Source organism: Piliocolobus tephrosceles, chromosome 3, assembly GCF_002776525.5.
Source record: "Piliocolobus tephrosceles isolate RC106 chromosome 3, ASM277652v3, whole genome shotgun sequence".
NCBI classification, from domain to species: Eukaryota; Metazoa; Chordata; class Mammalia; order Primates; family Cercopithecidae; genus Piliocolobus; species Piliocolobus tephrosceles.
Window position 1 is genome coordinate 78,564,043 of NC_045436.1, and position 107,216 is coordinate 78,671,258.

Consider the following 107,216-nt stretch of genomic DNA (forward strand, 5'->3'; position numbering starts at 1 on the left):
TTTTTAGAATATATATCTTAATGGAGAGGCACAGTGGCTCAGGCCTGTAATCCCAGCATTTGGGGAGGCCAAGGCAGGAGGATCGCCTGAGGTCCAGAGTTCGAGACTAGCCTGACCAACACGGTGAAACTCCATCTCTACTAAAAACACAAAATTAGTCAGCTGTGGTAGCACATGCCTGTAGTCCCAGCTACTCAGGAGGCTGAGGCAGGAGAATTGATTGAACCTGGAAGGCAGAGGTTGCAGTGAGCTGAGATCGGTCCACTGCACTCCAGCCTGGGTGACAGAGCAAGACTGTCTCAAAAAAAAAAAAAAAAAAAAAAAAAGGAAGAAAAGAAATTATTATCTTACTGATCCATGAAATATAATATCTTATGCTTATGGCTGGGCATGGTGGCTCATGCCTGTAATCCCAGTGCTTCGGGAGGCTGAGGTGGGAGGATTGCTTGAGCTCAGAAGTTTGATATCAGCCTTGGCAACATAGTGAGACTCTGTCTACAAAAAACTTAAAAATTAGCTGGGCATGGTGGCATGTACCTGTAGTCCCAGCTACTTGGGAGGCTGAGGTGGGAGGCTCTCTTGAGCCCAGGAGGTTGAGGCTGCTGTAAGCCATGATCAATATTACTGCACTCCAGCCTGAGCAACAGAGTGAGACCCTGTTAAAACAAACAAACAAACCCAAAAAACAGATATCATTATGGTGAATTTGGTGAATTTACTTCAAATGAATACCAAAAATCACAATGTGGCAGGTTAGCAAGTACACATATAATTTTTTGAATTGCAAATAATGGGTAAACATATCACTCTTCAAAAATTAGAAGGAAGAATTAATTTAAAACTCTACTTGTTTTTAAAGACATTTCTTTCTTTATAAATTGCTTTCTCACTGTAATAGCTTTAACAATTATCCTTTAAGAAAATAGAAATATACTCTTATTTTAATATCTTTAGTAAAGTCAGAGAAAATATTAATGTAAAATCTATAGCTTTTCATTCCTGTGATCCAAAAAATTGTATCTTACTAACAAATGATAATCATGTAATGGCATATCTATATTTCCCTTCTGAAATATTTTAGGATACAAGTTTGCATTACTGAACATATTTTAGACCCATTTACTTGTATCTCTGGCTTCCTGGACAAATTTTCAGGACAGTAGACCTAAAGTCTCATACCAAGATGTGAGTGTAGTCCCTAAAGGATTAGAACAATGGCCTGGAACGGCGATCTCTGGGTTCAGCAATTCTTCACAGTGCTTCTAAAAACTGCTTTTCAATAAAAGAGTTCTTTTGTCAGGCAAATTTAGGAGATCCTGCATAATGCATTTCTACTTTGAAAATCCACAATACACATTGGCATGTTAAAACTTCTGAGAAATCCTACATTAAAGAAAATCTTTAACTTGGCTTAATTCAATATTTCCAAACTTTCTTTAGCATTTAATACTCATGAATGAGCACACTTTGGGAAACAATGATTGAATACAGCCTGTCTTACTGGTTGAAAAAGGGGGATCAGTAAAAGTTTAAGAGACTTGTCCAGTAGGTAGTAGCAGAGTAGAGTCAGGACCAGAATCCAGGCCCCCTAGATCCTAACCCAGGGCACTATGACATGCCAACTTTCTTTTACCTCATAAACAATTTAGAAGTAATGATGAAAAGCCTGCTATCAAAATAAAATAAAGTAAATCCAAATGGATACAAAGTGCATTCTTACCCATTTCCATGCTTTTCCAGTTGATGTTGTTAAAATAACATTTTAATCGAGACCATCCTGGCTAACACTGTGAAACCCCGTCTCTACTAAAAAATACAAAAAACTAGCCGGGCGACGTGGCGGGCGCCTGTAGTCCCAGCTACTCGGGAGGCTGAGGCAGGAGAATGGTGTGAACTTGGGAGGCGGAGCTTGCAGTGAGCTGAGATCCGGCCACTGCACTCCAGCCCTGGCGACAGAGCAAGACTCCGTCTCAAAAAAAATAACATTTTAAAAAACTTAAAGGATGGCCGGGTATGATGGCTCATGCCTGTAATCCCAGCACTTTGGGAGCTGAGGTAGGCGGATCACCTAGGGTCAAGAGTTCGAGACCAGCCTGACCAACATGGTGAAACCCCATCTCTACTAAAATACAAAAACTAGCCGGGGGTGGTGGTGGGCGCCTATAATCCCAGCTAATCAGGAGGCCAGGCATGAGAATCGCTTGAACCCGGGAGGTGGAGGTTGCAGTGAGCTGAGATTGTGCCACTGCACTCTAGCCTGGGCAGCAAAGCAAGACTCTATCTCAAAATAAATAAATAAATAAATAAATAAATAAATAAATAAATAAATAAAACTTGAAGGTTAAGTGTGTGCATATATAAGGAAGAAGGGAGGCTTGTGATTGGTGAATGATGTGAGGAAGTTGCTTTTTCCACAGGCTGTTATTCAAATTACATGTTTGCATGTATGAAAAGTTGAGACAAAGATGTAAGCTTCTAAATAACACACCGAAGCCCTCTCTGAGAATCAAGTTATACAAATTAGGCAGTATGAACTTGGATACCTTGTGTCAGAGATTATTTTGGGCATGCTTCTGACAACTGATGTTTGGAGTACAAACTAATACACTGTACAACATAAGTTCTCCACAAAATATGTTCGTACTTATTTAGTAATCTCTAACACCTTTAAATGGATTTTTTTTATCTAGAAGTTGCTTAAAGGTAATTTAACAAACATTAACTTTAAAAAATGCTCCTTTTAAAAATTTTGAAATAATTTTTATGTAGCATTGGTGTCCCATATCAGAATAGAATTAGTCACGCATTTCCTATTAGTTTGGAATATTGTGCGGTGGTTAATTTTAGTGTTCCTGGATAACTTCCATTAATCCTTTAAAACAGGCCTTAGTGATCCATGCCATACAATGAGTTAAACACACACACACACACACACTTCCAATTTAATAGTTCTTTATCTTGAAAAAAAATTAAAGAAATCCATCTCCAAATTATCCCACATAAAAATCTTGTGATGATTAGAGAACAGAATGTTCAAGTAGTCTTCATTTAAATAATGACAGAAGTGGTTGGGGACAGTAGCTGTGTGCTCAGCACTGTGCTGAAATTAAAATAATACTAGGTGACCGCAAAAGTAATTGTGGTTTTTGCATTGTTAAAATTTGCTATTTGATATTGGAATACATCCTTAAATAAATGTGTTTATGTTATACATCGTTTTAATGGGTATTTCTCACTTTTTTGGCTAATAACTTATTACTTTCTGTTTATGTTTATTTTAGACTACGGAAATGATGTTAGACAAAAAGCAATTTTCTTATTAGAGTTCAAAATGAGTCGTAAAGGAGAGGAGACAACTTGCAACATCAAGAGTGCATTTGGCCCAGAACTGCTAATGAACGTACAGTGCAGTGGTGGTTTGAGAAGTTTTACAAAGGTGACTGGGCACGGTGGCTCATGCCTGTAATCCCAGCACTCTACAAAAAATACAAAAACTAGCCAGTCATGGTGGCATGCACCTATAATCCTAGCTACTTAGGAGGCTGAGTCAGGAGAATCACTTAAACCTGGGAGGCGGAGGTTGTAGTGACCCGAGATCATACCACTGCACTCCAGCCTGGGCAACAGAGCAAGACTCTGTCTCAAAAAAAAAAAAAAAAAAAAAAAGACAGGGCCTTGAAGATGAGGAGTGTAGTGGCCAGCCATTGGAAGTTGACAACGGCCAACTGAGAGCAATCACTGAGGCTGATCCTTACAAATACACGAAAAGTTGCCAAAGAACTCAGCGTCGATCATGCTGCGGTCATTCGGCATTTAAAGCAAATTGGGAAGGTGAAAAATCTCGGTAAGTGGATGCTTCATGAGCTGAGTGAAAGTAAAAAATCATCATTGTGAAGTGTCATCTTCTCTTATTCTATGCAACAACAATGAACCATTTCTCGATTGGATTGTGACATGTGACAAAAAGTGGATTTTATATAACAACCGGCAATGACCAGCTCGGTGGTTGGACAAAGGAAAAGCTCCAAAGCACTTCCCAAAGCCAAACTTGCACAAAAAAAAGATCATAGTCACTGTTTGGTGGTCTGCTGCCAGTCTGATCCACTACAGCTTTCTGAATCCCAGTGAAACCATTACATCTGAGAAGTATGCTCAGCAAATCGATGAGATGCACCGAAAACTGCAACGCCTGCAGCGGGCATTGGTCAACAGAAAGGGTCCAATTCTTCTCCACAACAGTGACTGACTGTGCATTGCACAACAATGCTTCAAAAGTTGGACGAATTAGGCTACGAAATTTGGCCTCATCTGCCATATTCACCTGACATCTTGCCAACCAAGCATTCGTCAAATCTTAAAGCAAGGATCTTTATGCTACAGGTATAAACGAACTTATTTCTCATCGACAAAAACGTGTTGATTGTAATGGTTCCCATTTTCATTAATAAAGATGTTTGAGCCTAGTTATAATGATTTAAAATTCAGTCTGAAACCACAATTACTTTTGCACCAACCTAGTTTATTCAAAAACTTTGCAATTTAATATATGTCCCTTTGTCTTTTACCTTTTTATGAAATCATTTTTTCTCAATTTAAGATTATTTTTAAATTACAGAGAAGAAAATCACATGTTAAATTTTCTTTACAGCCTAAGGCTATTTCTCTCTATTCATGGTGTACACCACACCTTCATAATCCTGTCCTTGTTTCTCTAAGCTTCTGTTGTAGGCACAATTCTAAGATGATCACCATGGTCTCTGCCCCCTGGTGTTTCTCCCATGATTATATTAGTTATATGGCAAAAGTATTTTGCAGATGTAATTAAGGTTACTAATCATTTGATCTTTAAATAGAGAGATCGAGTACCTTGGTTAGTGTAATTTAATCATATGAGCCCTATAAAAACAGATTTTTCTCCACCTGGTAGTAGAGCTAGAAGTCAGAGAGATTCCAAGTGTCAGAAACATTTGACATTTCATTGCTGACTTTGGAAGTGCAGGAAACCATGTGGTGAGAAATATTAACAGCTTCCAGGAGCTGAGAGCAGTCCCTGCTGGACAGCAAGCAAGGAAACAGGAACTGCGGTCCTACATCCACAAAGAGCTAAGCACTGCCAGCAACCTAAAGGAGTTGGAAAAGGATTGCCCCCTACTCCCCCTAGATAAAAGCCCAGTCCAGCCAATATGTGACTTTAAAAATATGTTAAGAAAATTTCTACTAATTCTTATGATTTTTAAAAAATCAAAAATAGATATTGAAATTTTTTAAATGCTTGTATGCATCAACAGAGATAATCCTGCCATTCTCATTTCTTATCTCTTAACCTGGTTAGCTATTATTGTTTTCTTTGTGACTGTTCTTGTATTTCTGATACGAATCCAACTAGAGTATAGACTATTACTGCATTAATGTACTACTAAATTCTTTTTTTTTTTAGACAGAGTTTTGCTCTCGTTGCCCAGACGGGAGGGCAGTGACGCAATCTCGGCTCACCACAACCTCTGCCTCCCAGGTTCAAGTGATTCTCCTGCCTCGGCCTCCCAAATCGCTGGGATTACAGGCATGCACCACCACACCCGGCTAATTTTGTATTTTTAGTAGTGATGGGGTTTCTCCATGTTGGTCAGGCTGGTCTTGAACTCCTGACGCCTGCCTCGGCCTCCCAAAATGCTGGGGTTACAGGCATGAACCACCATGCCCAACTGTATTACTAGATTCCAATTGTTAGTATTTTAAAGTTTGTGCACTGATATGTGTACAATTCCCCTGTAGCCTTGCTTTGTGATACTAGTTTTGTCAGGTAAATTAACTGACATTTATATGTCCATCCCAACATGCTGATGCTTATCATTTGCATGGTATATCTCTTTCAGTCCATTTGTTTTTAATATATCTTTCATATTTAAAGTTCATTTCTTGTGGATAGTATACATTTGAGTCAGTCTTGCTTTTTTAATCCATTCTGATAATCTCTGCCTTTTAATAGTTTAGTCCATTTATATTTATGCAGTTATTAATATGGTAGGATTTTGATCTACCAATGTAACTTTTAAAATATTTGACTCTTCCACTTTTTGTTGGGCTTTTCAAATTTTGCAGGACTTTTTTGCCTATCTGATGGGTGTGGGGTACTATCTCATGGTTTTACTTTATATTTTCCTAAATACTAATAAGATTTAGCACCTTTCCATAGGTTTGTGAACTATATGGGTATCCTCCTTGTAATGTTGATTAGGTTTTTTGGCAATTTTTCTATTGAGTTTTCTTATCTTTTTCCTTCTTGATGCTGTAGAAGTGCTTATTCTGGTTGGCTATATATGTTGCAGTTTCCTTCTCCCACTCTATTGCTTGCCTTTTTACTATCTTAATGGTCTTTTTTTTTTGAGAAATACAGACTTGTAATTTTAATGTAATCAAATTAATTCTTTTCTTAACATTAGTGCATTTTGTGCCATGGCCAGAGGCCATGAAGATATTATCTTCTAAATATTTCATTGTTTGGCCTTTTATTTAGGTCTTTGATATGGTTTGGCTGTGTCCCCACCCAAATCTCAATTTGAATTGTATCTCCCAGAATTCCCACAAGTTGTAGGAGGAACCCAGGGGGAGGTAATTAAATCATAGGGGCTGGTCTTTCCTGTGCTATTCTCATGATAGTTAATAAGTCTCACAAGATCTGATGGATTTATGAGGGGTTTTCACTTTTGCTTCTTTCTCATTTTCTCTTGCCACCACCATGTAAGAAGTACCTTTTGCTTCCCACCATGATTCTGAGGCCTCCCCAGCCATGTGGAACTCTGTAAGTCCAATTAAACCTCTTTTTCTTCCCAATCTCAGGTATGTCTTTATCAGCAGTGTAAAAATGGACTAATTCAGTAAACTGGTACCAGTAAGTGGGGTGTTGCTGAAAAGATACCTGAAAACGTGGAAATGACTTTGGAACTGGGTAACAGGCAGAGGTTGGAACAGTTCGGAGGACTCAGAAGAAGACAGGAAAATGTGGGAAAGTTTAGAACCTCTTAGAGACTTGTTGAATGGTTTTGACAAAAATGCTGCTAGTGATATGGACAATAGGACCAGGCTGAGGTGGTTTCTGATGGAGATGAGGAACTTGTTGGGAAATGGAGTAAAGGTGACTCTTGATATGTTTTAGCAAAGAGACTGGCAGCATTTTGCCCCTACCCTAGAGATCTGTGGAACTTTGAACTTGAGAGAGATGATTTAGAGTATCCAGCAGAAGAAATTTCTAAGCACCACAGCATTCAAGAGATGACTTGGATGCTATTAAAAGCATTCCATTTTAAAAGGAAAGCAGAGTATAAAAGTTTGGAAAAATTGCAGCCTGATGATGCAGTAGAAAAGAAAAATCCATTTTTGGGGGAGAAATTCAAGCCAGCTACAGAAATTTGCATAAATAGCAAGGAGCCTAATGTTAATCCCCAAGATCATAGAAAAAATGTCTCTAGGTCGTGTCAGAGACCTTCACGGCAGCCCCTCCCATCACAGGCCTGGAGGCTCAGGAGGAAAAAGTGGTTTTGTGGGACAGACCCAGGGTCCCCATGCTGTGTGCAGCCTAGGGACTTGGCGTCCTGTGTCCCAGCCACTCCAGCTGTGACTGATAGGGGCCAACATACAGCTCAGGCTGTGGCTTCAGAGGGTGGAAGTTCCAGGCCTTGGCAGCTTCCATGTGGTGTTGAGCCTGCAGGTGCACAGAAGCCAATAATTGAGGTTTGGTAACCTCTGCCTAGATTTCAGAAGATGTGTGGAAACGCCTGGATGCCCAAGCAACGCTTGCTGCAGGGCATGGCCCTCATAAAGAACCTCTGCTAATGCAGTGTGGAAGGGAAATGTGGGGTCAGAGCCCCCACACAGAGTCCCTTCTGGGGCACTACCTAGTGGAGCTGTGAGAAGAGGGCCATCATCCTCCAGACCCCAGTATGGTAGATCCAACAACAGCTTGCACTGTGCACCTGGAAAAGCCACAGACACTCAATGCCAGCCCATGAAAGTAGCTGGGAGGGAGGCTGTACCCTGCCAAGCCACAGGGGCGGAACTGACCAAGACCAAGGAAACCCACATCTTGTATCAGTGTGACCTGGATGTGAGACCTGGAGTCAAAGAGATCATTTTTAAGCTTTAAGATTTGACTACCCCACTGGATTTCAGGCTTGCATGGGTCTTGTAACCCCTTTGTTTTGACCAATTTCTCCCATTTGGAAAGGCTGTATTTACCCAATACCTGTATCCTCATTGTACCTAGAAAGTAACTAGCTTGCTTTTGATTTTACAGGCTCATAGGCAGAAGGGATTTGCCTTGTCTCAGATGAGACTTTGGACTGGGGACTTTTGAGTTAATGCTGAAATGAGTTAAGACTTTGGGGGACTGTTTAGGAAGGCATGATTGGTTTTGAAATGTGCGGACATGAGATTTGGAGGGGCGGAGTGATATGGTTGGGCTGTGTCCCCACCAAAATCTCAACTTGAATTGTATCTCCCAGAATTCCCATGTGTTGTGGGAGGGACCTAGGGGGAAGTAATTGAAACACGTGAGATGGTCTTTCCCATACTATTCTTGTGACAGTGCATAAGTCTCACAAGATCTGATGAGTTTATCAGGGGTTTTCGCTGTTGCTTCTTCCTCATTTTCTCTTGCTACTACCATGTAAGAAGTGCCTTTTAGCCCCCGCTATAATTCTGAGGCCTCCCCAGCCATGTGGAACTGTAATTCCAATTAAACCTCTTTTTCTTCCCAGTCTAGGGTATATCTTTATCAGCAGTGTGAAAACAGATTAATAGTCTTTATCTAATCGAGAGTTACTTTGTGTGTGTGTGTGATATGAGTTTGGGCTGAAGCTTCTTTTTTTCCACAGCAATATCTAATTTTTCCTGCATCATTTGTTGGAAAGGCCATCTTTCCCCCCCACTGATATGCAGTGTCATCTTTGTCATGAATCAGGTGTTCATATATGCATGAGTCTATTTCTGGGTTTTCTATTTTATTCCATTGTCTTATTTTCTGATCTTTGCACCAAAAGACTGTATTTTTAAAATTCCCAATACTTAAAAATAAGTCTTGACACTTGGTAGGGCAAATTCCCTGAAAACAATTCTTTTTTATTGAGTGTCTTATCTATTCTTAGCCTTTTATTTCCATGTAAGTTTAAATTACTGTTAATTTATACACAAAATTTCCGTTGCCATTCTGATTAATATTGCATTAAAACTATAGCTCTATGGGCAATTTGAGTGAATTGACAGCTTTACAGTATTGGATTTTTCATTCCATGAACATGACATATATCTCCCCTTATTTAAATCTGTTAAAATTTATTTCAGTAATCTATTTAGCTTCCTGCATAAAGGTCTTTAAAATTTTTTTCATTAGACATTTTTGATGCTAATGCTAATATTGCCTATGTTAAATCTTATTTTGTAACTGCTTGTTAATGATATATAAAAATATGATTTACATACTGCTTATGAACCCAGAAACCCTGCTAAATTCTAAGTTCACAATCCTATTATCTGCAAATAATGACAATTTTATTTTTTATCTCATACTCCTGTGCATTGCTATTTTCAGATTTCATGATGGCTCTAGGACCTCCCATAGAATGTTGAATAGAAGTGGGCAAATTTATCTTTCTTCCATTCTTAAAGGGAAACCTTTTTACTTTCTCTGGTTAAATATGACATCTGCTGTAAATTTTGGTAGATGCTGGTAAATTTGGTAAGATTAAGGAAGTTCCCTGCTATTCTTAATTTACTAACAGTATTTTTTAAATTGTGGATATTGGATTTAGTATAATTCTTCTTCTGCATATACTGAGAAATCTTATAATTTTTCTCCATTAATCTATTAATTGGTGAGTTATGTTGGTAAATGTTAAGCCAACTTGAAATCCTTACATAAATTCAATTTGGTCATGATATAACTTTTTTTTTTTTTTTAAGTGAAAGCAAGTTTATTAAGAAAGTAAAGGAATAAAAAAATATCTATTCCATAGGCAGAGCAGTGGCTTAGGCTGCTTAGCTGCTTGTACTTATTGTTACTTCTTGATTATATGCTAAACAAGTGGTGGATTATTCATGAATTTTCCAAGAAAGAGGTAGGCAGTTCTGGGAACTGGGGGTTCCTCCCCTTTTTGGACAATATAGGGTAACTTCCTGATGTTGCCATGGCATTTGTAAACAATCATGGTGCTGCTGGGAGTGTCTTTTAGCATGCTAATGCATTACAATTAGTGCATAATAAGCTAGTGAGAGGGGTCAGAGGTCACTCTCATCACCATCTTGGATATGATGGGTTTTGGCTGCCTTCTTTACCACAGCCTGTTTTATCAGCAAGCTCTTTATGACCTGTATCTTGGGCCAACTTCCTGTCCCATCCTGTGACTAAGAATGCCTTACTTCCTGGGAATGCAGCCCAGCAGGTCTCAGCCTTATTTTACCCAGCCCCTATTCAAGATGGAGTTGCTCTGGTTCAAACACCTGTGACATATTTCCCCCTCCCTTTTATAAGAGAACCTGTAATCCTAAGGGTTGTAGAGGAATGAATACCCATTTTTCTGTAACCTTCTTCAGGCTGAATAGGGGCAATGATATTCCTGTCTATTAGGGACTCTCGTATTCAGGATAGAGAGGAGCTCGGTCACAAGATATCTGTATGCTGAGAGTCATTTATAACTCTGAGTTCTGACAAAAGGTGGTATATGGAAGATTAATAAGTGTTCAATTTAGGCTGGGTGCGGTGGCTCAAGCCTGTAATCCCAGCACTTTGGGAGGCCAAGACGGGCGGATCACGAGGTCAGGAGATCGAGACCATCCTGGCTAACATGGTGAAACCCCGTCTCTACTAAAAAATACAACAAACTAGCCGGGCGAGGTGGCGGGCGCCTGTAGTCCCAGCTACTCGGAGGCTGAGGCAGGAGAATGGCATAAACCCGGGAGGCGGAGCTTGCAGTGAGCTGAGAACCGGCCACTGCACTCCAGCCCGGGCAACAGAGTGAGACTCCGTCTCAAAAAAAAAAAAAAATAAGTGTTCAATTTAATAAAACATTCAGTAAACTTATCCTGCATTCCTAAACAAAGAATACAACAGCAATATTTTCCATAACAGTAAAACAAAATCAGTAAAATTACCCTAAGTAAACTAAATAAGAAGGCTTTCCATGAACTGGGCAATTATTGAAACCAAGCTGATATGGGTTTGCTAGCTGATTCCAATATGTGGCCAGAATTAGAATATTGATCCAGATTTTTACATTACCCATCCTTGTTTTTTCTGAGCTGCAGCCAGAGACCACTTGTTGGTTCACAGGAATATGCAGTCAGTCAATTGCTGGAAAAAAACCTCAAAAACAACTGATGACACTAGAATCTAATAACAGATGTATCATTGTTCTTGAAATATTTTTTTCCTTTTTCCAGTTTCCCATTTTTACTAAAGACAAATTATGGCAAGACTGATTTGCTTTATTATACTTGGCCTGGTTATTTGTATAAAGTGCAGCAAGAATAATTATTTTTTACATAGGCTTTTAAAATTGGCTTTGATGGAACTTTGTTCCATAAAAGGAAGCTCAGATAAGACTTTTTCTAAAGTCGAGCCCAGCCAAGGGTTTGTACCCTCAAATACCTGTGAATTGGGTAAATTCCTCTCCCCTTGATGTCCTAAGATAACTTGGGGCTCCTGGGCCTGTCAGAAAGTAACATTATTTACTTACCACAGTTAGGAACCCTGTACAGGGACTGTGTAGACAAGATATGAGGCCAATTTTCAGCTTTTATTGGCTCTACAAGTCAAATTTGATTCCTTAAAGGCAAGCACACTATTCCAGGCAAAGCCTTGGTAAAATAACTGACTTCTCCAATTGTGAACTGTTGTGAAAGAAAACATTCTTATTGCATTTATGCAAATAATTATATTGCCATAAGTTAAGAATACTCACAAATAGTTTCCAAATTCTGGAGAAATCAGTTAGAGAGAAACAAATATGCTCCAAAGTTTGTCCACAGGAGTATACTTTGCTCAATTGTTCTTTTTTTTTTTTTTTGAGACGGAGTCTCGCTCTCGCTCTGTCACCCAGGCTGGAGTGCAGTGGCCGGATCTCAGCTCACTGCAAGCTCCGCCTCCCGGGTTTACGCCATTCTCCTGCCTCAGCCTCCCCAGTAGCTGGCACTACAGGTGCCCGCCACCTCGCCTGGCTAGTTTTTTGTATTTTTTAGTAGAGACGGGGTTTCACCATGTTAGCCAGCATGGTCTCGATCTCCTGACCTCGTGATCCGCCCGTCTCGGCCTCCCAAAGTGCTGGGATTACAGGCTTGAGCCACCACACCCGGCCTGCTCAATTGTTAAAAGCTGTAAATAGTTCAAGAGAAAAGTTTTCTTGGCTCAGATAAACAAAACAAAGGATCAGCAACATTTTAAGCAAAATGTCAAAAAGATTACTTCAGTCTTCTATCAGTTCAGTCCATGCAGGTAACTCCTGTTCTGCTTGATATTCATGAACATTCCAGCTCTCCAGGAGAGCCCTGAAAGTTTTTTCCTCTATTCTAATGTCACAATCTCCAAAATTATTAGAAACATACATTCAAGAGCACTTGTTTATTAGAATTCTATAGTTGATTATGAAACCACCTTTTGAAGAGGATAAAAACAAGACAACAATTATCTGTGGATGACAAAAAGTCTTAGGGCAGCCACTATTAAAGCCACAATTAAACAGGAATACAATAATTGTACATAACAATAATAACTATTATACACTAAGTTATAGCAGAATTATAAGAGTTTCCCATAATTTTAGAACACACACCAATAACATATTTATACAAATACAGCCCAAAGAAAGCCAAACACCATTTCATATTTGATAACACTTCCTGTATGATTTTAATATTCCACATAAGCCAAATACATCATTTTTTGACTTCAGGGTACTTAATATATAAAAGATTAACTAGGTAAGAAAAAGACATAATCTATAATTTGATTTTGGAAAGTTTGTCAAATATTAGAGGTTTAAGTACTTGATATTTTAAAATAGAATATGAGGTTACTATAGGCCATTCATTTAGCCAAAATGATAACTCAAAATTTTCTAAAGGGAAAGCCTTTACTTATTAATAGAGAGAAGACTTAGCTTTCCAAACAGTCTGTCTCTTTTCTTTCCCTTCTTTTTCCTGTAGTTTATTCAAAAGGTAAACAAAAAAGTTTTCATTTTTTTAATATACCATGAAAATCTTGTTCAAGAGAAAGCCTAAATTTTACCTTTGCATTAATGCATTATTGATGTCAAACCCAATTTTTAATAAAACCTTATGGACAAATCTATCAAATTTTAATCAGTTTGATCGTAAGATAAGATTCTCATAAACCTTTTATAACCCCTTACAATTTTTTTTGTTAAAGAGCAGATCATTGCTCTCAGAAAACCCTGTTATGCTTTCATTCCAATGCTCAATTTATGGAAAAAATGAATAATGCCCCTTTAACTTTAGCTAATATGTTCACACACAATTTTTTTACAAGATTAATTGTTCATAAACCTTTCACAACTTGTTCAAACCTTCAGCTTTTTCCTATCTAACTTGAAACAATCCTTTAACACTTTAGGCAAGAAAGATCCACATTCCCATGATTTCTTATAATCTTTTACCAAAAACACATTTCACTTTCCTTATACACCTAGCATGTAAAACTATTTCTTCAATAGCCTCAATTATATGTTATAAAGTTAACTCTTAGAAACGTTTATTTTTGGGAAAAAAAAGAAACAAAACCCTGAGAACTAAGCGATTTTAATTATTTACCAGGTGTGGAGCCTAGGACATCAGACAGAAGTGCAGATAAGGTCTGCCTCTTTCCAGCATAGCTAGGGACATGGCTGACTCCACATGTCCCCATGCCTTATCTAGAATCTAATGCTCCAAAGTAATTAAATGCAATAATTTTCAACAGTCAAAGAAGCTGGGCTTGGTGACTCACACCTGTAATCCCAGTACTTTGGGAGGCAGAGGCAGGTGGAACAGAACAAAGCCTTAGATTTTGAGAAGGATCTATCTACTTTCAATTCCTGGGGTTCCGTGAGGAAAACAGGTTTTTTCCCAAAACATGATCTTGTGCCTCCTCTGTTCTTCCCAAGAAGTCTCAGGCTGTAAGAACTTGAATAACTGCTTTTAATCAAGCTGACTTAACCATAGCGCTCAAAAACAAAAAAAAAAAAAAAAAACAAAAAAACAAAAAACAAAAAACAAAAAAAAACCCTTTTGAATCTCTTATTACCTGACTTTAGCCATGCCAAACCACCAATATTTCTGGCTTTTGAACTTTACCAAAGGTACCTCCCAGGTGCTCAGATAAAAGAAAATTCAAGATGGTTCATGGAGGGGAAGAGAATTAAAAAAAATCAAAGTTCACTCAAATATCAACCAGAAAGTACCATACCCTAAATCAGGATTGAACCTGCCACTGTAAAATGGCAAAGCCTTAGCTTCTAAGCTACAACATTGGGCGATTTCCATCGCCTGACCCAGAAACAGTCCAGAGCAGCCAATTTCGAGCTTGCAAAAGCTTTTAACTGCTCAAGATAAGTTTTAGGGCTAACTATGCCAGGAGCCCCAAAATCCCTGTTCTATGGAAGCTGGAGACCAAGAGGAAGTACTGCCACGTGGTTACAAGCTTAAGCTCCCAAGAACACTTTTCAACATGTGGTCTCTGGGCAGGATGAAAGAGTGGACAGTTGTCCTGAATAACAGAAAAGATAGAAAAGAGAAAGCAAAGGAAGGGAGAAAAGCATTGCCTGCAGCAGAGTGGGGAAAGCGAGGAGTTTAGGGAAGCCAGAGAAAGACCCACTCATTGCAATGACACTAATTCAAAAGTTCAGGCAGCTGCCTGCTGGTAGTGAAGGAATCTTTTCCAGCAGTCCCACCAGCTCTCGATTCCCCCTTTGGGGAGAAAAAAAGTTCCCTATATTCCATGATTCTGTACATGTCTATTCCTGTCACCCACAGCCATCAGCAAAGAGTGCAAGGCAGATTAAACCAAAAAGAATAGCAATTAACATCCTGTAGTGCCAAACCTGCTCTTAGCTGTGGGACTTTACTGAGAGGGATCTCTAACTCCCTAAATCTTAGGAAGGACTCTAACCTTCCTAAGACAGGCCTTGAAGGCAAGTGCAGTTGAGCATGTCCCTGCCTTTTAAGAGGCACCTTTAACCTATTCTGTCTTAGGAGAGACTTTAACTCTCTTAAGTTGGGCCTCTAACCCAATCCCATCCTTTACCCAGGTACCCTACCACTTACCCAAAGTCGGCCAATCAGTGTTGTAGTCTATTTCCTTTGGGTCGGGGGTCTCCTCAGTATAGTCCCTTTGGGGTTTGCCAGGAAGATGTTATTGGAAAGGGGTCCCAATCCAGACCCCAAGAGAGGGTTCTTGGATCTCGTGCAAGAAAGAATTTGAGGCAAATCAGTAGAGTAAATTGAAAGCAAGTTTATTAAGAACGTAAATTTAAAAATGGCTACTCCACAGGCAGAGCAGTCAGTCATGATATATTATTTTTTAATATATTGCTGAATTTGTTTTGAAATTATTTTATTTAGCATGTTTGCATCCATGTTCATAAATAAAATTGGCCTTACTTTTCTTTTCTCATTTTGTCTTTATTGGATTTTTGTATCAGGATTTTGCTAGACGTATAAAATGATGTAGGAAGTTTTCCTCATATCTATTCTCTGGAAGAGTTTACAAGATTGAGGTAATTTCTGCCTAAATGTTTGGAAAAACTTATAGTTGATGCCATCTGGGCCTGGATACTTTTGTACGTGTGTGATAGGTTTTTAATTATTAATTCGGTTGCTTTAATAGTAATATGATTTTATTCCTCTTTCTTTCATAGGTTTAGTGAGTTGCATTTTTGTTGAAATTTGTCCCTTTAAATCAAACTTTCAAATGTATTGGCATAAAGCGTTAAAAAAAAGTTTGTTATCTTTTGAGTGTTTGTAGAATCTGAAGTGACCTTTTTCTTTAAATTCCTGATCTTGGGTATTTCGTTTTGCTTTCTTTCATGATCAGATTGAACAACTTAATCAAATGTATTAATGTTTATAAGGAACCCACTTTTAGTTTGGTTGGTCCTTACTTTTGTAGATTTGTTTTCTGTTTCATTCATTCTCCTATCTTTTTTCCATGCTTTTCCTGAGCTGCAAATTTGTTTTCATTCTCTTATCTTTAACACTTCTTTCTTTTTACTTCTTTTCTAACTTTTAGCATTAAAACGAATGCTTAGCATATTAGCTTTCAGCCGTTCTTTTCTAATGTAAAGTTTCCTCTAAATAGTGTTTTAATTGCATCTCACAAGTTGCGGAGACACTGACAATTTATTCTTCTACTTAAAAAAATATGATTTCCTAATTATGTTGATTTGTCTCCCTCCTCTGGAATATAAACTCAATGAAGGCAGATATTTTTGTCTATTTTGTTCACTGACTTATTCCCAGAAACTAGTACTGTGCCTGGCACACAGTAGGTAATCAAAAAATATTGAAGGAATGAAAAACTTAGAAGTTGAGGGCACTTGTAGTTCTAGCTACTTGGAAGACTAAGGTCAGAGGATTGCTTGAGCCCAGGGGTTCCAGACTGCAGTGAGCTATGATCATGCTATTGCACTCCAACCTGGGTGACAGAGTGGGACCCTGTCTCAAAAAAAATAGAGGGAGGGAGGGAAGGGAGGCGAGGGGATGGGAGGAAAGAAAGAAAGAAGAAAGAGAAAGAAAGAAAGAAAGAAAGAAAGAAAGAAAGAAAGAAAGAAAGAAAGAAAGAAAGAAAGAAAGAAAGAAAGAGAAAGAGAAAGGAGACAGAAGAGAGAGAGGAGAGAGAATAGAAGAAAAGAGAAGAGAAGAAGTGGGTAATTGTTGTGAAGAAAATAGAACTGGGTGAGGAAGACTGAGAAACAACATGGAGTTTTTACAATTTGAGGAGTCAGAGTCAAGGTAGAGTTCAATGAGCAATGACTTGAGGAGGAGTGGGAATATGCCATATGGATATCTGGAGGGAAGAGCCTCTAAGCAGAGGGAAAAATGGAAAAGTCTTGAGACTGGAATATTCTAGAAACATCAAGGAAAACAGAGTGGCTGGTGTGGAATGAACAAGTAGGAGATTACTAGGTGACAGGAAAAAAAAGAGGTAAAGAGGGCCAGAGCACATAGTCTATGGGATATGAAAGACTTTGGCTTTTATTACACGAAATAAGGAGCTATTACAGCATTTTGAGCATGCACATTGCATTTTTAAAGGATTGTTTTAAGGAATCAATCTGGCTGTGCTGAGAATATAACAGACAAGGAAGGATAGAAGTAGGAAGACTAGTTAGAAGGTAAGTTAAGACTTATTAAAGTGACTTCAGGCAAAAATTGGAAGAATTAAATTGGATATAACAAGGAAACACAACCTTTTTGAGTTTTGCAGAAAAAGGAAACAGAAATGATTTAAGCAAAGGTTTTATTTTTTAAGATGGTAGAGATAAACAGATATTTGTATACTAATAGAAATGACACAATAGAGAGTAAAGTATCAGTGGTTCCCAAAACCTAGGATTCTAAACTCTGGGAGAGGAAAAGAATCAGTACAAGAGGGTGAAGGGAGAAGAGCAAGAAAGATACTAGGGCCTGATAGAGAGTGGTCACTGAGAAGACTTTTATGTAAACACTAGTTTCAAATTATAGCTACCAGAAATACCATTCCCCCTGGAAAGTTTCAGAGTAGGGTGGCATATCTCCTCCCCTTCCACATAACCAATGCTACAATTACAATCAGGAAAGATTGGTTTCACATAGAAGTGAGAGTGGGTTTGTCAGCCTTTTCTCCAGCCTCCATGGGGGAGCTGCTATTGACCCCAGAGTTCACATTACCACCATTTCTTTTTTGCATTCTTGATTTTATTTTCTGGTAAACTGCATGTGGTTTATCTTAATATTTAAATTCTACCTCCCCACTCCTGCACCATATTCCCTCATCAAGACATGTGCTGTCTGTTCTCTTTATTTTGCAAATCCCATAGCAGAATTAAGTGGGTGGGTTATTTGCCAGCAGATTATTCTTTTAAAGAAAGATGTAATCATCTAGATCGGGGTTTCTTAACCTCAGCACTATGACATTTGAGGCTGGATAATTCTCGGTGGTGAGGGGTGCTGTCTAGTGCATTGTGGGATGGTTAGCAGCATTCTTGGCCTCTCCCTACAAGATGCTAGTCACACCTTCCTCCCCGCTTTCCCCTCATCCCAATTGTGACCAAACAAAACAAAACAAAAACAAACAACAACAACAACAACAAAACAGAAGTACTCCAGACATTGCCAAATGTCCCCTAGGATTCAAAAATTGCTCCCAGTTGAGAACCACTGATTTAAATGTAAAATTTCTCAATTCATTGGCCAGGAGCAGTGGCTCATGCCTATAATTCCAACACTTTGGGAGGCTGAGGTGGGTGGATCACCTGAGGTTGGGAGTTCAAGACCAGCCTGGCCAAAATGGTGAAACCCCACCTCTACTAAAAATACAAAAATTAGCTGGGCACGGTAATGGGCACCTGTAGTCCCAACTACTCGGGAGCCTGAGGCAGGAGAATCACTCAAAGGAGGTGGAAGTTGCAGTGAGCCAACATCACGCCACTGCACTCCAGCCTGGGCAACAGAGCGAGACTTGGTCTCAATAAGTAAATAAATAAAATTTCTCAATTTATTATCAATAGATCCTGGTGGTGTCAATAATATATGGAAAGAAGCTGAGGATTTATTAACTATATCTTTATTGTCTGATTTATTTATGTCATGGATATCAGTGTTAACCTTCCACTTCTTACCACTATTCCAAAATGAATATTATGGACCCTCATTTTAGCAACTGGTACCTTTCTGCACACGATTGGCCTGGGAGAAAAAAGGAATGAGTGAAGTTGGACTATGGAAACTTAAAACACCAGTGGTGAGATTTTACCATCAGAGGCTCTTCAAAATATTTGCCTCAAGCATCATAGAAGAGACTTTTTTTCTACCAACTGATTGCTGATAACCTAAAATTGATGTTATCTGCATTGGACCCATAAATATGTATTACTTCGTGAGGTATCAAAAAAAAAAAAAAAAAAACAGCATCAGAAAAGCTCAATCAAGCTTGAAAAAGATAAATTTGAAGAATTTATGCTACCAGAATTCAAGACTTAGCACAGAGTAGTTAAGATAGTGTGGGATTGCCACAAGAATGTACAAATAGACCAGTGGAAGAGAACAGTCAGAAAAAGACCTGATTTGTGACAGATATCAGTGCAACTCTGTAAGGGAATGAATAGCTTTTCAATAATTGGTGTTGGAACAATTGAATTTATAGGACAAAATGAAACTTGACCCCTCCCAATCATACTTTGCCAAAATTAATTTGAGATGTATCACAGTTTCAAGTGTATAAAACAATAAAGCATTTAAAACAAGAGAACATCTTCAAGACAGTCCTAAATAGAATACTAACCATAAAAGACTAGCTTCACCAAAATTAAAATTAAAATTCATCAAAAGACAGAACTAAATATGTCAACAGGCTGGACATGGTGGCTCACACCCGTAATCCCAGCACTTTGGGAGGTCAAGTGGGAGGATCACTTGAGGTCAGAAGTTTGAGACCAGATTGGGCAACAAAGTGAGACTCCATCTCTACATATAAACTATATTTAAAATTAGAATTAAAAAAGCAAACCACAAACTGAGAGATTTCCATGGCATGTATATGCAACAAAGGCTCATATCCAAAACAGCAAGCAAATGACAAATAATCCAAATTATTTTAATGGTAAAAAGACCTGAACAGGTCCGTCACAAAAGAGGCTATTCAGGTAGCCAACAAGAATATGCGAAGGTGTTGAATATAATTAATTTTCATAGAAATAATAATTAAAACTACAACGAGGCTGGGTGCAGTGGCTCATGCCTGTAATCCCAGCACTTGGGGAGGCTGAGGTAGGTGGATCACTTAAGGCCAGGAGTTTGAGACCAGTCTGGGTGACATGGCAAAACCCTATCTCTACTAAAAGTACAAAAAATTAGCTGGGTGTGGTGGTGGGCACCTGTAGTCCCAGCTACTCAGGAGGCTGAGGCAGGAGAATCGCTTGAACCCAGGAGGCAGAGGTTGCAATGAGCTGAGATGGTGCCGCTGTACTCCAGCTTGGGTGACAGAGCAATACTCTGCTAGAAAAAAAAAAAAAAGCTACAATGAGATAACTCACCTACCATAATGGTTAACATTTAAAAGACTGTCAATATAAGATATAAATGTGGCTATGAAGCAACAATTGGAAGCTTCATATATTGCTGATAAAATACAAAATTAGCCAGGCATGGTGGCGCATGCCTGTAATCCCAGCTACTCAGGAGGCTGAGGCAGGAGAATCGCTTGAACCTGGGAGGCAGAGGCTGCGGTGAGCCGAGATTGTGTCATTGTACTCCAGCCTGGGCAACAAGAACAAAACTGTCTCAAAAAAGAGAAAGATAACTTTGTTCAACCGCTTTGGAAAATGGTTTGGCAATAGAAAAATTGATGGCACTATGTACTAAAACAAAATAGTTCTATTTCTAGAAACATACCCAAGAGATAAATGCACATGTCCACCAAAATATATCTTTAAGAATGTTCACAGCAGCATAATTCATAATACTAAAAAACTGGAAGCCACTCAGCCAGGCGTGGTGGCTCACGCTTGTAATCCCAGCACTTTGGGAGGCCGAGGCGGGGGGATCACGAGGTCAGGAAATCAAGACCATCCTGGCTAAGACGGTGAAACCCCGTCTCTACTAAAAATACAAAAAACTAACCATGTGTGGTGGCGGGCGCCTGTAGTCCCAGCTGCTCAGGAGGCTGAGGCAGGAGAATGGCGGGAACCCAGGAGGCAAAGCTTGCAGTGAATGGAGATCGTGCCACTGCACTCCAGCCTGGGCGACAGAGCGAGACTCTGTCTCAAAAAAAAAAAAAAAAATAGAAGCCACTCAAATGTGCCTCCATAGACTTAATCAGTTATGGTATGGTCTTACAATGGAATAGTACAGAGTAATTTAAAAAAATCAAAAACCTTGACACTTGCAACAAAATAGATTAATACTATAGATACTGTATTAAGTGAAAGAGGTCACAACAGTACATACTGGATGATGCATTTATATGAAGTTTGAGATCAGGCAAAACTAATGAATAATGACAGAAATCAGAATAGTGATTGTTAAGAGTGATATGGACCAGGATGAACATGAGGAAACCTGAGGAGACAGAAATGTTCTATAGATATATATGGATGATAGTTTTCATGGATCCTCTAGAAAGTGCAGATCACTATTCTCAGGCATTTTGCTGTAAAGCAGAGAATGAAGGCAGTGGCTGGCAGAGGAAGTGAGGTTAGGAGAAGTTTCCTAGAGGATGAAGAAATCATGTATTTATATGCTGATAAAAATAATTAAATAGCAAAGGACAACTGATGATGATAGAGAAAGAAAATGACAGAGTCAGAGCGGGGTGGGAGGTGATGAGACAGTGAGCTTACTTGGAGTTGAAAGAGGTTTTAAGGCCAGGCACAGGGGCTCTCACCTGTCATCCCGGCACTTTGGGAGGCTAAGGTGGGAGGATCGCTTGAGCCCAGGAGTTACATACCAGCCTGAGCAACCTGGCAAAACCCTGCTTCTACAAAATATACAAAAATTAACTGGGCATGGTGGTGCATGCCTGTAGTCCCAGCTACTCGGGAGGCTGAGGTGGGAGAATCACCTGAGCCAGGAAGTTGAGGCTGCAGTGAGTCAAGATCATGCCATTGCACTCCAGCCTGAGTGACAGAGACTCTATCTCAGAAAAACAAAACAAAAAACAAAACAAACAAACAAAAAACAAGCAAACAACAACAATGGGTTCCATAGGAGCAGAGGTGAGACCAGAATACCTGTGAGTCATTGTCTATGTAAGCAGATGACATGGGAGCCTAGGAAGTTTTCTTCTGATTGCCTCCATTTTCTCAGAGAATTAGGAAGCAAAAATCCTCATCAGAGTGAGGACAGAGGAAGTGACTTGGAAGTATGGAGAAAGAGCAGTGGGAGATAATTAGAACAGGAGCACAGTGAATGGACTAGGGATATAGACTACACTCGCGAGGCAGGTTCAGGGCAGGCAAGTTCATGTGGGTGGGCTTCTCTCCAGCTACATTCTGCTGCACAGAGCACAGGCACTTCTTTCAGAGGAGACTTGGATTTAACCAGCCTTGCAGTTTTACTGTAGGGTAAACATGAATTTTGTGCTTAAGATCATATATACCTAGGAACCTTATTTTTACCAACTGGGGCATCATCAGATCTAGGTTCTTTCAGTGCACAAAACTAGGAAATTATTTAAATATATTTGAAGAAGTTCATGTTGATATTTATAATTCATGTTTAAGACTACAGTGATCTTTCTGAACTTTTGATGTGATATTTGCATCTCTTTTCTCTGGCAGTGAAAATCTTGGTTGTTAATTACAATACTGATATTATTATCAGCAATAAAACTACCTAGCACAGTTTGAGTTCCTTTTTTTCTTAGAATGTATCCTATTAAGGATGTACAAGTAGAGTACTATATTCAACAGTCACTTGGAATCATTACTTTCTCTGTATAGATCCTAACAATATGAAATAAAAACAGGTCCTTTAATTGTTTGAATTAAATTTGGATGTTTGCTTTTTACACTTCTAAATTAATTTTTAAAACATTTAAAACACGTTGGCAAGAAGAAAATCAAAACTATAGAAAAGGTTATACTCAGAGAAGTCTTGCTTCTCTCCTTGTCCTCTCCTCATCCCTTCTTCATTCCTTATAGGTGACTGTTTCTTACTCTGAAAGCTGGTAGTTTAAAGGAAAGAACTAAACTCTGAGGACAAACTAAAATTTATCTGCAGCTGATGAGTGAAAATCATTCTTTCTGACTGAGAAAAAAAATGTCAGTTAATAAATGAAGAGGAATTTACTTGGAAAATCTTTCTGCAAATCTCAGTAAAATAATTCAGACAAGGATGTAAGACCATTAGATATAACGTTGTTGAAGAAAATATTGGCACGGAACCAAAGTATCACCCCATTCTGAAGCTGAGTTCAAAACAAACAAAAACAAAGTATCACCGGCAGATAACTTGCTTGTTGCAAAGGAAAAACATATCACTACAATGTAGAGACCTCATATTATCATCCTAGCTAGGTGTTCAAGCTTGACATTATGTGCTTACTGATGGGAAGCAATATGCCATACACAGCAGCAGCCATGAAGCTCTCTTCAAAAATATTTAACGTGATTTTAGTCAAGCCATTAGGCTGAACTTCCAGTTTAGAACTGGGTGAAGGTAGAGGAATAAGGTAAAAAATCTGGGGTGCGGATCATCCCACAAAACTGATCTTGTTTCTTCAAATAGGAAATGTCATGGGGAAAAAATTACAAAGCTCTTCTACTTATAAGAGACTAAATAAGACTAGATTTTTAAAAGACAGAATGATACAAATAACAAAATATTCATACTGGGTACCCAAAGTGCAACACTGTGCAATATTAACCAACTCATTGTTACTCTTAAATGTATGTATAAATAGTTGTAGAAGTAATACGTGAAATGTGCTACTGATTTTTTACACTGGCAACAAGGAGGACATTAAACATTAGAATTACAGAGTTTTATTTATATAAACCATTTAACAACATTTTATTAAAGTTTCAAAAATTAAAAGTTTTATTTAAATGTTTATTTAAAATTGAGAATTATATTTATATTTTGTCTTTTAAAAAATAATTTTGAATATTTTAAAAGACACTTTTTTGAAAACATGAAAATAATTTTTAATATTTACTTAACTTTTCATTTTCAATGAAATGTATGTAAATATTATACATTTGAAATACATCTTTTATATTACTGCCAACAGAACACAAATAATAAGAAAATTCATTTAGAGGCAGAGGCAGGAAGATTGCTTGAGCCCAGGAATTAGAGGCTATAGTGAGCTATGATTGCACCACTACACTCCAGCCTGGTGACAGAGCAAGACCCTGTCTCTAAAAATACACACACACACACACACACACACACACACACACACACAGAATTAAATTAATGATTTTGCTAGGATAAAAGCAAGACAAAACTGAGAAAGTTTCTTGGAATGAAGATTTGAAAAGATAAGAAGAGATAAAAACAATGGAAGAAAAGCCAAATATATAGATAATAGAATCAAAATAAGCAGAGTTTCTGAAAAAGATATCTGAATAAAATGAATATTAACCAAACATATGTTTTCATCACTCACTCAAACATTGCTGCTAAACATCTGGATAAGTGCAATAATTGTCATCTTTGATATTTTGCACTGTATCATGTACAAACCACAATGTTATGTATCTTTCTTAATATCATTATAATGAAAAGTTATTTGCCAAGGTAAGAAGATGGAATATATTTGAAGTTTGCTAGCTTGATTCAAATATTTTATTTTATTTTTTATTTTCTCTTTGTTTTTCTTCGAGACAGTGTCTCTCTGTGTCACCCAGGCTGGAGTGCAGTGGCACAATCACAGCTCACTGCAGACTCAACCTACCAGGGCTCATGTGATCCTCCCACATCAGCTTCCTTTGTAGCTGGGACTAGAGGACTGTGCCACCACACCCAACTGATTTTTTGTAGAGACAGGGCCTCACTTTGTTGCCCAAGCTGGTCTCAAACCCTTGGGCGCAAGCGATCCTCCCGCCTCAGTCTCCTAAAGTGCTAGGATTATAGGGATGAGCCACTGTGCTCAGCCAATTCAAATATTTTAAATAGTTAGACATATTATATGTGGATCTTCATGTGAACTCTTGCCTTGGGCTCTATAGCTGCAAACATTAGGGGGTGGGCCTGACTGCAATTTTTAAATGCCAAGAATAATTAAGCAATATCTATAAAGTTTTCAGAGAAAAACATTGCAATCGAAGGATTTTAAATTATTTGTACCCATTCAAGTTTCCTTGAACATGTAAGAGAAATGAAAGAACATTTCAGATATTCAAAGGCTGAAAAATATACCATCCATGAATCTTTCTTGGAAAAATTATATAAAGACCAAACATCCCAAAATACAGAGCTCAAGAGTAGGATATTTCAGACTCATAGGAAGATGGCCATATGAATGTGTTCCTGCCATTCGACTCTCTCTACTCCAGCCCAGTAACAACTGCTTCCCCAAGTAGGCAGATATGGAGTACACGAGCTAACCCTTAGGTCTGCTGAGATCCTTTCAGAGAGAGGGAACTTAGGACTTTCCCCTGCAGGCCAGATGAAGATGTGGGGACATGTAAAAAGAACAAGAGCCTTAGGATAAGGATTGAAAAGTCACCCATATATGATTGGCTGGCTCATGCCTGTAATCCCACTACTTTGGGAGGCTGAGGAGGGTGGATCACCTGAGGTCAGGAGTTTGAGACCAGCCTGGCCAACATGGTGAAACCCCTGTCTCTACCAAAAATTAGCCAGGTGTGGTAGTGGGTGCCTGTAATCCCAGCTACTCAGGATGTTGAGGCATGAGAATCACCTGAACCTGGGAGGCAGAGGTTGCAGTGAGTCAAAATTGCACCACTGCACTCCTGCCTGGGCAACAGAGGGAGACTCCATCTCAAAAAAGGAAAAAAAAAAAAAGAAAAAAGAAAGAAAGAACAGAAAAGAAAAAGAAAAAGAAAAAGAAAAAAATGTTACTGATATAAGATCATACCAGATCTCACGAACATTTCTTTTTGAATATCTGGCCCTTGGGGACCTGTGGAAAACTGACAGGTAGATTGAATCCGTGCTGCCCAGAATCTGAGAAGTCAACGGAATAGAGCATTGTCAGCAGTGAATAAACATCTTCAGGCTTGGGTACCAGTGGGCTGCAAGACAGAAAACGACAGTGCCTCTCAGAACTAGTGGAGTTGCACTAGAGGGACACCAGCATCAGGACTTTAGCTCTGAGCAAGGGTGTAGCTATGCAGAGTAAAAGGAAAATAACAAGACCCCTAACCTAGCAGCCAGAGTGAGGAGGAACAGGCAGAACCGCTATTACCTCCTGAAACAGAACTACTAGAAGACAAAGAAGTCATCTTGAACAAACCAAAAAAAGTGCTTAAGAAAACCTGATTACAAATCACAAACCATGGGTTTTAAACTTGGAAAATAAGTAGATGAATTGAAGCAGAGAAAGGTCACTATTTAGATTTCAAATGGTGAAATGTAAAGGTCAGGTTGAAGGCCTAGCTCAGAGCATTCAGCAAACAGGCAAAAAATTGAAACTCATGAGAGAAAAAACAAAAACTTCCAGGACAGATCCAGAGCATCTCTCATAAAAATGACAGGAGTGCCAAGAGAAGTTAAGGAAATATAGATGTAGGAAAGGCAATAATTAAACAAACTAATAAAAGAAAACTGAAGTCTGCAAATTAAAGGGGTCCACTAAGTCCCAGTTAGGATTGTCAGAAAAAACATACACACCTACACATGGCTTCATAAAATTTTGTACTCCAAGGATAAAATAATACAAGCTTCCAAACTGAAAGAAAAAGAGAGTATAAGAGAGAGAAAAAGTCATCTTCTTACTCCTCCAAAAAAAAAAAAAGATTTCTTTCTTAATCAAGTTTGAGTCCTTTCTTGAACATTTGGCTAAAATGCTGTAGGTGGTTGGTATGGTCTCTGAATATTTCTGTATCTGGAAATTATTTTTCATTCAGCAAGTAAAGGATATCTTGGCTGTGTAACAGACATTTATATAATACTTACAATGTGCCAGGCACTCTTCTTAGCACTTTAGGAATGTTAACCCTCTTAATTCTCATAACAATCCCTTGAGATTGTTATAATCCCCATTTTAACAGAATGGAAGTACAGAGGTTAAGAAACTTACCCAAGGTCACAAGCTAGTAAGTGGCAAAACCATTTCTCTTTGTTACTATCAGTCCATGTGCATCTAATATTAAAAGCCATAAACTGAATAAAGAGAGGCATCATATAAAGTAGCAATTCATGCAGATATAATGGTCATTAACTTGTATGAACTAACAACATACATAGACAGATTTGTACGACAGTTTTTGGATGAGAAAAGTACCATAACTAAAGTCAATAAACAATATGCTTGCAAAAGTATTTATAATGCAAAACAAATAGTTAAATAGCTCTTAGAAAACAACAGTAAAAAAGCAACCTGACAGAAAAAAGTCCTAAGGAAGTAAATATGCAGAAGAGTAAATACAAATACATACATGAAAAGATGTTCAAAATACTACTATGCAGAGAAATATAAAGTAACAATGACAAATCACTTTACATCCATTAGATTATCAAGAACGAAGAGCTTTAGTTAACGTGTTACCAAAGTTGTTACTATAGCTTATAGAGCCTAATGTAATCCAAACCCAGACCATCCCTTCTGACCTAATTTCTTTCTACTCCTCCCTCATCACTCCACCCCAGTCACACTATCCAGCTAGTGACCTTCACACAAAGCACGGCTCACTCTTCCTGAAACACTCATTCCTTAGATATGACTCTGGCTTGCTCCTTACTTCAGGTCTTTGGCCAAAAGTCAACTGCTCAGAAGTTTGCCATGATCACTCAACAATCTCATATATAATGCTCCTTCCATACTGCTCCGTGTGCTGACCCTACTTTATTTGCCTCACAACGCTTATCAGTTACCTAGCATAACTGACTTGCTTATTGTATTTGTACAATACTTATTTTACTCTATTGCATTTGTTATTGTAGGTCTCCCTTAGTAGGAGACAGGAACTTTTTCACTCTAGCACCTAGAAGAGTGCCAGGAACATGGCAGACACTCAGTAGACACTGACAGAATGAACAAACATGCAATGAACAAACACTGACCACTAGAACGGATACTAATAAAATGGAACTCTTCTATATTCATGGAGAATATGTAGGTTTATAATAGCATTTCTGAGTTTCTGTAAAATGATACATATGTATGATAATATTCCCCTTAACTGAGCAGTAGGTCACCATCTGCATAATCTAAATAACGTTCCAAATATAAGGACAAATGTAAAAGAAGAATGCCTATAACGACACTACTTACAGTGGAAAAAACTAGAAACAAGAATGAATCCTCAGCAATAAGGATATAATTAAGAAAACGTGGTACATACACAGGGCAGATTATGCAGGCTTTAAAAGAATTGAAATTAGATCTATGCCTGTTTTCTTAGAAGGATCTATACTACATATTAAGCAAGAAAAGCAAGATTCAGGTGTTTATACTGTGAGCCCATTTTATGAAACAATGACTAAACCTCCACTCTATACATATACATATATTAGCCTAGTGAAAGCGAGGTACCCGCGTTGATAATGGTCACATGGAGCTTGGGCAAGGTAAGGAAAAAAATAATGCTCTTTTGAAAAATGTCCACACTTGGCCGGGTGCGGTGCCTCACGCCTGTAATCCCAGCACTTTGGGAGGCCGAGGCGGGTGGATCACAAGGTCAGGAGATCGAGACCATGGTGAAACCCTGTCTCTACTAAAAGTACAAAAAATTAGCCAGGCGTGGTGGCGGGTGCCTGTAGTCCCAGCTACTCAGGAGGCCGAGGCAGGAGAATGGCGTGAACCCGGGAGGTGGAGCTTGCAGTGAGCCGAGATCGCGCCACTGCACTCCAGCCTGGGGGACAGAGCGAGACTCCGTCTCAAAAAAAAAAAAAAAAAAGACAAATGTCCACACCAAAATCAACAGAAATGATACAGTCCCCATTATGTACAATTATACATGTGCGGCAGATAGGATAGGTTGTCTATCCAACAGCCACTCCTGATCATTCTTCCTTGTTATCAAACCTTACCTCTCAATATAGTAGCAGAAAATGTCAGAAACACTTGTTCCCAGTCTCCCTTGTAGTTGAAGGATGACCATGTAACCTGACTAAAGGGAACTAAAAATCTTCTAGAGTCTCCTAGGAAGCATATTGTTTCTCTTTGAAAAGAGAGGCGTGAAGAGAAGCAGCTCATTTCCTTGCTTCTAGCTTTTGAACGTAGTTATCTGAGGAAGTTATGACTGGAGCTGGTAGAGCCATCCTGTGACTATGCCAGGAAGGCAAAATCAACAGAAGTCACTCCAAAGCCCTGACTCTGCTAAACTGCTATCAATCCTAGAACTGTCATCTCCAGCCTTCTTATTACATGCTATATATTTAATAAATACATTTCTATTGTTGACACTACTTTCAGTCAAGTATTTGGGTCAATTGTAACCCAACATCTTAACTAACCCTGTATCTATGTGAATGTTACGAATCCACAAAAATTTGACCACCAGGCCAGGCGCAGTGGTTCATGCCTATAATCCCAGTACTTTGGAAGGCCAAGACCAGTGGATAACTTGAGCCTATGAGTTCAAGACCAGCCTGGGCAACATGGTAAAACCCTATCTCCAGAAAAATATATATACATACAAAGATTAGCTGGGACTGGTGACGCGGGCCTATAGCCCCAGCTACCTGGGAGGCTGAAGTGGGAGGATCACATGATCCCTGAAGGTTGAGGCTGCAGTAAGCCAAGATTGTACCACTGCACTCCAGCCTGGGTGACTGACAGGCAAGACCCTGTCTCAATAAAAACATTTAAAAAAAAATTACCACCAAAATATTAACAGTACTTATCTTGGATCAGGGAGATGGAAGGAAATTGCAGGTAACTTTCATTTAATCCTCATACTTTTATAAATTGTTTGGATCTTTAATGAGCAAATATCCTTTATAGAGTCAGCTCAAAACAATAATTTTATTTTATTATTACACATAATTTCATTATTTTAAAATAATGAAATCAAAATAATACAGCTGATTTCATTATTTTAAAAAATGACATTAGAGTCAGGCAATAAATAAGATAAATTAGAGATTAACTTAAATGCTGTAAATGTGATTATAAAACATGGTACAAGGCCAGGTGCAGTGGTTCATGCCTGTAATCCCAGCACTTTGGGAGGCGAAGGTGGGTGGATCACCTGAGGTCAGGAGTTCGAGACCAGCCTGACCAACATGGAGAAACCCCGTCTCTACTAAAAAAATACAAAAATTAGCCAGGCATAGTGGCACATGCCTGTAATCCCAGCTACTTCGGAGGCTGAGTCAGGAGAATTGCTTGAACCCAGGAGGTGGAGGTTGCAGTGAGCCAAGATTGCACCATTGCACTCCAGACTGGGCAACAAGAGTGAAACTCTGCCTCAAAGACAAAAAACAAAAAACAAAAACATGGTACAAACTGTCCAAAAGTTACTATTCAATGAGAAAAGAGATGATGTTTTTAAAAGTATTTAAAATAATTGGGCATTTAAAAAAGACTGAGAAGTATAAAAGTTGAATTTTTTTTTTAATAAGAGGAGTTAATAAAAATATTACATGTCATGCCATGGTTGACACTGGCAATTAAAGAACACAGATTAAAGAATGATTTTGGAGACTTAAAATATCCACTATATGAATCAAATACAAAATTTGCATATTTTAGAAATACAAAAGTAAAGAAAGTAGTTTAAAGCAAAGCACTGAAAAGGAAGTAGCAATCAAGCATTTAAAAGACTAAAAATGCAGGTTGGGGTTGCTCATACGTGTAATCCCATCACTATGAGAGGCTGAGGTGAGAGGATCGCTTGAGACCAGCAGGTCAAGACCAGCCTGGGCAACATAACGAAACTGTCTCTATTTTATTTAAAAAAGAAATTAAAAGTGAAAAAATTAAAAATAAATACAAATTAAAAACCAAAAGGATGACTATAATCAAAGATATATTTTATAACAATAAAGACAAATTAATCTTGTACAGTAAATAAGGATGATCTGAAAAGTTAAAAATGACCAAACTCTGGCCTCCAATTGAAAATAATAGGCAGAAGATAAATTTGTCTCCCTTCCTTGCCAAAAATCATAAGGAAATAACAGTGAATAGGAATAAAGACTTCTGATGTGAAATAGCTGTGCAAATCAGCATCTTTTACTTTCTCCTCTTAGAACTGTTAGATATAAGTTCTAAATTTCTTTTCAAAGAATCGGTATGTCAGTATGTTCAATTCTTTACCTTCTACTTTTAAACTTAACTTCCTCATAAAGCAACCTTTTCCATTACCTGCTCCACCCTGACTCATTCCGATTACCTGCTCTGTCATAACCATTTTTCCCGCCAACCACTCACCCCCTCACTCTCTTTAAATTAGCCAATTGGAATTAGTTCAGCATGTGCGGTCTAACCCTAGCCAACAGCGGAAAGACACAGCAGCAGGGGCCATGTGCCTCAGGGATAAGATCCACTTCCCCTCCCTTGTCCAAGTGTGCGCTCACCATTGCTCCATCTGTAAGGGCGCACCCTTCTATAGAAGGACCTTGCCTTGCTGAGAATTAAAAAGAAAATTTTATATTCGAGTGCTATTTATTTTGCTGCACTGAAACTTTATATATAACAGAATCTGGATGAAAGCAACAAGAATATGGGGTAGGGGAGAACATACGACCTTTCTCAAGGAAACACAGGAAAAGTATAATATGGACGCCAAAACATAGGTAAGTAGTGTGAAAGCACCTGAGATTGTACAGACAGAATAGGGACAGCCCACTGATGGCAAATCTCAGAGAGCACTAGAAAAATACACATGCACCCTAAAATGTATATCCTTCTTTGCTATAAGCAGTGCAAAAACGGAAGTGAGCAGGACTGATAGAGGCAGCAAGGCATACAAAACTAGATGGTACCAAGGAGGCCTGGCAACAGAAAATGTGAGAAATACCAGAGAAGTATTTCTGGTATTTCTGCAAACTGCAATTCACTAATTTTTTTTTTTTTTTTTTGAGACAGAGTTTCACTCTTGTTGCCCAGGCTGGAGTACAATGGCTTACCGCAACCTCCACCTCCCGGGTTCAAGTGATTCTCCTGCCTCAGCCTCCCAAGTAGCTAGGATTACAGGTATGTGCCACCACATCCAGTTAATTTTGTATTTTTAGTAGAGACAGGGTTTCTCCGTGTTGGTCAGCCTGGTCTTGAACTCCTAACCTCAGGTAATTTGCAGGTCTTGGCCTCCCAAAGTGCTGGGATTACAGACAGGCATGAGCTACTGTGCCCGGCCTCACTAACTTAACTTTTTTAAAATGGCACATCAAAGATAATATCAGAAATAAAATGAGCCACGCACAGTGGCTCACACTTGTAATTCCAGCACTTCAGGAGGCTGTGGCAGAAGGGTCACTTGAGCCCAAGAGTTCAAGACCAGCCTGGGTAACATAGACCCTGTCGCTACGAAAAATAATAATAATATAAATAAAATGAAAAAGCAGCAAAACTGACCAGCAGATAGAAAATACAGCAGAGAATATGAAAAATTCATAGTTAAAAAAGAATAAAATGGTTATTTTCATCAGGCTAGGCGACTGAAATTCAACTGACAAGCAAAAAACAAAACAAAACAAGAAAAAGTAGGAGGTGTACTGGACAGATGGTAAAATCTGAATAATGCCTATAAAATGCTTGAGTGTATTAATGCTAATTTCCTGATTTTTATCATTATACTATGGTTATGTGAAAAAATGTTCTTGAAAGTCAGGTGCGGTGGCTCACGCCTGTAATCCCAGCACTTTGGGAGGCCGAGGCGGGTGGATCACGAGGTCAGGCGATCAAGACCATCCTGGAAAACACGGTGAAAACCTGTCTCTACTAAAAATACAAAAATTAGCCGGGTGTGGTGGCGGGTGCCTGTAGTCCCAGCTACTCAGGAGGCCAAGGCAGGAGAATCGCTTGAACCTGGGAGGCGGAGATTGCAGTGAGCCGAGATGGTGCCACTGCACTCCAGCCTGGCGACAGAGAGAGACTTGGTCTCAAGATAAAAAATAAAAAATGTTCTTGGTTTTAGGAAACAAAGATTTTAGGAAATACACACTGAAATATTTGGGGCTAAAGGAGTATCATGTCAGCTTATTCTCAAATAGTTCGGAAAAAAATTTACGTAGAAAGAATAGGCAGAGTGTAGTGGTTTGTGCCTGTAATCCCAGCACGTTGGGAGACCAAGGTTGGAGTTGCTTGAGGACAGGAGATTGAGAACAGCCTGAGCAACATAATGAGATCCCATCTCTATAAAGTTTTTAAAAAGAATAAAGTAAATGTAGTAAAATGCTAACATTTAATGAATCTGGGTGAAGGGTAGTCTTGGAAATAATTGTACTCTTGGCTAGGCAAAGTGGCTCACGCCTGTAATCCCAGCACTTTGGGAGGCTGAGGCAGGTGGATCACCTGAGGTCAGGAGTTCGAGACCAGCATGATCAACACGGAGAAACCCCATCTCTACTAAAAATACAAAAATTAGCCAGGCGTGATGGTGGGCATCTGTAATCCCAGCTACTCAAGAGGCTGAGGCAGGAGAATCGCTTTAACCCAGGAGGGGAAGGTTGCAGTGAGCCAAGATGGCGGCGCCATTGCACTCCAGCCTGGGTGACAAGAGCGAAATTCAGTCTCAAAAAAAAAAAAAAGGATTCTTGTATTATTGTTATAATTTGTATGTAACTTTGAAATTATGTCAAGATATAAAGTTAAAAAAATATTTACCTGGAATTGGCCAGGTGCAGTGGCTCGGGCAGGGTGAGGTGGCTCATGTCTGTAATTCCAGCACTTTGGGAGGCCGAGGTGGGTGGATCACGAGGTCAGGAGATAGAGACCATCCTGGTTAACAGGGTGAAACCCCGTCTATACTAAAAATACAAAATTAGTCGGGCGTGGTGGCAGGCTCCTGTAGTCCCAGCTACTCAGGAGGCTGAGGCAGAATGGCGTGAACCCGGGAGGCGGAGCTTGCAGTGAGCCGAGATCACGCCACTGCACTCCAGCCTGGGCGACAGAGACTCCGTCTCAATTTAAAAAAAAAAAAAAAAGGCCGGGTGCGGTGGCTCAAGCCTGTAATCCCAGCACTTTGGGAGGCCGAGGCAGGCGGATCACGAGGTCAGGAGATCCAGACCATCCTGGCTAACACGTGAAACCCCGTCTCTACTAAAAATACAAGAAAATTAGCCGGGCATGGTGGCGGGCGCCTGTAGTCCCAGCTACTCAGGAGGCTGAGGCAGGAGAATGGCGTAAACCTGGGAGGCGGAGTTTGCAGTGAGCCGAGATCGCGCTACTGCACTCCAGCCTGGGGCACAGAGCAAGACTCCGTCTCAAAAAAAAAAAAAAAAAAAAAAAAAGTACCTGGTTAATGCTTAGTCGAAAGTGAAACCTGTCCATTTACAATTCTAACCTACACTAAAGGTTAGATTTCAGGTGTTAGAGAGAAGCTATAGTTCCTAGAGGTGAGGAGTTCACACAGATAATACCAGGGATACACATCGACATTTCTCTGTGTAATAAAGCCCACAGTCAGCAATAAAAATTGCCATATTTTAGCATCAAATAACTTTACATTGAATTGTATAGGGCAAAAACTCTTAGAAATACAAGGAGGAAATGAGCATATCTACAAATCCATTAGGACAAAAGCTTTAACCCAGGCATGGTGGCTTAGGCTTGTAATCCTACCTACTTGTGAGGCTGAGGCAGGAGTATCACTGGATCCCAGGAGTTCGAGACCTGACTGGACAACACACTGAGACCCCATTTCTACAAACAAATTTAAAAATTAGCTGGCTGTGATGTTGCTGTATTCCCAGCTACTTGGGAAGCTGAGGCAGAAGGACCACTGAGCCAGGCTGGGCAACAGAGAAATACTGCATTTTTTTAAAAAACAAGCAAACCAAAAAATCCCCCAAAAAACAAAAGCTTCATTTGGGGAGATGTTTTTGTCCTGCTCTTTTACTAGCGTAAACCAGCACTTAAGAGGTGCCTGGCATATAATAATCATTTAACAAAATGTAGTAGAGATTTGAACACATTTCACAAATTTACAGATAATCATCATGAGGGTGAAACCATGTCCTATTTTGTTCTCTACTATCTATTCAACACATAACAGATGCTCAATAAATATTTGTTGATTGGCTGAGTCTGCTCTTTGATACTTGTGGGAGATTGAATAAAAACATCTTTTAATGGGTCAGAATTCTAGTGGTATTAAAAAAGGAATGTGCATATTCCCTCCACCTTCTTTTTAATTTGTAACGTGACACCACATTTGGGTTAGGTGAATACAGGTTTTTCTGCTATACACAACAAAGAGAAGTATTCATGTTATTGCAGATGATGACATAGGCTTAGGGTCATGAATTGTGAGACCTTAAATAGGCAACCAGTCTGGCAATGTTATTAAATGTTCCATCGTTGACTCTCTACCCCCTGCAAAACATATTCCACAGAGAACCTATCTAAAACCAGCATTACACTTTTCACAGATTATTTAGCTGATTAATAGTTAACAGTGCCATGTAGCAAAATGATTCATTCAGTTATTTAGAGATATATTTTGTATTTATGCTAAGAGTATAACTTGAAGTAAAATTAACCAGTTGTAAACAAACAATGAAGGCTTCAGAGAGCATTTTTTATGACCAAGGTGGCCAATTGTTACAAATTGCTTTGTAATTTTCATAGGCCCACATTACCACAGATACTTTTTGTGGCACTTTTTCAAACTACAAATTATGACTGACTAGATAAAGAGGATTGAGACCAGCATTAAAAAAGAAGAAGAAGAAGAAGAAGTTGGGTGGTGCACACCTATAATCCTAGCTACTAGAGAGGCTGAGGTGGGAAGATGGCTTGAGCCCAGAATTTGAGGCTGTAGCGCATCATGATGGCACTTGTGAATAGTCACTGCACTCCAGCCTAGGAAACACAGTGAGATTCTGTCTCTAAAATTTTCAAAAATTTTTAAATGAAATGGACTAGCATAAAAAATCTCAAAATGCATTCCATATGGTAACACTGAGAACCACTTAATGAAACTTTTGTTTTGGTGTATACATATATCTACATAAACTGAGCCACAAAATAGAATGTATTTCTTATTGTAGGTTGCAGTGAGAAACTTTTTGAAAAACACTTTATGCTTTAGAAGTCTTTGCAGCAGAACTTTGACCCATTGCTAGGATGATTTGGTGGCATTCCAATCAGGTACATTTCATTATCAGACTGAACAAAAAGAACGACAATCTTATTTAAGCTCAGCTCTCAAAGCGTGTGATTGCTCTTCAGATACTTGTCCAAAAGTAAAATGCACTGCCATTTGAAACATTAAAAGCTCACCTGAGAAAAAAATGCATACAGTACAGTTGTCCAATAGAACTTTTGGAGATAGAAATACCTGCACTGTCCAACATAATAACCATTAGCCACATGTATTGAATACCTGAAATGTAGCTAGCATGAGGAACTGATGAATTTTATTTAATTAACATTAAATAGGCACATGGGGTTAGTGGCTACTGTTTTGGATAGCACAGATACAGGGCATTATGCCTTAATACTTTCAAAATGTAGGTACATGAACAAAGAAATAAATGCTACATGTTTGAGATGATGAATATCCTAAATACATTGATTTGATCATTATACATTGTATGCATGTATCAAAATATCACACATATCCCATAAATATGTACAATTATCAACAAAAAATAGGTTTTAAAAATGTGGTAATGAACTATAAGGATCATCTGAATCACTTGGGAGTTTCTTAGAAATGCTGAATCACAGACCTGACTGCAAGCATAATTGGAGTGACCAGCTGGTTCATGGGCACAATGAATTTGAAAAGCACTGATCTATAGGACTGGTTTTCAATGGACACAGAACCAGTGAGCACTGCTGTACCAGTGGAAATTTATGGGACACTTTGGTTGGAACAATTACTGGTGAAGTGCTTCTGGCACTACTACACATCTAAGAGCTGGCATCTCAAATGGCATTCAAATATCTTGCCAAATATGTATGTAATTTTAAAATAATCTATTCATAATAGTGAACATTTGAATTGAACTCAATTTTCTAACATTATCTAGCACCAAATATTTTTTGTGCAACTTTAATATATTCTGAATGTTTCAGGAATACCACATGTAAATTGAGGAAAAGATGTATTTTTGTCCAGAACTTTTATTAAATCTTGTGCCTCATTTCAGAAAAACTTATTTAATAGCCTACACTTAAAAGTTGTCATGTGCACATGTAGGTAGAGGTTCAGTTACCAGACTACTTCATTATGTAGTTATGTTAGAACTAAAACAAATATTTTATTTAAAACAACTTCCCTCTTATTTCTTTTGTTTTCTCTATTATTCTCCAGTTAAGACTTTTTTCTTTAAAAAAAAAAAAAAGTAGGTAAGCAAGTTATATACACATGAATTTCACTTCAGGATAATAGTGTGCACTGATTTTATATATGAGGTGCTGGGTCTAACAGACTTAACCACTGATTTAAAGATTTATGCAGCTATTACCATCCCTCTAGATCAGGGGTCCTTAATCTGGGAATACCGTACAAGGATCCTGAGCTAAGAATTCTATTGAGTGCAGCTTCAGGAGATCTATAAAGTCCTCAGTAGTACACAATCTGATGCATATGTATCAAATGATAATCAATCATCAAGGTGTTGCCACCATGGGGTGAAGAACACATAATTTTATCAGGAAGTATTAGATTAAGAACCATACATTACACCCTAAGACTGTATAAATTAGGCTGGACTATAAACTTGGGCCTCAAAATGTGGATCGCCACCCAGTTACATTTACAGAATTGCAATTTGTATCACTTAATCAACCTACAATGATGACCTCTACAAAAAGAAAAAAAAACATAAAAGAGTTACAGAGTCACTGCATTACTCACACTATAGGTATTCCTTCATGGAGACATAGGGAAGGCTAACAACCATTAAACATTCACTACACACCAAGCAATACATTACATTCTGTACACCCAGGAATTCATTTATAAAATCTTACAACCACTTTCTGATACAGGTATTACTCCTTGTTTCACAAATGAGGAAACTAGCTTAGAAAGCTCAATTAACTTTGACTAAGTTTATACAGCTAATAGCAGAACTAGAATGTGAACTCAGGTTGTCTGCCTCCCAAACATGCACTCACTTTTCTGGAGAGGGTGGCTACTTTTTCTTTAATGTTACCATAAAATATATATCTATTGGATCTTGTCTTCCATTGGCATAGCCTGCTAGATTTCTTAGGGCAAAAATTGTATCCCACAAATGACAGTTGCCCAAGCATGACATCAGCATCTTTGAGTAAATTGCTTCACTTAGAGTAGTCACTTAGAATGGGCTTTATGGAATGCATTTGGCATGCTAAACTTACTTTTGGTTTAATCTTTTTTCACATTCTGTCTTTTCTTCATTTTTAAATTTACTTCCTGCAATAAGGCAATGAACAAATAAATCCACACTACATGCTGCTTTAGGTAATGCAGGAAATACTAAGACAGTCCTACAGAGTGAATACAGCTTTACTGGATGATTCAGAAACCACCTGGAATCATTCTCATAATTCAAAACACCAACTATCATTATAATAACAGTACATAAGTTCTAGTATTTTCCACTTTGAGAGAACCCTGGTTTCCTTGACTGCTTTCTAAAGAGTAGAAAAAGAACACCTAACAGGGAGATCAACAATGAGCACATTTGAGGGCACAGGCAAAAAGTAGGGAGATCAGCTGTTATGTCATTTAGGATAAGAACTGAGACAGGGACAGTCAGGAGACAAAATAGAAACTGCAATGGACTTGGAGACACTGCCTAAGTGGAAGGTGAAAGGAAGTACAGCCATGCAAACCAAGCTTAGTTGACCATATTGATGACAAAGTCGTAAATGGTGTTAGGAGTTTGTAGAAAGTAAAAGGGAAATTTAAAGAGAGTAAGCTATTTGTTTTTTTCCCAACACCACCATCACTACCAAACGTTTAGAGTAGGTGGTCAACAAACTTTTTCCATAAAGAACCAGTTAGTTTAAATATCTCAGGCTTTACAGCCAGATAGTCTCTGTCTACTTTAAGACAACTCTGACATTGTGGCACAAAAACAGCCATAGATATATGTAAACAAATGGGTAAGGCCATGTTTCAATAAAACTTTATTTACAAAAAGTTTTGATGTGAGCAGTCAAAAAGTCAAAAAATACCAGATGCTGGCAAGGTTGTGGAGAAAAGTGAACACTTATTCACTGTTGGTGGGAGTGTAAATTAGTTCAACCATTGTGGAAGACAGTGTGTCTATTCATCAAAGGCCTAAAGATAGAAATAGCATTCAACTCAGCAATCCTATTACTGGGTATATACACAACAGAATATAAATCATTTTATTATAAAAAGACATGCACACGTATGTTCATTGCAGCACTATTCACAATAGCGAAAACATGGAATCAACCTAAATGCCTAATGATAGACTGGATAAAGAAAATGTAGTACAAATACACCACAGAATACTATGCAGCCATAAGAAAGTACAAGATCATGTCCTTTACAGGGACATGGATGGAGCTCGAGGCCATTATCCTTAGCAAACTAATGCAGGAACAGAAAACCAAACACCACATTCTCACTTATAAGTGGGAGCTAAATGATGAGAACACATGGACACATGGAGGGGAACAACACACACTGGAGCCTTTCACAGAGTGGAGGGTGGGAGGAGGGAGAGGATCAGGGAAAACAATTAGTGCATACTAGGCTTAACACCTGGGTGATGAAATAATCTGTACAACAAACCCCATGACACAAGTTTACCTATGTAACAAACCTACACTTGCATCCCTCAACTTAAAAGTTAAAAAAAAAAAAAAAAAAAAAAAGTGGCACAAAATGACAGGATGGATAACCCACAGGCAGTAGAAATGGAAGATGCAAACATTTGAAGACAACCTTCATAAAAGTGCTACTTACAAAACAGCATATAGAAGAGGAAAATAGTGGTTTCCTGAAAGGAGAAAAAATGTGCTTAATAATCACTTATCATTCTGACTCAGTTACAAAACCCGTGTGTGGAGACATGCAGGACACTGCAATATTTAACCATAGTTACTATCTAAAAGGCAGAGCTAGAACACAGAGCCCCAACAGCATATCTAATATACGCAGCACCTTGACATAAACAATACGAAACAAGGTCAAGTTGGGACAGATCGTATGTCTCACATATCCTATGGCATATCCTACACATCAAAACACGATGTCAGGCATCACATACAAACCATTCACCCAAAATTGAGTCAAATGTCAAAGTCACAAAATAAACCAGAAAAATAATGGCCTTAAAAACAAATCAGTCCAGATGCGGTGGCTCACGCCTGTAATCCCAACACTTTGGGAGGCCAAGGCGGGCAGATCACCTGAGGTTGGGAGTTCGAGACCAGGCTTACCAACATGGAGAAGCCCCCATCTGTACTAAAAATACAAAATTAGTCGGGCATGGTGGTGCATGCCTCTAATCCCAGCTACTTGGAGGCTGAGGCAGAATCGCTTGAACTTGGGAGGTGGAGGTTGCAGTGAGCCGAGATCATGCCATTGAACTCCAGCCTGGGCAACAAAAGCGAAACTCCGTCTCAAAAAATAAAAATAAATGAAATGCCAAGGGAAACTGGTTATGACCATAAAGATGTGTTTGGGAAATGCTCTCATTTAGAAAACTGTGAAGTTAAATTCATTATAAGGCATGACAATACAACTAGGTCCAATATCACTGCATTTGATTCAGTTTTTTCAATGTTTACAGGTAAATAGGTAAAATGAAAGTAGACACTAGTTCATATTATCTTTGGGATACTATAGTTCCCATAGTTCATACATCTTTGGGAAAGAGTACAATCTAGCAAATAAACAAAGTACGTGTATAACAATGTTGGCTCGTTAGAGGAAAATACATTAAAAACCAATCAGAAAAATATCATGAGGACCAAAACTGTGTAACTCACAAAGCTGCCTTGTAGAATACAATAACAAAACAGACGATGGTCTGTATACATAGATTAGAATGGTTTGGGTATTGAAGGGGTAGATGGTAAGTGCCAGTTGATACTGCTGACAAAAATCAATCCATCTTTTTTTTTTCTTGAGACGGAGTCTTGCTCTGTTGCCCAGGCTGGAGTGCAGTGGCGCAACCTGCTCACTGCAACCTCCGCCTACTGGGTTCAAGCAATTCTCCTGCCTCAGCCTCCCGTGTAGCTGGGGCTACAGGTGTGCACCACCATGCCCGGCTAATTTTTTTTCATATTTTTAGAGATGGGGTTTCACTATGTTGGCCAGGCTGGTCTCGAACTCCTGACTTTGTGATCCACCTGCCTCAGCCTCCCAAAGTGCCTGGATTACAGGCATGAGCCACCATGCCCAGCCCGAATCCGTCTTCTTTTTGCTTAGTGTAAAATGATACGAATACAACTTGAGGGTCTGTGAAGGCAAAGATTCAACCAGTAAGAGATACATCTGTATAACGGAACAGCAGACACTAAAAATAATGCATTCTACATACATCATGACAAGTAAAAATGAGAAAACAAAACTAACAGAATTTTTGTGTTCAATGAAAAAAGTTACATATATTGTACCTTTTTTTTTTTTTTTTTTTTTGGAGATGGAGTCTGGCTCTGTTGCCCAGGCTGGAATGCAGTGGCACGATCTTGGCTCCCTGCAGCCTCTGCCATCCAAGTTCAAGCAATTCTCATGCCTCAGCCTCCCAAGTAGCTGGGATTACAGGCACGCACCACCACACCTGGCTAATTTTTCTAATTTTAGTAAAGACAGGGTTTCATCATGTTGATCAGGCTGGTCTCAAACTTCTGACCTCAGGTGATCCACCCACCTCGGCTTCACAAAGTGCTGGGATTATAGGCATGAGCCACCATGACCAGCCACACTGTACATCTATTGTATGCACAAGTTTCTAGACACGTACAAGAAATTTGAGTGGCACTTTTAAAAACAACAGTAGGATAGGAGACAGAATTCTCACCTTCTACCTTTCTGTAGGGATGAAAAATAAAATCAACATGTATTATGTTTGGCCAAATATTAAAGAAAAAAATCACAGATCAGTATTTTGGGAAGGTGGCTGGAGAAACCTCTAAAGCCACACCAATGCAAACACAATTGCATCAAAAATACTACAGTATGCTAAAAAATGTTAAATGAATGGTGAAAAAATTTAAAAGTACAATCACATACTCAAAAAAGAGTCACAAAACTTTGCTTGGAAAATCATATAGAGTTCAGTAATATAAAAGTAGAAACGGTCTTGCAAAAGCTATAATTTGCATATGCTGGTTTGCTAGAGTCCTCCTGGAATGTGATCTGTTTAGAATCAACGTTTCAGAGCTGGAAGAGTATTTTAGAGCTTAGAAGGGTATTTAGAACAACCAACCACGGCCGGGTGCAGTGGCGCAGGCCTGTAATCCCAGCACTTTGGGAGGCCGAGGTGGGCGCATCAGGAGGTCAAAAAATTGAGACCATCCTGGCCATCATGGTGAAACCCCATCTCTACTAAAAATACAAAAATCAGCTGGGCATGGTAGCACGCGCCTGTTGTCCCAGCTACTCGGAAGGCTGAGGCAAGAGAATCACTTGAACCCAGGAGCCTTCTTCCAGGAGGCGGAGGTTGCAGTGAGCTGAGAGCGCGCCACTGCACTCCAGCCTGGCAAACCAGACTCCGTCTCAAAATTAAAAAAAAAAAAAGAACAAAAAACCTCACTTTATATTTACCTCTAGACTACATAATCCCCAGTAATAAAACCCTAGTCCTATTTTCAGTAACAAAAGCTATTTGTAGAACAGACACCAGACACAGGCTGTTTTTTTTTTTTTGTTTTTTTTTTGAGATGGAGTCTTGCTCTGTCACCCAGGCTGGAGTACAGTGACGCGATCTCAGCTTACTGCAACCTCCACCTCCTAGGCTCAAATGATTCTCCTGTCTCAGTCTCCCAAGTAACTGGGATTACAGGTACACACCACCACACCTGGGTAATTTTTATATTTTTAGTAGAGACGGGGTTTCACCATGTTGGCCAGGCTGGTCTGGAACTCCTGGCCTCAGGTGATCCACCTGCTTTAGCCTCCAAAGTGCTCGGGACTACAGGCATGAGCCACCGCTCCGGGTCAGACTAATGCACTTTTAATATATGTCTCTGCTTCTAAAACTTTAGAGCAGGGTCCCAGACCATTCTATTCTTGCTATATGCCCAGCACGTGGAACATAGTAAATAGAAGTGCTCAATACATATATATGGGTGTATACATAACTTTTTTTCAGAAAAGGTGGGGAAGTGAGTTCTGTGCACAACTATGAGAAATCATAATGTATGACGTTAAAAAAAAGCTGCAAGATTAAAATATGAAAATTAGTTCCCCTGAATTGGAAAAGGCAGCACCATAGGCACATGTGACCACATGCCTAAAATTTCATTTTTTGCTTCTACCAGTGGAATGGTCATAATATTGAACTCTAAACCATGGTAGTAGGAAGGCTACCTAATGCCTACTTTGGAATTCATAATAAAGCAGGACACAACAGTTTAAGATGGTAAAAAGAGAACAGGACCAAAGTTTTTGACATCAAATATATTAAATGTATAAAGATGAAAACTGTAGACCTAAGAGACCTGGTTGTTTTAGGGAATGATGGGCAAATGAGTTGCCCTGGGCTTATGGGCAAAGCAACCTGAGAACAGAGTTTCTCACACCATATGTGAGGGACCAGTCTTAACCCCTAAATTGTACTCTGCCAGACATACTATATGTACACATACATATATGGTTTTATATATATATATAAAATATACATATATTACACACACACACGTACTTAAATATTTTTTAATTTTTTTGTAATGATAGGGTGTCACTTTATTGCCCAGACTGGTGTTGAACTCCTGGACTCATGCAATCCTGCCACCTTGGCATCCCAAAGTGCTGGGATTATAGGTATAAACTACTATGCCTGGCCTGTAAGATATTTTTTAAAACATTACTAGAAAAGTGATCACATATTGTTACAGTAATACAAAATTACTATAGAAGTTTCCAGACACATATAATTTGACCTCGAGAGATATGCTGAAGTTTTGTTTATCAACATCAATCTGGCCTAAACTCTTGAATTTGTGTAAAAAGGATCTGACATTGTTTTACTACTCGATAATAAAAACATTCTGTAAGAAACAATTAGAGATAAAAGGTGCACAGCCTTGTCATTAACTTTAAAATACAACACAGCTTCGTCACAAAGCCTAAAATTATCCTTTTGAATGCAACTTTAGCATTTAAGAATCTCAATGCCTATTAGTTTGAACATTTTGCCTTATTTTCCCATTTATATTAGATTAGAATACAGAAGCTTAAAATGTATATGAAAACATGACCATGCATTGATTAATGATGGGAATACGTTTTGAGAAATGGGTCATTAGGTGATATCGTTGGGTACATACACAAACCTAAATGGTATAACCTACCACAAATATAGGCTTCGTGGAACAAATATTGCTCCTAGGCTAGAAACCTGTATAGCATGTTACCATACTGAATACTCCATAATGCTATTTGTGTATCTAAACATAACATAGAAAAGGTACAGTAAAAATACAGTTACAATGTTACTGGCCCACAATCCTGTATGTGGTCTGCTGCTGACCAAAACTTCCTGACATAGCATGTGACTATGTTTACTAACACTATCTACCGTAAACTCCTGTACCTTTGCCTCCAAACTTCCTCAACTAACACAGTGAATCTAGGGAAAATTTCCATCTATTACTAGATTCATTACCAAAGGAAGTAAAATGGAGAAATGTTTGCCCGACCTATAACAAGCTGAGGTGATTTACTATATAGCCTGTTAGGCTGTACCCTATGGAGAAAATGTTATGTAATTGTCTCTGGAACCAAATTTCCAGAATTCAAATTCACCCTTTGTAATTTACAAGCAAAAGTTACTTAAATTCTCAGTAACAGCACCTTACATCTCAAAAGATAATTCTACAGGTTAATGTGCATGTAAACTGACTAAACTGTCTGGCACATAAATTATTACTATGTGTTATAATTATTTAACTGCCTGGTATGTATTAAATCCTTCTGTAGAATTGGGATAATAAACATTGAATTCATTAAATAAAATGTCACATTCCTACAATAAACTGCTTTTCGCCCATTAAAGCTTATTTCAATTCTCTTATCATGAAAATACATCTATTTGGGCTGGGTGCGGTGGCTCACGCCTGTAATCCCAGCACTTCGGGAGGCCAAAGCGGGCGAATCACCAGGTCAGGAGATCGAGACCTGACTAACACAATGAAACCCCATCTCCACTAAAAATACGAAAAAATTTGGCCAGGCGTGGTGCGGGCGCCGGTAGTCCCAGCTACTCGGGAGGCTGAGGCAGGAGAATGGTGTGAACCCGGGAGGAGGAGATTACAGTAAGATGAGATTGTGCCACTGCACTCCTGCCTGGGCGACAGAGCAAGACTTGGTCCAAAAAAAAAACAAAAGAAAATTTATCTATTTAATCTATTTATAATATCCTGTTAAACAGAGAGAAAAGAGTAAGTTGGAAAATAATATATAGCCTAATTTTATATTTAGAGAAGGTGCTAATAAAGTAATAAAAGTTGCAAATCACTGTACTATTTAAGTGGCAACTGCCAAAAGTTATTCAGAGTAATTTATTATCCCTTCTTGTCCAAGGAAAAAGGTTTAAAATGAAATCATGATTCTAAAATGCTAATAACAATAATCAAATGCTACAAATTAGTTATTTCAAAAATTTAGAACTGTATACATTTAATGTGTTATTCCTCCTTCGCAACTAAAAGCTGATGTTTCTTAAAATTGGACTTCATTTTAGAATTAAGAAAATAGACCATTAATTTATAATAGATACACCACTTTGGTCCCACCCATTGCCAACATACCACTAACACCATCACTTTTAAGCAAACTCTTGAAGTACTCAAAACTATACATATTAATGTAGACAGTAAGTCAGCTTAACCAATTCCCCAAGTTTAACTAGCAGATATTACATACAGTATGCTGAGATTATAATTATAATAAACACAGAAGATTCAGTATTTCTAGAATACTGAACAAGAGGTGTTTGTGGCATTGAGAGTACTGTGACAACCTGTGGTACCCTTTAAACTGCTTTAAAATTTTACAATGAAATCAGTGCTATTAATTTCATGTTTATTTCATACAGGGTTTTTGTCAAGTTTATCAGTTTTAAAATGATTAAGTCATAATCACCATTAAAAGACAAATTTTCCTCTCAAACTAATAATTTCCATTCTGCTACCTACAGTTTGGCTTATCCTTTGGTCTGATAGCCATACTTCATTTCACAGGACTATACAAGTATGTACTATGTACAAAACATTTTCAAGTTTGCTTTCAAATGATACCTACAAAGAGTAGATCAAGTTTTCAAGTTTACAGAATACCATACTACAACAATTTACCACTATAAATGTCTTAATACCTGTTTATTCCATTCTATTTAGATTGCAACACTAACAAAACTCTTAATGCATTATGTTCCCACCACCTGTACTTTCCCTACACTACCATTTTGACACTTACATAAAAACAACTCAATTCAGCAACCAAGTTTTACAACCACTGTTGCTACCAATCAAATGGTGATGCATCAGATCCCAATTCTCATGAGTATTAACATATTAAGAGAGTACATTATTTACCTAAGACTGAAGAACTGTGCCTTACTTTATAAAAAACAAAGATAGCCACATCAATTTAATTCCATATATATACTACCTATTCAATTTATTAAAAATTGTAATAAACATAATAAACTAGTGCTCCAAACTTATGCTGTTCACATGGAAGACACCACAAAAGAAGACATAATATAGAGACTGCCTTGCAATAAGAAGTACAAATTCCTTCTATAAAGATGGAGAAATAAAAGGACAAATCTAGTTGTCTAAAAGACAATTCACTGTACACATTTTATTTACAGTTTTGTACACTGTCTTAATATGAATGGGACTGCTTTTCTACTTGAGCCATTTTTAACCAAAGCAAAATAACCTAAGTAATACAAAGTGTTAAAATACAGCATAAAGATACAAAAACAGACATACTAATTCTAGTTAGGAATGTAATTATGATGTTACATTTTTTATAATCCACAATTATGTTTAGGAAATCACATAAACATAGATCACTGATTTGAATGAAATGCATAAATTTGTAGCAAAGCTTTGTAGTTACAAAAAACAAAAAAAATTACCAAAGAATGCACAAAATTAATGTTTATTCCACCTTTGTGTCATATTCCTGAATCCTTCACCAATGTTACATGAGGAAAAAAACGAAAGCAAAACAAATGAAAAACTGAAATCAGAATCACTAATATTATCAAGTAGGGAAACAAATAAATTAAAATCTAGCAGCCATCAGCAAGAGTACAGCAAAGACAATGCTGTAAAAAGAAACAAAGAAAATTACTAGAAAACTGTATGCATCATAATCTTTCAAACCAGCAAAATATGCTCCTGCATACAATGGAACAACAGAATTTTCTTTTCCTGTAAAGCATAGTAATGTTGTTTTTTTGACTATTGTGGATAGGTAAAATCTGTATGTAATTAATGGTAATTCTACTGAAGTATTACAGAGTGGGCCAGGAACACATTTATGGATTCTGGGGATGTGTACTGTAATTCTTTGATTGGGATAGTGGAAACTTTAGCCAAAAAAAAAAAAAAAAAAAAAATGAACACAGAAGTACAAGACAAAGGCGAATGAGACTTCTCTTATATCTTAGTAACATTTAGATGGAAATCAAATTTAAATGCAGTCCACTCTGCTTTTTGAAGAGGCTTTGGTTCAGCTCCCAAATCTCGATTGCTTGACGCAGTCTCCTATGAGAATACTCAGAAGGTGTCTTCTTAAACAACAAACCTATTTTTAGTGGTGGAGCCGCTCTTAGTAGCTGTGTCTGCGTGGGACTGATAACCAATCACTATCTTTGGAGGAAGTCCTAACCTTTCCTTGTATACCCTCCTAGAAGAAAAAAAAGAAAAAAAAAGTAGCCATTAATTTTTACTCATAAGAAGTAAATAAATTCAAAATTTTAGGGTTATTAGTCTTTGTACTAAAAAATATAGATGAGAGTACAATAGGAAATTAATTATACACCCTTTTCCTTTTAGCACAATTTACTCTTCATTTTTGCAATATTCTTGGTTAATTACTTTTAAAATATTTGAGAGCCAGTCGGGTTTATTATTATGATACTATAATTATTACTAAATCAATAGTGAACAAAGCAAGGACAAGTCCCTGAGCTCACTGTATTTATAGTCTAGTAAACACAATCAAAAAATCACAAATACATATGATGGACCTGTATTACATGCATACTTAAACAGAAATCTGTATAACAAACATGTTTATTTTCATTCTTTGATCTAAAATGTTACATTTCACGTCTGAACCCTAGTAAAGATTGTATATTACTACACAAATTATATTTACCATACCTGTTACAAGATTGCACAAACAAAAACTAAACACTTTGAGGGAGATTAAAATGAAACACTTCAAGGGAGAAAGTAATTTCTGCTTTACATACTAACTTTACAACCTAATTTTCAAGTAAGACATGACTCTATAGCAAGAATAAAATGGCACTTGTCATGAGTGCCAAAGAGTAAATACAAGGGCTGTAATAACAAGGAGATTCTAATCTCATCTACAAAATTAGAGAAGTCTTCCCCTTTAAATATCACGAGGTCAAAAAGGATAATGTTAAGATAATGAGCACATCTGAAAGCTGAGAAATAAAAATCAGGCTGTGTGACTATGGCTCATAAGTAAAGTGAATATGAGATAAAGCTGACAAGATTTCAGAGAAAGATCACAGAGAACTTCATTATAAAATCTGAACTTCACCTTAAAAATCTGAACTTCACCTTAAAAATCTGAATCTTTAAGAAAAAAATAGTAAAAATTGAAAAATAAGCAAAATCAAATAAAAATAAAGGAATAAACATATTAATGGAGTTAAATCCTCCAACACGATACTAGGATAGTTTTTTTTTTTATACCTTCCAGGAGATTTACTACCTTCCCCCTAAAATAAGGCATTAAAAAGTAATTTTATGGTAACTAAAGTGATAATTATCAAATTTGCATTATAATGCAATGCATTCCTTTCAATTATACTTAATTATTAAAAATACCAAAAGGCACGACCATTGAGTCATGCAAATTGGAAGGGTTAAGAAAAGAAAATCTTTGTTTGAAAATCTGAAGTCTTAATATAGACTCAAAAACATTTAATAGTGACAAAAATAAAAAACTTCCATAGGAAAAAAATTCTTAATTAATCTAACTCCTGTTTAAAAAAAGAAGTAAATCCTCCAAAATTAGGTTTTGATGCTGGCAGAAACATTAAAATATGATGACAAATCAACTCCTTTCTCTTATGGAACCCCATATAGCATGAAATGTAGAAAATCCCTATACCTTTTGATCCAGAAATAAATTATGTTCACAGAGAAATTTACATGGCTGAGAGCAGCGGATCACACCTGAAATCCCAACACTTTGGGAGGCTGAGGCAGGTGGATCACTTGAGCACAGGAGTTTGACACCAGTCTGGTCAACATGGCGAAATCTGTCTCTACAAAAAATACTGTAGTGGCTCAGGCCTCTGGTCCCAGCTATTCAGGAGGCTGAGGCAAGAGAGTCACTTGAACCCAAGAGGTGGAGGTTGCAGTGAGCCGAGATCACGATACTGCACCCCGGCCTGGGCAACAGAGTGTGACTCTGTCTCAAAAATTAATTTTAAAAAGAAAAATTAATAATATTTGAAAAACCACAAAGGGACAAACCAAACATTTTGTGACCACTGACTGACCAGCACTTAATTTTAACATAAAATTGTTAAGTCAATTTTTTTTTTTTTTTTTTTTTTGGTGAGACAGAGTCTCACTCTGTCTCCCAGGCTGGAATGCAGTGGCCCAATCTTGGCTCACTGCAAGCTCCGCCTCCTGGGTTCACGCCATTCTCCTGCCTCAGCCTCCTGAGTAGCTGGGACTACAGGCACCCGCCACCATGCCCAGCTAATGTTTTTTTTTTGTATTTTCAGTTGAGACGGGGTTTCACCGTGTTAGCCAGGATGGTCTCGATCTCCCCATCTCGTGATCTGCCTGCCTCGGCCTCCCAAAGTGCTGGGATTACAGGTATGAGCCACCACGCCCGGTGTTAAATATTACTAATATAATTGAGGTAAAAAGAAATCCTAGTTAGAAAAAAAATGCCGGCTGGTTTAGCATGGTGGCTCATGCCTGTAATCTCAGCATTTGAAAGGCTGAGGTGGCTTGATCAAGTCCAGGAGTTCACAACCAGTCTTGGCAATATGGCAAAACCTCTTCTCTACAAAAAAATACAAGAGAATAGCCAGGTGTGGTCGTACACACCTGAGTTCCAGCTAAATTGGGTGGCTGAGGTGGGAGGATCACCTGAGCCCAGGAGGTTGAGGCTGCACTCAGCAGTGACTGCACCACTGCACTCTTGCCTGAATAACACAGTGAGACCCTGCCTCAAAAAAAAAAAAGCCATTTTTGCAAAGAATAAAATTACAAAAAAAGGTTTAATAAAACCCTACATGTGGGTTTTAAACATCAAACAAAAGCCAAGGTATGTTAAATTTTAATGAAAATGATATGTAGTAAACACACATGCTTTAAATGCACATACACTATTTGCCAATAATCACTGAATTATTTATTATGAGCGTACATTAGCTCTTTTCAAAGTAGTACTTTTTTCAAACAGCACTTTCAAAGTAGGAAAAATACATTCTCATTTGTGAATGAATAAAAAATGCTATATGCCAAAGCAGAGTGTTCTAGTGGTTATATACTTCACTGCTAAGAAAAAGTAATTTTACAGAAATAAAAAACATGAACAAGACCAGGCGCAATGGCCCATGCCTGTAATGCCAGCACTCTGGGAGGCCAAGGTGGATGGATCACTTGAGGCCAAGAGTTAAAGACCAGCCTGGCCAACATGGCGAAACCTGGTCTCTACTAAAAATAAAAAAATTACCTGAGCATGGTGGCATGCGCCTGTATTCCCAGCTACTTGGGAGGCTGAGACATAAGAATCACTTGAACCCAGGAGGCAGCGGCTGCAGTGAGCCTAGATCATGCCACTGTACTACAGCCTGGACAACAGAGTGAGACTCTGTCTCTAAATATATAAATAGCTGTGAAAAAACCCTCCAAAACATCTGTATCTATATATCTATATAGACATAGATAGATATAGATATAGATTAGATATATATGAACAAGACGTTGCGCACCAATTGAGCTGTTCAAAATTATAAAAGTGTTCACAAAAATAATACAAGGAAAACAGGATCTACAAACAAATTATTTATTTCTAAAGCTACAAATAAAGTAACTTCTGGTTTTAGCCATCCTCATATTGTAAAATAAGTAGGCAAAGAGCAAAACTTACCCTATATGTGTAACAGCTTCTCTGTTTTCACATTCAGTAGTCCATATTGCTATCTTATCACCTTTAGCTCTAACATTAACAACAGCGCCACATACATCATCACTGTAGTCATCAAAAGATTCTCCAATAAGGCACAGCAGCTTAAAAGAAAATCCCAAATTACGTTTAACAGATTATAAACAAGCTTATTACACTGCAAATTTCTCTTCTATATTTGCGTAGATAACTAGACAGTTTTTAAATCGAGTTAATTTTTTAAATGTGTAAATTTTATTTGCATACATAGATCTGTCCTGGCTCTTAAATACTCATTCATTTATTTACTATCAAATCATTAACAGCTGTCTTCACCTTTTTGAGCAAATTTGGCAGTTAATATTGTGGCAGATATAAAAGCTGATTTTATTAATATTCATTTGCTCTGCTGCTGCTTATATTTATGAGCAAACAAATATTAATAGAATAACAAAAAATAGCTATTCATGGTTAGATTAATTTCTTCTTGTTCTTATTTTTTATGAGTATTTGTTAATGGTTTGGATTTTTGTTGTTGTTGTTTTTTGAGACAGGGTCTTGCTCTGTTACCCTGGCTGGAGTGCAGTGGGACCATCACAGCTCACTGCAGCCTCAACCTCCTGGACTCAAATGATCCTCCCACCTCAGCCTCCTGAATAGCTGGGCATACACACAGGGACATGTCACCATACCCAGTAAATTTTTGTATTTTTTGTAGAGACAGGGTTTTGCCATGTTGCCCAAGTTGGTCTTGAACTCCTGAGTTTAAGTGAAATGCCTGCCTTGGCCTCCTGAGGTGTTGAGATTTCAGGTGTGAGCCCAGCCCTAACGGGTTTCTTAATTGTGGTCAAACACAAATAACATAAAATTTACCATTTTAACCACTTTTAACTGTACAGTTCAGTGGCATTAAATACATTCAACATTGTTGTACAACCATCACTACTACCATCCATCTCCAGAACATTTTTTTTAACTGCAAAATGGAAATATCCTGACTTTTTAATGTGGAATTCCAAAATCATATTTGCTGATGATCTTCGCCCTCAAAAACAGAATTTTCTTCTTAAAAAGTCATTCATTCATTAGCTGGGTGTGCTGGCATGCACCTGTAGTCCCAGCTACTTGAGATGCTAAGGCAGGATGATTGCTTGAACCCAGGAGGCTACAGTGAGCTATGATGGCCCCACTGCACTCTAGCCTGGGGAACAGAGCAAGACCCTGTCTCTAAAAAAACAAAATAGTCACTTATTCAAATAATTAAAGAGATTAACTCAACAAGTGCTAACTATAAACCAGGCACGGTTTCAAGTGCTAGGGATACAAAAGAGACTACAAACCCTGCTCCTATAAGCTTGGGGTTTGGAACCTCTGTCGACAGAAAATGCCTATTATCTCATTATTTAATTTGTATTGTAAAGCCAAAAGTTCAAGTTAATAGCACAACATGTAGATTGAATGGTAGTACGCAGCAATTTTATTGTTTGCTTCACTGATCTAAAAAGTTTAGTGGGACAGGCACAGTGACTCACACCTGTAATTCCAGCACTTTGGGAGGCTGAATGGGAGGATCACTTGAGGTCAGGAGTTTGAGACCAACCTAGGCAACACAGCAAGATCCCATCTCTAGGAAAAAATTTAGAAAATTAGCTGGGCATTGTGGCATGCAACTGTAGTTCCAGCTACTTAAGAGGCTGAAGTGGGAGGATCACTTGAACCCAGAGGGTGAGGCTGAAGTGAGCCATATAAATAAATATCCGCACTCCGGCCTGGGCAACAGAGCAAGACCCTTACTCTAAAAATATAAATATTTAAAAGTTTAGTATACATATAGCAATGCTGTAAGAGGGTTGCAAAAACCTCAATCGTATAAAATGTAAGATTCTATAATTTTGAGGTTAATGAAATGACCACAGTGAGCTTACTGTGGTGAGAGTCACACTGCCAATCACTTAAAATATCTGACTTATAATGTGGTAGGATGTTTCACTGTACTATAAACAGGAGTCACATGACAGAACAAAAACAATTACTGACCCTGATTTTCTAGTGTTGGGCATCCTTCTCTTAAATTAAGTAACAAATGTAAAACATAATATATCTTAAGTTTCAGTATTCCCAAACTACCTCTAAAACTGCTTTATACTTTTAAAACCTTACTGTCTCTAGCCAAAAGCGATCAAGGTCACTTCGTCTCTGCTGTTTGTTCAATGTAATTAGCCATCGTCCTCCCCGTTTGTTTTTCTCATCTTCCCACATAGGCTCAATACCATCCTACAGGGTTAGAAGACAACAGTATTACACAATATTGTTACCTTGACTTTGAGAGATAATCATTAAAAACAGTAAGTAACAACACTGTCAACTTCTTACTTTATTGCCCATAAAACTGCCATTGATGCAGTTTTTAAAAAGCGCATAAGACTTAAAGCCAGAGGCATGACATTGCAGAATTAGAGTCCTGACTTTGACACTTATTAGCTATCAAATCTTGAGTTTCACTTAATTTGAAGGTTCTTAAACTTTCTGAGTAGCAAACATATTTTAGAAGCTCTGTACATTTCTATACCTAGAAAATACATGCAAAAACTATGCAGTTTCAGTTAATGAATGTCCCGTCCCCCTACCACCTGACAAAGCCCAATAATAAGTATTCCAAGGACCCATGCTCCTAAGGATAAGAATGCTTGATAAACTTATTCTGCTGAAATATATAAAGGAATAGACTGGAAAATCAAAGCTCTCATCAAAATCAATCTCAGTATGTGCCCACAGGGTAACTCTCTCTCAATTTTTATAAACAAATAGAGTAAGATATATTGATACTAAAGCATACTACAGCCAATTAAATTATCAGCCTGTTCTTCACACTATCAAGTATTCCTAAGTTTATGGCAAGATTTCTTAATGAATACCAAATGGCCCAGTCCTATAATAAATATATAAAATCACCAATTAAGCATACCTTAAAAAGTGAGTAGTCACAGCCAGGCATTAAATTACTAGACAACTGGATATGGTTGTACAGACTAGGTAAAAGAAAGTAACAATTAAAAACACAGAATATGTAATATAGAGTTCAGGTGCTTCCATATATATACATTTAGAACATATGATGAAAATAAACAGATAAAAGTTCATGTTTACTTGTTTCTAAGGAGTCAATTTCTAAAATGGACAAAACAGATCTTAAAAGCAGTTAAATAATCAACTTTAGATGACAGGTATAATTTTCAAAAAATTTCTAGTGACTGCTCTGACAAAATTATATTTTATATGTTAGTTAACTCAGTGCATACATATGTATATATATAAGAAACTGAGAAGAGAGGTATAAGGTGGCTTTAAGTAGATGAAGTAATTTCTGAAGTTAATCAACAGTTTTTCCACAAACATAAAAAAATAATAATAACAGAAAAGATGAACTTCCTGACCATCAGGATTGCATGACTGAAACAGTTAAGATTATTATCCTCGAGGGTATCCAAGAGTAAAATAGATCAATGGTTCCCAAACACCACAAATTGTCACTGGTTAGTCAACATAATAATCATTTAAAAAATGATTTTAGAAAAATAAATAAATAAATATAGTTCCAAGCCCTACCTCTTGGGATTATAATCACCTAAATATGAGACAGAACCCTGCAGTCTGTATTTCTAAACTATTTCCCAAATATCAAAATAACAGAATAACATTTGCAATGACTTAGTTGCTTGCCTGAAGGCAGGAGGCTTAGATCATTTGATCTCCTGTAGTCTTTCACAGCAAAATTGATTAAAAAATTGGCAACTCTTAAGAATCTTTTGCCTGTCTCCAATATTAGATGGCAGAAATAATGAACTTAGCTCTGTCTACAGACCATGGATGATTCTATTATTCTTAGTCTGGTTCTCCTGGTGCCGTATTAACCCCATCTAGGAATATTTCAGGTAAAGATTTAAGGGCCGGGCGCAGTGGCTCACACCTGTAATCCCAGCACTTTAGGAGGCTGAGGCAGGCGGATCATGGGGTCAGGAGTTCGAGACCAGCCTGACTAACATGAGGAAACCCCATCTCTACTAAAAATACAAAAATTAACCGGGTGTGATGGCATGCGCCTGTAATCCCAGCTACTCGGGAGGCTGAGGCGGAAAAATCGCTTGAACCCGGGAGATGGAGGTTGCAGTGAGCCGAGATCATCCCATTGCACTCCAGCCTGGTGACAGAGCTAGACTCCATCTCCAAAAAAAAAAAAAAAAAAGATTTAAGACAGAAGTTGGCATTCTTTAAATGAAACTCCATAGTATAACACACAAATAATAGTTTAGGTGAGACAACCTAAGATCACATTAGGTTTGTGAATCACTACCTCATGGTAACTCCCAACTACATCATCTATGACAGCCTCCCCTAGGAACAAAAAAAGCCTGGATACTAAGTGACTGTAAAATTAGCACTACTAATTTCATAAAGTAAATGGATATTGTGGGAACGACCTTCAATAAAACATTTTTCTTTTTGCTGCCTCCTTTCTCTTCCGTGGTGCTCAAAGGTCTCTCAAGTAAGTCCATAATGAGAATTTATAATGGCACACCTAAACAGAATCCTAAGACTATGCAGTCTGGATAAATACAAAGGGACTCAATGGTTATTTGCAATAAATTTGCTAGAAAAACCAGAAATTAGGAAGTGGCCCACACATTCACAGAAGATTGAAAAATCCTTCATATCTCTAAATTATGGTATAAAAATCTACTATGCAATGACACTGACTACACATAACTGAAGTGTGGAGGCACTGTTCTAATTGGTACAATTATGTAAACTAGTAAAAGCCAAACAAACTAGATATACGCAAATCTGATTGGGGAACATGGCTCAAGGCTTCCTTTTCTTCTGTAGGAAAATGAAGAGCTTTTTTGGTGCAGAAGAATTAAGAGTCCTGAATAAACACAATTAGAGAAGAAAAACTACTTGATGCTTTGATGACGGGCAAAGAATAACCCTAGTTTAACTAGACAACTAGACACATATAAATTATTAGGCCTTAAATGTAGTTACTATTAAGTGTAATGCTTTTAATAAAAAATAAATACTCTCAAAGTTTACTCTCAAATGAATATTCTCAAATACTCTCAAAGTTTATAGTTTTAACTGTATGCTTTGCTTTTTTCAGCAACACAAATGAATACAAAATACCTATTAGAAGTCAAGCACTGGAAATATACAGAAAAATGTTTCTGCTGTTGAAGATGTATATATATATATGTATAAATTTTATACCACAATCTATTCCTTTGTATGAGCAGAATATCTTGAGGGGGTTACATTAAAACATAAGAGTAGCATCACTAATTCAGCATGTATATGATCCTAAAAAAAGATGTACAAGTTAGAATATTTAAATAACTGCTAGGTAATTTAAAGCACTTATTAGAGTTTTGCCTTTCAGGGTCTCATATAGTACCTCCCTACTCATTCTCCAAGTAAATTTGATACACTGGATTAACTTTGCTTTTAAGAGAATCAATAATCAAAACTTCTTGAAATAGACTTTACAATTTTTAATTTTATTTATTTTATAGAGAAACAGGGACTCATGTTGACCAGGCTGGTCTTGAACTCCTGGCCGCAAGTGATCTTCCTGCCTCAGCATCACAAAGTATTAGTATTACAGGCATGAGTCACTGAGCCCAGCCTTAAATTTTGTTTTGAGGTCATGCAAAAGTTGATGATCCCAATTCTTAACTCTGCTTAAACAGAAACAAAATTTCAAAAATATTTCAACTATTCTTCCTGAGGTTGATCAAAGTATAATGAAATGAATAAAGTATCATGATAGATACTGGCATTCCCTTGACAAACTCTGAATTCTGAACACTTCAACCTTTGATATCTTAAAAATCTGGTACAGGAAATTCCAGATGTTGCACTGAAAACAGTTTGCAGAAATGAGAACCCAACAATGCACTGGAATACCCAGTTATGAGGCAAATTTATCTTGACAACCAAGAGAGGAACAAGTTCCAACTAGTTGTCAAAAGTTCTAAAAGCAATAAAGGATTCTTGAGCTAAGGATATCTGAGGACAAGAAACAGAATAATCAGGGCTAAGGAATGACAAGATTGAAGCTTTGTAAAACTAATAAAGCATAATCACCAATTCAAACTTTTGTGAGGAGATAAAAAATAGATGAACATTCATTAACTGTTTACCTCACACTTCATTTTGTGAATTCGGCTTAAAAATAAACTACACAACTAATAAAAAAAAAACATCCTAAAACAAATGGTTACTTACGCCCAAAAGTCTTCAACAGTATCAAACTTAGAGATCAGCCGCAGGTTTGCTTGCCAAGTTTTGCTTTTATCATTTTTAAAAAACCAGAGTGCCCATCTAAAAATAAAAAGTCAATGTCAAAAAATGGTAGCTGCATCCCCATGTTAAAAGCAACATTATTCACAACAGTCAGAAGGTAGAAGCAACCCAACTGTTCATCAACAGATGAATGAAAAATGTATATATATACACCACGGAATACTAAAAAGCCCTGATGAAGGAAATTCTAACACTTGATAAAACATGAGGGGAAGCTAAGGACATTAAGTGAATAAGCCAGCCCCCTCCAAATAAAGACAAATACTATATGATTCCACTTTTATGAGGGGTAAGAAGTCAAATTCATAGAAACAAAAAGAATGGTGATTGCCACTAGTCAAGGAGAAGGGAGTTTAGGGTTACAGAGTTTACAGAGTTTTGGAAGATGAACAAGAGTTCTGGAGATTAGTTGTACAATAATTGGTTGCAGAAAGTACTTAACATTAATTGAACTGTACACTTACAAATAGTTAACACAGTAAATTTTATGTTTACCACAAAAATTTAGGAAAAAAACGTAAAATGCTAGTTGTTACTACAGTGGTAAATAATGAGAGTTCTCCATTTCTTTCATTTAAAAAATATGTATTTTATGTCTACTACATAACAGATTCTCTGCTATACCTAGGGACCCAAGACACACTGAAACTCATCACTCAACGGAATTCATAGAGATGAGGCAGAGAGACAACTACAGTGTGCTAAGTGCTATGACAGAGATAAGCAAGCACAATTATTTAAGAAAAACACGGCAGAGCTGGGCGTGCGGGTGGCTCACACCTGTAATCCCAGCACTTTGGGAGGCTGAGGTGGGCAAATTACCTAAGGTTGGGAGTTCAAGACCAGCCTGACCAACATGGAGAAACCCCGTTTTGACGAAAAATACAAAACTGGCCAGGCATGGTGGTACACGCCTGTAATCCCAGCTACTTGGGAGGCTCAGGCAGCAGGCTGCGGTGAGCTGAGATCCCGCCACTGTACTCCAGCCTGGGCAACGAGACTGAAACTCCATCTCAAAAAAAAAAAAAAAACACAGCAGAAACACTTAAACTATAAAAGAAGGCAAGGGGCCAGGCACAGTGGCTCAAACCTGTAATCCCAACACTTTGGGAGGCTGAGGTGGGCGGATCACATGAGGTCAGAAGTTTGAGACCAGCCTAGCCAACATGGTGAAACCTGGTCTCCACTAAAAATACAAAAAAATTCAGCCAGGCATGGTGGTATACGCCTGTAATTCCAGCTACTCGCGAAGCTGAGGCACAAGAATCACTTGAATCCAAGAAGCAGAGGTTGCCGTGAGTCGAGGTTGTGCCACAGCATTCCAGCCAGGGCAACAGAGGGAAACTGTCTCCAAAAAAAAAAAAGGCAAGAAACAGGATGGCGGATATTTCTCAGAAGAACAAATTAGCCAAGAAGAAACGAGAGTGCCAGGAGTGGGGAAACTATTAAATGTGACTCTATATTTAATCAAACACGTAACTGGGAAAATAATAAAGATTGAGTAATGCTGCATAGATATGTACTGAAATAATGTATACTAGTTTTAATATATCTGTAGATACTTCTCTTAAAACAGTTTTATTCCTACATAATATATAATAGCTTATATATACCTAACATATTATATATAGAGGCATACCTTGGATATATTGTGAGTTCAGTTCTAGATCATCATAATAAAGTGAGTATGTGAGTTCAGTTCTAGATCATCATAATAAAGTGAGTATCACAATAAAGGAACTATCTTGATGGAGAGTCACACAAATTTTTTGGTTTCCCAGTGCATATAAAAGTTATGTTTACATTATACTATAGTCTACATTACGTCTGAAATAGCATTATGTCTAAAAACCAAAAAGCACATACCTTAATTAAAAAGTCTATTGCTAAAAATGCTAATGATCATCAGAGCCTACAGAGAGTGGTAATCTTCTTGCTGATGGAGGCTCTTCCCTTTTTGATTGCTGCTGACTGATCCGGGTAGTGATCGCTGAAGATTGGGGTGGCTGTGGCAATTTCTTAAGACAACAATGAAGTTTGTCACACCGATTGACTTCATTTCACAAAAGATTTCTCTGTAGCATGCAATGTTGTTTGTAAGCATTTTACACAGTAGAATTTCTTTCAAAATTGGAGTCAATCCTCCCAAACCCTGCAGTTGCTTTATCAATTCGGTTTATGTAATATTCTAAATCCTTTGTTGTCATTTCAACAATGTTCACAGCATCTTCACCAGGAATAGATTCCATCTCAAGAAACCTTTTTTTCTGCTCACCCATAAGAAGCAACTCCTTATCCATTCAAGTTTTCTCATGAGACTGCAGCAATTCAGTAACATCTTCAGGCTCCATTTCTTACTGTACATCTCTCGCTCTCTGCACCACATCCGCAGTGACTTCTTCCACTAAAGTCTTGAACCTTTCAAAGTCATCAATACAGGTTGGAATAAAATTCTTCCTAACTCTTGTTCATGTTGATATTCTGACCTTCCATGAATCATGAATGTTCTTCATGACATCCAGAATGCTGAATCCTTTTGGAAGGTTTTCAATTTACTTTGTCCAGATCCATCAAAGTAATCACTATCTACAGCATTTATAGCCTTATGAAATATAGTTCTTATTAATAAATAAGAAGGCTTGAAAGTCAAAATTCCTCTTTGCTGCTCCATAGGCTGCAGAAAGTACGCTGTGTTAAGAGGCATGAAAACAATTCACCTCCGTCAGAGCTCTTGGGTGACTAGGTGCATCATCAATGAGTAGCGATATTTTGAAAGGAAACTTTTTTCTGGGCAGTAGGTTTCAACAGCAGGCTTAAAGTATTCAGTAAACCATGCTATAAATCGATGCACTGTCATCCAGGCTTTGCTGCTCCATTTCCAGAGCATGGGCAGAGTGGATTTAGCATCATTCTTAAGGATTCTTAAGATTTTGGGAATGGCAAATGAGCATTGGCTTCAACTTAAAAGTCATCAGCTGCAAGATCCCCTAACAAGAATCAGTCTGTCCTTTGTAGTTTGAAGCTAGGCACTGACTTCTCTCTATCTAGCAAAGACCTAGATGGCATCTTCTTCCAGTAGAAGGCTGTTTTGTTTACATTGAAAATCTGTTTTTAGTGTAAACTTCCTTCATCAATCACCTTAGCTAGATCTGGATAATTTGCTGCAATCTCTACATCAGCCCTCGCTGCTTCACCTTGTACCTTTATGGGGGTGACTTCTTTCCTTAAATCTTATAACTGACCTCTGTTAGCTTTCAACTTTTATTCTGCAGCATCCCCACCTCCCTCAGCCTTCATAACATTGAACAGAGTTAGGGCCTTGCTATGGATTAGGCTTTGCCTTAAGGGAATGTTGTAGCTGGTTTTATTTACTACCCAGACCACTTGAACTTTCTCTACATCAGCAATGAGGCTGTTTTGTTTTCTTATCATTCATGTGTTTGCTGGAGCAGAACTTTTGATTTCCTTCAAGAATTTTTCCTTTGCTTTCACAACCTGGCTAACTTATTTGGTACAAGAGACCTAGCTTTTGGCCTGTGTTGGCTTTTGACATGTCTTCCTCGTAAGCGTAATCATTTCTAGCTTTTGATTTAAAGTGAGAGACATGCAACTCTTCCTTTCACTATAACATGTAGGGGCCATTGTACGGCTATTAATTGGCTTAATTTCAATATTGTTGTGTCTCAGGGAATAGGTAGACCCAAGGACAAGGAGATGGGAATGGCCAGTCAGTGGAGCATTCAGAACACATACAACTTTTATTAATTAAGTTGGCCGTCTTATATGGCCAATGTTCATAGCACCCCAAAACAATTACAATAGCAACATCAAAGATCACTGATCACAGATCATAACAGATACAATAAAGTTTGAAATACCGTGAGAATTACCAAAATGTGACAGAGACACTAAGTGAGCACATGCCATTGGAAACGTGACATGAACAGAACTGCTTGACACAGGATTTCCACAAACCCTCAATTTATAGAAAAGGCATGATTTGTGAAGCACAGTAAAATGAGGTATGCCTGTATAATATTTTCTCTAATGCCTTGAAGATAAACTCGTGGAACATTAAAGTTACACTTTATCCCAAGATGATTGCCAAGATCATTCTCCTTTAGAAGAATTAAACTGAATATTCTCTGAATTACAATACCAAAGGAAAGTCAAAGGGAAATTTCATTTTCTCATCAACACAAATGTTGTCTGAAGAGCCTTCCAAATTGAATATATATTTCATAATCCTATAATTAATACTCGGTAACCTCACCTAGACAGAAAAATGAGATGCACTTCAATATGTACTTGAAAATTTGTCAGCAACTGCCACCCCATTATCAATAAAAAAGAAAAAGAAAATGCAAGAAAACCCCCAACAAGGTCAAGTACTACACTCTGGATTTTTAAAAATAAATTTCAAAACAAAAAAACTCTGCACCCAGCCATTTAAACACATAAAGATCTATGAGGCCAGGCAAGGTGGCTCACACCTGCAATAACAGCACTCTAGGAGGCTCAGGCAGGAAGAACACTTGAGCCCAGGAGCTCAAGACCAGCCTGGGCAACATAGTGAGAGATCTCCTCTACTAGACATTTAAAAAATTAGCCAGGCACGGGCCAGGTGCGGCGGCTCACGCCTGTAATCCCAGCACTTTTGGGAGGCCAACGTGGGCAGATCATGAGGTCAAGAGATGGAGACCATCCTGGCCAACATGGTGAAACCCCATCTCTACTACAAATACAAAAATTAGCCGGGTGTTGTGGCATGCACCTGTAGTCCCAGCTACTCAGGAGGCTGAGGCAGGAGAATCGCTTGAATCTGGGAGACAGAGGTTGCAGTGAGCTGAGATTGCACCACTGCACTCCAGCCTGGTGACAGAGAAAGGCTCCGTCTCAAAAAAACAAAAATTAGCTAGGCATGATGGCATGTGTCTATAGTCCCAGCTACCCAGGAGGCCAAGGCAGGAGGACTGCTTGAGCCCAAGAGTTTGAGGTTGCAGTGAGCTATGATCATGCCACTGGACTCCAACGTGAGTGACAGAGCAAGACCCTATCAAAGAAGGGGAAGGGGAGAGGACTGCTTGAGGTGAGGAGTTTGAGAACAGCCTGAGCAACATAGCAAGACCCCTCATCTCTCCAAAAAAGAAAAAAAAAAAAAATTCTTAGCCAGGCATGGTGGTGCACACTTATGGACCTAGCTACTTAGAAGGCTGATGCAGGAAGGTCATTTGAACCCAGAAATTTGAGGCTATTATCATGCCACTGCTCCCTAGTCTGGGCAACAGAATGGCACCATGTCTCTTCAAAAAAAAAAAAAAAAAAAAGGCCAGGCATGTTGGCTCATGCCTATAATCCCAGCATTCTGTGAGGCTGAGGTGGATGAATTGTTTGAGTCTAGGAGTTCAAGGCCAGCCTGGGAAATAGCAAAACTCCAACTCTACAAAATATATTAAAATGGTGGTGATGCATGCCTGGGGTGGAAAGATGGCTTGAGCACAGAAGGTCAAGGCTGCAGTGAGCCGAGATTACACCACCCCAGCCTGGGTGACAGAGTGAGACCCTGTCTCCAAAAACAAACAAATGACATTTTTAGTTTTGGAAAATGTGAAAACATCCTAAGTGCTTATCAACAACGAATTATTTAAATCAGCAGTTCTCAAAATGTAGTTTGCAGACAGGCAGGAGGCCCTAAGATCCATTTTAATAATAATGCTAAGAAGTCACTTTGCTTTTCAGTATTCACATTTGCACTAATGGTGCAAAAGCAATAGTAGTTAAATATCCTGGTGCCTTAGCAAGAACCAAGACAGTGACACAAAACTATACGAGTAGTCACTGTACATTTATTACTACCAACTCTCACAGTACTAATAATGTGAGTTTCATATAAGAATGCCTTTGGGCCGGGCGCGGTGGCTCACACCTACAATCCTAGCACTTTGGGAGGCTGAGGTGGGCGGATCACCTGAGGTCAGGAGTTCAAGACCAGCCTCGCCATCATAGTGAAACCCTGTTTCTACTAAAAATATAAAAATTAGATGGGCATGGTGGCAGGTGCCAAAGATGCTTAATGAGTTTAGAGGTAATGTTAATGAATTATTATTGTTTGATACTATATAAGAAAATGTGTCAACATTTGGAAGATCTGTATAACTCACTGAATCATTATTTTCCAAATAAGCAATCTATGATGTTAAAAATCTTACACAGGTAAGAGATCCATTCCAGATGTGAGACAGACCAATGGATTTTAATGTAACAAAGTAGAAACAAATTCTTGGATATGGTTTCAGATTCCACATTTCAACTAATCTCTAAGAAACCTAGGATCTCTTTGAGAGCATGTGTCCTAGGAAAAAAAGGGGAGGGGGGAAGACACCTAGTAGTGTATCAAAGGATAATATCAACAATTATTTTTAAAGGCTTTTAAAAACTATTCTCCCTTTTCCAACCAAATACCTGTGTGAGGCTGTACTGTCTTCTTATACTTCCAATGAAACATCTTAACTCCACAGACTGAAGGCAGAAACAGCTATGAAAATCCAGTTGACTTTCAAGATGGCAAAAATGTGGCCGGGCGCGGTGGCTCATGCCTGTAATCCCGGCACTTTGGGAGGCCGAGGCAGGTGGATCACAAGGTCAGGAGTTCAAGATCAGCCTGGCCAACATGGCGAAACCCCGTCTCTACTAAAAACTATACAAATTAGCCAGGCGTGGTGGCACGTGCCTGTGGTTCTGGCTACTCGGGAGGTTGAGGCAGAAGAATCACTTGAACCTGGGAGGTGGAGGTGGCAGTGAGCCGCAAAGTTGTCACTGCACTCCAGCCTGGGCAACAGGGCGAGACTCCATCTCAAAAAACCAAAACCAAAACCAAACAAAAAAAGATGGCAAAAATGCCATTCTTTCCATTATATATTTTTTAGTTCAAATAATTATTTTCATTATAAAATGTCATTTATGTTAACATGTGATAAATTTTCTAAACAAATAATTTTACATTTCTCAAGTTTTTCAGGTGAAATTATACATTCATTTTTAAATGTGAAAAAACACCTTAGCATTATTTACTGTAAAAATGTAGTAAATAACAATAGATAAAAAGTCACATAAAGCTCTGTAGAGTCCTCAATAATTTAAGAGTGTAAAGGGACTGTGAGACCAAATATTTGAGTACTGCTGATTTAAATAAAATATCGTACATCCATCCAAGTGACTACTATGCAACTATTAAAAAGTTAAAAAAAAAAAGCTTAATTGTGTGGTAGTTTTCCTAAAATTGATATGAAACCCAGAAGCCACTGAGGAAAAGCAGTATTTGCCTACATGAAAACTAAAGACCTCTAAAAAAAAAAAACCCTGTAATTCCACAGTCAATGTTAGAAGACAAATGATGTGGAAAAACTGTTTCCGATTTAATACTCCTCCAACTTCCCTGCCTTGGGTGAGTTAGCATGATAATACAAAATGCTTGGAAATAAACTTGGAAAAGATATTCCATAACTTGTTAGCTTGAAAGTAGGGGAAAAGCAGATAATCCAAAAGAAAAAAAAAAAATAGAAGAACTGATTAATCTGTCCTTAGATAAAAACCACAAATCATCAATATGAAAATATTTTGAAACTTCAATTTTAAAATGCAAAATTGAAAATATTGAAATTGTTTTCCCAAATCAGACTGGGACCGACCTAATTGGCAACAACTTAAAAGACTAATCACATGAGTTGGCAAGGACGTAGAAACCAGGAACTCTCAAACTATTAAGTCTAAGTCAATAAAGCAGAATCAGAATAATGCAGCAGTATCTGCGCAAAAGTTGTTGAAGGGTAATCTTTGTTCTAGGAGATCTAAAATTTTACCCTATAAATATATTCACACAAGTGCACAAGTATATAAGGATGTAAATTACAGCACTGTGTGTAAAAAGAAAAATCTATACAGCCATTAATGTAAGCCTAATAAAATACATGGCTGTATATGAATATAAGACGGCAGTTTAAAACTATGAGGTAAAATCTGCACATACAAACAGAAAAGTCAACCGTATAGACATCTGTATGAAAAAGTATACATATGTGCATTTAATACTTCTGGAATACAAACCAAATTTAACATTGACTACTCTGGGGAGTAAAGAAAAGTAAAATGCAAGAAGTAAATAATGAGAAAACTGCCAACATTGGAGCCATAAAACATAGTACTTTTCCAAATGATACTTGCTATTTTACACAAAAAGTAGAATTTATAGAGAAACTGAAGTCCCCAGGGATTTTATTTTAAGATTTAAACTTTTTTTTCCCCCCCAAACTGATGAGGACACTTAAGAATCCCTTCTTAGACTCCATTCAAGCTGTGAGGGATATACGCCTTGTTTACTTCTCCCCACAATAAGAGCGACACCAAGAACTGGGTTCACAGACAGCTAGAAGATATACAGGGTTTGTTTTATATCACTGAAAAAAGTGAAAAAAAAATGTGGCTTTTGGTGCTACTATTACGTTAAACTATATAAAACTGCCACTAATGAATTGTTCAACCTAATACATGTGGTACATTGCTTTCCTGAGGAAGGATTTTATCCTTTATAGACTGTTTGACCTCTGATGTCCCACTAGCTGACAATCTCCATTGTCTAAAAAACTGATTTGTTCCTCATTGGAGGATATACTGAACCAAAGGGTCTCCTATGAGAAAACTGCATACAGCATATTTGAACTATGTATTTCAGTAGGTCTTCCATGACGAATAAAGGAAACATTAAAAAAAAATTAAGATCATAAAAAAAATTTTAATAAATGAAACTAAATGACAAATAGATTTGTGGACTCTCTTAAGTAGAGAGTGAATGGTCTGCCCTGAAAAAAGTAAATAAAAAGAAAAAAAGACAAGGAAGTGAATTGAAAGAACTTTGGAAGTTAATTCCAATTTACTTTCCTCTACATTGTTACAATGTTTCTAAACTGCCATTTTCTTCCCACCATCAGCATTCAGTGAACTCAAGTTACTTCTCACATACCCCAGAAAATAAATAAAAACAAACCTACTGGAAAGGAGTGGGAAGAGTTGGGAAAAGCCATATAATGAACGAATACTCAATTTCCTGCTACACTGTTAACTATGAAAACTTACCTAATTTTAATCTGTACCCTTTTCCTCTAGTCTCTCAGTTACAAACCAACCAACCTTCAAACTCCACATTCCCTGGCTCTCGTTTCTCATTCTCACTCCAGCTTCAAGTCACCTGTTCTTCCTCTATACATCTATATATCTCCTATTCACTCTTCAAACTGCCCTGATCTTTTTTTCCATGTTTTACGGAACTACTCTATGGAACTTTACTAAAACACTTTTTCCTAAGTCAGTAGGGACTTTTTCAAAAGTGTTCAATTCAATGGATATTTTGACATCTTGCTTCATTTGACCTTTTTAGCACGTGCTATGAACTTACACCCTATCTTAGAACAAACCACCTTCTTGGTTTCCATGACCACCACTGTCTTTTTTTGTGTGTGAGATGGAGCATGATCTTGGTTCACTGCAACCTGCACCTCCTGGGTTCAAGCAATTATCTCACCTCAGTCTCCCAAGCAGCTGGGATTACAGGCACCTGCCACCACACCCAGCTAATTTTTGTATTTTTAGTAGAGACGGGGTTTCACCATGTTGGCCAGGTTGGTCTCAAACTCCTGACCTCAGGTGATCCGCCCACCTCCACCTCCTCAAGTGCTGGGTTTATAGGCAAGAGCCACCATGCTGGGCAACCACCACTGTCTTTGTATGTCCATCCTTCATAGGCATTCTTCTTCAACAAAAGCCCCCTATATGATGCTAGTATCCCAGGTCTTTGTCATGAGTCAAGTTCACTTCTCCTTAAGGGAACTTATTTACTAATGTGGCTTCCATTATGACCAATACTTTTCAAACTAATCTCTCACATAGTTCCTTTTGAACTCAAGACTCACACATGAAACTGTCTGCTGGTCATGGGTCATCCAAACGAAAACAGAACCCTCAACCTTAGCATATCTAAAACTAGTCTCATAATCTAACTTTGCCTTCAAACTTGCCCTATTCACCATCTACCTTGTGGCCTAACTCAGAAAACCTAGGTGTCAGAAAGCTTACCTGTTCTGTAGAGGATGTTTAATATAGTGTTCTGGGTTAGCAACCTCCTGATTAGATTCCGTTTTCTCCTCTTCTGTAGTCGGGGGATTAGGAGTAGGGGTGGTTTCCTAGTGGAAAATAATATAAAACATTACTTTAAATTTCTTAACACATCTATGACAGCAATATTCTAACTAAACCTGAACTGACACGCTGATACTTTTTTTTTTTTTTGAGACAAGAGTCTCTCTGTTGGCCAGGCTGGAGTGCAATCGTGTGATCTTGGCTCACTGCAACCTCCTCCTCCCAGGTTCAAGCAGTTCTCCTGCCTCAGCCTCCTGAGTAACTGGGATTACAGCTGTGTGCCACCATGCCTGGCTAATTTTTCTATTTTCAGTAGAGACGGGGTTTCACCATGTTCGTCAGGCTGGTCTTGAACTCCTGACCCCGCGATCCGCCCACCCTGGCCTCCCAAAGTGCTGGGATTATAGGCATGAGCCACCACACCCGGCACTGATATTTTTTAAGAAGAAGGAATTAAAGCAAATTGCTTCATAAAACAGACCACCCAGACCAACCTCTAAAGAACCATTCTCTATTCTCATATCCCTTCATTAAGAGCAAAGAGAAAAGGATTTCTCAAATCTGAATATGTAATGGTATTTATAGTTACCCTTCCACTTGCACTTTTTTTTTAAATAGCAGGAAGACGGTTACAGACTATGCAACAAAGTTGGGAAAATCTGCTATTTTTCTTAACATACCATCATATTAAGATACTGCATATGGTATTGAAGGGGGTATCAGGAAGGATAGAGGATTAAAACTAAAGTTTCAAGAGTATAACAACTATATCACTGGGCACAATGGTGCGTCCCTATAATCCCAGCTACTTGGGAGATTAACAGGAGGACTGCTTGAGACCAGGAGTTTGAGACCAGCCTGGGCAACATGGCAAGACCTTGTCTCAAAAACAAACAAAACAAAACTATATTATGATGACAAAAAAGCTTTGTAAAGTGATCAAGTCAATGATATGCAGGTCTTACCTTCATGGCATACTGTTTACCCTATGGTAACCTAAAAGTTTGGCAGCTTAATATTTTCAGTGGGCCCTAACAAGATGGACATTGGCTTGAACTTCAATCTTCTTTTAGGCTAGGCATAATTAACATTGTCATCTAAAAATATCAGAAAGAAAACAAGCCTGGGGACAGTAATTTAAAATAGGTGTTCACCACATTCTTCCATGTAGTTCTTCATACTATCATAAATTGTTGTCAACAAAAGAAAAAAGCCAAAGAAAGGCACTAGGACAAAGACAGACATCAAAAAAAGGGCAATGCAACAAGTGTTTGGATATCAGACTGAAGCAGCAAACAATAGAGATCTATGTTAAGATAACAAGATATGTAATTCAAATATTTATTATCTAAAAGAACTCAGAGAGCAGAAAGGTGGTAAATATTTATTTGAAAGAATATGGGTTTTCCTGTATTTTATGTTTCTTAGAGATGGGGTCTCACTCTGTTATCCAGACTGGAGTACAGCAGGTAATCACAGCTCACTGCAGCCTCAATTTCCCTGGCTCAAGCAATCTTCTTGCCTCAGCCTCAAGGGTAACTGGGACTACAGATAGGCACCACGATACCTGGCTAATTCTTTTTTATTTTTAGTATAGACAAAGTCTCACCATGTTGGCCAGGCTGGTCTCAAACTCCTGAGCTCAAGCGATCCTCCCACCTCGGCCTCCTAACAGATATGTTTTTTCTTATCAACATATGACATGTATAAGAATTTCTATTAGCCTATAAAGTCACCCAGAACAGAGACCCTGTCTCGATCTCATTCAATAATCACAGTACTTAACCCAATAGGAACTTATTGACTTGATTACTTAACTAAATAAATTTAACTGTTTACATAGAATGGTTAAGGCCTGAAAATTGACATACAGTAATTAATGCCTTAAAACCAAACATTTTTATCAACATTTACTTACCAGTAAATTTAAGTGTTCAAACAGACGATAATTACTGAATGCCATTTCCTATCCCACTAGCTTAAAATTAATGATGGGTTTCCAGGCAGACAGTGGGAGTCTCAATGAAAACAACGAGAGACTGGCAGGCAGGTAGGCTTTAGGGAACAGGGCACCAGAGAAAAACTGCTGTAGATGAGAAGAGGGCTCCTCATTATATGTAAAAATCCCTCACAGGTTTTTGGCCAACTCCTAAACTGGCACTTTCAGAGTGTAACTCTGGTTGGCCTAACAGAGAACAAGAACAGCTGAGCCAAAACTAGAGACTGCACAGTATTTGTGAAACATAAGTACAATGGGTACAGGGACTTATGTCTGTGACTCCAGCACTTTGAGAGGTCAAGGCGAGAGGACTGCTTGAGTCCAGGAGTTCGAAAACAGCTTCAGCAATACAGTGAGACCCAGTGAAGAAAGGGGAAGAAAGAAAAAGAAACAATCTTCTCTCTCTCTCAGATCCAAAGAGGAATACCAAAGAAAAGTCTTCAGCCTGCAGAAAAAAGATCCCAGATGGAGATGCAAAAAGAATGACAAGCACTTGAAAAGGTAAATATCCTACATAAATGACTATAAGTTTAAAGGAGCAATGATTATAATATGTTTTGGGGTTTCACATAATGATGGTCCTACCACAGGGTTGGGCATATAGGGGTTTTCAATGTTGAATATGCCAGTAAAAGATATTCTTCCTCTCAAAGTTAAACAGCACTGTAAATTCTCTTATATTTATTCATAAGCTCAAAATCCTCACTATAAACCATACTTTCACAACACTTATTTAAACCTTTCACCTCAGCAGCACATAAACAGTGAATTACAATATGATTAATTACAAGTTTAATGGTGTCCAAAATAATGTAGTACTTTCCCTTCTTTTATGTTATTCCATTCTTTTCATTATTGGGAAAATGATGAAAGACTAAGATGGCATCAAATCTTTGGACATACAGGAATTAAAAGCAAGTTATCACTCAGGAAAAACATATCCAGTTCCTAGAATTTTAAAAGCATTATTTTGAATTAAAATAAAAGTCGCACTGTAAGTAAATGATACTAGTCTTCATATTAGGAACACATAATTGGCTGGGCACGGTGGCTCAGTGCTATAAACCCAGCACTTTGGGAGGCCGAGGCAGGTGGATCACCTAAGGTCAGGAGCTCAAGACCAGCCTGGCCAACATGGTGAAACCCCATCTCTACTAAAAATGCAAAAATTAGCTGGGCGCAATGGCGTGTGGCTGTAATTCCAGCTACTCAGGAGGTTGAGACAAGAGAATTGCTTGAACCCAGGAGGCAGAAATTGCAGTGAGCAGAGATCGTGCCACTGCACTCTTGCCTGGGCAACAAGAGCAAAACTCCGTCTCAAAACAAAACAAAACAAAAAAGGACACATAATTTGGTACTTTTCCAACAACTTAAAAAAGGAGCTACACATTTTTAAATGTGTGTGTATGTATGAATCAGTAAGTATACTAATTTAAAATCTTTAGTCTTCACTTTTAATTATATAAACATATTAGATTTTCAAACAAATGATGTGAGATACCATAAAAATTTTTATTGGGCATAGACAGTCTTCTTTTTGTACGATCTATATGGGAACTAAAAAACAGTTCAAGAAGCAAGTTCTATTTTAAGATATATAACCTTATTTTTAAGGTTGCTTCCTATAGACACTAAATAGTTTTAAGTTTGCATTCAGTTTAAAAACAAAACTCTACTGCAAAATCCTACCATATTCCTCTCTCTACTCTCTTAGACTGGTGTTTTCTCAATGAGTAAATTTTACTGGGAATTACATTCTAAATGACCAATCTCAGGTTCTACTGAGGAATTAAAAAAAAGGAAAAAAATTAAATGACCAACATTTCTAGGTTTATAAACTACCTGGACAAAAAAGTAACGGCTAATTTAGCAGATTATGGCTAATCTCAAAGTAATCAAACACATTTTTAACCTAAAATAGGCAATCTTCCCTTGAAAAAGCATTGTGTAACACATTTTAGGTGGGCAGAATAGGGAGTAAGAGCGAGGCCATGGGATGGTGCTGTGTTCATCCAGGTAGTAACCAATGTGGCTGAAAGAGAGGGTTCGTGAAACCAGAGCTAGAATGGTAGGTTGGAGTGAGATTGTTAAAGGCCTCAGAGGTCAGGCTAAAAGTGTAGGTTTCATCTTGGGGGCAATGAAAGCCATTAACTAGAAGGTCAAAGACATTAAATACAAATGGCAAGTAAGGGAACAGAAAAAGATAACCAATTTGAGAGCAATGTATTAAACCTGGTTTAAGATTTGCTCAGTTTATCAGCTTCAAATAAAAATGTTCAGTATTGTAATTTAGCAAACCCAGGGCTGAATAGACTGTCATAGCAACAAGAGAAACTTGAAAGTGAAGAAAAAAAGCAAGCAAGGGCAAGAAAAGTCTAACAACTGGCTGCAAAGAATGTCAGGTAGCTTTTTACTACATTCTGCAAAAACTAGCACAGGTATAATATCAATCTTATGGGACAATCCTAATATTATAGAGGTAAATATTTCCCAGATCTAGCATCATTCTGTGATGTTTTCAATAAATCTGACTAAACTTTAGATTCTCCTCATCATGTTCAAGTCTACATTGCTTAAATTTCAAAACCATGATGCGCTTTTCCACGGTTTTGAACATTCAAGATTTCTCAGCAATTCTCAACCCAAATACACATATAAACCATTTCTTCTAGAAATAATGATGAGCCTTCCCCCTCAGAACACTCCATTTGTGTCCTCCATTACCTTCATTCAACAAATATTTACTCACAGGAACTTCCAAATATTTTTTTTCTGGGTTAAGACAAATCACCCAACACCTTATTTGAAGTATGTAATAATCAGTAGTCCCCCTAGGCACTGATTAATGGTTTGAACCAATAACTCAAGGTATAGCCCACAGACTACTACTACTGGTCCACAAACTGGTTATGGTTGACAGTGAGGTTAAGTATAGAAATGTAAAGTAAACACTTCGGAAATCTGTAGCAATTTGACAATTTTGTATCTGCTGAAACTAATCAAACTCAGGCTTACATTTTGTATGTATATCTTCATCTTTATAATTTTACAAAAGTATTATATTAGAAATTTTTTAAAAAAGGCCAGGCATGGTGGCTCATCCCTATAATCCCAACACCTTGGGAGGCCAAAGCAGGAGGATCTCTTGAGCCCAGGAGGCCAAAAGAGGAGCACCACTTGAGCCCAGGAGTTCAAAGACTGTAGTGAGCTGAGACAGCACCACTGCACTCCAGCCTGGCTGACAGAGTAAGACTCTGTCTCTAAAAAATTAAATTAAATGAAAATTTAAAAACAAACACAAACCAGTTTGTCGTCAGAATATGAGATGCACTGCTTCAGATCACACCCACTAGAGCCATGTTCCCCATGTTGGAATCCCAGCTCTGCCATTCACAGCTGTAAATTCAGAGCAAGTAACTTTTGTGGCCTCAATTTCCTCATCTTAAAATGGGCATTGTGACATTTATCTCCTAGGATCACCATGGGGATTAAATGAATTAAAAAACAAAAGCATTTAAACTGTCAGGTACATGGGAAATGCAAAATAAGGATTGCTTTTTATAAAGTAGCTAACAATTTTAAGTGGTTACCTGGCTTGCCATTCTGCAAATTTTTATTCAGGGCAAACTGTACGGCCAGACACTATGCTGAATTGTTTTATATGATTTGTTTTAGAAAGAAAAAAAATTTTTTAAATTATATTTATCACTTTCCTCCGTCCTAAATTTTTTCTGATATATGTAGATACAGGTATTCCTCCCAGAACAATGATTAATGCAATATAAAGTCATTTTAAAGTAACATTCAAGTGAGGAAACCTACTTTTCCTACTTTTAAAGGTACTCCCAGATACCATATTTCCCCTTTTCTGTAATGAAGGCATCCTATCTTTGGCCTCATGAATGGCTAAAATGTAACACTGAGCTGAACTATTTATTACCAAGGAATAGTATAAAGGACATTGAAATCAAGCATCAAAATAAAGCACAAAAAAAGGGGCTAGAGGAAGAAAGAAATTATATATCAGGCACATTTATTCACATACCATCTATATATATACCAGGTATCTGTATACCAGGCTCTGACTTCACTATCACAGTTTTCCTCTGATAACAGAAAAAGCAATCCCAGGTTTACTAATCCCTGGTGCACTAGGAGCCTTATTGCCAAATGGGTATCTCAACAACACAGTCTGGATCCACCTCTAACCCCAATTTGATGAGTCCTTTAAGTCTTAAGACGAGTATGATAGGAGAAAATTTTCAGAGAACAACAGGGATTATTTAAGTGATCTAGGGCAAGTCCTTAAAACCCCCGTAAGGATCAGTTTCTTCCCTTGTAAAAAGTGCTGTGTAGGTTTTAATCAACAATCCAAGAGTCTGGCACTTAAGTGATCAATAACTGTCAGTTACCATTAGCAATCAGTACTTGAGATGACATTAATATAAGAGTTCAGGAAGGTAAGAGCTGAGTAAATGTGGCATACTGAACTAGACTTCAAACTCTGGAAGAAGTTCGGCTAGTCCTTCAAATTTTAAGATGAGGAAATTTTCAAGAACAATAGAAGATAAATCACTAACATTCATATCCCAGTAATATACTGAACAGAGAGTAGTAACCTAAACTACCTAGGGTATGCTCTCTAAATTTTTGTCCTGGTTCAATAATTTCTATCTATCCTCAAATCCTTACACCAGACCTTCCCCACACCCCCAATCATATACACAGTAAGTGGGGATATGGAAAGAGAAAGAACTCGTGATTAACTTAGAAATAACTACCCAGATGACTGTTACCACACCTAAATAATTCTGATACCAACACTCTCCCCCTTCCTGATGACACAAAATAAATGTGTTCAGTCAATGCTACAGCATCAAATAATGGGTAACAACACGACTGGTGACCCATATTCAGTAGCGCTTCCTTATATTCCCCCTTCCTTCACTTTCTGTAGCTGAACTGGAAAGACCAGCTGTGTCCATACTAGAAATGTAAATGCTACATATGGCAAAGACAGCTGCAATTATTTCTACAAGGTACTAACACAACGTTCTAGTAAACTGAAGGCACTATATTAAATAAAGGTATGAAATAATGAGCCGAAGGATAGATAGACACAGTAAGAACAGAAAAGGGTGGTGCTTTATGATTTTGAAAAGCTCACACCTCATCCAAACTATGAGTTTTTACTTGATAGGTAACATTTACTAAGCAGCAACTACCAGGCCATGTGCTACATTATTTGCATACATACTACCTCAACATACTATAAATCATCTCAGTCTAGTCAATCTTCATGATCCTGTGAAACAACCATTATTCTCTCCACTCTTCAGACAAATCTGAAGTCCTGGAAAAGTAAACATGTCATTTAAATCCAGGACTACCAGGGTTTACGGCTAAGAACACCACATGTCCTAGTTCTACCTGTTTGTTGTTTCAGTGTAATTGTTAATAGAACTCTCATTCACTCCCAAAGGTGGCCAGGATTGAATAATAAATTATGTGGTTACAAAGATTCTCTTTCTAGGCAACATAAATCCATAATATACACTGTGCTCTGCTCTACAGCCTCAGGCTCAACACCTTTGCTCATCTTGCCAACGCATGTGACTGCCAGTAAACTAGTAAAAGAGGCATGAATGGTACAACTCACCCTTCCTCCCAGACACACAAAAAAATCCACCACCAGGAAAAAAAAAAGCAACTATACAGTGAGTTTGTATTATTATGCACAATAGGACCTACTGGTCAAATATCTCACATATACAGGTAAGTGTAAGTAAAAACCTCTTTTATGTGTACAAATTAATGAGAACATTATTTAATAGAAATATGTAAACAGACTTCATACTTTTCTGTTCCTTTGTAATATACACTCAGTTCTCAGTTTTGTCCTTCATTTGACATATTAAATTAGGCAAAGAGGCCGGGCGCGGTGGCTCACACCTGTAATCCCAGCACTTTGGGAGGCCGAGGCGGGCGGATCACAAGGTCAGGAGATCGAGACCACAGTGAAACCCCGTCTCTACTAAAAATACAAAAAAAAGCCAGGTGCCGTGGCGGGCGCCTGTAGTCCCAGCTACTCAGGAGGCTGAGGCAGGAGAATGGCGGGAACCCGGGAGGCGGCGCTTGCAGTGAGCCGAGATAGCGCCACTGCACTCCAGCCTGGTGGACAGGGTGAGACTCCATCTCAAAAAAAAAAAAAAAAAATTAGGCAAAGAAATGTATACAATCACATAAAAAGAACCATGTTTTCACACTTGAACACACAGCAGTGGTTAAAAATAATGAAACGTAAACTGGACCCCATGATTTAATGCAAAAAACTTCCTGTACAGAAAAGTTTCAGGCTTCTAACTTCACTGAATCCAGTACTAAATGTTCTTTATATTCCTCAGCTTCTTTCAAGTCTTTTTCACTTTCTAACATCCGCCAAAGAACTATGCAGCTTCCAACCTGTGCTGGCAATCAGAGCTTATCACCTGGGATTCTCGCAGAATTTCTGCCTGCTTTTTAATGGCATCATTTGCACCATCTTCAGCTTTCATTTTTTTTTCTTCTTCTTCTTGTTTTGCTTCTTTATCATGCTTCACTTTTTTTGACCAACTGCTTCACCACAGTAATCTCAATTTGTCTCAGGCCAGGATTAGCCATGGTCCCTCAAGCACCATGAGAAGGGTGGGACACAGAGCCAGGGTAACAATGGAGGAGGTGGCTGTCAGTCCGCAGTTCTTTTCAAGAAACCATGCATTTCCTCACAGCACCCTCCCATATGTAAATTAGTGTAATTAATTAACTAGTACACAAGAACAACTATAGTCTTACCACCTGTCTTGTAAGGAATAAAAAATTTGGTAAAACACTGAAAAGTTGCTTCTATTAAACTGTTTTGGTTTTAGCTTTGAAACATATATTTATAGTAAAGGAATACCAGCTAATATGGCATCACTCATGAAAGTGTGGCTGTGGATTTTGCAGGTCTTCCTTATCTGTAATAAAGTATCAAAACTATGACTTTTGTACTCTTCCCTTAACCTAGAAAGTTGAAGTAAAAAAACAACACATGGAGATTTAGCAAAATACAAATCTTTCAACATTAAAACACTGCTCACATGGAAAAAATTTTTTCATGTAAAAGACCCTGAGACATCATGTATCAATTATGATTCAAAAGACAGTACTTCTTAAAGTGCTTTTCAATTAATATAAAATGGCATCTAAACAATAACAAAAAATCACTGGTAGCTGGATTACTAAAGGAAAGAGTTGTGATGATGTGTACAAATTGTGCAGTGTCCAAAAATACTATAAAAATTCAATAGCTGTTTATTTAAATAATAACCTAATTACTTGATCAAAATTAATAAGTAGCACTAAACTCACGAGTGAATCGAGATGACTAAGTTTGTTGAGCTATAGCTAAAGATTTATATTTCTGGATACTCAGTAAACTATACTTAAATATATTAATTTAAAAAAAATCCCAACAGTTCACACTTGCATTTTCGATCTTCAAATAAACAATTTTTAAACTTGGATAGATTCTTTTTTTTTTTTGAGACAGATTCTCACTCTGTCACACAGGCTGGAGTGCAGTGGCATGATCTCGGCTCACTGCAACCTCCGCCTCCTGTGTTCAAGCAGTTCTCTTGCCTCAGCCTCACGAGTAGCTGGGACTACAGGCATGCACCACCACACCTGGCTCATTTTTTTGTATTTTTAGTAGAGATGTGGTTTCAACCATGTTGGCTAGGCTGGTCTTGAACTCTTCCGGACCTCAAGTGATCCACTCACCTCGGCCTCCTAAAGTGCTGGGATTACAGGCATAAGCCACCGCGCCCAGTCTAAAACTTGGATGCATACTTTTTTTTTTTTTTTTAACCCTTTGAGACAGAGTCTCGCCCTGTTGCCCAGGCTGGAGTGCAGTGGCATGATCTCCGCTCACTGCAACTTCTGTCTCCCGAGTTGTAGTGATTCTCCTGTCTCAGCCTCCCGAGTAGCTGGGATTACAGGTGCCCACCACAACGCCTGGCTAATTTTTATATTTTTAGTAGAGACGGGATTTTACCATCTTGGCCAGACTGGTCTTGAACTCCTGACCCCGTGATCCACCCACCTTAGCCTCTCAAAGGGCTGGGATTACAGGTGTGAGCCACCACGCCCGGCATATTCTTAACAACTAGAAAGAATTGTAGGAGGCCAGGCGTGGTGGCTCACGCCTGTAATCCCAGCACTTTGGGAGGCCAAGGCGGGTGGAGCACCTGAGGTTGGGAGTTCGAGACCAGCCTGACCAACATGGAGAAACGCTGTCTCTACTAAAAATACAAAATTAGCCGGGCGTGGTGGCGCTTATGCCTGTAATCCCAGCTACTCGGGAGGTGGAGGCAAGAGAATCACTACAACCCGGGAGGCAGAGGTTGCAGTGAGCTGAGATCAAGCCACTGCACTCCAGCCTGGGCAACGAGAGTGAAACATTGTCTCAAAAAAAAAAAAAAGGAAAGAAAAGAAAAAAGAAAGACTTGTGGGCACCTTTTAATATTTTAAAATAAATTTTTTAAATGAACATTCTTAAGGGAGCACTAATATGTACCTACTGATCAAATTACTTTGCATATATTATGCAGCTTAAGCCAACATCACAAATTCAGTTTGGGTTTGGGGAGGTGATAACACAGATACAAGAAATAACAGATGTGTGAACTAGGATGATAAGGCTAATGATAAAATTTAAACGTCAGTACTATTTAAACCAAAGGCTACCAGAAGATTCATAATTTAAAATAACTAGAAAAATTTATAGGCCAGGCACGGTGGCTCATGCATATAATCCCAGCACTTTGGGAGGCAGAGGCAGGTGGATCACGAGGTCAGGAGTTCAAGACCCACCTGACCAACTTGATGAACCCACATCTCTACCCAAAATACAAAATTAGCCGGGCGTGGTGACGCATGCCTGTAATACCGGTTACTCAGGAGGCTGAAGCAGGAGAATCACTTGAACCTGGGAGAGGGAAGTTGCAGAGAGCTGAGATCGCGCCACTGCACTCCAGCCTGGGCAACAAGAGCAAAACTCCGTCTCAAAAAAAAAAGAAAGAAAAAAGAAAAAGAAAAATTTATGTACGGCCAGGCATGGTGGCTCATGCCTGTCATCCCAACAGTTTGGGAGGCCAACGCAGGCAGATCATGAGATCAGGAGATGGAGACCATCCTGGTCAACATGGTGAAACCCAGCCTCTACTAAAAAATACAAAAATTAGCTGGGCGTGGTGGTGCATGCCTGTAATCCCAGCTACTCAGGAGGCTGAGGCAGGAGAATCGCTTGAACCAGGGAGTCAGAAGTTTCAGTGAGCCGAGATCGCACTATTGCACTCCAGAATAGTGAAAGAGCGAGACTCCATCTCAAAAAAAAAAAAAAAAGAAAAATTTACATACGTTGAACATCATACAAAAGTAAAAAATGATTCAAAATATATCAACATTAAAATGGCATTAGTACCAGTGCACAAAACTGTTGACTGCAGTAACACGGTAATTTCCATTTCAATTATTCCTTAAAGCTTTATAGGAAGTATTTGAAAGGCAAATCTTTTAAAGAATGTAACTGCTATTTAAATGTTTATACATTTTAAAACTTAGAAAACATAACTAAAATTTCATGATACTAATTAAATTCTAGTTTTTTTTTTAAAAAAATCAATCTTTACATGTCACAGTTTAAACAAATGAGCAGTTACTGTTAAAATTCTATGTGTTTGGCCGGGTGCAGTGGCTCACACCTGTAATCCCAACACTTTGGGAAGCCGAGATGGGTGGATCACCTGAGGTCAGGTGGTCGAGACCAGCCTGGTCCAACATGGTGAAACCCTGTCTCTACTAAAAATACAAAGGTATAGTGGCCAGGTATAGTGGCACGTGCCCGTAATCCCAGCTACTCAGGAGGCTGACTCAGGAGAACTGCTTGAACCTGGGAGGCAGAGGTTGCAGTGAGCCAAGGGTAGCGTCACTGCATTCCAGTCTGGGCAACAGAGCAAAACTCCATATCCAAAAAAAAAAAAAAAAATTACATGTGTTCATTTTTAAAAGTTAAAGGTTATAATTTCAATTTAAACTGTAGCTTTAACAAGGTCATTTTGTTTTCTGTAACAACTTCTTATCCGACAGATTTTTTTTTCCTTTTTCTTTTTCTTTTTTTTTTTTTTTTTGCCTTCAGAGGAGAGTATCACTGTTAACTTAGGCTGGAGTACAGGGATGCAATCATAGCTCACTGCAGTCTCAAACTCCTAGGCTCAAGAGATGCTCTTGAATAGCTGGGACTACAGGCATGAGCCACCATGCCCAGATAATTTTTAGAGACAGGTCTCACTATATTGCTCAGCCTGGTCTCAAACTCTTGGCCTCAAGTGATTCTCCTACCTTAGCCTTCGAAATTGCTAGGATTACAGGCGTGAGCCACCATGCCGGCCTTTTTATGTACTAAGGTTTTAAAATCACCTTTCAAAAGAAAATATTTTGAAGAAACATATGCCTTAAAAAAATTTACAAAACCAGGTATAGTCAGTTTCTTATGTCCCCAGGATTACAGAGTGGAATACAACCTTCTATTTACTTAGTTTAAGTTAATAAACTATCAAGCTTCCAAACGTAAAAGGATCTACTGAGTTCCAAGTCAAAGCTAAATGGCAAAATAGAAAAATAATAAAATTAAAATAAAAAGACCTAACATTATTTAACCTAGTAATCAGACTTCTACTAAGAGACAATACATCTATCAACAGATATATCCAAAAGGTAACAGATAAACCATGGCATTTATAATGTAAGCACTAAACATGTTTGTAAGAATTACTTTAAAACTAATACAAATGTGGAGAAAAGCAGATTACAGAACCATATAAAAATGAGCACTTTAAAAAAAAAAAAGGCCAGGCGCGGTGGCTCATGCCTGTAATCCCAGCACTTCGAGAGGCCAAGGTGGGCGGATCACGAGGTCAGGAGTTTAAGACCAGCCTGACCAACATGGTGAAACCCATCTCTACTAAAAATACAAAAATTAGCCAGGCGTGATGGCGTGTGCCTGTAATCCCAGGTACCTGGGAGGCTGAGGCGGGAGAATCTCTGGAACCCAGGAGGAGGAGGCTGCAGTGAGCCGAGACCACGCCACTACACTCCAGCCTGGCAACAGAGCAAGACTCTGTCTCAAAAAAAAAAAAAAGAAAGAAAGAAAGAAAAAGGAAAAAAAAGCACTATTTTTGTGCTTTTGACCTATATTTAGAAGTCCTAAATAAACTGTAGTACATCCAGAAAATGAAACATTACTGAGTGCTAAAATAAAATGAGTTATCAAGCCATAGAAAGACATACAAGGAACTTAAATGCATATTACTAAGTGAAAGAAGCTAAGCTGAAAAGGCTACGTACTGTATGATTGTAACTCTGTGACATTCTGGAAAAGACAAAAAGATCAGTGGTTGGTGGCGAGGGTATAAACAAGCATAACAGAGAGGATTTTTAGGGCAGTAAAATTATTCTGTACGATATTATAATCGTAGATACATGTCATTATACATTTGGCAAAACCCACAGAATGTACAACATCAAGAGTGAACCCTAATGTAAAGTATGAACTTTGGGTGACAATAATGTCAATTTAGGTTCATCTGTTGCAGGATGTTGACAGTGGGAAAGCTGTTCCTGCACAGGGGCAAGAAGTAAGTTACAGGAACTGTAATTTCTGCTCAATTTTGCTCTGAACCTAAAACTGCTCTAAGAAAATTAAGTAGTTAGTTTTTGAGACAGGGTCTCACTCTGACACCCAGGCTGCAGTGCTGTGGCACAATCACAGCTCACTGCAGTCTCGACCTCCAGGGCTCAATCAATCCTCCCGCCTCAGCCTCCTGAGTAGCTGGGACTACAGGCGCATGCCACCACAACTGGCTAGATTTTTGTATTAATATTTTTAGTAGAGACAGAGTTTCACCATGTTGCCTAAGTTGGTCTTGAACTCCTGGGCTTAAGCAATTCACCCACCTTAGCCTCCCAAAGTACTGAGGTTTCAGGCATGAGCTACTGCACCCAGCTGAAAATTAAGTATTTAAAGGGAAAAACGAAAAGGTACGAAGAGGTATATGGTTTAAAAACGAAAAAAAAAAAGTTCACTTTCAGAGAACACTTAGTTGTTGAGATTACAGATTTTTTTTTCACACTGATCTAACTAAATATTCCAAATGTATTATAACAAAGTTATATTAAAGCCCAAAAAAACATCTGAAACTACTCCTGGACGGCTCAGTGTATTCCAATAATCTGTCCATCCCTTCTTACGTCAATATCGTATTTTTGTAAATTTCTTTTTTTCTTTTTTTAGACAGCATCTTGCTCTGTCACCCAGGCTGAAGTGCAACGGCGCAATCTTGGCTCACTGCAACCTCCACTTTCTGGGTTCAAGTAATTCTCCTGCCTCAGCCTCCCAAGTAGCTGGGATTACAGGCACCTACCACCACGTCCAACTAATTTTTTGTATTTTTAGTAGAGATGGGTTTTCGCCATGTTGGCCAGGCTGATCTAGAACTCCTGACCTCAGGTGATCCACCTGCCTCAGCCTCCCAAAGTGCTAGTATTACAGAGTCACTGCGCCCAGCCATTACCTTTAACAATGTTTTTCTTCATGATATGGTAAGTTCCCCATTCACCTTTGCTCTTCCTTTTTAAAACTTTGCTTCTGCTCATGCCTGTAATCCCAGCACTTTGGGAGGCCAAGGCGGGCGGATCCCGAGGTCAGGAGTTTGAGACCAGCCTGGCCAACACAGTGAAAACTCGTCTCTACTAAAAACATAAAAATTAGCTGGGTATGGTGGTTGGTGCCTGTAATCCCAGCTAGGCTGAGGTGGGATAATCACTTGAACCTAGGAGGCAGAGGTTACAGTGAGCCAAGATGGTGCCACTGCACTCCAGCCTGGGCAACAGAGTGAGGCTCTGTCTCAAAAAAACATGTCTACATACTCAAAGGAATAAGTTAAGATTTTGCATGTATATAACAATTATAGGAAGCTATAAAAATGAACATTCAGAGAACAAAAAAAAAAGGAAGGAGGACAGGAGGGAGAAAATAAATACCTGGAATTTCAAAATGAATGGAAATTTAAAATGAAGGTTGAAAAATAAATGAAATTTCCCAGAGAACTAATCCAAGAGATCTAATATCTGAGCAACTGTTTCAAAGAGAAAAGAGAGGAGAATCACTAATAAACCTATGAGAAGTGATAGACATGAGTTGCCATTTTAAAACGCCCAATAAGGCCAGGCGCGGTGGCTCACGCCTGTAATCCCAGCACTTTGGGAGGCCAAGGCGGGAGGATCACGAGGTCAGGAGATCAAGACCATCCTGGTTAACACAGTGAAACCCCGTCTCTACTAAAAATGCAAAAAATTAGCCAGGCATGGCGGCGGATGCCTGTAGTCCCAGCTACTTGGGAGGCTGAGGCAGGAGAATGGCGTGAACCCAGAGGCGGAGCTTGCAGTGAGCTGAGATCATCACGCCACTGCACTCCAGCCTGGGCGACTGAGCGGGACTCCATCTCCCAAAAAAAAAAAAAAAAAAAAACACCCAATAAGTACACAGTACAATGATGAAAACAAACTTATCTAAGGTATATCATCGTGAAATAGGGACAAGAAAGAGTCTACAAATTCTAGGGAGTGAGGATGAGAGATGAACAGATCACACTAAAAAGTAATTTTTAGCTACCAGAATAATTTCAGACTCATCAGCAGCTACAACAGAAGTCCATGAAACATGACTTCAGAATCCTGAAGAATTCTATGTCCAGCCAAACTACAGGTATGACACTTAATATTCAAGGTCTCAAAAATTTTTTTGCCGGGCGCGGTGGCTCAAGCCTGTAATCCCAGCACTTTGGGAGGCCAAGATGGGCGGATCACGAGGTCAGGAGATCGAGACCATCCTGGCTAATACGGTGAAACCCCGTCTCTAATAGAAAATACAAAAAACTAGCCGGGCGACGAGGCGGGTGCCTGTAGTCCCAGCTACTCGGGAGGCTGAGACAGGAGAATGGCGTGAACCCAGGAGGCGGAGCTTGCAGTGAGCTGAGATCCGGCCACTGCACTCCAGCCTGGGTGGCAGAGCAAGACTCCGTCTCAAAAAAAAAAAAAAAAAAAAAATTTTTTTACTATGTACTTTTTCTCAAAAAACTGAAGAGGTGGCCCACCCAAGTGAGACAAGAAACCAAATAATAGAAGATAAAGGGCACAGCAAATGGAAGGGTGGGAAACAAAAGTCAAATGAAAGAATCAGGAACATGGTAAAAGGAGATCCAGGGAAGACAAATCTTTACCATATACAAAGGGCAACAGTCCAGACTGGAGCAGTGTGATTCAGGTGAATGTGATTGGAGCAATGTGATTTAATGGCTGTTACGATTAAAATGCCTATTATTCTACCTTTTCTAAACACACACACACACACACACACACACACACACACACACACAAAACCCAAATGCTCAAGTGTCCAGCCCAGACTATTATCTCTGCCTGACCACGTGTTCATGAAGTTCCACTTCTCTCCTTTATGTCCTGCTAATCATATTAGATAACTTTACACCAGAAGAGCTCAGCTTTAATTCAATCTTAAAACAAGATACAGAGCAGCATATTCCCAAAGACCACTCTCTTACTGAAGATTCTTTGCCTGGCCCACAAAACAGCCTCACCAGATAACAACTATAAATCCTATGTTTCCCAGGACATGTTCATGATCATGACCACTGCTTTCCCCAAAAAGGGCTCTAGTAGAAATTCTAGGAAGCTTAAGCCAAACTATAAACCAGAAACTGTGTTCAGATTATCATTTTTTATGAGCCTTCATCAACAGTGGCAATACTGTCTTTCCCTTAGACATCTAGCTTTTTAGTTTATTCAAAACTAAACACATAGGTGAAAGATACATATGTGGGAGATTACTGTAGAAAAAACAAAAAGCAAGGGAATGTTTGACTCAAAAATCGGAAAAGAAGATGGAGGAGGGACCAAAGATACAATAATGTGATCACGGAGTATTAAAAAAAAGCTGAAATGCTGCTATGATGTCCTAGGTCATGGTACACAGGTCTTCAATTTACTACTCTAAAACCTGGCCAGGTGTGATGGGTCACACCTGTAATCACAGCACTTTGGAAGGCCAAGGCAGTAGGATTGCTTGAGCCCAGGAGTTTTGAAACCAGCCTGGTCAACATGATGAAACTCCATCATTACTAAAAATGCAAAAATTAGCTGGGTGTGGAGGTGCACACCTCTATTCCTAGCTACTCAGGAGGTTGAGGCAGGAGGATCGCTTCAACCTGGGAGGTGGAGGTTGCAGTGAGCAGAGAACACGCCACTGCACTCCAGTCTGGGCAACAGTGAGACCCTGGCTCAAAAAAAATTTTTTTGCCAGGCGTGGTGGCTCACACCTGTAATCCCAGCACTTTGGGAGGCCAAAGCGGGTGGATTACCTGAGATCAGGAGTTCGAGACCAGCCTGGCCAACGTGATGAAACCCTGTCTCTACTAAAAACACAAAAAATTAGCTGGACGTGGTGGCGGGCGCCTGTAATCCAGCTCCTCGGGAGGCTGAGGCAGGAGAATTGCTTGAACCCAGGAGGCGGAGGTTGGAGTGAGCTGAGATCGCATCATTGTACTCCAGCCCGGGCAAGAGCAAAGATCCATTTCGGGAAAAAAAAAAAAAAATTAAAGATACAAGAAAAATTACATACCTATTTTATACTTCATTTTTACATATAAACATTTCATTATTTTGAAAAAAGGAGGAGCGCTAAAAAAAATTGTAGCTGGGAAACCAACTATAGTTGCAAAAGTGTTTTATCTGACCAACAGAGTTTAAAATCTTTCAATTTGTTGTCGAAACATCTACTTTGTAGATATACTATCTCATGTATGGAATGATACAGGGAAAAGTTCATTCATCCCAGTAATGTTTGAAATAGTAAATGGTTGGAAATGACCTAAATATTAATATAGAAATGACTATGTTAAAACCATATAGTATAATATATACCATCAGAAAAAAGAAGTGAAAACTTTATGTGTTGATATGTAATGCTCTACAAGACATATTAAGTGAAAAAACACAATGTGCCAGAAAAGTGCACAGAGCTGGCTACTATTTACTTTATACAAATATACGTATTTGCTGTATATGCACAAATCTCTATTAAATAAAGTTAAACAATTGACAATGCTGGTTGTCTCTAGGTCATCTGCCTGGACAGAGATCAAACTGAGGAGACTACTTTTGCATAAGACTTGAGTTTTGAACAACGTAAAGTACTGCCTATTTACACACACATTTAAAAAACTAGCAAAAACGTCGGGTGTGGTGGCTCTTGCCTGTAATCCCAGCACTTTGGGAGGCTGAGGCAGGCAGATCATGAGGTCAAGAGATCAAGACCATCCTGGCCAACACGGTGAAATGCTGTCTCTACTAAAAATACAAAAATTAGTTGGCAGTGGTGGCACACGCCTGTAGTCCCAGCTACTCGGGAGGCTGAGGCAGGAGTCATCTGAACCTGTGAGGTGGAGGTTGCAGTGAGCCGAGATCATGCCACTGTACTCCAGCCTGACAACAGAGTGAGACTCCATCTCAAAACAAAAACAAAAACAAAAAAAGACTAGCAAAAAAAAAAAAAAATTAACCCACAGAATAATTCTAATTCTATACAAGAGTAAATAACTGTCTTTGAAAGATTAAAATACAAAGCAACAAGAAGCTTTTCTAGGACAGAATAATGTATCTAACAAAATTGGACATACACAGTTACACCTTATAAAGTTGAACTAAATACAATATGCATACATACGTTTGCACACACCAGAATTTCTGGATTCTTTCTTTTTTTTTTTTTTTTTGAGACGGAGTCTCACTCTGTCGCCCAGGCTGGAGTGCAGTGGCCAGATCTCAGCTCACTGCAAGCTCCGCCTCCCGGGTTTACGACATTCGCCTCCCTCAGCCTCCTGACTAGCTGGGACTACAGGCGCCCGCCTCCTCGCCTGGCTAGTTTTTGTTTTTTTTTTTTAGTAGAGACGGGGTTTCACCTGTTAGCCAGGATGGTCTCGATCTCCTGACCTCATGATCCACCCGTCTCAGCCTCCCAAAGTGCTGGGATTACAGGCTTGAGCCGCCGCGCCCAGCCTCTTTCTTTTTTTTGAGATGGAGTCTTACTCTATCACCCAGGCTGGAATGCAGTGGCGCAATCTTGACTCACTGCAACCTCTGCCTCCCAGGTTCAAGTGATTCTCCTGTCTCAGTCTCCCAAGGAGCTGGGAATACAGGCACATGCCACCACACCCAGCAAATTTTTGTATTTTTAGTAGAGATAGGGTTTCACCATGTTGGCCAGGCTGGTCTCAAACTCCTGACCTCAAGTGATCCACCTACCACGGCCTCCAAAAGTGCTGGGATTACAGGCGTGAGCCACCATGCCTGGCCAGAATTTCTAGATTCTGAGACCATACTGCACAATTTGGTGGTTATTACCTACATGTGGTTAATTATTAATATTAAATAAAGTTTAAAACGTATTTCCTTGGTTGCAGAAGCCACAATATCCAAATGCTCAATTACCATGTAGTGGCTACTGTATTGGACAGTGAAAAAGACCCTTTCCATTACCTCAGAAAATTCTCCTGGACAGCCTTTTTCTAGTAGAATCCTCAAAAAACTGCAACTGGGCAATTTGGAAAGGGGAATGAGGTGGCTGGGGAAGACAGACAGGAGATAGGTTTTTCACATTAAACAGAACTTAGCCTGTGCCAGATAATGTCCTTAATATGATTCATGCTAATTCAATCCTTGTTGTACTTCAGTATAATTGGTTTCCTTTGTAAACCTATATATTTTATGTAATACATGCTAAAACATTCTTTTTTTTTTTTTTTTTTTTGAGACGGAGTTTCACTCTTGTTGCCCAGGCTGGAGTGCAATGGCACCATCTCGGCTCGCTGCAACCTCCACCTCCCAGGTTCAAGCAACTCTCTTGCCTCAGCCTCCCGAATAGCGGGACTACGGGCACCCACAAACACGCTTGGTCAATTTTTGTATTTTTAGTAGAGATGAGATTTCACCATTTTGGCCAGGCTGGTCTCAAACTACTGATGTCAGGTGATCCGCCCGCCTCAGCCTCCCAAAGTGTTGGGATTACAAGCACGAACCACTGTGCCTGGCCTACAGTTTAAAACATTCTAAGATAGGGGCTACAGGCTTTACCAAATTGCTATTTTGGACCATGAGAGTGTAACTAAGTCAAGGAAAAAAAACAAAAAAGAAAAGCTAAATATCATGATCTACAAACCAACATCCAAAAGAGATTTTACAATCCACAACATGGTAACAAAGTGTACCAGTTCAAATGAAAAAAATCTAACATTCCTAATCCCACCATCTATAAACCATCTGGTATATTCTTTCAGAATTAGAATTTTACACTTATCTGCGTACCTATGCATCCGTATCAACCCAAACACAAGTTTTACTGAAGGTAAAGATGGATTTTAGTTTTGGTTGAATTTGTTCCTCTTTTTACACAAGATAGTAATAAAGCTTGAGGCTCAGGTTTGAGTTCTCTCTCACTTATGTTAAATATGAGTTCTATAAAACGAACTTGCTTGCTAAAATTTTTTTTAAAATTTTATATTCAAGTGCTATTGCTTTTGCAGCAACCAAAACTTTATATTGTAACACTTAAGGAACTATGTGACCGTGGCAGAAAGTTAAAAATCACTTGAAATATGAATTCCTCACCTATAAAGTATTCATTTATTCATTAGAAAAATAACTGTAAGAAAAAAATGTGTATTTATCAATTAAAATATCAAACTTTCTTGCCTTAGTTAATACTTCTGACTAGATTTTGTGCCAACATAGGCTACTGCCCCATACGAAGTTTTGTGGCAATACTAATATATATATATGTTGACATATATATCAAAATTAGTTGTAATCTTTTCTTCTGTGCTCTGCTCATTACAATGACAGTAATGGAGTGCAATGGCATCATCTCAGCCCACTGCAACCTCCACCTCCCAGATTCAAGCAATTCTCTTGCCTCAGCCTCCCGAGTCACTGGCACTACAGGCACCCGCGACCACGCTCGGCTAATTTTTGTATTTTCAGTAGAGATTACAATGACAGTAATGAGCAGAGCACAGAAAAAAATATTACAACTAATTTCTGTATAACATTTTGTAGTAACAAGCTTAAAACACACAAAGAAACATGTATGTGCACATTTTAGCTTAAACTTTTTCAAAACAACTGTTTTACCCTTTGCCAGACCTACCACCAAAATTACTAAAAGTACTAAGGTAGATGAGTCTAGAATAAATCCAAAATTCACAAACTTTAAAAAATGTACTAAAACGGCGGGGCACGGTGGCTCACGCCTGTAATCCCAGCACTTTGGGAGGCCGAGACGGGTGGATCACGAGGTCAGGAGATCGAGACCATCCTGGTGAAATCCCTTCTCTACTAAACATGGTGAAACCCCTTCTCTACTAAAAATACAAAAAAAATTAGCCGGGCGTGGTGGTGGGCGCCTATAGTCCCAGCTACTCGGGAGGCTGAGGCAGAAGAATGGCATGAAGCCCGGGGGCGGGGGGTGGTGGGGAGCTTGCAGTGAGCCGAGATCGCGCCACTGCACTCCAGCCTGAGCAACAGAGTGAGACTCCATCTCAAAAAAAAAAAAGTACTAAAACTTTTTTCACTAGCAAAATATTTTAACTGAGAAATCATACAAACTAGCAAATGCCAGAAATCAAATTAGAAAGGGGGAGAAAGTAAGTGTCCATCAGCTTTCTTTAGAAATTTATCCACAAAGTTTTCAATCAGTTACTAAAATACGATTGGTGTAATTGCTTGGTTTAGTCCTCAAGATTATATGTTTTTGTTATCTCACATTGTAATATAACGGGGCCTAAAAATAAATGTCCACACATTTTATTTTATAGCTGTAGCAAAACACATAGTAAGCTTATCAAAACTCATCTCCCCTTCTGAAGTCACCCAAGCAAAGAACATTACATGCCTACTGGAAAGACAGTGCAATGGTTAAGAACATACACTCTGCACTTCCGCTGCTTTAGTTTAAACTCCACCCCACCACTTGGAGCAAGTTAGTCACATAATGACTTCATCTGTACTGTTAAGAATTGAATGAGTTAATATATGGTAAAGCATTTAGTGTGGTACTTAACATAGAATAAGTGCTATGTGTAGCAATTACAAATAACGATCTTTCTGCATTAAAAATAGCTGTTACAAACAAGGTATGTTTATACGAATTTATTTGTAATTAGTTGTTTGCAACTATAAATCCATACCCTTAATTCCATATCCCTATAAATCCAATGCTGGCTAGATTTTTAATGATTCCACAGAAACTCACTGAATATAGTATGACTAAACTTCATTTTCCTATTGTTTCTTTTTTTTCTTTTTAAATGAGACGGAGTTTCGCTCTTCTTGCCCAGGCTGGAGTGCAATAGCAGATCTTGGCTCACGGCAACCTCCACCTCCCAGGTTCAAGCGATTCTTCTGCCTCAGCCTCCCGAGAAGCTGGGATTACAGGCATGTGCCACCATACCCAGCTTATTTTGTAATTTTTTAAAGTAGAGACAGGGTTTCTCCATGCTGGTCAGGCTGGTCTCGAACTCCCGACCTCAGGTGATCTGCCCACCTTGGCCTCCCAAAGTGCTGGGATTACAAGCGTGAGCCACCACACCTGGCCCATTTTCCTATTGTTTCTATGGAATAATATATCAAAAATTCCAACTGGGGAAAGGAAAAACAAAACAAAACAACAACACTTATATTTTTGACCACATTCTCAGGTTCCAGAAGTGCCCAGAAATGACTATTAGTATTTTAGACATACACACACACACTTGTACACACACACAAGAATCCTTTTCTTTTTCTTTTTGGTGAGATAGGGTCTCTTTCTGTCACCCAGGCTGGAGTGCAGTGGTGTGATCATAGCTCACTGCAGCTTTGACCTCCCGGGCTCAAGGGATCCTCCCATTTCAGCCTCCTGAGTGGCTAGGACACAGAGGCGCACCACCACATCCAGCTAATTTTTTAATTTTTTGGAGAGACAGGGTCTTGCCATGTTGGCCAGGCTGGTCTCCGGACTCAAGTGATCCTCCTGTCTTCATCTCTCAAAGCCTCAGATTACATGTATGAGCCACCAAGCCCAGCCCCTTTCTTTTTCTGGAGACACAATTAGGGACTTTTGAAGGAACACTAGTGATTTTTATGGTAGGGATAGGAGTCGGAAGAACATCTGAGGATTGTGAGTCACAGACTTTGTATTTCTTGCTAATGGCTAAGGATTAATAATTTAAAAGCAGCAATGTGAATTTCCTAGAAAAGAGGGAAAATAGTATATAAATCCATGAATATACATGAATGTAAAACATTCGTGGAATGTCAACTTTAGTCCCTCACAGCTGACAAACTGTCACCTTTGAATAATGCATTTAAAAATCGAAATCGGGCCGGTCGTGGTGGCTCAAGCCTGTAATCCCAGCACTTTGGGAGGCCGAGACGGACGGATCACGAGATCAGGAGATCGGGACCATCCTGGCTAACACGGTGAAACCCCATCTCTACTAAAAATACAAAAAAATAAGCCGTGCGTAGTGGCAGGCACCTGTAGTCCCAGCTACTCGGGAGGCTGAGGCAGGAGAATGGCGTGAACCCGGCAGGCAGAGCTTGCAGTGAGCCGAGATTGCGCCACTGCACTCCAGCCTAGGTGACAGAGCAAGACTCCATCTCAAGAAAAAAAAAAAAAAAATTGAAATCGACCGAGCATGGTGGCTCATGCCTGTAATCCCAACACTCTGGGAGGCCGCGGAAGTCTGATCACCTGAGGTAGGGAGTTCAAGACCAGCCTGACCAACATGGAGAAAACCTGTCTCTACTAAAAATACAAAATGGCCGGGCGTGGTGGTGCATGCCTGTAATCCCAGCTTCTAGGGAGGCACCTCCTCACTTGAACCCAAGAGGTGGAGGTTGTAGTGAGCCGAGATTGTGCCACTGCACTCCAGCCTGGGCAAGAAGAGTGAAACTCCGTCTCAAAAACAACAACAACAAAAATATCGAAAAAACTGTAAGATATCTTATTCCAACTTTCAGCTGACTTAGAAATTTCAGTCTTCAAGATCACTCAGGTATTAAAATAAGACTACAACCCATGCTCATTTCCACTCCTCCAAAAAGTCTCTATGACTAAGATGGTGCTACTCAACAGTACTAATAGATTAAGGAAACCTTTTTTTTTTTTTTGAGACAGAGTCTTACTCTGTCACTCAGGTTGGAGTGCAGTGGTACAATCTCAGCTCACTACAACCTCCGCCTCCCGAGTTCAAGCACCTCTGCCTCAGCATCTTGAGTAGCTGGGATTACAGGCAGGCATCACCACGCCCAGCTAAGTTTTGTATTTTTAGTAGAGATGGGGTTTCACCATGTTGATCAGGCTGGTCTCGAACTACTGACCTGGTGATTTTGCCTTGGCCTCCCACAGTGCTGGGATTACAGGTGTGAGCCACCACACCCGGTCCATATTCTTAACTTTATGTAAATTAAACAGTATTTTACTTAAATGTTTTCTCCCTACAGTTTTCTGTCCAAATTAGAGTAAACTTATATAATTCATTTTGCATATTATCCCTTCTGCCACTTCTGTGTGTAAACTGTGTGTCTACATTGAATTTCTCTAAGTCTAATAATCATGCTGATTAACTCAGATTATAAAATGAAGTATGAAATTTGTTCATCTGTTTGTTTGTTTTTCTTTTTGATGGAGTCTTGCTCTGTCGCCCAGGCTGGAGTACAGTGGCACCATCTCAGCTCACTGCAACCTCCACCTCCAGGTTCAAGTGATTCTCCTGCCTCAGCCTCCCCAGTAGCTGGGATTACAGGTGCCTGCCACCATGCCTGGCTAATTTTTGTATTTTTAGTAGAGACAGGGTTTCACCACGTTGGCCAGGCTGGTCTTGAACACCTGACCTCAAGTGATCCCCACCTGCCTTGGCCTCCCAAAATGCTGAGATTACAGGCGTGAGCCACTGTACCCAGCCAGTATATTTTTTTCTTTTAATTGAAGAAATGTGGAATATGAACACCAGCGCCAAATTTACATGGATTATCGAGGAATTTTGATATAGCAGTTTCTTTCATTAAGCAAAAAGCCCACTAATTTGCAGAGTCTGGTTGGCATTCAATAGTTCATTAATATGAATTATATGGCACAACATATATTTGTTAACATGTATTTAAGCCCTATTTACTCTTATTAATAAACTATGTAGCACAGAGCATGTTTCCAAAGTATAAAAAAGGAAGCATTAGATCAGCTGATTGTCCAAATTGATTCACTTAACGAAATTAGTGTGGTTTTAAAAAATTCAAGAGCTACAATGTAAAAACAAGTAAAATTATATACCCTCAATTAAGCTAAAGAAACCAAAATTAATCTCTTACCTCAAAAGGAACAAGTCAAAAAAACTTTTTAAATTCTAATAATGAAGGATGTAGAATGAAGATAAAGCTACAAAGAAACACGACCCACTGGAGGTAACATGGCCTTGCCATTTTCACAGACTAATATTAAATCTAATTTTGACCCAGCCACAATTCAAATGCCAACAGAGTAACAGCAGAGTATTGTTTGTCCTAATGTTCAAATTTTTGCCAAATTATCCGTTAAGAGGTAAAATGTTTCCCTTAATTTTCCCTTTCAAGCTTCTCAACAAATTTAATATTTGTGGGTCACATCTTCATGTAACTGAACTCATACAAAGAGAAAACCACACAATAATATCAAACTGAAAATTATATTTTATGCAATGTCCATAGAAAAAACTCATCCAGATACCTATGAATGATGGGATAAGCAGGAAAATCCCATTGGCTCTTTTTAAGTGTTTATGATTATGCACAGCAGAAAAGCATTATGGAAGCTCACAAGCTAGCTGAAGTAAGAAAAAACATGACTTTCACAGCCTTCAGGAGGGGTATCTCAAGCACAATCCAATCCTAATCAGTTGCTTCAAAAAAAAAATCCAGGCCAGGCTTGGTGGCTCACGCCTGTAACCCAACACATTGAGAGGGCAAGGTGGGAGGATCACTTGAGTCCAGGAGTTTGAGACCAGCCTGGGTAACCATCGCGAGATTCCATCTCTACAAAAAGTTTTAAAATTATCCAGGCGTAGTGGCCCGCGCCTGTAGTGCCTGCTACACGAGAGGCTGAAATGGGAGCATCTCTTGAGCCCAGGAGTGTGAGGCTGCAGTAAGCTATGATCACACCACTGCACTCCAGCCCCAGCAACAGAGCAAGACCCTCCACCCTCCACCCTCTACACACAAAATCCAAACTATTTAAGACTGTTGAAAATAATTCTACATAACTAACCTGTGGACAAGGGTTTATTGAAAGTACTAAAATTTTTCAGGCTGGGCGCAGTAGCTCACACCTGTAATCCCAGCATTTTGGGAGGCCAAGACAGGCGGATCACCCAAGGTCGGGAGTTGAAGACCAGCCTAATCAACATGGAGAAACCCCGTCTCTACTAAAAGTACAAAATTAGCCAGGCGTGGTGGCACATGCCTGTAATCCCAGCTACTCGGGAGGCTGAGGCAGGAGAATTGCTTGAACCCAGGAGGCGGAGGCTGCGGTGAGCCAAGATCGTGCCATTACACTCCAGCCTGGGCAACAAGAGCAAAACTCACTCTCAAAAAAAAAAAAAAAAAAAAATTCATTTCTCAATAAAAATAAACACTTCGATACTATTTTATATATTCTCAAAATACTTTGGTTTCCACCTTCGCACACTTTGTTTTTAGGTTCCCCTACTCCCCAAATTTAAAGGTAACATCCAAATCTCCCAAAGTCTGCATCAGAACAAATACTGTATCACTGACCACATCCCTAGGAATTAAGTTCCTTAAGGGTTTACATTCAACAAGGTATAGAGTCACATCTTGTATAACTTTGTATCCTAAAGAACACTTGGTACAACACCCTGTATATATCAGGAGCTATTAATATTTACTAACTCAAAATATAGTCCTTCATCACTTTGCAGTTCTGTTCTGTGCTCCTGAAATAAAACTGCATAAACTCTGCAAAACTCAAGGGACCTAAATGTGACAGAAACTTCACAGAATTCCTTATTATTTTATAGTTTACAGTCTTGTAGCCTTGCCCCTATTACCAGATGTAATGCTTTTTACTGACACTAGTATAGTAGGGTAGGAACAGATCTAGACAAAAGTGGACATCTGAACCTGTAAAAGGGGTTTAAAATGTATATTTTACATACCTATCCTTCATTAGTGTTATGTAACATTAATGTTCTAAAGTCAGTTATCTGTAGCAACAACTTAAGAGTTTTTCAATCTAATTCCCAGGAACATAAATGAAAACTGGTGCCAATAAAAACACAAGCAAGCAAGCAAGCAGAAACGCTGCCTTGAATTCTGAAAAAAAGGTAAGGATAGTTAGTTTACACCAACGCAATGAAAAATAAGCCTTTGTGTAGTCTGTAAGAGTTTTTGAAATTGTTTCACTAAAGTCTTTAAAAGTGCTGGGCGCGGTGGCTCACGCCTGTAATCCCAGCACTTTGGGAGGCCGAGGTGGGAGGATCACTTGAGGTCAGGGGTTTGAGACCAGCCTGGCCAACATGGTGGAATCCCGTCTCTACTAAAAATACAAAAATTAGCCGGGCAAGGTAGCGCGCGCCTGTAATCCCAGCTACTCAGGAAGCTGAAGCAGGAGAATCGCTTGAACCCGGGAGGCGGAGGTTGCAGTGAGTCGAGGATCACGCCACTGCACTCCAGCCCGGGCGACAGAGCAAGACTCCATCTCAAAAAAAAAAAAAATCTTTAAAAGTCAAAGCAAACTGGTAAACCATTAGCGAAACCACAAGCTACCATGAAAAGATACACAAAAGTATCTGGCAACCAAGGTCTAGAGCTGGTTCCAGAGTGTGAAAGGTTTTCTGATTGCTAATAAACTCCATTATGCACCCAAGATACCTTCACTTAGTTGTGTCATTTCTGAAAAGGCAACAGAGCCCAGAAGTTTCAGTGAGCCAGTCCTGGCAAACTCAAATTATGAAAAATATACCCTCTGCTTAAAGATTAACTACAAACCTACCCTGGGACCAGCTTGCTTAAGTTTAAAATGGTGCCTAAATTGAAAGGAAAGCCTGTAGCATAGAGAAAAAAAAAATCAAATGGAAAAGTAAATGTAAAAGTTTATATTTCCGATAAACTGCGTCTCAGAAATCTTCCAGGAGATAAAGACTCGGAAGAACAGAGGGATCTAGCCCCATTCGCATTCTCTGAGGCGTGCGCACTGCGCGAAAAGGATGAATGAATGGAAGTCCGCGCGTGTGAAATGCAGCAGGTCCGGCCGGCAAGCCGACCGGCTACAGCGATCTGTAGGCCTCGCTCCTCCCCCTTCTCTCCTCCATGACAGCCCAGTCCCAAGCATGGAGGGGCGAGGACAATGTGATACCCCTTCTCACCACCACCATCCCTCATTCTACTTGGAGAGCTTCACCGTGACACTCGAGTGTTCTTTCTCACCCCAACCTTTCTCGCCTCCCCTGGCGCAAACACCGGCAACACTCCGGCGCGCTGGATTAACAGGCGCTCGCCCCTCTCAACTCCTTAAGCGAGGTCGAAGCTCCTCCGCGCGTGCCGCGGTACCACTCCCGCCTAACCCACCCTCCGGCAACACTCGCCCACCGGCTCCACAGTCCACCGGTCTAAGGAAGACGTGCGCGCGCCCCGCACCCGGGGGCTGGGGCTCTGGAGGGAGAGAAAGGCTGCCCCAGGGCTCCCTCCTCCATCTCACTCCAGGCCAACTCGCCGCCCACCCTGCCTGCGGATCCCAGTGCTCGCTGGGAGCCGGCCCCGCGCCTTCCCATCACTAAGACACCATCCCCACACAACTAGCCCAGAACCCCAGCTACCCTCCAGCCTGTAGACACCTCGCGGCTCCGCAGGAGGCGCCATGCCGCCCCTCCCCCACACCGCTCCCCCAGTTCTCGGGCCCCCACCAGAAAGTGTGCGCTACACGCCGCCTCGGCCAGCCTCCGGGACGTCCCCACTTGTCCGCGGGAGGTCAGGTCCAACATGAGGGGGAGGGGGCGGCAAGGGGTAGAGTGCGCGCCGGGAACGCAGTCCCGCGGAGTCCCCCAGTTAGAAGGGGGACGGAGCGCGGGGACCCGTGGGGGTGGGGGCCAAGGCAATACTCACCGGTTCGACAGTCGCCATCTTAGATCGATCTGATCGCACAACCGCTCCAGAAGGGGGGGTAAGAGGAAAAAATTGAGATTCAAACCGGATTGGCCAGCTACTGGCCACGTGACGGACGTGTCCGTTTGGCCCTGGCGGCGCCTGCGCAAGACTGCGGCTGCGTGGGTAACGAGAGGCTTCTGGGAAGTGGAGTCTCTCTCCCACTTTTTTTTTTTTTTAAGGCAAATTTTTTTTAAAAAAGGACTGGTCACGTGGCTGATGGGTAGGGTGCGCGGTTCTCAACGCGGCGGACGCTCGCTTGCTGGAGGGTGGTTTCAGTCCTCTGCTCTTCCTCCTGGATAGCTGCGGTCACACTTACTGCCAGGCATGCCTACTGTGCCCTTTGTCGCCCTGTCCTCCCATCTTCCGCGGAAGGTTGGGAACTGCAGGCTCAGCACACACAATAAGGCTTCATTTGCTTAGTTGAGGTCCCAGGAAAAGTTGCTTGTGTGTTTATTTAGTTTTCTTTTGACCTCCCACCATTTTCTCTTAGTTTCAAAAAGTGGCGGCGATGCAGAGTCGTTTAGGCAATCAACCCTTCCACGTCCCCTGACTCCGCTAATGCTGGTGGTCGTTCGTTGCCATTTCTGCGAAAGAGGACGGACGGAACCGCCCGCAGTACCCGCTTGCCACCGGCTGGATGAGGGGGAGGGGACGACAGCTTTTACTGTCCCAAATCCTGAAATTAAGACCTCAGGGCTAAATCTTAGGTGGCAGTAAAAATTACTTGGAAGTTCTGTGCAACCGTTCCAATAGTCTGCTTTAACGTGCACAGAAATAGCCTAAGTCCAGGTGCCAGCCAGGGAAGCCACTCCGGCCCCGCTGACTAAGCCCTGGACTGATGGTCTGGAGTCGTTAGGCAGGGTCAACTATGCCTCTTGACGTTGACTCATTCTCCTTAGGCGAGTGACTTAGTGGTTCGGCGCCTCACCTTTTTTATTTATGAAACAAAGGTGATGATACACTTACCTCACAAGGGTGTGCTTTGTAATGACTGTAACCGGCTTTGAAAATGCACTGGACTCTAGAAATGATTCATAATAAGCAACCGCATGCCTTCCTAAAGATCAGCTGCTTCTCCTTTTTTTTGTTTTTTTTTTTTTTAGCAAAGTTTAAATTTTTTTCTTATGTTTACTTTGATTATGATGTACACCAGTGTGGTTTTAAATGATCAGGACCTTTTTTTTTTTCCTTTACAACTGCAGCTGCCGTCAATAGAGGATTTAATATTCATGAAATTATTGTTATGCTCACAACAGTCACTGGCAATCAGAAATTTGTCCCCACGCTGGCATCCTACATTTCCTTTCCCTCTAAGATACTGTGCTATCATTTCTCAAGACCTTGTTTTTGCACAGTTCGGCTACTAATACAACAAATAGAGATGAAGAAATCTAGCAGATTCCCAAGGTTCTAGTGAAGAAGACACTGTCTCATTACTATTTCTCATGCTTTTAAATAATGTTGACACCTGGAAAAGGAGTGTATGCAGGCTGCCTGTGCCTGTCTGCTTATAGTGTTACTGAGGTCCAGAGCTGTGTCATACCTATTATTGAGTACATAATGGATACTTGAGTTGACTAACACATAATTGAGGCTGTATAAGAACTCAAAGTCATTGCCTGTTCATATGTTTTGGTTTACCTGAATATCAGAAGTGATTAATAAAAGCTTATGTCTAGTGGGCTTAGCTCTACTACGTTTTAAAGTAGATAGAATTAACAGGCCAGGTGCAGTGGCTCACGCCTGTAATCCCAGCACTTTGGGAAGCCGAGGCAGGAGGATTACCTGAGATGAGGAGTTTGAGACCAGCCTGACTAACATGGTGAAACTCTGTCTCTACTGAAAATACAAAAATCAGTCAGGCATGGTGGCACATGCCTGTAATCTCAGCTACTCAGGAGGCTGAGGCAGGAGAATCACTTGAACCTTGGAGACGGAGGTTGCAGTGAGCTGAGATCCTGCCACTGCACTCCAGCCTGGGTGACACAGCGAGACTCCATCTCCAAAAGAAATATAATAATAAACAAATAAGTGGATTTCTACTTACAGAGACTATCTACTGTTACTTAGACTATTCAGAATAATTCTGTTGATCGCATTGTTATTTTCTGCTGGTTAAAAGTGGTGTCAGGTTACCTTCTTTGAAGAGAAAAAGACAGCATAGGTGTCCTATTTTCTCCTTCCCTTCCTTTTCCCTGCCCTCCCCTCCCCTCCCCTCTCTCCCTCCCTCCCTCTCTCTCTCTCTTTCCTTTCTTTCTTTCTTTCTCTTCCTTCCCTTCCCTTCCCTTCCCTTCCCTTCCCTTCCCTTCCCTTCCCTCCTTCCTTCCTTCCTTCCTTCCTTTCCCTCCCTCCCTCCCTCCCTCCCTCCCTCCCTCCCTTCCTTCCTTCCTTCCTTCCTTCCTTCCTTCCTTCCTTCTTTCTTTCTTGGTGTTGCTCTGTTACCCAGGCTGGACTGCAGCCTTGACCTTCTGGATTCAAGGGATCCTCCCACCTTAGCTTCCCAAGTAGCTAGGCATGGGCCACCATGCCTAGCTAATTTTTCTATTTTTTGCAGAGACGAGGGGTCTAGCTATGTTCCCCAGGCTGGTCACAAACTCCTGGGCTCAAGCGGTCCCCCTACCTGGGCCTCCCAAAGTGCTGGGATTGCAGGCATGAGCCACCATTCCTGGCCAGATGTCCTATTTTCATGAAGCTGTTATATAACAGCAGAAAATCAATGAGATTAGCAAGGAAATACCTATAGGACTGAAAGCTAGTGATGTTCTTAAAACTTTTTTTAAACAACAGTTTCCATTTTTATTAAGTTTTCTGTTGACCAAAAAACTCCCTCTTGTCAATCAAGACTCACACTTTTACAATACTTATGGATGCTCTATTCTTTATGGTTTAGTTTATTTCCATTTGTAAATAGTTTTTAACAATATTTCTTTATCTTTTTCAAGCACAGAGTTTCAGGAAAATCTGCATTTTTGTATATACTTTGTTGCATGTGTTTTATGACCATTAATGTGTCTTTGCCTATTTAAGATTCTACCATGTCAAAGATTTAACGATTAGGTTTTTATATATGCATGTATGCGGTTGTTTTGTTTTTTGCCAATCTTAAATATACAGAGCTGAAATTGTATGTTTTATTTCTCTATTTATTCTCTATTATTCTTTATTTGCTCTTCAAAGGACTTGTAATTCCAAGTTCATTTACAAAACTGACCAGAAACCATCCAATAAGCACTAAGTTAGTAATGGAAACTATGTAACCAGTGGAGGATATTGAAAGGACACAGGAAGTACAGGCACTTCCTTCCCTGACTGTAAAATCTGGTTGGTGTACTAAGTCATAGAAATATAAATAGTTCAGTACCCATATAAAGAAGTGTGACTAAGAACCAAAAGGATGCAGTTAGCAAGCACCACAGCCAGCACACATTCACATAATGAATGGGAGAGTCACATACTTCCTTCCCTCATTTCATCCAGGCCTCTGTACCAATGTGATCTCCTGAAGGAGGGCTTCCTTGATCACCCTATCTAAATTACTGTTTCCATTACTCTTTATCCCCTCACTCTGCTTTGATTTTCTTTAGGCCAGTTCATAACCCTAACTCTAAACTTGCTATTAAACATTATTTAATTAGTTGTTGATTGCCTCTACTACTAAAATATTAGCTCAGTGATGATTTGTAGATAGATTGCTATCAAATATTTGGGGAAAACTCAAATGTAATTTTTTTCTTTTCCCCTGAGATGGAGTCTCACTCTGTTGCCCAGGCTGGAGTGCAGTGGCACGATCTTGGCTCACTGCAACCTCTGCCTCCTGAGTTCAAGCCATCCTCCTGCCTCAGCCTCCCAAATAGCTGGGACTACAGGTGTGTGCCACCACACCTGGCTAACTTTTGTATTTTTAGTAGAGACAGGGTTTCACTATGTTGGCCAGGCTGATCTCGAACTCCTGACCTCAGGTGTTCTGCCCGCCTCGGCCTCCCAAAGTGCTGGGATTATAGGCGTGAGCTACCAGGCACCTGGCCAAATGTAATTTTTTTTAAAGATTAGTCTCAGAACTAATAATGGAACTAGTAGGAAAATTACTATATGCTAGTTGCTGTGTTAAGTCATTTACATGCACTTATAGTACCTCATTGTATGTTCAAAACAATATTTTGAGGTAGATATACTTATTTTTCAGATAAGGAAACTGAAGCTTAAAAAACTTAAATGACTTTCACAAAAACACAATTCTATCTTTGGAGCTCTTAACCACTATATATTATTAACTAGATGGTAATTGGACCCTATAATAAGAAAGATCATTGAAACAGAAAGAAATAATCTGCAAAGTATGTGAAAAATTTATGTAGGTAGTATGTTGAGCCAACAACAAGATAGTTATCAAAAGGAATTTATCTTATAAAACTGAAATTCTGAAAAAATAAAATATATGGGATAAATCGACAGTCTTTAAAAATAACTCAAGGCTGGGTGCGGTGTCTCATACCTGTAATGCCAGCACTTTGGGAGGCCGAGGCTGGAAGATAACTTGAAGCCAGGAGTTCAGGATGAGCCTGGGCAACATGGTGAGACATCATCTCTACAAAAAATAAAAAGCAATTAGCCAGGCATGGTGGCACATGTCTATAGTCCTAGTTACCTGGGAGGCTGAGATGGGAGGGCTCCATCCCAGGAGATCAAAGCTGCAATGAGCTATGATCATGCCACTGCACTCCACCCTGGGTAAGAAAGCAAGACCGTGTCTCAAAGAAAGAAATACGTTAATAGGTGGGAGTTGGCTGCTTGACATCTATAAAAGAACAACCTAGAATGACAATATTTGGTAATCCATCTCCAGCATTATCCCAGGGACAGGGTGCCTTGGCACAAAAATATGAATCTCTGGTCCATTGGCCTTTGTTGGGGTTAGTTGCTTGAGGACACAAACTGTATGACTAATTCACCTTGTTTGACTTCCAGATTCATCAAGCAACCATATGATAAACATATCTTTCCATATTGGTTTACATGTAGGGCTGATGAGAAAACATAACTATCCAGACCATAATAGTTACATTGCTCAGAGTCCATTTTAAAAATGGTATTCGGTTTTCTGCTTTGTTGGCTTGTCATAATTACCCTCTATGAGTTTGGCTAAGGGAAAGATACTTCTCTGGACTGGATTTTCTCTGAGTCCTGAGACTGTGATGATTCTCTGAGGAAATGCTATCCTATAGGTATTGTCTGGGTAACTGACCATCCTTCCCCAGGAATTGCCATGAGCCTCTCTTTGTACTCCAACTATATCAATGGAGACCTGTGAATTAGGAACTCTTTTAAAATGTAGTTTAAATGGGGTCTTGCTCTGTCACCCAGGTTGGAGTGCAGTGGCGTGATCATAACTCACTGCAGCATTGTACTTATGGGCTCAGAAGATCTTCCCACCTCAGCTTTCCAAGTAGCTGGGGCTACAAGGCACGTGCCACCACACCTGTCTAATTTTTAAATTGTTTTTGTAGAGACGAGGCCTCGCTATATTGTCCAGGCTGGTGTCAAACTCCTGGCCTCAAGTGATTCTCCTTCCTTAGCCCCTAAAAGTGCTGGTATTACAGGTGTGAGCCACCATGCTCAGCCTTAATGTATTTTAATAGCAAATTTACAGGAACTGCACGAAAGATAGACACCATTAAAAACATGTACTTGCTGTAGGACAACCCAGAAAAGTATAGTGAATGGATAGAATCTATTGAATGATAAAAACTGTAGATATCATTTAGTTGCCATCAATAATAAATTTACTTATTTTTATAAAATTCAGATAGTAGTATTGTCCAGAAAAATTTAACAGGTTTCTTTTAATTGTTATAAACTACTGAAACTTGCTCACTGAAATATTTGACCTGCATTAATGATTAATGCTTCATTTAAACACTTTTTTCTTTTTCTTTTTTTTTTTTTTTGAGACAGAGTGTCACTCTGTCACCTAAGCTGGAGTGCAGTGGTGCAATCTCGGCTGACTGCAACCTCCGCCTCCTGTGTTCAAGCAATACTCCTGCCTCAGCCTATCGAGTAGCTGGGACTGCAGGCGCACACCACCATGCCCGGCTAATTTTTGTATTTTTAGTAGAAATGGCCAGCCTGGTCTCGAACTCCTGACTTCGTGATCCACCTGCCTCGGACTCGCAAAGTGCTGGGATTACAGGCGTGAGCCACTGCGAACCCTTATTTTAATTTTACAGTCTGAGAGATACCAATTCCCATTACCTACTCAGGACATTGCTTGAAAACATGGGATGTACTCAAATATGACCAAGGAATTTTGAAAATTAAAAGATTGGAGCAGAATTGGAATTTTAAAAATTGTTTTATTATTCTAGTTAGTTTTTTGTTTACTCTTTCCTTGGTGATTTTTATGAGACTGAAGCACTACCTACTGGCTAATAAGGCACCTTGGTGTTTTTTTTGTTTTTTTGTTTTTTTTTTTGAGACAGAGTCTCACTCTGTCACCCAGGCTGGAGTGCAGTGGCGCTATCTAGGCTCACTGCAAGCTCTGCCTCCCAGGTTCATGCCATTCTCCTGCCTTAGCCTCCCGAGTAGCTGGGACTACAGGCACCTGCCACCACGCCCGGCTAATTTTTTGTATTTTTAGTAAAGACAGGGTTTCACTGTGTTAGCCAGGATGGTTTTGATCTCCTTACCTCATGATCCGCCCGCCTCGGCCTCCCAAAGTGCTGGGATTACAGATATGAGCCACTGCACCTGGCCGGCACCTTGATTTTTAAAAGAAAATCAATAAAAAGAAAAAGTAAAGAAAAAAATTTTTAAGGGAAGCCTCTTCTATTCTAATATATCCATGTGCCAACTCTTTATGCTTTTACAATTATGGGGTGCAACGAGTTTTTGTTTGTTTGTTTAGAGACAGGGTCTTCCTCTACTACTAGGCTGGGGTGCAATGGCACAATCCCGGCTTACTGCAGCCTCTAACTCTGGGGCTCAAGCAATCCTCCCACCTCAGCCTCCTGAATGGTAGTTAAGACTACAACGTGCCACCATGCCTGGCTAATTTTTTTTTATTTTTTGTAGAGAAAAGATCTTGTTATGTTGCCTAGGCTAGTCTCAAACTCCTGGGCTCAAGAGATCCTCCGGCTTCGGCCTCCTAAAACTCTTAGATTATATGCATGAGTCACCCCCAGCCTGCACAAACAATTTTGAATTCTACATTTTTTCCACATGACATCTTATTGCAAACATTTTGGACATTCCCTATAGATGGGATAACAGTTTTTAAACTTTTTTTTTTTGGAAAAAATTTAAACTTACAGAATACTTGTAATAGTAACTCTTCTTCTAAGCCCTTATAAATTCACCAATTATTAATTTGTTGCATTGCCTCTCTTAATCTCATAACTTCTGAACCATTTGCGAGGAAGTTGCAGGCAAGATGATCCTTTACCTCTAAATACTTCAACATGTTACTCCTATGAATAAAGACGTTTTCTTACAGCACCGTAATACAAATAATGAAATCATGAAATATAATAGTAGTTTTATCTAAAATAAAAATCATAAAATCAACATTCATATTTTGCCAGTTTCTTCAGTCATTTTGACAGAAATACTACAAAAATAATATTGTATTCTTCCTGGTGCATCACATCATCACTGGTAACATTAGTGGCTTCAGAATATTCTACTGAGTGGATATATCACAGTTCCCTTAATCAGTTCCAAATGGTTACATATTCAGGTAATTTCGTCTTATGCTATTATAATGTTCTAATGCATACATTTATGAAAAACGTATTTTCCTATTTAGATGATTTCCTCAGGATAATTTTTCATCAATAGAATTAGTTTATAGGATACATAGTTATGACTGTTTATACATAATGGAATTCGTGTTCCTCTCCAAAAGTGTGGTATCAGCATAAGATGTCACAGCCAACTTATCAGTGTTGGGTGTTAAAGGAATTAAGAATGTATTGTTAATGATTCTTGTTGCTAGTTTCAATATTTACTTATTCACAACCTTTACCTTTGTTTCATTACCTGTTATTTTGGAAATGTTGAAATCTACAAAAAATGTGAAACAATACAACAAGCACTTATAAACCCTTCACATAGATTCTCTAGTTGTTAATCTTTGAATCAATAAGGATTGATAAGGGCTGGGTGTGGTGGTTTACGCCTGTAATCCCAACACTTTGCGAGGCTGAGGAGGGTGTATCACTTGAGCTCTGGAGTTTTGAGACTAGCCGACCAACGTGGAGAAACCCCATCTCTACTAAAAATGCAAAAATTAGCCACGTATGGTGGCGTGCACCTGTAGTCCCAACTATTCAGGAGACTGAGGCAGGAGAATCACTTAAACCTGGGAGGTGGAGATTGCAGTAAGCCGAGATCGTGCCACTGCACTCCAGTCTAGGCGACAGAGTGAGACTCTGTCTCAAAACAAACAAATAAGGACTGATAAGAATACTGATATAATTTTGAAAAGTATGTAGTAGCCAAGGGGCCTGTCCCATATGGAAGAGTTATGGAAATGGTTAAGAGAACATGGAGTCTCTAGGTGCAATATAGATGGGTAGCCAAGAAGGGTACTATTCAATTTGTACTATGAAAAAATATAAATAAATAAAAATAAGGGCCAGGTGAAGTGACTCACATCTGTAATCCCAGCACTTTGTGAAGCCAAGGCAGGATTGCCTGAGCCTACCAACCTGGCCAGCATGGTGAGCCCCAGCCTCTAAAAAAAATAAAAATAAATGATGGATGATAAGGAGGCCATAGGCAGTTGTACCAATAAAACATCACAATCTCCTGCCAAGTTCCTGGACCTGAGCCAATTTTTAGACCCAAAATCCATTGACTGAAGAAGTTAGGTGCCAGGAGAAAGGAACTGTGGCAAACAATGGAGTTAATGATTCCCCAGTTCTTCACCCAAAAATGATCTCTGGCTGTTTACTTGTGTAATTGCATACTTTGTAAAGGGGAACACCCAAGCAGTTCTAATACTGTCGGACTCAGGTTTGACTTGACATTGATACCCAGAGCCTGAAGTACTATCCTAGCCTTCCTGTTTGAGTGAGGATATATGGGGTTCAGGTAATACATGAAAAGCAAATAAAAATGGAAGATCCAAAATTCCTTAAACATGTTTTAAGCGACATTAATAGGACACTATTATATACAGTTTACCCTTGAACAACACGTGTTTGAACTATGTGGGCACATTTACACATGGACTTTTTAAATATAAACATATTTGCAAAATTTTTTGGAGATTTAGAACAATTTGAAAAAACTCACAAACTGCATAGCGTAGAAATACTGAAAAGATTAAGAAAAAAGTATTTCATGAATGCATAAAATATGTGTGTTAATAGATAGACTATGTTATTGGTAAGGCTTCTGGTCAACAGTAGGCTATGAATAGTTAAGTTTTGGGGGAGTCAAAAGTTATATGTGAATTTTCAACAGGGCATCTCATGCCTATAATCCTAGCACTTTGGGAGACCAAGGTGGGTGGATCACATGAGGCCAGGAGTTTGAGACTAGCCTGGCCAACATGGCAAAACCCTGTCTTTACTAAAAATACAAAAATTAGCTGGGCATGGTGTCATGGACCCATAATCCCAGCTACTTGGGAGCCTGAGGCACGAGAATCGCTTGAACCCAGGAGGTGGAGGTTGCAGTGAGCTGAGATCATGCCACTGCACTCCAGCCTGAGCAACAGAGCAAGACACTGTCTCAAAAAAAAA

General features: G+C 39.2%; 1 protein-coding gene, 1 long non-coding RNA gene and 1 pseudogene across 2 annotated transcripts; all 3 read right to left on the reverse strand.

The window, feature by feature from the left end:
* Positions 1-38,465: 38,465 nt before the first annotated feature.
* On the reverse strand, positions 38,466-41,531 carry LOC111525517. The gene is made up of 2 exons (XR_002726126.1): positions 40,822-41,531; positions 38,466-40,789 (listed from the first exon to the last, which is right to left on the reverse strand). It is a non-coding gene; the product is annotated as an uncharacterized LOC111525517 (long non-coding RNA).
* A 4,660-nt stretch (positions 41,532-46,191) lies between these two features.
* EIF4E (eukaryotic translation initiation factor 4E) lies at positions 46,192-98,972 on the reverse strand. Its single transcript, XM_023190937.1, has 7 exons — positions 97,429-98,972; positions 68,022-68,128; positions 57,819-57,914; positions 54,502-54,565; positions 53,697-53,810; positions 51,522-51,661; positions 46,192-48,050 (listed from the first exon to the last, which is right to left on the reverse strand). The coding sequence occupies exons 1-7, from the start codon at positions 97,444-97,446 to the stop codon at positions 47,936-47,938; spliced, it is 654 nt and encodes a 217-aa protein (XP_023046705.1). The 5' UTR covers positions 97,447-98,972; the 3' UTR covers positions 46,192-47,935.
* On the reverse strand, positions 76,435-76,743 carry LOC111525510 (annotated as a pseudogene).
* Positions 98,973-107,216: the final 8,244 nt, after the last annotated feature.

Coding starts and splice junctions, on each gene's coding strand:
- EIF4E (XM_023190937.1), bottom strand. Junction 53,811..54,501: donor GTGACTACTCACTTTTTAAG/GTATGCTTAATT, acceptor CTAACCCTGTAG/GATGGTATTGAGCCTATGTG. Junction 51,662..53,696: donor ATCGCTTTTGGCTAGAGACA/GTAAGGTTTTAA, acceptor TTTTCTTTTAAG/CTGCTGTGCCTTATTGGAGA.